Here is a 121,896-nt window from a genome sequence, read left to right on the forward strand (position 1 = left end):
GATTTGGAAGGAGTTAGGGAGAAAGGGCGGGGATGGAAGGGATTAAGGATAGGGGAGGAGAGGATGGGTAGGGGATGGGAAGGGATGTGGGCCTCCGGATCCCTCACTCACCGTACGGAACGCGACAGTAAACTGTCACTATGGCGCCGATATTCTGTGAGGGTGTGGTACCTTCCCCGGTGCGAGCGTGGCCCAATTCGTGCCGAAGCATGCTCGACTCCCACTATATTGTATAATGTATTAGCGGTCCGCCCCGGCTTCGCCCGTGGTACATGTTTACGTTTTCTCTACATAAGAACCATCCTCGTACTTCAAGGAATATAATAAAAAAAAATTATCGAAATCGGTTCAGCCGTTCTCGAGTTATGCGCTTACCAACACATTTTGCGATTCATTTTTATATATAACTAGCGGTCCGCCCCGGCTTCGCCCGTGGTACATATGAAAAATAGATGTTGGCCGATTCTCAGACTTACCCGATATGCACAGAAAATTTCATGAGAATCGGTCCACCCGTTTCGGAGGAGTATGCAGACTAACATTGTGACACGAGAATTTTATATATAAGACTAGCGGTCCGCCCCGGCTTCGCCCGTGGTATATGTTTACGTTTTCTCTATATAAAAACCATCCTCGTACTTCAAGGAATATAATAAAAAAAGAATTATCGAAATCGGTTCAGCCGTTCTCGAGTTATGCGCTTACCAACACATTTTGCGATTCATTTTTATATATAAGAAGACTAGCGGTCCGCCCCGGCTTCGCCCGTGGTACATAATATTTACGTTTTCTCTACATAAGAACCATCCTCGTACTTCAAGGAATATAATAAAAAAAGAATTATCGAAATCGGTTCAGCCGTTCTCGAGTTATGCGCTTACCAACACATTTTGCGATTCATTTTTATATATAAAGAAGAAGAAGATAGATTTATGATACAAAATATTATGAAGTTTTTTTTTATGTAAACTCCAACAAAAAAGCAGGCGACTCACTTTCTGCAAGGTTGTCACCACTCATTAGGGTTCGAAATGTCAGGGATTTTACAAGCGTTTTGGTGGTTTTCGAGAAACGTATAGGCTTTCTTCTTGAAGGTGCTCATGTCATAAATAATTTGGAACCGAAGCAGGTAACTTAACTACAACTGCGTTGTTCTTGCCAACAAATGTCTTGAGAAATGCACAGTGGTATATATGTGTACTTCCATCTTTTCAAAGTCGGCTAAGGGAGAAAATAGTAGAGTCAAGTGGAGGAACCGGTAATTGCTTGTGCCAAGAGGCGATTCACGAATGTCCGATATATCCGCGGCTGATTCATACCGATTAATATCTTATAAAAATAGATTTTATGCGTAAAACATGACGAATTTTAGTGGGGCTATTAAAATTAGACCTATTACGTTTTCGAAATGCATTTATCGCATCGTGGGTTTATTGATCAATAACGGTGTTACTTTGTTTCAGTTTTCTTTTGCATTTTGACAATAGTTTAATGTTTTACGACCGAAGATATTATAATAAAAAATATTAGTAAGGACTAATATTTTTTATTATACTTGAATGCAAAAGTGTTTTTTCTTGTCTTTATTTCATAACCGAGCGATTTTATGATATGATTTTTGTGTCTGGAGATAGCTAGGAAGCTAGATAAATTGAATTAGATAGATTGAAATAGCCTAATGTTAGCATTGACATACCCATGGAATTTTCCTTTGACAATGGGGGCGAAGCCGTGAGCTTAAGCTAGTTAACTTTATACAACATGACTTTAGATAAAACAGAATGTTGTTCGAATACTCATTGGTCTTAATCTCTCTTTAACGTTTCTCAATAATACGCCATAAAAACTGAAACAACTTGCTGTCCTATTTGATGCAAGGAAAATCCTGAACATAATATATTGTAAATTTAACCTTCAAAACATCGTCGCGTGCTATTTTAACGTACAATTTTGGTATATTATTTTAATAATAAAAAACGCATGTATGATTTGATTTAATATTGTGTTGCTATTCGGAATTAATGAATGTTCTCTTTCTTGTTTTATATCTCCATGAAATATGAAATACCTCCTGCTTTTATTGAATTAAAAAAAATAGAAAAAATACGAAGTAAAACGGATACCAAGACATCAAAAATTTAAGAAAAAATATGTAATTAAAGATTAATTTATATAGTTTATAAAGGGTAATTATCCAGGACTAGCTAGCTTTCCGCCGGCGGCTTCGCCCGCAGTTTCAAAGAAAAACTCGCATAGTTATTTCCGTTTCCGTAGAATTTCCGGGATAAAACCTATCCTATATTACTCGTGGATAATGTAGCTTTCGAATGGTGAAAGAATTTTTAAAATCGGTAGAATGTAGATGGGCATTTTCACAAAAATGTATACCCCCCTGATTTTCAACTGTCCCTCGAATTCATTAAATTCTATATAATGAAGTAGTTGCCAGAATTATTTATATATGTTATCAAAGTGATTATACGTATACAATATTTTGTTTTTTTAACAAAAACTATGACAAAATCTAAAATAAAGTTAAGTTAATTATAAATAACAATCGAAAAATGGGTAATTTTACGCTGTCCCCTGCTTACTCTTACGCGTTTATTACATTATTTCTTAACTTTTTTGTAAGAAAGGTACCATCTTTTAAGGTTTTATTTGGTCCAGGATAATCAGTTACTGTGATAATAGTTAAAATATAATAACCTTATATAACAAAATAAAAGATAAAAAAATAAAAAAGAAAATCAAAAAAATTGTCCTTCCCGGAACATTCAGTTGTGTCACCGATTTTCTAAAAAGAAAATTACTGTGGTTCAATTAATTTTGCATTACTGTCAACACCATAGCTACTGCTATGCAACTTATCAGGTTAGAAGCCGTCAGGGTCAAAAAACTGCTTAGAAGGAGTGCACGCGTGTTTGCAAGCCGCAGGGACCAAATTCTTCATTCAGGTATGTGACCATATTTTGGCTTATTTCTATCTATTTATCTTGTAGTATTTAGTTAATTTTGTTTTAAATGTTTTTATATGTAAGTTGATCAAAAGTTTTGATGAATATAAGTGTTGTGGTTATATTTTAAACCGTTTTTATTACTAGAGGATTATCAAATGTGACTTCCGCTGTGTGACTATTTGAGCGGTCACATATACGCTGAACGAAAAGTCACAACATGCCTGAACACATAAAGCAATGTTTACATGGCGATTTTCTTGAGCTATAAAAATATTTTTCTAAGACATTTTTGACTGAGTAGGAAACTACGGCAAAAAGTAGATTTCAAAAATAAAAATTATTTCCCCATACAAATCGCAACAGCTGATTGATCATTTTGCATGAGGAAGTAAAATTTTTTTTTGAGGAAAAAAAAAGAAGCATTATGCAGAAAAAGAAACAAAATAAGCCAGCAGAACTAAGAATCTAGACAATGTGCCTTGTATAACAACGAAAGATAATAATGGAACAAAAATTAATTTTTTTCACGATATTTTTCATTGGTTTTTTTTTATTTACAGATTAACCTTCGTGTTTGCAGCGTCCACTGAAACAAGATTTTTTTATCAAATATGGTGATTGAGATTATTTAAGGTTAATAATAAACGAATCACGAAGACTGATTATCGACTGATTAATTTGATTAGTGCCAATATAAAACATAAAAGAGACTTCTTATTCTTGAATCTTGATAGTAATTTACCCTTTAGATAAATAATAATAATGTGATGGCTTAAGCCCGAACTGATTGTGATAATTTAGTTTGAAGTTAAGTTAAGTTTATAATTATATTTATTATGTGTGCCTGCGTACTTTTTTTTCGCCATGTAAACGCACCCTTTCCCTTTTTAGGTATTCGGTTGTGTGACTGTCCCTATATTACGGAGCTGAATTTTTTAAATATTTCAGTAGATTTTACATTTAATGCCCTTCAAATCAGTCTCTTTAATGGAGAATAATACATAAGTGTAATATTTGTTGCCTTTTCTCTAAAAAAGTATCTAACATTTTAAATGTAAAGATAATAATGACAGTTGAAGTACCAGAGTCACAATACTGAATACTTAATAAAAGGACTGAATATACTATTGTTTTTTTTAATTAGCTTAGATCCAAAAGTTGGGAATAGTGAGTGTTTAAAATATACAAAATAACGATTTTAAGTTAATAAATAAACAATATCTAAAAATTCTTATATTTTGCACTGTTTTTCCAGCTACTGAATATAGTCACACAACTGATATAAAATTGCGAGACTTTCCATTGTGTCCTATTATTTTTACAGTTTTCTCATTTTAAACCCATCATATTATATGTTTTCTTGAAGTATATTGAATTTCCGTTTTAAAGAGACCAAAAAAAGTTTAAAATATAATACTATCAAAAAAAATATATTTTTCAAGGAGGGGACGTACATTTTTGTGAAAATGCCCAGATGATAAAACAAATTAAACATTTTGATCAGCGCCATCTATGTGTTAGACATTGAGGCTACTACTGGCTACTTGAGCGCTATGAAAATAATTCGACATTTTATCAATATTAAAGTGGCTACTGAAATGAAGATGGCGCTTTTTCAAATAATGATTAAAAACACTGGATTTTTACATCGACTGATAATCAGAATTAATATTCATTGATTGTGGATTTGAAATCATCATATTTAATATCTACCAAAGTCAATGTTGTTACATTCAATGAAACTTAAATTTTATATGCTGCCTCAGCGCTGAATTTTTTAATTTGTGATATTAGCCATTTTTTAATCTCTCAGCGCTCTCCATTTTTTAATTTGTGATATTAGCCATAAAATATAACAAATTCTTATCGCTGATTAACCAAGTTTTTACCAACTTTATGTTTTTCAGTGTGTTTTAGTTGAGTGCTAGCTAATTATTTTATACAAGCTGGCAGCTGCTCAGTTATTTGTTATTTCCCTTGTGTTAAGTAGCCTAGAGCTTAGCTTTTTAGGATATAAAAATATAAAATAATATTCTATGTTAATCGATAAAGATGCCGGTTTCTTTTATATTGGGTAATGTCATTTTTAGAACTAGTCTTTTATTTATTGAATTTAAATCTAACAAACGATCAAATTTACTTATTTTTACTATAGGAATACGAGTTAAGATGAAATCTTGTTTTTAAATATCACTGTACTCTTGTGCAGTATTGTATAATTTTTCCTTTCAATTATACGAAATATTATGTACCTATTTGTATTTTCCATTATGTTACCTTATTCTAAATTTATCAACGTTTTTTGTTTGTTCTTTCTTTCAATATCAAAACAAAGCGAAGGGCTGGCGTGATTTTTTGAGTGTGGATGTTTAGAGGCGTGTAGAGTGACATAGGTTATTTTATCGCGAAAACTAATAATTGAAGGGGTGAGATAGTGTGGAGATTAGAAAGGGCTGGCGCGAGATAACGTTAAGTGCAAGCAAAGCCACGGCATAATCCTAGTTATATTATCGTATGGTTATTTTTATGGTGTGATTCATATGAACTGCATTGCTTGCAGTTTCTTAGTATCGATTCGAATGTCGTTGATATTTCTTATCTATACAAGGAAATTTGATTTTAAAATAAATTGCAACAAACTCTACTAATACTAATTTTAAGGACTTAAATTATTTCGTCTTCGGTACAGTTTAATCAGACTTGAATCAGACGAATTAACATTTCGTTTTGTAGGCACTGTATCTATATTCACGTGTTTTTTTTATTTTTATCCTTTAGGTATTCAATATTTTTGGCGTATAAATTATTGGTTTTTAACATAATTCTTTAATGTTTCATTCTTTTGAAAACTCTCTTTATACATTTTATTTTAAAAATAAAGTTTTATATAATTTTCTCTATCAAATACATTAGTTTTTCTAATTCGACATAGTATATCGTACTAAATCACATGAGCAATGAGGAAAAGTTGAAACTAGTGTAGTAGGTACGAAGTACGAATACATAAAATTTGATTGGTAATGCCGGTATTTGGATCCCAGTTAGCAAAAGATAGTTATTATCCTGTTTTCAAGCCATAAACTTTTAATAATTATGTAATAGTTTCAATAAGGTAACATTTTATAATAAAATATTATAAATATTATTCATGTTAAATTATATTATTTGAATTTTATGTCTCTACAATAGGATAATTATACAAATAGAGCAATTTGTATGTAGAGCCTACATGCAATGATACAAATTACTGCATTACTATATTGTAGAGTACATAGATTACAGTCGAGTTATACATAAATCCCATATTCGATCAAAATCTGTTAACAAGAAACACACCAAAACCACATTTCTATATAAAAATGAGTCGCACGAATGTGAGATAAAATATGGTACCACGTGTCTCAGGCATTTTGTCCTGGAGTCTTTTGTAATAGCGGGCCAGCATGGCGTGCGAATGAATGTCTCCTTTCATCCCGGCCGAGATGCAAGTGCAGCCCCCCCTCCCCCGCCCCCGCGCCGGCCCATCGCCGCCGAAGGCTTACCTGCGCGAACGCCGGCTACGATATAGCCTCAAGCTACTGTGCGGTCATAGATTATATCTAATGCAGATGTGTTGTACTAATCATGTTTCACGTGTTTGTGATCCACGTCAAGTGTTTAAAATTAAATTGTGTATACTGTATAAGTTATAAGAAAATAAATCTATGTATCATGTATGAATTGCTCTACAAATAAAAAAAAGATATGGTCTCCTATTTCTAGTAGAGCAGATTTTTTTGTGAAATCGCTCATAAAATGTAAATCAAATTTTGTTTTTTGAGTAAGACAAATCAATTTAGAAGTTTAAGTGTTAATTTTAATTGAATACTTATTAGCTCTGACTATTTATTTTTAACTCCTGTTTGTAAACAAAACATTTGTTATTGATAAATAAAACTACAATTAATGTTTTCAATCAAATATTTAAAAGTGAACCAGATAATAAAATCTGCGAAAAGTCAACACCAAAAATGGGCATATCTGTAAATCATCATAATCTTTGAAAAAGCGACGTTGTGCGTACGCGCTGAGACTCCATAGAGTTTGAACGTCACACAAGTTGCGCTTGCGACCGAAACTGACGCGTGTTGCGGTGTCGAGTGATTTGGACTTATGTGGTGTTTGTAAAACTGTGCGCTGTGCTAGCATGTGCCCTTGCTAAGTGCGCCTCCGTGACAATGTACAGAGTGACCTTTCTGGTGCTGCTAGCGGCGCTCAGCTGCAAAGCCGAAATCCAGGAGAGAGGTGAGCTATGTTCAGGTGCCTTCGCGCCACGATTCAAAAGCCTCGCGATTCCTATTTTGTTTACATGCCGCTGTGGAGCCTTACTTTCTATCTCGTGAACAAAGCAAGCTGCTAAACTTAATAGCCTCTACAGCTAACGGATTTTATGTTTGAAGCTTTTTAGTCTGTAAGAGAAACATGGTTTTCTTTGAAAAAGTATGCTTTTATCCGATGTTTTTCATTGTGTTACAGTGAATTGATCGAATTTGGAATAAGTTTTAAATGCACAAATGTAGAGTTCATATAAAAAGGACGGTTTTTTAAGTATTACTTTTATCTAATTACATATTATAAGGCATCTATCAGTATAGAAGCTAAATAATATGTAACGAGAATATTATACCTATAAGCTGAAAACTTTGTAAAACTTATTGTAATGTATACTCAAGGCAGTGGCAGTTGTAATTATGTTACCGAATGACACGTAATCCAGCCAATTATTTTATTGTTAATTAGTAAACTCATAACGCGATGGAGCTCTAACGAATACAAGGCAACCATTGTTTTTTGTAACGTTATTCGAACGTGCAATATAGAAGTAAAATACTGTTTTAAACTCAGAACGTATAACGTCTAGTCTTTGGAAACAAACATTGTATTTATTATTATACTTTATTGTTATTTATTTCGTATGTAACATGATGAAGAATAATCGCAATGTAACAATTCACCGAGATCAATCTTAGATTGTTATTAGATATTACAATACAACTCATTCGCAAGGACAAACCCATTTATCATCCTGAAAATGAAAATTTACATTTACATTGAAACTAATCGGCCAGGGATTGATTATATTTTATTGGTAAATGGTAAAACTATGTTATGACGGTTAAAAAGGGCTTCTAGAAGAAGTCTTATTAAATAAATATTCATAATCTTTAAATGCCACTTTTCTATTACATAAAGGACAGTTTAGATTGGTAGAGCCCATATTGAACAATATGTCCAAAACTCTGAAAATTTTCATTTGTACGTAGATTTTATACTATTGGCCAAAATAAATTTGTAATCAAATCATAAAACATATTCATAATCTTTAAATTTCACTTTTCTATGACATAAATGATAGTTTAGATTGTTGTAGAGCCCATATTGAATATGTTATATGTCTAAAATTATAAAAATTTTCATTATTAAGTACGTAAAATTTTTACTATTTACCAAAATAAATTTGTAATCAAATCATAAAACAATCTTTAAATTCCATTTTTCTATAATCTAAAGGATAGTTTAGATTATTGTAGAGCCCATATTGAATATGTAATATGTCTAAAACTCTGAAAACTTTTATTAGTACGTATTATTTACACCACTGGATAAAATATAAATGGAATCAAATCAGAAATCCTCCAGGATTTATGATTAATAATCTAACTCAACCAAGAATTCGTCCAGTTAGGCATTATAGTTTTTTTGATGACGTTGTATCGATATATGATAAAAAATACCTGTGTCTAAGCATTTTCGTAATTACACGTGCGCTTACATTTTCATTTAAATTTTATTGCAGAAAAGAACCAAGCAATAATATATAAATAGCATTATTAAAATAAGCTGAGTACCTAATATTAACATAAAAATATGTAAGTACTAATATCCGAACAAACAAGAATAATCAGAAAAAGTGCTGCATTTGTTTTATCAAGCGAGTTGGTTTGTTAAATGTAAGCATATCAATTATTTTTAGTTAAAACTGTTATATTAAAAAAATTCTCGTTGGCAAATAGAAATGTGGCAGGTAGACAAAATTTAATGAAATAGACATTATTTTCAAATCTACTTTTTTTTAACCTATAACACTTTTATTAATAAGCTCCATTTACTAACATTAAAAATGAAGGCATTATTTAAATACTATTTATAAATTCTATTGCATGTCGCGGTAAACCGCATCGACTAATAAATAAACATTGTTTTGTTTTCTTGTTACAAATAATAATAGCATAATTCGTCCTGTTTTAATATCACAAACTTCAGAATTGTATTAAATCAAAGACTCTGAATGTATTATAGTTTTGGATTTACTATTTGAATGGCTAATTAATTTTATTTATTAAGTATTAATAATAAAGGTTAAAAGCGTTTTAAATAACATTAATGCTTTTGCAACACATTTTTGCAGTTAATTTCTCAAAATAGAAAACTTGCCATAACCATGGTGAGAATATAAGGCTATAAGCCACTTCCATGATGGGATATAAGATGCAGCCTCTGCGAGGCAGAGCGCTTAGGACCGCCTTAATTGCTAGTCGAACGGAAGAGAAATCGAGAAAAACCAGCACTTAAACAAGTCTAGCTTATACCTAGTCTACGTATCGTGTATTTGAAAGCACATCATAAGATTAAAATCCCTCAAATTTAAGATCACGGGTAATATCGACGAAAATCAAATTGGAAACAAAATACATTAAACAAGTCAGATAGCGTCTAGACACAGAGCGTAATCTAATCTCTATGACTTCCCATTATAATATGCTTTCCACATGTCAAAAATTGTTTGGTACTTACCCTACTTCCGGCATTACAATAAAACGGAAGCTAACACGAGTACCTACAGGCTACATAAAAAAGACACCCTTAATGTACATCCCTCGTGTCCCGTTTATAAGTATTCGTAGTTTTTGTACGAAGTCGATTCCCAACCTAGCACGGATGCACCACCCGTTTGTACCACTTGCAGGATATATTCTTTTCAAGTATAACACATCCTGTTGTTATTTTGGGACAATTCTTTATAATATATATTCTCATTATTACTTGCAATTGTCACGCAGTATGTCCTTATCGTTGATGCTCAAAAATTTACACGAAAACTGCTGGACGCGCGTTGAATATCAAATAACTTTTTTAATGTTCAACTATTTCATAGTTCTTCTAGCTTGTACATGACTTTATCTCATTCCATATATACAACATACTTATATGTATGACTATCAAACGACAATAGCAAACGAATCCGCGCAAATTCCAATACATTTTCTTTGTTTTCACATCTTTCGGCGCAATTCTTTGCGATAAAAGAACACAGCTCTACGTATTGAAGATTGGTGTTTTTGCTGTTGGCACTTTACAATTCCATACAAAAAGTTTAATTTATAAACGTGATTTTATCGGAAATAGATTTCTTTTGTAAAGTCGTAAGGTTCTTTCTTGCCTAACAAATATTGTAAGTTAAAGCTTTTCGTGTTCAATCCCTTCTTGATGATTTCACTAGTCAACAGTTATATGGTACAAGTAATACACGTCATATTTATTAAAGAACACTGAACAATTGTAAAATAATTACTTGATTCAGCACTGTACAAATTATACGTTGTTGCATTTCATGTAATTAGTATCTACATCTAGGCTTCACATAAACACTTATTGAAATAGTTCAATTTGTATAGACATTTTTTACTAATATTAAGTAAAAGGATATTTAGATATGTTTTAAATCTTCATATTATATAGTTAGGTAATAATATATAGCGCTGGACACTAAAAATTTCCTTATAATTGACAACAACTATTTGGTCTGTTTGCTCTATATTAATTACTAGCAATGCCCTGCGGTTTCACCCGCATAGATAGCGATATCGTTACAGTGAAAAGTCTACTATAGGTCGGACTATAGGTTTAATTTTTAATCACATGAAAATCACCTTTACCCCGTCCCGCACTACGGCCTTTTTTTTTTTTGTTTTAGTGGGGAAATCTTTCATAGATACCCACGGAGGGGCCGTGGGTTATGTCGGATTCCTACCGACAAAAACCCCACTGTGTTCCGTCAAGACGCATATTGGTAGAATTCCTCCGCACTACGGCCTGCTCGAACAGTATACCTACTATTTTCTGTAGATTGACACTTTTAAAAATTCGTTATATCTTTTGAATGGAATATCCAATTCTTTTCATTTAAAAAGTATTTTGCTGGTATTGAAACAGTCTATAATAAAACATCATTCAATGGGATAATGATTAATATGTGTGTATGGATAACATGGTTTGATTACTGTCGGCACTTCTATTTACTTTGAAAACGTAAAAAAGTTGTTGTAGTAACATAACTACTGAAGATGGACATATGGTATCGCGGACTTTCTTGTAGATATTGATCCATTCTATAATACCGTAGAACATTTTTTTGTTCTATCTTCAATAGATTCCGCAGCGCACGCGATGACAGAAGTTTTATTGAGGATTTTTTTACACCTTGGGTTACATTATTGCATTTTTGGTAAGGATCTCTAATTTTTTTCAAAATGCAATATAGCCTATGTTGCTCAGTAAAGATGCAGCTTTCTAATGGTGAAAGAATTTTTGAAATCGGTCCAGTAGTTTAGGCGTGAAAACCATACATACATACATACATACATACATACTTACAAACTTTTCCTCTTTATAATATTAGTATAGATATAGATAAATTGATTGCTATATATATAACTAAAATATACAATTAATGTAAATTCATATACATATTATGTAGTTGGGTTCGTAAAGATCGTTTTAAGCATAATTTTACCTGAATTATACTTATTTTGCTGGTATATAAATTATACTGTAATTGTCAAATGGACATTCAGTATTTTCTTACATAACACGCATTTATAAAATTTCTCACATAAAAAGAATTTATTCGATTTTGTCAAAACATTAAATAATATGTAAAACATGACATATAGTACATGCAATGCGAATTTTGTTGATGCGAATGTTCACTTTTGTTTGTTTTCCTTTAGTTCGTTTTTTTATAAACGATACTTGGGTATGATTCTCTAAAATCTAAATAACTAAGTTGCTTTCAACCTTAGGTCAAATAACTTGAAAGTGAAAGAGACGGGAAGGCTGTTATAAATCAATGTCAAAATTATGTTTACGAGTATATAAGTAGCTCAACAAACCTACTTTCAAAGGTTGTTTTAATTCGTTCTTTTTTACTCTACGAATACCTCGCTCTATGTAAGTTACAAAAAGATGACGTTTTTAACGTATAGTCTTTAGCCTCTACAGTAACTATGCTCTAAGTAATGTCTGCTTTGTTTATAGATTTTAATCTGTTTCTGATGGCCTTGTGTTGCCCGTGAACAATTATATTCACAATTAATTAAAACCATTTGAATGTTGAGAAATATTAACGCTTCATATTATATACATATAGTAACAAGGTAATTGAATTAATCGTTCTTGAATAGTTGTGTGAAGGTTTATTTACATAGATTGTAAATTGTAAGACTTTCAAGCCAATGTTAATCATACGTTTTGGATCATAGACAATTGTTGAGATTTGTCTGAAAAAAAAAATTAAACAATGTAGAGTAGACACTGATAATAATTTAATCTTTGATTTTACTAAAGTTTTATGTTTAAAGCCTTGGTAGGAGTACAACACGAGTAAAATATCTCAAACCCCTAGATTGTTTTTGGGAAAATTGATTCAAATCATAAATTAACTTGCCTACCAAAATAATTCAAATTATTGTGAACTACATTACATTATTTTCTTATTCATACAATATAAAGGCGCCACGTTCCTTATCACAATACGTAAATAAATCAAATTTATAACCATACATACTAATGAATCATTTAAAGGTAAACAAACCAAGTGTGTACAATGAATGTACTCATTCATATCAGTGAATTATTCACTACTAGCTTTCCACCCGCGGCATCGCCCGCGCAGTCAAAGAAAAACCCGCATAGTTCCCGTTCCCGTGGGATTTCCGGGATAAAACCTATCCTATGTCCTTTCTCGGGTATCAAAATATCTCCATACCAAATTTCGTGCAAATTGGTTCAGTAGTTTAGGCGTGATTGAGTAACAGACAGACAGACAGAGTTACTTTCGCATTTATAATATTAGTATGGATTAACTGTGAAGTACTGGGAACTTCATATTTATGATTACCTATTATGTGTATCTCATCCATAATACTCGGGTACCATCATAAGGAAGGTACCCGGTCATTTAGAAGGCTTACGTGGGGACACGGATCCAACACGCAGAGGCCCTTTAGAGAACTTTACTGTGTTGTGGGACACCAGTTGATTATTATTATTATCATATTTATAGATACTTAAGGAAATATTATATAAATATGTTATTTTTGCCATGTAGAATATACACACAAATATTATTACGCGTATAATGTTCCTCATCCTCTCAACGACTACCTATAGTTATATTATTATCTAAATATTAATTAATGTTACATATTAGTAATATACTAAAGATATCTCGCATGTAAGAATATAACAAAAATGATAAATTAAAAAGACGCTAGGCATGTACAACCATAACAAATACCGAGTCAATGATAACAGGATACGCACTTTAACCAAACCTTATTAAAGCGAATGTAACCAAATAAACATTAAGTCATAGCATCGTGTGTTATGTTATTGTTATTTTTTATCAAGCGATATTATGTAATATTTTTTATACAGGGTGTCCCACTATTGGTATCTGATCACGTAAAAAACTACTTAAACAACAAAATTAAGTCAAAATTTTTTCCTGAAAATCCATGTTTTCTTCTCTAGCTTCGCGCAACCGGCTTAGACCACTTCTCTAATGTGTGCGTTTTGTCTATGAAAACATAATCTTAAACGATAGCTCACGTGCTGGTGGGAAAGTTGGGCGGGTTGCTTGTTATGGGTGTACACATAGAGTTTTAAGAATTCATCTATTCGAAAAAAAATGCGTCTGGAATTTTATAAGTATTTTTTACGTACTCAGCGTATGCAAAACTATAACCTCCTTTGAGCTTAGTATACCAACAGTGGCACACCCTGTATACGTATTCTATAATAGATATTGTAATAAACATATCTATTTACTTGAAAAATAAAAATAAAAAAAGAGCGTGTGTGCCGAGCACACGTGTCAGTAGTAAAACTTATTTGGCAAGATTCAAAGATACCAAAATCGTCGCCTTACTCCATGACGTGACGGTATTGCCATTACGCGACCTTGAAATTTTACTATCAACGCGCCTAAAGAAGACGTTTCTCTCCAAAAACATCGGACCCACTTTCTGATTTTCAAATTAATGCTTAGTTGAGATTCTATTCTGTATTTTACACCATTATAAAATATAAGTTAGATTGACCAATCGGTTAATAATCGCTTGTTTAAATAGTGAATAAGATTTTATACAACACTCTACATTTTTATATTACTCAGCGGAATATTAAAACTTAGTATGTAGTTTCAAAACCATGAATTTTCATACTTCCACACAATCAGTGCAGAATCTATCGCGTATATAGTCTCCCTAAATAAAGGAATTCCTCTACAGAGTAATTAGGAAAATTAAAGGAGTAGGTACTACATAATATCTCGCCCAAGAAACATTCCATAGAGCTTACTCGCGCATCACTACGTATGCCGGCTGTAATCAATTAAACTAGGCATAGTTGTGGTCTTATCACACACACATATACGTACACACATGACTATATCGGAATCATTTTATGATTTTTCATTGTATATCACATAGTGCGATGTTTTTATAAACAATTATTAATTACTAGACAAATGATCTTTGTACCGCATGGAAACTGAATGATCGGTTTTTGTAATTTGCTCAATCTATTTATGCAATTTGTAACAAAAATATATTTCCCTTATAAAGATTATTGTAAGAATTCTTAATAGATAACAAGTTAAATAACAGTATCAGTTTCAATGTTCCCAGCAAAAATAATTATGGCTTCAGTTAATAGCGCCCTTGCCAACTACACTTTAATTGAATCAATTGAATAATTAACGATAAAAAAGTATTTAAGGCCAGTAGAGCAGCTGAAGTAGAAGTTTAGTAAAGTAGAGTCCCAAATTAGTCTACAAAAAGTGGTTTAAAAATATAAAATATAACACTATATTTTCTTCGTCGTTACAATGCAGTGCATACCTACTACATATTTATATAATAAAATTGTAAAAAAATTTAAATGTAAGAAAATTGTGCAATAAAAAATAAAACAAAAATAAGAAATCTTCAAAAAACTCAGCTTTAAGTTATTATCTGTATTAATTTTGGTCTCATTTTACTTTCAAATCATAAAAGGCCTGTGAAAAATGTTTACTGTGTGTTGTTGCTTTACAATGTACGAGATTTTTATTTTTTAAGGTAATGGAAATAGCTACTTTTTCCCTTCATACAGAGTGTATAATGGAGTTTGTGGCAAAATTGTTTTATTATTTGTGAAAAGATTTTCTCGTTATGTAACCAATTTTCGTACTTTACAAAGAAAGAGCAAAGTGCGCAAAAAATCTGCATGTCTTGCAAAAATGGTTTTTGAAACCATCAAAAAGGTGTGTGTGGTTTGGCTTTACCATCTGCAATTCTGTAAAACGTTACACCACAAATTGTCTTTATTTGTGGTCTTTAAACAATAAACACGCAAGATGTATTTCCAACAACCAAACATTTAAGAGCGATTGTATTATGTTATTTAGTTCTTAAGTGTTGGCTTACAACCATATACCATATTATTAGTGAATTAGTTGACTCATCGCACGCTCACCTAAAGAATTAGGAGATGTGTGACCGAAGGCACGCGAAGATCAACGAGGATTTCCGAAGGCGGGTTAAAAGGGAGCTCGTCAGCCCGTGACGCTTCAATGCAGCCGAGTGGAACGTCTCCTACCTTCAGCCCATGAGCCTCAATATTGCAAGAATTGATAGTTCCTAACAAATCTATATCAATCCTATTAAAAATACTTCCAATTATCCCTTCTAAAAAGCGTCGAGAGTAGCTAGCAACTATTTAGAACAAAATTGTACTTTTTATTTTTTTTGCAATAAATATAGATTTTCTAATATCTTACGACTAAAATATATGGCTAAGCTTCTATTACGGTAAAAAATCGTATGTTATACACTGTCTAAAGAACTAGACCAAGCTGCAATTGAAAATATTATTTTTTACAGATATCTTGTTACAAATTTTAATTTTTCCTATTTATCTGAAGAGTACCCAACGACAGAGGTTTTGCGTGTTGTCGCAATTGAAATCCATTTTTATTTTTTTATTGATCTTTAAAACCGACAATAGTAGGCGAGTATGCTAATATGTTAGGCACAGCTAACAAAACCTGATGCCATATTACCACACGGCACTATGACACTTTTATACACTGTAGGATTAGAGACAATACTAAGGATTGGGATGATAGAAGGACTCCAACACTTATTTTCTGTACAATGCTCTCGCGACTGCGGCCACAACAGCTACCGCGGCCCCTACTTGAGCCCACTCTGCTCCTCTTCGAGCTTCGGTGGCATGTCGCCTGGCTTGCTCGATTTGTTCCTCAGCTTTTGCTTCCTGTCTGCGACAGCTGGCCGCATGTTCCTGCATTTGTTCTACTTGTCGGCGAATCTCATCTCGACGACGCTCCGCTTCTTTCCGACGCTTCTCACCTCGCCGTTGTTGCTCTTGCTCCTGTAGGGTGTCTTGTGAATCAGCCATGAAAACGTTTTTGGGCAAAATAATAACTGATACGTGGCGACCGCGCGCGCGTTCGTTATAAACTGACTGAATGAGGTAAATAATTAACAGAATAAACATTAAGGTCGTCGCGTTTGCTATTTTATAATAAGTTTTAAAGGCATACAGGAAAACACGATGAACATAATATTATTTCATATAATATTAATCATATAAACAAGCGGCAGGCCAAAACCAAAGTTAGCGTTAGAATGAAAAAAAAAATGTTGTGTGGTTTTATGAAACCATGGTAAAAGTGAAACTGTTCGAACGGTTCCGAACACTGCTTTGTGTAGCGCATGTCGCGTGCCGAGTAGGTATACCTACTCGGCAGCCGCGATACACGCGACATGCGCTACACAAACCAAAAAGTTTGAGACGATGTAATAAAAGTTTCACTTTAAAAACGTATTAATTTGTTCCAATTCCCAATGTCAATGTGTGCAAACTAATGCAAACAAATGTAATAAACATGTGTAGTCATCATTATAATTACTATCCCCCAGAGCGTAAACATTCATAGCCCGCGTGTGATATTAATATTTATCCGTTAAGGGCTTGGTCTAGTAGTGCAAACAAATGCATCCTGTCATCCTATATGTAAATAATACAAATGTACTATGGGAAAGTTGCTCCACTTAATTTTTAAAAATTAAATCATTCGTATGCATAATTTAATATTCGTAATAAGTACCAGACATGACAATTTGAAACAATTTTCGTGAAAATTACACCAGGTGATTTTTTTTATCAGTACACAAAATTTGCGAATACGTTCTATTGATATCTTCAAATGCATAACTCTATACATTTTTTTCGACCTAAGTTTCTTAGTGAAAGTTGTTCAGTTTAACTAATAAAACGGATAAACAAATTTTGTATATAATAAAAAAAATGTAATGTTAACACGTCCGCTCGCATCAAAATTCATAAATTACATATATGCATCGCGCGGAACGCCGTCCTTATATAGGAGTCGAGGAGGCGTGGTGTCGTGCGGCCCGCGTGTGCCGCAAACGGTTCAAGCCAAATCCGACTTTTGGCGCTACAGGTTACATCGCTGAATCCACTGCGGGTAACGCAACGTGTGTTCGCGGTTCTACAGAACAACGTCTATGGATAAAACTGAAAAATTAAGATTTATTTTTTTTCTTCGTATTTTTCCAGGATAAAAAGTATTCCATTTTATGCCCAGGATAATAAGGTATAATTATACCAAGTTTCATTGAAATCGAACCATTAGTTTTCACGTGATGCCTTCACATACAGACAGACAGACAGACAAAAATTTTTTTAATCACATATTTGTGTTTGGTATCGATCCAGTAACACTGCTATTTATTTTTTAAATACATATTTTCAAAGTACAGAATTGACCCTTCTACGGATTTATTATATTATGTATAGTATATATATTTATATGGATAAACCTAATAAATATTTTGCTAGCATTCTGATGCTTTATCGGTTGCACTGGATTTTTCTTTTCTTTTTTCAATCGCTTGAATGACATAGGATGGGTCCTTGATGGGCATGGAATGCTGAAGTCTCGAATCAATCAATTCTGACAGTAGGCAATTTATGTAAAATCTTGATAATGGTCCATCATTTTATTTTTTTTTGCCTAAACTTATATATTCTATTTTTAACAAATGATTCACTCCAGTCCAAACAGCAAATAAGCAGACTTCTGCTTCTGCAACGTTTAGTTGTCCCTGAATTTGGAAAAAATAGTCATGATTCTTATCTATGACAAAAGTGTTATTTTTTTGCATTGTATTTCAAATATTAAATTTTTTATTTTTAACCGCATCTTCCGCATTCATCTCTTTTGCCGGAATTAGACATTTAACTTCTACTAGTCCCATTTTCCCTTCTTGATATGGGAGTGTATAAAGTAAATTTTTCTCGTTATACTTTTAAAAAGTTATTATTGTCATTTTGCTCATTAGGTAAAGTAATTTCGATATCAGTTTTAAGTTTTTTGATACCTGCAATAATAACGTCATAATCGCCTGCACATACTTATCGATTACACCCTGTATACAATCCACCATCCACATTCATAATGTTTTCCTGTCCTCCTCTCCTTTACGCTGTTCACCGATACATTTTAAATGAGTAAATCTGCTACCACTGAAGGATGTTTCATTGTGATCAGCAAATTTTCACCACTGTTGTCGATTATTTGTTTTTCATTTTTAATCAGCAATTGGGAATCATCAGTTTTGTTTTTTGCAGATTGGTGATGTACCCTAAAAATACGTCGAAAAGGGAAAGCATCAACGAATTATCGTTTTCGTCCTCTTTTTTTATTCTTCGCGTCTCTGTTAAACTCAAAACTCAAACTCAAACATTTATTTATTCAATTAGACTTCTTCTAGAAGCACTTTTGAAACGTCATTAGGTACATATTTTTAACATTTACCACCGATTCGGAAAGCAGTATCTACGGAGAAGAATCGGCAAGAAACTCCATAGTTGCTCTTTTTACTTGTTACTTGTGTTTGTTTAGTTCAACACCCATTGAATTTTCTATGTTATTGCGATCTTCCATTACATCTGAGTTTTTATGATGTGATGATAATCCATTCGTTTTAATATTGGTACTTAGAGTTGGTGGACTAAACTAGAAATGGTGGACTAAATTTGTCAGCGCGTCTGTAAGATCAAAATATAAAACCAACATCCTGTATTTAAGTTACAAAATTAATAATCAAACAACATGCCGCTACGTTTAAAATGACTAGAAGAAAAAAAAAACACCTCGACATATTTGGAATTTTGGAGTAAACAAATCATTTTCCCCGTATGTCCCAAGTTCAAGTTCTCAATATAATTAAATATATTTCGTATTTCTCAAACGAAAAATAAACATTTTTGGAACTTCAAAAAAATATATATTATAAGAAAATTTATGAGCTTACTTTAGTTTAAAAGAAACATTCATCCCTTTACTGAAACCCCGTAAAATAAAGAAATTGTTGCCAATCACCTTTGTAATGTATTTGGTTTCATTAACTTTATGTTCGAAGATAATTTTTTTTCTAGTAAGTACATAGTTACACGCATATTTTTTTCGTTTATTTTCCATATCGAAATCAAATGTTTAAAAATACGAATATTTGCACAAAACTAAGATAAAAATAATCAATTAACAAAAATATTAAATTTAATGAAGTAGAGCAACTTTCACTTCGGTATGAAGGAAAATCGAGCGTAGAGCACACGTCAGAACGCTCCGGCCCAAGGAGCGCGACTAAAGAAATTCGCTATGATTTTTCCTAATTATTTTAAATATTTTTTTAATATTTAAAGAATTATCAAAATTAAAAAAAAAAATTGTTTAAAGGATTAATACTCATTGGTCTTCAACCAACTCGAATAAATTAATGGAAACAATAACTTTTAGCAGTATTTATCAATAGATTTTGTAAGGCAAAAAATGGGAAATTTAATGAATTTATAACGTTCTAATTAGGAAAATCATAAGTTTTTCGGCAATTGTATTCAGCAGTTTTTAATAACGACTATATAAGGATAATAATGTGCTGATCAGATTGTGTAAATTGTAATCGGTTGCAACGTAGTGAGTGCACAAACTTAGCTCGAAATGTCTTTGGGGGAAAGAGACTTATCTTGAAGGCCTGATTAAGGTAACATAAAGTAACTTTACAAATGTGAAAAAATTCACGCGCATTGCGTATATAACACTAATTGATAAACAAGAAAAAAAAATTCAGTTTATCATTTCATTAGCCGGGAAAAAATTGTCAAATAACTTGTTGAAAACGCAATTTTGCTAGACTGCAGCCTTAACACAGCTAGTTTTTACAAATATGTACTGCAATAGCTAAAAGAACTAACTGCTAATCTTAATTTAACCATTAGATTATTTTATATAATTATTAGTAGATTTTGCTAGTTTATTTCAGAGGAAGGTTGCGTTGAAAATCAGTTTGAACCCAGATTTTAGAAATTCAACAGCCACATAGCAAGCACTGTAACCATCGTAACTAGTTAACGAAAAATAAAACAGTAAAAAAGTTAAAATACATCCAATCAGCAAAGCTTAAAAATTAAGGTGTTTAAACTGTAAATAGCTAGAATAACAGTAGTAGACTTTGCGAAATCTATTCAACACACTGTATAGGATCTCGGATTGTATGTCAAATGTCTTAGCAGCGGTCATAGTATCAATATCGTCTCGGTTTGACGAACATAGTACATACGACACCAGATTTCATAGTATCCGTTACATTGCTTTTATTAATGACCATTGATTTATTTATTTCTTGAAGAACATTGTTCTTAGAATAAAGAGACGTTTTTGGATTGACTAAATGTACTATGTCGTACATTTTAAGTTTTTACATTAAATAGGATTTCATAGTACCCGTTACATTGCTTATATTAATGACCATTGATTTATTTATTTCTTGAAGAACATTGTTCTTAGAATAAAGAGACGTTTTTTGATTGAATAAATAAACTATGTCGTACATTTTAAGTTTTTACATTATATACCTAGGTAATACTTAATTATAAAATGTACTGTTGGCATTCACATACTTTTAAAATTTGTGATTTTTATATTTATAAACATTTTTCCAATTAATGTATGTATTTCAGATATCAATTTTATGACAATGCTTATTTTAAGAAATTTAACCGTAATTTTACAAAGGAAGCTACAGCTTCCTCTCTAGCTCTAGCTCATCGCTAATAGTACAGGCTACAGCCTGTATTAGCGATGTCATGCAATATTTCAGCATTATCAGCGTTTTAAAGTATAGATTCTGCTTTTCAACGTATCGTATATAATCAGTTCAATGAAATGGACGCGTTCGATTTAATATTGAGTCATTGTAGTATTTGCATAAATATTGTCATTTTCATTGACTTGAATGTACATGGCGATAATATTTTTACTAAGTTACTTTTACAAAAAATAATTAAAAAAAAACTGGTAACTTCACATTTTATAAATGAAAATGAATTCGAGGCAGTGTTCTTGTTGTTATTTGAAACGAGATTTTTAGTTCATAAAAATATGAACATAAATCATATTGACGTTCATCTTTATTATTATTTTCTCTTACTCTAACACATTACACAATGCATACAATATGCAATGTCGAGCTCTTCAATGAGCGAGTAATTCTATTCATCTATCAATTATAATTTATCAATAAATCAATGCATACGACATTGATACTGATAGTGGTATGTCTGAAACTTATGAAACATGTTTACAAAGTTTAAAGACCATATCGATACATATAATAATATTATAATAGCTACACAACACTATCTACCTATCAAATCACACCACGATTAATAAAGAGTAAAACGTTTATATCTAAAGAATAATTGCAGTCTCAAAAGGTCACACAATATTCACATGATACAGAGATTAGCATAATTTTTGTTGAGAGAACAACTATAGTTACCGTTTAGTCTAGTTTGAAGTACACCGTCTGTCATTTGTTAATAGTTCTTTTATTCATAGCGGTTTATTATATTGTATTGAATTAACACGTTAAGGTGCTCTATTAGAAGAGAATAATATGAAATAAATTTAAAAATAGTTAAGCCTGTGAGGCCATCTCACGGGAAGGCATGCGAGCGTGACATTACAATGGGGCCGCTAGCGATTCGCTGTCTATGAAACTGAGCACTCAAATACGTTAATACTTTTAACAGCGTTACTCGCTAGTAATATTATGTTGCGCAGTTACCTACCTTTGTAAAACCAATTTGCGCATTAAAATTATGTTTATATTATTCAATACGAACATTAACTTGGTTACCTAGTTCTAATTCACAGTGACGTTTGGCCTCGATTGCTATTGCTACTGCTGAAAGGAAAATTGATCGGTGTAGGGATAAGGAATAAATAAGCATATTCTTAGGTAATTGGAAGCTTTTTATTTGTACGTTCAATGAAAATTTCACTCAACTTATAGGGATAGGATACGTTGTTTTTTGTTGATTGAAAATATCTGTATCAAATCAAAATGTAAAGGTACTTTTGTGTTTGTTATTTAAAAAATACGTTATAGGCACATTGGATCCAATGTATTTGAAAAACAAACAATTCAAATGATATATGATTATAATCATTTATAATTGAGATAACGTAGGACAGTCATGGATGTACAGTGACTTCAATTGAACAGTTGATGATGCAAACATTGACACATACTTTATTGGTGTTTACCATTTACCAAATCTTGATTATATTAGTTATAACCAGTTCAGAACTTATAAGAATTTCCGTACCTACAGCGGCAGATCCTTAGATGTGAAAAAACCTTTTCTCATTATTTTTATTGATATTCCATTTTATTATTTTGTGACATTTAATTATTTTACCATTAAAGAGACGGATATTTCATTCACAATTGCAGACAAATATTCCGGTTTCGAACAGGAAATTTTGTGTTATTTATATTCTTTTCAATGAGACCATTATCATTTTATTTGAATGAAAACTCGTTTTCACTATCAGTACCTACTTTAAATTACTTGAAAACGGTTACAATATTTAACATGGTTGATTCATTACAATGCATTGAACATTCAATAACATTTTAATGATGCCTACTTAGTGATGGCGCCAAAACAATTGAACACATAATTTTAAACTTTACAAAAAAGCTTGCGAGTTTTTTTACTTCGATTTAAGGGGCTGACAACACCAAATTGAAGTTATTTGAGCAGTTTTTTAAGAAAAGATATTTATTCTAGCCCATCAAAAAAAAATTCTAGCCCATCTTAATATTCATCATATTTCGAAGACCGTGGACGGACTCGATACATAATTGGACGAAATCGGCTCGATAGAAAAAAAATTGCAAAGATTGGTCTTAAAATCATCATTATTCATCATCATTATACGATTCTATGTCTTTATTTTTTTTGGTCTGCAAGTTAAAACACGAAGTCAACATATTCCTGAAACACATATTTCGCATATGACCCACACTTTTCCTTAAATCACATATTTGCTTATTATTTTCTTCTACGACCTAGCCCCGCCAAGTAACAGTGATATTGCGCTCTCGTTTGCGCACACTGTCCAATTGTATGGGAGTAGGTAAACGAGAGCGCAATCATTGTTAAATTTGGTCTTAACAGCCCCTTAAGTAAAACTATTAAGTATCTATATTATATAGATTATAGTTTATTAACAAATTTATCAACGATTACCTTCTGCTCTACATTGTTTAAGGTCTAGATAGATTTATCCTGCTCAAATTATAAAATATATTGTAATGTAATAAAAACGCATTTTACAATTTTGCATATTGTTTCAGACTACTGAAAGAATAGAGAGATAATAAGATTATAATTGATAATATAATATTTTGACAATATTCACAACAACTTACTTTTTTCATGAATTGATTTCATAATGAACGAATTAAAAAAAGAAGAGAAACTCTATCAACAAGATAAATCTCATTTATATGTTAACTGTGCAAATGAAATGTTTTCTTCATAAGTTTTCTTCATATACATATAGTTACACATACATTACTCACATTTATTTATTTATTATTAACTAGAAATTATATAATAAAACCTTCCTCTCGAATCACCCTATCAATTAAAAAAAAACCGCATCAAAATCCGTTGCGTAATTTTAAGATTTAAGCATACAAAGGGACATAGGGACAGAAAAGGCTACTTTGTTTTATACTATGTAGTGATTACTTCATGAAATGTAATCAGCTTTTGTATACATTTGAATATTATTAAAAACAGTATTAATTTTAGCATCCTTATCTAAGGACCATAATACGGAACCAGCGATTTACTTAAACTGATATAATGAGCAGGTGCTGCCAATTTATTCAAGTGCAAACGCGTAACAAGACATTTTATTTACCAGCTTCATACCTATACATATATGATGTAATTATAATTCGGCCGTGTAATCTTTTTTTTTCTCCAGTTGTTTGATAAGTATAAAATTGTTGCTTAATTATATTTCTTTGTTTTATATTCGACTAATGACGCGTATTTCGACGAAATGGATATAAGGTACCGTACAATAAATTACCTATATTCACGCGGCCAGCATCTTGATGTTTACAAAAACTAAATTAAGCAGTTGCTCATATTTTTGAACCTGTTTTGTTCTCTTATTTATTTATTTTTAATGAGGAGGTCTTAAGACTAATATTTTTCTGTCGATACTGTTGATAGCCACGTATGAGAAGTAAACAGAATTAAGGGTGCGTATAAAGCAAAATTATCAATCTTCTATTAGATGATACGTGTAATATTCAAGACCAAATCTAAAAAATAAAATATATATCAAACTAGATGATATGTTCAACGATTCTGTTCAATCAAAAACATAAAATATTAAAATTGACTCGATAAAAAAAAATCACCAAGTTAGCTCTAATTTTCACACTTTTACGTTTTCTACTTGACATGGTAATACTTATTATGATTTTTTTTCATAAACAATTATATTAAAACATTTGCAAGATATTTGTCAGAGCATTTTGTGTAATTACTTTTAGTTTTGGTTTTATCTGCGATAAACCACTTTTATCGTGACAAAACCAAACGTTTATCTCGAGAAAAAAAGAGCGCCAAATCATAATAAGTACATATTACCATGTCAAGTAGAAAACGTAAAAGTGTGAAAATTAGAGCTAACTTGGTGATTTTTTTTTATCGAGTAAATTTTAATATTTTATGTTTTTGATTAAACAGAATCGTTGAACATATCATCTAGTTTGATATATATTTTATTTTTTAGATTTGGTCTTGAATATTACACGTATCATCTAATAGAAGATTGGTAATTTTGCTTGATACGCACCCTTAAGAATTAGTTTCTTCAAATATAATTTTTCGTCCAATATACAAGGAAAATTAATTTACTTGCAATACATATTTATATATTATATTAACGAAATAAAAATGTAAAGCTTAACCTTGGATATTTATGTATTATTTATTTTATGAGTAATCTAAATGTTTAACATCCGCTTAATTAATTTTTGAATATTCCAAAAAAACATATTTATGTATGTGTAACAATATTGAAAACGGTTCGTTCGGGCAGCAGCTGCATAGGGTCAATTGGTACTGACCCTAATATTGTAACCTGAATTATTTAAAAGACACCATCGTACGCGCGTACTTCGAATTGAAAGTGTATTTTCTAATTGGTTGCAGTAACACAGCTTCATCTTGAGTGCTCAGTGGAAGCATGCGAGCTTGATAACGCGACCATTTTATAAAGATAGGAAGTTGAAGTTTTTGCCACGTTTCATTCGGGTTATTTTCTTTCCCATCATTATAAAATAAGCGGCCCGCCCAGATTAACAGATGTTAGAGTGTGAGATCAAGCCTCAAAACATAGAACATATGCGGGCAACCACGTGTTTCTGACTTTTTGTCAAAATACGAGCTTATCCCGGTTCCTCCAAATCTCTTGAGAATAGATTGTTCACTAAACTAGATGTAAGATAAAAGAAAGATAATGGCACTTGACATTTTTTGTAACAACATTTTATCATAAAACTATATTTAGCAATGTAAGAAAAAAGGTCCAACAACTTTGTTGCAACCAAGGTTGCAACAGTCATTACAGGCCTGTCTATGACAGCTTTACTAGAAAGTAGTAAGCAAATTAAAAGCACTTTAAATATGTTTTTGCTATGTTTCATTCACAGAAAGGTATAATCAAAAACAGGTTACAGAGTGATAACGGTATCTGTTCGATGCCCGAGCCGCGCCCAACACGTCTCTACATAACTGATGTAATGTAGACTAATATTTGAGTCTAAATACATACAAATTATACTCAATTTGTCATTGAATCATTTTGTGAGGAGGAAATTTTATGATATGATTTCCTTATGTAAAATAAATGTTATTTTTATTTGCATTGACAAGCATTAGCACATACTTAATAATTGGACTTTTTACTTACGTAGCAGAAGTATCAGAAATATTTATATATTTTACGGCTTTTAAAATAAATTGACACTAAATGACCCAGTATAAACATACAAGCATAATAATATGTTAAATGTTTTGCTTTCTATTTTTCATTAAATGGAACAAACGATAATAATATACAAATAAACATTTAAAGTCAGACGTAGACAATGGAAATACACGAAATAAAACCACTCCATTGAATTTAATTTGCCGCTAATTGACTGTATGGATGATACATTAATTAAACTGCCGTATCGAATACTTCACAGCCGTCGTAGCCGTATGGAATATTGTAATCGTAACCTAAATTGTATCTAAGCAGTCGTTAGGAAAAAAAAATTCATAAAAATTCATTTATGGGCCAAGGTATACGTTTTTACAATAGAATTCCTCATAGTATTAAAGAGTTTAGTAGTGTTAAATTTAAAACTTATTTAAAAAATGTATTAGTTCAGAGAGCCTACTACAGCATTAAGGAATATATGGAAGATGAAAATCCATGGAGGGTTGTCGCGTATGAATCACAGGACAGTTCTTTGGCATATTATGATAATATATAATACATATTATGTAGTTAGATGTAAGTAACATGTAATGTAAAATTATATTGTATATGGACATGACTTTAAAAGAGCAACTATGGAGTTTCTTGCCGGTTCTTCTCCATAGATACTGCTTTCCGAATCGGTGATAAATTTAAAGAATGTAATGACGATTCAAAAGTGCTTCTGGAAGAAGTCTAATTGAATAAATAAATGTTTGAGTTTGACTTTGAGTTTGAAAGATTGTTTGTTTTTATGTTTCATGTTTATTTGTGCTTCATATTTGATAGAGAAAAAACAAAGGCCATCACAAGTTTTCCCGCACATCGAAGGGACGGCACACATGTGCGCGCGACATGCGCTCGCATCCCATGCGCGTGGGAAACACGCCCGCCATGTTCAACCGACGACCATTTTCAGCGGAGCAATTCGTTTTTGCTCAGTAAGAGTATATTAATATTGTCTGTAGACAATATATTTCTCCCTTTCTGTGATTCGTTATTTAAAGAATGCGATGTTTAAGGGTACCACTTCCCATTTATGCTCTCCCAATTGTGGTACATAGTATATTCAGTTAACAATACGGAGGTCACGCACTGAATTTATAAGTCGCTTATTGTATGCTTTAATTTTTATTTATATAGATTTTCACTTATACAGAACTTATAAACTATTGTGACTAGGTAAAGAGTTTGATAAGGTTTTTGACAAATTTAATTTGATTTTGGAGTCCCTATATCATAGATTTTTTTTGTAATTATATCGTGAAAAAATACAACTAGGTATGTTTTTAAAATACATCCATGAAAGTTTACGTTGCATTTCCCATACTCAGAATGTTTTCGTCAAATATGTCGTCATTTGCATAACCATATCTTAGGAATGCCGAATTTTAATTTTTAACTATGTATAAGAATTTGAATAGGAGGCAGGTGTATTCGTAGTTACAAATACATTATCTATGCTATTATTTATAGCGGCCAGCTGAACGGGAATTTATGTGAGAACCTGTTTATATGGGACATACAGAATACATAAGTTGTGCAAGTTTAGCTTACCATGTTTAAAACATTCTTCAATAAGTCATCCATGGTTGTTAAAATTATGCGGATGTCTTGTATTAAGAAATGACTTCCAATATATTTTGATCATACAAAAATTTCGTCAATATATTCAGTGCTAGAGTGCACTTTCATTCATATCCTGAGGAAGACAACTTGAATAGAAGGCAATGCACTGTAATCTTGTGAGACTGCGTGTACGCACGCAATTCATTTCGGTCTAAGTGTTTAAATAGGGGCGTTGTACGACGAAATAGTCCTTTTATACTCTATGGAGCTTGAGATATTATGCATTTATTAATTTATTTAATAAATGGGTAAATTGGATAAGTAAAGTGATAAAAACTTGTTTCAGCCATTGCATTACTCATTAGTAATTTAATGAAGATTACTTTGGTTTAAAATATACATGATTAAATTAAATCTTTCTTAATTTATGAGTACCTAAAATGTATAATCTTAACAAATTAAAAATTAATACTTACTTTTATGTGCACTTGCGTGTTATGTTTAAATTAGCACTGAGGAACAATGCGTAGCTTCAAGATTGTCTGTATAAAGCATCTGGTAAGCCGTGCCAACATATTATGACCATGTAATTTTACAAAATCGCATTTTATTCCTCGTATTAATTACACGAATTTCCCAAAAATGGTGGAGATTAAAAATGCGTAGTGTTTTTTTTTTTCCTTATTTCGTACGACTAAGATTTGCGTGTTACCTGACGTCGCAATGAAGCGTTCTCACTCCACATTAGACCACTTTCATAAACATCCGGACCGGATGGCATAACTCGAAAAGTGCCTATTCGCTGTGACCGGACATCAACCGGATTAGTTAAAAGACTGTCTCTCAGCGTTAATTATTATTCAAATTAACAGAACGGTATACAATTTTCCCCATGCTTTAACTGTAAGATATCGGTAGGTATATCTTAAACAGTTAACAATATACGCTGTATATATTGATGGCCAAATCAGAACTTTATGGTTCTTAGTAATTTAAATTCCAATACACGTTATTAACTCGTTCGGCACATCGCCATTAAATCGGGACGTAAAAATTCTGATAGCGTATTAAAATGCATGCGTGCAAGTATTTAGTGATCGGTATTTCTGAAATGATTTGCTCGAATTTGATTTTTAATGTCGACATGAATATCGGCATTACCCTTTGCTTTATACAAACAGGATACTTTATATCGAAGTGATTCTTTGGCGTGATAAGCCAAAAACATTATGAATCATGTTTCTGGGTGCCGAATTTTTCGCATTTTAGCGAGGGTATTTCTGACATCATCAATATTATCATCACTACATAGTACCTATAAAACAAAGTCACTTTCTCTGTCCCTATGTCCCTTTGTATGCTTAAATCTTTCAAACTATGTAACGGAATTTGATGCGGTTTTTTTAATAGATAGAGTGATTCAAGAGGAAGGTTTTAGTATATAATTTATTAGGTTTTAGTCAAAGCGGGCGAAGCCGCGGGCGGTAAGCTAGATTAAGAATAAAATATAGGTACAAACCTACAAAGACAAAATAAGATATCTTGTTATTTGCATAGTTGTATGTAGATGTTGCTCACGTATTGTTTCATAGTTTTATATGCAAATATCAGACTATAAATGTGTGGCTATGTAAAAAGTAAAAGAATTCGCATTCCCTGTTATCATCTTAATCTCCTGAATAATTCTAGTCCCATATAAAAGCCAGGTTACTTGAAGTATGCATCGATCAGTATGCAGAAAACGCATAGGAGCCCGGCTGTCTCAATAAGGCGCTTCGTTAGATAGCATTCAAAACCAGTAAAACTTTATAAACAAGAATTCGCAGCAATCTTGTGGCTATTGGTTAACATATTATCTTGAGCCTTCACTCGTATAGGTTACATCAATAGAATAACCTATTGAATTAATTAAACGCCTCATGAATTGGAACTTTATGCCGCGGGAATAAGAATAATCTCGAACGCAAATGTAAATTTTGTGGTTAAATACGATCTTCTCTGAAACTGGTATGGAATTCCACACACGCGCGCAATCGCTTGTATCGCTTGCTTATAGAATACAATATCGTAGGGTTAAAGTCCCTATATGGTGTGCATTTAGATTATTTTGCCTATTTTAAGATCGAACTTTATTTACCCACTTACATTTCAGGTGCATTATAATTTATAACGTTTTTTTAGTTTATTTATTTTTTTTAGTTGTTAATTAGGTTTATAATACTATATAATATTATAATATTTTGGATTTTTATAAGGGCACTAGCTTTCCGCCCGCGGCTTTGCCCGCGCAGTCAAAGAAAAACCCGCATAGTATCCGTTCCCGTGGGATTTCCGGGATTGCGTCATTTTCCCGGGATAAAAAGTAGCCTATCTCTCAAGTTGGATCGCCCTGCACAAGGTGTGCGAATTTTATTATAATCGGTTAAGTGGTTTAGGAGTCCATTAAGGACAAACATTGTGACACGAGATTTATATATATATATATTAAGATAATATAAAAGAGCTTAAAGCTCTCAATTAATAGAAAGTCATTTATACATTTTTTCATAGAACATTGGTTTTATATATCATTCTGCAATTAGATAGTGCTATTCAGGATTATTGGCAAACAAATTTTATTGTTATGTTGCATAAAGGCACTCCCGGAAGCTTTTTAAAAGTAAATGTTATTTATATGCGTTTTCACAAGTATAGATTTGTCTTGAGGATGTTTTTTTTTGGTTTTGGTTTTGGTTTGGTAGAATAAATACTCATTTCTTTGTTTGTACCTAAATTGAACAGGTTATAAATCTATGATGTTAACTTAGTATGTTCAGATCTTAGGTTTATAGATATAGCTAGATCTATAAATATATAAACACGTTTATAAATTACATAATTTAATAAAGAACACAATTACATAACATATACTTACTGATAACATTTGCTATTCACAAGTCACAATTCTAGAGGAGATACACTTGACAAGCCGTTATCGAGCGGATCGTCTTAGTTCCCATGCTCTCACTTTGTTTTTCATCGGTTTTCAATCCGATTGTGTGAAATAATTATATGCGAAGGTTCCGTTGCGACTCGTGATGAACATTCGAACGTGCCAAGCCTTTTTGTCCATAAAACTGTACCTATAAAATGCTATTGATTGAGGTGTTCTGACGATTAACATGCGTAGTGTAATCTGTAAGTTCTGTTACTGTTTTTTCCGTCTTTGTCATGTTTTATATTATTTATTTTTATTTGACAATGGACTGATAGATATTCAAATATGAACATTGAGATATCAGTGTTCATAGCCTATTATTCTATTTCGGATTATAGGTATCCCTTTACTATAATATAAAACCAATCTTTAGAAATTAAATCAGTCTTTAAACATCCGGAGGGAAAGCTAATCCTTACCTACAATGAGCAAAAATGACATTATACTTGATTCACAGTGGCATTTAGGATACTATACAGATATATCCATAAAGTTATATACTACATAATTATTATATGCGATCAACTCTACATATCCCTCAGGGAAGAGATAATAATCTGCTTGCAGAATGTTCAAAGAGAAGATATGATACTTAGAATACGGGCTATTAAATTACTTACCAATAAAATAGAAAGAAAAATAAGGAAAATCAAATACACGCACCTTAGCATCATTTACGCATTGGCAGCGTAGGAATAAACTATTTTGCATGAACATCATCAATTATTGTTTCGGAAAAGTCAGACCCGTGAAGTGTTAATTTAACGGGTCGCAAGTCTTAAATTTGGTAACAAAGACGTGTCGAACTGTTACGCAAGGACCGGCTTGTGTCAGTGAAAGTATACCTATTTCTTGTTTACTTCGACCTCTGACGAAGCATAGACAAATTATATAAAACTAGCTGTGCCCTGCGGTTTTACCCGCAGTGCTCCATACCTGTTGGTCTTAGCGTGATTATATATAGCCTGTAGCCTTCCTCGATAAATGGGCTATCTAACACCGAAGAATTTGTCAAATCGGACCAGTAGTTCCTGAGATTAGCGCGTTCAAACAAACAAACTCTTCAGCTTTATAATATTAGTATAGATATCACTAACAATTCGTTTTATTATTGTATCGAAACCAACGGTTCATGGAAATCACATGTATATTTCTGAAAACAGCACAATATGGTATAGATCCTGTTTCACATACCACGAATCAATGTTTCAATGAAATGTAGAGTTCAACTATTAAGTGAAATTAACGCACGATTCATAAATTATCTTCTTTAGTCAGTTTGAATTATGGTTGGCTTTCTTGTATATTCGAAGGGACATTTATTCGATTATTGCTACTGAAAATGGTCCCTGCGTTCTGCGTTTTCATAATGAAAGCTTAACTAAAATAAAGATAGCTTTCTGTAAAAGCTCCAGAAATATGAGTATAGAGAAAATGGACACATCAATATAATGTAAAATGTACATATTTGACAATTATATAACACTAGCGGTCCGCCCCGGCTTCGCCCGTGGTACATGTTTACGTTTTCTCTACATAAGAACCATCCTCGTACTTCAAGGAATATAATAAAAAAAGAATTATCGAAATCGGTTCAGCCGTTCTCGAGTTATGCGCTTACCAACACATTTTGCGATTCATTTTTATATATAAAAGATAACACTATAGTATGTGCTAAAGATTGATATGTGTTGATATGTTCACCTAAACGTATAAATCATGAAAAGATCAACTTTACAGTTGCAGCATAGCATTATTAATTTGTTACACACATAGAGGATTTTCTATGGAGCTATAAACGTCGAACAGCAGGCCATCCTTCACACATTTAACAAGACCTACATATAACAAATTCTTGTACTTATTACTATCGTATTATCAGTGGCCAACTAGTCACCCGGTTCGAGGAACGTAGTTTCAGCCAAGTACGGATCTGGTACCGTTCATGTTAACTTCAGTTTTTCTACGAACTAACGGGATGTAAGCCTCTTATACCGTATGTAATTGCAATAAATTGATACCGTGTTGATATCAATAAAAAGCAGTTTATTTCTATTAAATAACGTTCTCTCTATATAACAGCTTTTCATCTAAATGGATGTAACCGTTTAGCTCAAATGACCATAACCATTAAGAGAAGTGCATATTTGCTAACTTGTACAACTTTTATTTATATGCTGTTAAGTGTAAACCTTTGTATCTGAAGAATTGAATGATATATTCGCGCTGTGGTTTTTCAGTTTATAAAAAGCTTAGCTTCAGCTTCTAAAATATTTCCTTGTTACAGGCTAGGTGGATATTCCCTACCTACCTTTACTGAGATTTGGAACATAATCCGCCTTTTACTTGACAAAAGTGTAGTAACCAACAGAATTGTGCCAAGCGTGGCTCCTTAATTCTTAAAACAATTGTCGTATATCGTAACACAATTTGCTCATAATTACAAATAGGACACATGTAGCTGACGTAATGCAGTAAGATACCACACTATAATGCCATGTGGCACAGCCATCACAATTCTATGTACAGCCGGAGTATCTGTAGAATACCAAACGTGACTTATGATATTTATAACATTAACTATGTTATTCCGCGCAAATATCACGCTTTGTTCTCACTTATCCTTATATTTTGTAGTTGTTTTATACGTGTTTAGATGTTTTATACGGGTTCATTTACATCGATGCATATGCCATATTCATATGAGACTCATTTATATGCGAACATCCTATGTTTAGGATGAGCAAGTGCAAACTGCAAATTTACCCTTTTATAGTAGTCGAGGGTCTCAAATGGAGGGTTATTGCCGAAATTATTGTATTTATATAAAGTACTAAGTATAATAAGTAATGTAAAATTATGATTATTTAACAACTTTACATTTTGCATATTTTGATATTTATCTTTGCAATATCAGTCAGAGGTTACACTCTATAGTCTATAGTCTATACAAAGCGACTTTATCATGTAAAGGTAAATACAAGCGAGAACAATATACATACCAAAATTCTATGATCGTATCTGAACCATGCGATAAATTTAGAATTTAAATGACAGCAAAATATACTTACCTTGGTTTCGTTGGTGTCAGTATTCATATGCCAAACGCGTTTAGGTAATAGAGGCCAAGCGGCGTCGAATGCGAGACGATTTTCAAAACATAAACTCATTGTTACAATCGACCACTGTACAAACGTATCAACATCCACTAAGTAGCTGAAGCGGTGTCATTTTATTGGAACACAAGTATTGTGAATGAACATGATCGTTTATTTGGACATTCCCGTTGAAAACATAGAGTCGTGGTTCTGTTAGACAGACATTTTGAATGATTTGTTATTTACGTATTAGTAGTAACATTAAGATCAATGTAAATTTAAAGTATACAATACGAGTACCTATATATATTTGGCATATGGCATATGGCATAGTGCGTATATATTTGGCATTCATCTCAAAATAAAAGAAAGCAGTGGAATGTGCAGTGCAAATCTAAACGTTAATAAGATAATTGCCGCCGAATTCTCATGGAAAAATATCATCGTGTCAACCTTATAAATAACGAAACAAAAAATCAATCTTCCATCTCAGTCCCTCTCATCTCCAACTGACATAAGCCTCATTCTCAACCGTTACAAATGAAAGAATGCATATAAAAAAGCAACGATCTCCGACTCCCTTTTTGTGGGACTTGGCCCGAGATGGTCATGATAGAATAAACGGGTAGGCACAGTAAAATACTTACAGCTTTAAAAATATAGTGGACATGTATCTTAGAAAAATTAAGGCTCATAAACTGAAACAATATTGTTTAAATTAGAGCCGCTTGTCATCTCACAGCAGAACAATGTTTGCGTTTCCCATCACGTACAATATAAATACATGATACATGTATATAACATAATAGGGATCAGTTTCAGAACGGATTTTAATTCCTATAACTGTCACGTGACACTGAAATATGGTTACATGGAACTACTTCATGAAAGTATGTATGTTTATGCATTTAGCAAACTATACAAACGGTTAAGCAAATAATAATGTAGAGCTTTGGAGATAACGTGATACAAATACACATTTTTTTTAAATAAATCGTACTTTAAGCTACTGTGGTAACATAATATTATAAATCATAATATTATATTCTTATGTGAGTTACTGATGTGACGTGTGCATTTTAAAATCATATATATTTTAAGTCAAGCTTCATTTAAAACGGTTTTCTAAGTTAATCCTTTAAATTTAAATACCTATCTACCTATAAGGTTTAATAATTATTCTTCCCCGCTCTTCAATCGATGTTTAATTGTATTAAAAGGACTAGTTAAAGGTATGTGTCTTGTTTAGGAGCTGCAGGTGTTGCAAAACTTATTAAAAACAGGCGACTATCAATGTAAAAAAGAAGCATGTATGTTTTAAAAGCGGCAATTTGTTTTTCTTAGAAGCATATTTTATTTTTAAACCGTAAGATGTTAGATGATCAACACATTAAACACTTTGTACTTCTTATAATTAATAAATAAATATTCATATTAAAAAACAATTATTTACGTTAAAATAATTTGAACTATAAAAACGTCAAATGCTAAAGATAGAGGAGAGGTATACGATAATTATTTATGAATAATATTTCGAACAAGATGAATATATAGTTACGTTATTAACTTGCTTCCAATTACAGTTCACATCAGTACATGGACAAAAATGTCTTACTGCACAAAACATGAATTATTAATATTGTATAAAAATATTTAAATATGTATACTAATTGTTCGTCAAAATATACAATGGGTGCGTCTGTTTGCTTTTCTTTTGAATACTCACTTGACTGATTCGCTGTTTAACGGACAGACAATATAATATATAGAGCTTATATAGAGTATTCCATCTGGTCAAACAATTGCCTATAGTTAGGTTGATAACATAATATAACATACGTTAGGATACAATTACGCAATTCGAATGGAAGACAATAAATAATGCATTTCTATCACAGTTCATTGGCTACTATTGTTGTATTTATCATACAGTAACCTAGTGTCTCTTTTTCATCCTAATCTATTCATATAAATTAATTATTCAAACATATATGCGATATGCAGATAGTAGTAATAAGTTAATTTCATAAATAAATATGAATAAATGATAAATGCATTAACTAATCCATGGACCTATGAGATACAGGAATGCTAGTTAATTATTAACGCGCTACTATAATATGTTACTCAAACAATTCGGATTAATTGATGATTTGCGTATATTTTTTTTCACCTATAGGTCATATTTAACATGATACAGAGAATAAGGTTTAAAGTTCAAGGCCGTGGAAAAGTGAAAACATAATATTTGACCCGCAATCATGGTAAGGTGGTCTAACCCACGCCACCTACGCGTCTCGTAGCTGTAGTAATACGTAAGGTGTATCACCGTATTTGGAATATGACACGATTTGCATACCTCTGAATTACGTGGTCGATGACCATTAGGGCGCTAAATGGTCTAGTTTAATAGTCTTTGACCACGGCAGTTTTGGTTTTATCTCACAATGTGTTCCAACAGATTGGTCGTTTATTTCGAGTATATTAATTATTATAATTGGGAACTAGCTGACCGGGCGGACTTCGAATCGTCTCAGACGATCCTTTTTTTCTCCTAATAAGAACCATCGGGCTTCAAGGATTATATAAAGAAAAATTCGAAATCGATTCAGCCGTTCTCGAGCTTTGCGCTAAGCAACAAATTTAGCGTTTCATTTTCTATAATATTATAGATTGTTAAATGTTTGGGAAGATTAGGATAACATTGGGTCGCGAATAAAGAAACGCCTGGCTAAATATCATCATCAGCTATTTTTGTATAAAGTAAAAGCTCTCTATATCTACTATTTTAAAAGCTTTGCCTAGCTTTGCAATGAGGATCTAATAGAACATGTTACCATAATCAACAACACGGATAATTATAAGAATGTAGGTATACATATATGGAATTATATTTTTGCTTTCTGTGTGCACTTAATTGCTATGATTTACTTAATCACTAATAATATGTTTGTTTCATTTCAGGTAAGCTACAAATGCATCGATCGATTTCTGACTATAATGAATATGACTCGATAAATATATCCGATACGGTATGTAAGTAATTCTTAGAAGTTATAATATTAATATCTTTGAGCTAGAAAGGAAATGCGCTCGTTAAATTACTTCTTATTAAATTATACTGTTTATCTCATGCTAACGAATTTTTATATTAATGCTTACTGTGAGTAAAATGAGAGCGTAAAAAGGACATTATCTTCACGAGTTTTAATGTATTTGAAAGATACATACTTAATATTGATAAAATTGTTTCACGAAATAAGAGATTCTAAGTGCACACAGCACGTAGCGTCCTAAGAAGATTAAGCGATGTGGAATCTGAGGTCACTTTACACCGATGCCAGATGCTGCGCTCATCGGGATGAAATTAAAAATCGAAAAAAATCCGCCTAACACATGTTACAAAGCTTTCTGAGAGGATATCCGAACTTTTTCCAACACCAGTTTTTATGCAAAGTCAACTTGTACTGCCGTATAAGTTTTGCTGTTAAAATTTTATATAAACCAAGTACCTAAAATGTAATTGAACGTCGACCTTGATACTACGATCTATTCGACCTTTCTTATTGTAATGTTTTGCTACGAAGGAGGTAAAAATCGTAAGGTTCGTAGGTATTCATTTTCTTGTCCTCTACCTACAGAGTTTATCGGTACACAATTTACATCTAGCAATCATAAGCTTATGTTCTTATATTTTTCCATCTCCGCGTAAACCGCATTTCGCACTCTTCAAACAGGTTTTAGCGCAAATAAAACAAGTGTAGATTATGTTCTTTTCATATAGTCCTCGTGAGCAAGCGAAGCTTGTTCATTCATGTGCATATCGATATTAAACTTAAAACCAGTTTTTAGCTTAACGACTACAAAGTCACGCAACATACGGACACCACAGATAATAACATTATTTTATTACCAAAACTCTGCTGCTATTTACAATTTTATATGACATAATTTTCGCACGCATGTGAACTCTAGATCTAATATTCCGTATCTCTAGGTACCTATATCTTATTCAAAATGTACTTATCATATACGCTATTTATTAAAAAATAAATGTTCGCTTACTTCCTAAATAAATTCCTAACTAAATAAATTATTTCTTATTTGAAGGTACCATTTGTAATTAAGATTACATAAGTACCTATTATTACGTAGGGTTATTTACTGTGGTCTTATATCCTTTATTAATAGATTAACATTTAAACATGCAAATATTGTGCTAAAGGGCATCTGCAGCATTTCTAATGGTTCATTATGCCATGTTGCATAATTAAAACCATGTATCTTGCATAAGTTTACCGTTCCGATATAAATATCGTGTGATATAGGTTATTATTGACTTGCTCTTGTAACAGTTTTATTCTTTAATAAGTATTATTTCTTAATAGTATCTTTTGATCTAACAATTATAATTCATGATTCACATGTGTCATCAATTTAAAGATAATAATTTATATCTACAGATAGAGTTAATTTAGTAAATTGGTAGTTAAGTACATGAATATAAAATTATACAGTTAGAAAATTTTGATTTCAACATTGGAGAAATATTTATATTAATAATCCGAAAGTCTATCTATGCGTATGTTTTTTGCGTTTAAACCCTTTGTAAAGAGGAAAGATTAGATACTTATAGCTTTTGCGAAAATGACTTCACACCGCGCACTGGTTCAATGAGGATGAAAATTAGGGAAACAGTCATCAATTTATAATATGTAGATATTAATTATTATTATTGGGAGAAAAAAATACAACAATATCTTGTATGTCACAGAAAGCAGAATTAAGTTAACAATATAAGGGTGTTAAGAAAGTATTTTCATTGCTAAACTGCAAACAAATTAGGTATATTCTCGAAACGCCAATGCAACAAATATAGATTAAGCGTAAATACAAGATGCCAGCAATTGTTAAACGCTAGCACAAACCCCTCAACGACGCCCATCACGGAGAGGCCACAATAATTAAATGAAACACTCAAGATACGGGCATGAACGAACTGATTAACTGTTAAGTACCTACCACTCGAGGTACATAACCTAATGCAGCCGAATGTCTGGAGGTCATTGGATATAAAATCGGTATGGACGACCACTAATAACGCGTGTTTTTACTGAAAAGCTCAGACTTTTAACTCAACGAGCTATACGCGTTGAAAGCGTGCAAATTTGAACACGTTCCGTTTTCCTTTCCATATAGACCTTACGATACAATTAACCTCTATATTCATACTCTGCATTTTTAACTACTTACATAAAAATAATATTTATAGTAATAATAATTAAAACTTTTATACAATCAACATTGTGGCATTTCCATTTGCCAAAAATATATTACAGAAGAATCCAAATATAGCCAAAAATGAGTAACTAGAGTTAATCATAGTTTTTTCAACAAATGTTAGATATTTTTGAGTGGTTAGAAATATTAATATGCACAAGCTTATAATATTTTTCAATTCTATTTATATTTAAATAAAATCTTACATTTTATGATTCAATGGAGCTTAAGTATTCTATATGTAACACGATGACCGTAATATGCAAACCTGCACACGCTTGTCAAGTTTATCATGTCATGGAAATTAATTACATACCAAACATGATGAAGCGAATTGTATGACGACTGGCCATTTATAAGAATATGATTTTTTTAGTTTAAATTACATTTCGTGTCAGCTTTGTTAAAGAAATTCCAATTAAATCGTAGATAGAAGTATCCCACGTCGCGGGGCAACGTCCGCGTGCGGCGTTGAAGCACAATTTCATGCCTCACTTGATAGATATTTGATTACTTACAGGCTACTCTTACGCGGCCCTACCGCATCCAATCATTTCATACTATACAGTATACACGCACGAAATATAATATTCCTACTGGAGTCTGGGACATCATATTTATAAGTAGCATAGCATAATTTATGTGAAAGAAAAAGAAAAAGGTTTGAAAATTTTGGAATCATATTTATGCTTTAGCAATCTCATTTGTTTCTGCAAATTCTTAGGATTAGCTTAGTTACCTATACTATACTACTCTACCTAGTACCTACTATTTATAGCATTTAAAACATGCATTAAAAAAAACTGATTTTTTTAACTTCTCTGCACTAACTACAACAGGAAATTAAAGACGTTTTTGCAAATTTAAATGGTTTTTAGTGGCTTTTTTAATACCTCTTTAATAACGTTAAAATTACCTCTTTGCTATATTATATCTAACCTATACAATATCTCTTATTTTTAATACATATTAATCTATAATATAAAAATGAATCCCAAAATGTGTTGGTAAGCGCATAACTTGAGAACGGCTGAACCGATTTCGTTAATTCTTTTTTTATTATATTCCTTGAAGCACGAGGATGGTTCTTATGTAGAGAAAACGTAAACATGTACCACGGGCGAAGCTGGGGCGGACCGCTAGTAATTAATATTATAAAATAACAAGGTTGCTCTATCAGTCGGTTGGTCCTATGAATCATACAAGCATACGATAATGACGCCATCTTTAGAGCAAATAGTGCAACGTCTTACTCATATTTCACGTAGTTCTTATAAAAGCTACCAGATGGCGCTACATTTAATATTCTATACTTAAAGAACGCCATCTCTTGGCAAGAACACTCAAAAGCAGTTTAATTCATAGGAATCGAGTCGCTTCGGTGATTGAAAATAACGCCATCTATGTCGGTAGTAAAGGACTACTGAAACCTTTGGTGCTTGAATGGTTAATGGTTATGGAATGGTTAGTAGTGCCATAGTTTTATAAAAGGTGGCGTTAATCTTCTATTAAAGTTATTATTGGTAAATTGTCGCTATTTTGTTTAAATAAACATAAACAGTCTTTGTTGTATTCAAATAAATAATTAAGTTCCAGTTTTATTGAAGTACTTAGCAAATGAACAGTATGGACTCATTTTTACAACATACATTTCAAAAAAGCTAGTACTAAATTGTATTTTCCTATATATAAAAACGATTTTGCTCATAGAATATGATAAATTAATATGATAATTATTATTACCTGTAATCGATTAGTTAGTTTATTTTATTAGGTATAGATGGCGTTGCGCTTCAAGAAATGTTGAATTACTTAGAGGAAACTTATTTTTTAAATAAATAAATGAATATTTTTTTTTATATACAATATATGAAGTAATGAAGTATGTGCCGTCAAAATAATAATAAAAATTTAATCACAAACTTGGTGAATAAAAATTCTTGAAGATTTATAAATACATAATATTATAAAGTACCTAGATATAAGATAATACCTATATAACTTAATTTTAATAAACTATAATATTGATTATTAAATCCAAATAGATCTTAGGTATTTAATAAACAGCCAATTTGAATTAAAAATAATGCTGCAATTACACTGGTACATTCGGTCACAATGGTCACAGCTCACAGCTAATACTCTCTATCTAAGAAAATGTAACCATGTTTCAAAGCTTTCAAAATACAGTAAAATAAGCATACACGTTTCTTTATTATTGACAATACAGGATTTTAACAGAAGTTCTCCAACAATGCCAAATAAGGATTATGCTGTCTCATCTAGTAGGTAGGCACCATACGAAAGGAGCTAAGTAATCACGTCATCGAGCGCTCACTGTCCTCTTATGGTGCGATGTGAACTGCCTGCTTGTGTTTACACACAACAACGTGATCGATACAAAATCTGCCCAAAATACATAATTTATCCATACAACTTTTGAATTGGAAATTACTTTTCGGGCATTATAACAAAACAACAGACTCTACCACCGCTCTACCATGCGTTTGCTTCTCATGAAACCCTTATTTTAAGTTTATGAAAATGGGATTTTCTTATTTCATCTTATTGCTGAAGATAACTTAAAACGAAAACACGTATGAGGAATAACGATTAAATTTTTAGAGAAGAAACAACGCTAATGACCTATAAAATTCTACGCCGCATTCCGTTTGGCAGTTATCATTCGAACGTCTTCAATTAATTTTCTAATCCCAAAGAGGGCGTTCACACGTTGTAAGAAACATATCGAGAAAAATAAGGAAGGCAAAGCCGCATGTAACCTACGTTGTTACGTATAGTCCAATGCGCAGCCTCCGGAGTAGAGGTGGCAACATTGGAATGCCATAACTCAGACGTACCACTTTAACGGTACGTGTGAGTGAGACGGTACTATGTAAGTGAAAGAGAGATTAGAACGACATGGTTGAACGACCGATCAAATAAGTTTTGTACGGGCTATCGTATACCACGTAGGTTTTATTTCTTCTAAACGTGTCGAGGGCGCCTGCGCTGCGCTATAACCCGATTGCCAAGATGGCGGATGTAGTTTTCCTGGCAGTTGGCGCGAAATTTCCAGGCGGTTATTTTAAAATGCAACCGCTTCATAATAATTAATGAACACTTTATATAATCGGTACAATATGTAGGTGGATATAATAAAACATTCTAAATATGGGTACATGCAATAATACTACAATAATTTATTTTATTTTACGAACATGTTTATACCCATAGTTAAGTAATATCCTCCTATATTTTTTGATGTGATTTGTGATTCATTTATTCAGACTGAATTGTATTAATATTTAAATATCACAGTTTTTAAGGCTCCTTTGCTCCGTTTATAACAACAGTTAATTCAAAAAAGGCACATAAATTTTGAAAATATACACGAGCCATGATTTGATCCCATGTATATAAATTTTAGCTGTACATAACTTAAATGACATAGTATTAACGAATATCCACTTATTATCTTGTTATTGTTAATAGCCACTAAAAGATTAATGACATACCTACTGATAGAATATTTGGGTATTTTTTTGCAACCGATGTTGAAAAAATGGCTCTCCTATTATAACTTTCATGTTTCATTTATTATTATGTTTAGGATGGCAGTGTGGAAAGGGATTTGTAACGTGCCTGATTCTCGATCATCGAATGACCTTCGTCGGGCTGAGGCCGGCATAAAATGAGCTATATATTAAAAGGAAAAAAAGAATCGTGCGTGAGTTCGACCCGTGTTTGGCCCTTACCAATTTGTAGCTGCGCGGTGGCCATAAAAATAAAAAGCGTTCGACACACATTATTGTTTAATAGCTTTTGATTGTGGCTTTGCGCAGTAAAAACGTGTCAGTACTTCTATTTTCCTTTTTGTTCTATGACTTGCGGCTAAGTGCTGCACCAGAGAAAAAGCAAAGCGATGATCTACATGGAGGTTCTTGGCTATAAAGCATCTTTTGCTTTTATTTTTTTAATCGTCATTTATAGTATGGACGGACCTACGCTATCACAATAACAACCCCCTTCAATAATGTCACAAGTCTTTAGATAAATAATTTGAAGTTGTTTTTGTATAATAAATTTAATTAAAATTTAAAATGACTATGTTTCCAGCAATCTGATGCAGTAAATTTTATTGCTGTTATAAAATGTCGTGCTTCGTTACTGCATTCTACTGTATTTAAATTAATTCATGTTTCTATGAGATTTACTTCTGCCTAGAATATCCTTTATACGATAAATTTAATATTATTCCTACATACTCTTATAATATAAACTATAAAGTTATTTAAAGAATATTGGGAAAGGCTTTTTTAAAACTGGCTATATCACCTGAGGTATGCGGCTAGCTAACCAAGTGTTGGGTTACCATGTTATTTCTGACCCGCGTTGTTTATCATCTCGGCGTAGAGGCAACCCGTTGGATGCTCGACGCTCGTGCCTCGGCTAACTAAGCCGGCACGCTCGCGTCAAATAACTATGGAATTTCACTGGTACACGAGAAGTATAGATACGCCCGTGTATTTAGTACAAGATGCCTAATTGAAGGTGCATAATGAGCCACCTTCACACTCTACACCACCTTTAAACAATGGTTGTGGAGATAACGCACAATATTATCATATGATTCTATTACGAACAATACTTTTTTAATCACACACATACACGTGCTAAACATATAAATGCTTGGTAGTTTTATATTTTTATTTACAAAGGAATTTCCGTTGGTTTATTGTTCATTCCGCCGCTTTTATGCGGCGATATCAAAACGACATTGATTGTGAACTATAAAATAATTGTTATAGAATTGATACCATTCTGTATACTTAATCAATGTAATATTTAGCGGAGCTAACAATGTTATATTTATAATGGCGGGATGCTGTTTCGCCAGAGCGGCGTGAGGTCCAAAAACAGGCATGCTTTGAGAGCAACAAGATGATGTGATAGGGCGGGCACGACGGCCACGAGCGTACTATCTGCTATCTTACGTCGGAACGCAAGCTCGTTTCAATGCTTCTATTTTTTATTATGTAGCGCCAGAGCTCATGCCGATGGTACTTGTAACTATCGCAGAGCTTTCAGATTGATACAATACAATATTTTATATCGTTATTGTAGCTATTACAAAACACTTCTTTGGATTGTAAGTAATATTGTGTGAGTATGTATATTTTGAATGCGTTCAATGCAATATTGCACGAGGTAGATACCTTATAATAATTAGCATTCTAATGAGAATTGATGTTCGAGAGAAGATGACAATTTAACCATCATAAGTATGGTGTTTAATGATAATACCTCATGATGGAATGTTGATTTAACTTTATGTTACTAATAATATTTTACAATAGTTCTTGATTGTCTATATGTATAACAATTGGTATAGAAATTCGCAACAAATGTTGCATAAGGGTACCTATACGTACAAATTATATTTCCCACCTATCCTAAGGTTGTATTGGCTCACTGGACGGCCGTGAACTTCCTGTGTTTTATTACACATGGCCGACGTGCCTAGTACCTACTTATTATAAAAGGCATACGAGGCGTACTACTTCTATTTTTGATTGAAATTATTCAACTGTAGACGTTTTTATCCCTTACAAGTAATAAAACATTATACACTATCATTTGCACCGATGATGTAGACGATGGTGTAGTGAGAACACTAATTACAATTCGATACAACAACTTTAATTATTACAACATTAGAACAGGATAGTCCACTGCGCAAATTGTTTTTCCAGAACATCAATAATTTCAATTCCGAGTAGATTTTATGTAAATCAAGTGTTCATGAAATCGTGTCTTCCGCGTATTGAATATTTTTATCTGAACACAAATATTCAGGTATCACTTAGCCTATGCAAATATGCATGGCTCGAATACATCAGCCTTGTAACACACTGATAGCAATAATTTCTCAATAATATATAACTCTCAGTAGCGATAAGTCGATAGTATTGAGTTACATTCGTTCCTTATTTGTATTAAATATATTATTTTCCAACAATTTAAAAACATTTAACTACTAAGTACGATTTCATGACATAACGACTTACGAGTTTTAACTCTACATTTATGAAGGGATGAGAGAGAATCAAGAAGCTTATAGGTATCTAAAAGAGAGAATCAATGCATTAGCTGAGAACGTCAATTAGCACCGCAGGTTATATAAAAAAAATAATTTATATTTTTTGTATTAGAGAGTTCTACATTTTATATATGTAATGTTAGTATAATTCAAATTTAGTACAGTTATTTAGTACAAGTCATATTCTCGATAAGATTTTTAACCAATATTTTAATATCTTTGGTTTCAGTGGAACGCTTTCCCGCAAACGTAAACGTGATAATCAAACGGTTAAAATGTATTTATATATCAGGCTATTTCTTGTGTATTCTCAGATAAAACTTGTGGTTATCCTGGTATCGATCGATATTAAATTTAAACACGTACGTAGGTATGCATCTATTCGATATCATTAAATAAATATTGCTCCCGTCTTCAAAATAATATGACGACATGAATATTACGCAGAAAATAATTACAACGCTTCAAAACGTTTTGTTGCAATTTTAAAATTTGTATAAACAGATAAAACATTTTAACAAACGCAATAGTAGATCTTCATGTAAATAATTATTTTACAGTCTTGAAATGTTATAATACCTACATAATATAACAAATAAGGGATAAAGTTCGGGTCAAAAGCCTTTCCTTACGTAATTTCAAACTGGTTGTACGTTGTTACATTGCCTTGTTCTAAGAAAACTCTCCACATGAAATTACTATGAATTAAAAAACATTATTTCTATTAAGCTCTTAACTGAGACCAGTTTAACTATAATAGTAACGCACTCGCACAGGCTTTGTTCATGGAATAGAAAATGACTTTTATGAAAAACATTAATGCTTTTATCCCTACGCTATGTAAGCATGTTGTATTAGCGTGCATATTACAAATATTACGAAACGTCACTTAATATAACTTTTCAATCCATTAATCCTGTGCGTTAATCTAGTAAACATACAAATAAAAATGCGTAACATAAAATTAAATTAGCCTTTACACTGTCCTGAAGCATTATAGGCTTAATAAATGGCCTTCAATAGGGCTTAGGTACAGCTGACACTATTAGGCACTAAATCTAAAGTAAATGTGTCTAGTACATGACAGAAACGGTAGGTAATTATTACGTAAAGCATTCCTAGGTACGATACGCACGAAGTCTATTACACATAAAATGGCACAGATTAGTGAGACTGGTTCTAAGTTCTAACTCTTGAGCAAGTCATGACCACAAAGACCGAATTTGAAACGAGGCATTGTTTCTTTTGTTTTTTATTGCCATTAATTATTAATTCATTATTAATATATGTCACACACGACTCATTTCGAAGTAAGTTCGTTACAAATTGTTTTTTACATTAAACCGTCGTACAATACGTGCTTTATTACTATACCTACCGTTTATAAACTGGCTGAAATAACAATTTTAGGAGAGAAAAATAAATGGTGGGACCATTCAGAGATATTACGTTTCTATGGCCGTTTCCACGTAAAAATGAGGAAGAATTTAAAATTTGAACTTTTATTACACCTCGTTTTACTGTTTATAGGACCAGTGTACATATCCGTTTGTTATATGGGTACATCTACGTAAAATGTTTTATAAATTTTCCGCTTATGTTGTGCCATGCATCGACAATATGAAAATTTCTAGAAGGATCCACATGACTTGCAGTATATTTAATTCCTGGGTCAAGGCAAAACGGTTCAGACCGTAGTCGCTAAATATAACCACTACCTACGCAGGTGAAACTCGAAAACGTTGTCTGTTTCGCCTGAAGGTGCAAGGTTTACTTTTACGAATATCGGATGAATCTGCTGAAACAAAAATAACTAATTGGCTGATTATGAAGTTAAGTTGATGTTATGATTTGTAATCTTGAACGAAAGCAATTTCTGTATGTATTTTTAATTATGTGGTCATATTATCTGTTTACAAACCTTGTTATCAGTGTCAACGACTTTGTGTAATCTTCATTTATCGTGGAGCTAACTAGAAGTGCTTGGATAGTACTATTTTATTTTAGGTCAAATAGCCACACATATTGTGCATTAAAAAAATTCAATTGATGTTAATTTCAGAAAATTATTATCTACTATAATTTTATTTGTGTATGTAGGTCCCTATTTATTTTATTGTATTTTATATAAATCTTTATCTAACATAAGGAGAAATAAAGTCTATAAATTTTCTTCGTAATTTCCACACATTCATAATGCTACAAAAGGTTATTTACTATCGTCTATCTGAGGGACCAGAATTCTAAGAAAACAGCTCCAGCTAGGAGGCTGCGCTTATGAGAGACAGAGAAAGAAGTATAAAATACTCTAACAACGAGCAGGACAAAATATAAAGTGGATTACCTTCACGAACCTAGTCTTGTTATTTAAACATGTGCACGTATTTTTACTACATTATTGGCACATATAAAACAAATTTATTCTGATTTATTTTACTGATAGATATGATTTGAAACATGATATAAAAAAAACTATTTATAGCTCATCTTATACAAAAATTTTCTTACTCATTATTAAAAATTCAGACCATAGAAATATATGTATTAAATATTACCACAATCGCATCTCTATCCGTTTTTGAGTTGCATCTAACGTATAAGTAATAACATATTATGTTATTATTAACCTGAAACGCATCGCCTCTAAACAGTGTATTATACGGAGAAAAATAAAACGGTTCTAATTATGTCATGCTATGCTGTATCCTTTTAATCTATGTATAAGCTACGTTGATGGGAGATTTTTTTGTAACAACACTTCTTAATTTCGACGGTGACGTCAGCTTTCTTCCCACTCTGCATACGACCGCACACTTGCATACATTGACAGTGGACTAAATATAAAGTTAATAGCGCACGTTTCAATAGAAAATAAACCTATTTTGTAATGTAATTAAGTTTAAAATTCAACCACGGGCCCCAAGTCCCCCAACAGGCTCTTCCAATTTCCAACACCAAGCCGAGGCACGCGCCGATTGCGACATCGCATTACTGACGTCGTAGGTCCATTTTCGAAACGGTACATTAAGTTGTGTTATGGAAAAGTAGCTTTTAACCCCTCGTCATAACGTTCAAAGGTAATAGCTTGGCATCTTAAAACTAGAAATGAGGATCCCCGGTGTCTACAGATACCAACCTACATGCTATTAAGCAATTGCTCATTAATACGCCTAAGTTTAAAAGTCGATTATCTTAGAGGAACTATAGAGATGTGTTTGTGATTTTTCCCTACTATACACACTATGACATTGCAAATAAGGATGTAGGTGTATTTATTCATTACATAAAGGCTTTTGAGAGAAGCGGGGGCGAAATAGAAACAACTAATGGAGTATTAAGAATTACATGAGTGTATTTGATAGTACCTACTACACACTTCCAACTTTTTGTAATGTGGTTTAATACAATATACCCATAACTAAAATATTTCTTTCAATCTTAATATTTTAACTATTTTTATTCAATGTAGGTACATACATATATTAAAACTTGGATAAATTTTAAGATTAGAAACTAATATATTACGACACATGCCACGCGCTAACCCACACGGTACTTCTAAAAAAGTGGAAGAAATTAAAAAATCTGTTTACCTTTAACTACGAATCGATGTATAAAGTTGATGTTATTTATCAATATAGCTATATTCCAGTAGTTACTTAATACTTTGAATACGATTTAAATCGTTGATCGAATAAAGCTTTTCGTTGTCAACGATTTACAAAGTGCATCATGTGGTCACCATAAAAGCGCCTACACGCTGTTTAATAGCCCGCGACATTTAAAAGATAATATATTTTGGGGTTTTGTTCATTCTTTCCTCATATCTGTATACCTCCCGAGACGTGTGCTGAGACGTGTTGACACGGCGATTTTGCTGTATTATTAGAAAATTAGATATACCGTGATAACTTCTAATATAGAGCGTCAAGCGTGTTTGGTCATATTGCGTGTTTTGATCATATTCTACGCCTATCTCTAGCAGTGTAAAATGTTTTGATGCGCAATATTTTTATTGAGTGTTAATCATAGTGTTAATAGAGCAAAAAATCATACAGCAACATAAAATCTAATCGAAAGCAAATAATTCTTATCCCACGTTATTCTACTTTGCGTACCGACTACCTAAACATTTTCGGTGGTCACAAAGAAATCCTTGTTCGCCAATATCCTTGAGAATATTTATCACAATCACCTTGTAATACTGCAAACAAACTCCATAAACCAAAATGGGACACGGGAAACATTAAGGTCATATAGCACAGTTATGTTGCTATGGACCTTGTGGAACTTGGAGCCAATATGTTGGTCTTGGACAAACACTCCAATTAAATTTTCAAATCTACAGGGCGTCTTATCTAAAGTGCCTATAGTTTCTCATGTAAATCGCTCTTAAAGTATTTTTTCTAACTAGTTATCCTGAAAATATTAGTCTAGTATTTCAGAACCAGGCTCTAGGTTTAACCACATTGTTATAGCGTAGGTACTAAATCATTATAAGCTAGAAATCTTGTTGCACATGATGCACGCCAGTTCAACTCTAGAGATTCAATAGAGAAACTTAAAAGAGATTAATTTAGTCAATTGTTACGTCAGGGTCGAATTGGCACTTTGACTGGGTCGACATTATTTTTTAAAAGCTCACGTAGGTTCCACCTACACTTGACGTTGTGAAAAAAATACGTGGGCTAAATTGTAAATATCGCTGCACAACTTTAGATTTGACATTGCCGTGACTAGCAAACGTACGGCCGCCATTCGATGTGCATGTAACAAGTTTGTAAGCTTTTTTCATTAAGCCCACGCAACCCTTTCAGAGATTTTTATTTCGTAATTAGTACCAAGGAGACTTGCTTTCGTTTCTTATTATTATAAAATGGTTAAGTAGAGTTATGTTTATTAATTAAAGAGTAAGTATACCAATTTGATACATTCATTAATTATACAATAGCATATTATGACAAATTTCCCGTTACCGACTAGTGCATGTATGTTGCTATAATAAACTACAAAAACATTGAGATAAAGCGATAAAGTTAATTCATAAAGCAATTTAATAGCGAATAGTGTCTCAATACAATTTCACTTTGTAAGGCTGAATATGTAATATTAATACATTTTGCATATTGCGAATGCAGTTTGAAATCGTTTACGAAAGATGTGGCGGTGCACACAAGAGCCGAAAGTGTAAAACATGGTGTAAGGCCCGCCTCTCCGCGACGAATTACGGGGAATTTTAACGACCCGTCAGACAAGTTTTGTAACTTAAATGCGTGTGCCCAAAGGCCTAAATGATCTCTCCACTTCGTCTCAGATATGAGAATCGATTGTTAATTGCCAGATTTCTACGGCGTATTACAACGTTGAAACGCTTTGAAAATGTAACAGTATTTCATGAAGGGTGCATTAATATTGACGTTATTACTTATTCTACTCTAGATAGAGATTAGTTTTTGATGCTGAAAGGTGATGAGCCTACACATTCATAAAAATTTAGCTGGAAAATCTTTACTATAAAATATACAAACTAAATAGGGTTGAACCTGATTTACTTCTTTTACGATATTAATAATTCTTAATTACTTAGGTACTTAAAGATGGGATCACGTGCGACGCTCTATCTAAAATATTCTATACCTACAAGTTAAAATATGCATACTTTTGGTGTTTCAGTTATAAAGTATTTTTAAATAAAATCTAGTAAATAAAAAATTAAAATTTAAATTTAGTATTTGGACGTGGAAATTATAAATACATTTTATGGAACGTGCTACATAATATATTACTTAGTTGTTATTATGATGATTCGTTTAGCAATATTTTAAACGTGGGTTATATTTGAATAATCTTACTCAATACAATATCTAATACCCAGTTAATATACAGTATACACCCACTGATTGCCAAATCTCAGAATATATACAGAGTTGTAAGTTATATGAATAAATCTGGACCTAGAATGGCTAATAAGAGAATAAAAAAAAATTATTCAAATATCAAAATCAATGATTCAAAGGATGTTAGTGCATGTGCATGTAATATGTGTTAAAAAATAATCTTCTTATATATAAAAATGAATCGCAAAATGTGTTGGTAAGCGCATAACTCGAGAACGGCTGAACCGATTTCGATAATTCTTTTTTTATTATATTCCTTGAAGTACGAGGATGGTTCTTATGTAGAGAAAACGTAAACATGTACCACGGGCGAAGCCGGGGCGGACCGCTAGTATAAGAATATTTATTTTCTACTTTTTTTATTTATATAGTGGCTTAGTTTGGAAAATATATCTAGATGTTTTGATATAATGTAATATAATGTATGTTGAATATAATGTAATATTTAAAACCCGTTAATATATGCCATTTGGAGCTTTATGGAAATCGAAGTTTAAAACTAACCGTTCTTGATTATTTTTCTTTTAGTTGCGACAATAAAACAATGCATTTTTTATGCTAGTTAATGAAATTCTGTTATTTTTATGGATCTGCCACAAACTTTATCTCTCCATCTATACTCCTTACATGTCATCGTGTATAATGTTCCGAGTTTTTGATTACTATCATACACATGACATTTGTAATTTAAATTTAACAAAATTAATTTATGCGAATTCACAATATAAATTAATTTGAGTGACGTGCTTTTTCTTACTGTTGGCCGAATTAAAACACTCCATTCGTCAACGTTCTCGTCAATATATTGATTTCATTTAATTAGACTGAATAACCACCTATTTGAAATATGTACTAATAATACTGGCGTAGTAATAAAATAAAATATAGATAACCACTTAAATTTATCTAAGTAAATATAAAATTTCAGCGTTCCGAAAAACCCACTATATATTTTAAATTCAATGTCATAGTCAATTTCATTATTAAAGAGTAACGTGTTTCATTATAATACAACTGAAGTAAATATATTATGTACACAGCATTCAGTAAGGCAAGGAACTTACGAGTACCTACTTATTAAGTACGACTGTTATTATCTTATAAATATGCTAACAGTAACAAGAACGTGGAAATTCCTTCATTCCATTCTTTTTTTATATTTTTTTACAAGTTGTTATTTATATGAATGAATGAGTGTTAGTACCTAATGACGCTGATAATAAAAATCTTGGTGTTATTGTGTGCCTGTTTACGATACTTAATGATAGATATGAGTTCACGCTAACGGAAATCCTCTGTCCTCTATACATATAAGACATTTTTAGCATAATTACCAACTGACGTACTTCATTAGCTGATTTTTCGAGCTGTTATGTCCGTACTCTGTACGCAGACATGCTCACCCTACATCCTTTTCGCTTGTTCAGCATTTCTCAGCATTCCTGGCTTTTTCCATAGCATCCATGTTCAGTCTCTCTCCAATTTCTAATCCCGACGGATGGCTGTCCTATAAAACATACTATTTCGTTTTTTAAAAAAAGCCTTATCCCGAGAGTCTCAAAACATTTTTGGTGGCAGCAGTGGGATTTAAAAAAAAGTAAATCAAAAAAATCCCGGTACGTCTCTGAATCGACGCGTATGTATTGTGCGTGTAAAAAGTGAAAATAAAAACGTTTCTGAATCGACGTATATGTGTTGTGCGTGAAAAGTGGAAAAACAAAACTTAATCTTATACACCAGTATTTTGTGGTAAATCTACGTATCTTCGAGTCAGACGACAGTCAAGTTCCAGGCAATCCTAAGTCGAAGCACGGTGGCGAGATAAGCCATCGGCGAAACCAACAACTAAGATTATAAAACGTGTCAAACTTTCTAAATAGATATTATTGTAATATTGTTCCTTTTTATACATAGACTATGTAAATATAATTATACAAAATGACGGAAGGTAGAGCCGCGAGTCCTAATTAATTCGAATCTCATGTAACTGATACCGAGGACGATGGCTTGTGCCCTTCTGGGCCTGGTCTGGGCCTCCTACTCGATCAAAAAAGAAATATCCTAACAGTCAATCTATCAAATTACAAATGGATTTATCAACTCTTTTAAAATTCATAAAACCATATGACGGGAGCCGGGAAACCTTAAATTCGTTTCTAGTAAATTGCAATAACGCTTATGAATTATCTTCAGAACCGCAGAAAGATATATTATTCAAATACATCCTTTGTCAGCTTCAGGGCAAAGCACAAAATACTTGTTCAATAAAGGAATTCTTAAATGGGATTCAACTTAAAGAATTCCTGAAAACACAATTTAGCGAAAGAAAAAATTATGCCCATTTACTCACAGATTTGCACGTGCAAGCAGGCTACCTAGGCAATGTGCTGGACAGCAGATGGAGGTTCGTGGAGCACTTTCGTCGCCTCGCCCCCGACTTCCGGCCCCTTCCCCGGAGGTCGTGGATATCTACTATCTAAGCAAGATTTCCCCACTTAAAAAAAATGAAAACAAAGACCTTTAGAGTTTAGTACCATATATCTATGGTCATCGATTCACGATCGTCATTGATCATAAACCACTGCAGTGGCTATTCAACTCAATTCTGCAGCCGATGCACTTTCCAGATATCCTGTTAATCCCGTCCTTCCTGAAAATGACGTAGATTCAAATCAATCTAACGACGGATCTCATTGATGCGTTAGATAAAGACCTTATGGACCTCCTTGTTTCACCCCCATCGTTTCAGTTAGACAATATTAGTCCAGGTTTTCCCGGGTTTGAACTGCCAAGCCCATTAGAGCCTAATCGAAACTTACCTGATCAAATAGTTGAACCACAACCTTCTACGAGCTGGCAAAATTCTGAAACCTTACCTGGTGCCATCTTTAATCCTGACGATCCTGAAACCTTACTTGTAGTTATTCCACATCCCGAAAATCCTGAAGACTTACCTGCTGTTATCCTTAACTCCGAAAATCCTGAAACCTTACCTGGTGGCATCCATGATCCTGAAAACCCTGTAACCTTACCTGCTACATCACCGAATCCGGAAAGTGCTGAATCACCTGAAAATATAACAGATAAAACTTACAATAAATTTCTAAAATCGCCACCTAGACAATATAATACATACATCAAAGAACATAACGAAACCTTACTAAAATCAATGCAAAAGCTAATCGTAATACCAACCTCTATTGATGAATCCATGCCATATGCTTGCGATGTCCTCAATAATTGCCCAAATCCCGAACGCGAAGAATTCCTTAAGTAAGAAAGATCATTGTGTTCATTGTTACCGCTAGTAAGCGATACCAAGACATACATTTTCTTATTTACAAAAGCTCACCATTTTGACGGCTATTTCCGACTTTAATAACCTATTCGATAAGCATTCTTTTGTTAAAATATACAATATGTTAACTTATCTCTTTGACGGAACAAACATCATAATTCACATATACAAAAAAAATATAATTTATCCAACCCTTAATGAGATTCCAAAGATTTTAAAGGAAAATCATGACCTACCAATTGCAGGACCTTTAGGTTGCTCAAGAACACTGAATCGAATTAAGGAAAAATATTATTGGAAAAACATGGGCTCTGACGTTGAAAATTACATCAAAAACTGTCAACTGTGTCAGGCTTATAAAGCAACATCAACATCACCGTTTGAAAGGTTAGCCAGATATAGTAGGTCCCTTACTCCGGTAAAGGACCTACTATATCGTAGGCGTATCGTACGGGTCCGGCTCCGTAGTCCGTCAAATATAAATTTATCCTCACCATGCAGGATGACTTAACGAAGTTTTCATTAGCTTATCCATTGCGTAGTAACACAACCGAGGAATCAAGCGAATGCCTTGTTTATTTTGTTTCCCTATTTGGAATACCAAAACATATATGTATACTTACTGACCAAGGGACTAATTTTACATTAGATTTGTTTAAAAAGACCCGCGAATTTCTTAAAATCAAGCAACTCTGGTCATCCCCTTATCATCCTCAAACGCAAGGCGCGTTATAAAGGTCTCATTCTACACTGAAAGAATATTTAAAATCTTATGTACCTAAATGAAAATCAAGATAATTGGCCGCGTTATGTTTTTACTTCAATGTTAGCATACAACACCGCGGTACATTCCACAACTCATTATTCACCGTATGAATTATTATTCGGTCTCTATATACGATAGTTGAAATACTACTTACCCGGAATATGTAAAAATGCTACAGCATAGAATGAAACATTCGAGAGATAATGCTTTAGAGTTTATTAACAAATCCAAAATCATTTCCAAAAATTTTTATGATACACACTCGGGTTGTTCAATATAAAGTAGGTGATTATGTGTTATTAAAAATCATTTAAGGCTCCGATTCCCGAAGCCCTATCACCAATATGGAAAGGTCCTTACAAAGTTGTGAAAATTAACGGAAATCATACACTAACATTATTGATAAATAAAAATGAAACCCGTTTCGCGTTGTCACGGCATCACGCGTGAACGGCTGAACCGATTTCGATAATTTTTTTTTTTTTATATTCCTTGAAGTATGAGGATGGTTCTTATATAGAGAAAACGTAAATACCACAAGTGTACCACGAGCGAAGCCGGGGCGGACCGCCACGTAATCCATCACTATGATGAAGTCAAGCTAACTAATTGCCCCGGCGACGCCTAAATCTTAGATTGTTTTATCTAAATTATACCTTAGTTATATCAAAATATATTATTTTATTATATATAATGCGTAATTTAATTAAATGTACGTGACGCATAAACGTACTTTATACTAAGTAATTCGACTTTATTCATCCTAGATATTAATATAATCGTCATACACTACTCAAAACAAAATAGGGCCCACCTACACTTATCTCAAAGTTTTGCCTACACGTAATTTATAGGGTAGTTATTGGGGTACTTGAGTACCTATTCCCTTACGTTGTTGGCATGTTAACGAAACTTTATTGCTATTTTAACTATTCTTTTTAATGTTATTCTCAAGTGGGTAACCAGAAAAAGTTAAATGTTTCAAAATCACGTTCTTTCCAAATTCTCAATCACTTGTGTTCAAAGTCTCATTCTGAATGTTACTGTAGCACATCGTTATTTTTTTTTCATAAACAATTATATTAAAACATTTGCAAGATATTTGTCAGAGCATTTTGTGTAATTACTTTTAGTTTTGGTTTTATCTGCGATAAACCACTTTTGGCGCTCTTTTTTTCTCGAGATAAACGTTTGGTTTTGTCACGATAAAAGTGGTTTATCGCAGATAAAACCAAAACTAAAAGTAATTACACAAAATGCTCTGACAAATATCTTGCAAATGTTTTAATATAATTGTTTATGAAAAAAAATCATAATAAGTATTAAAGTCTACCATGTCAAGTAGAAAACGTAAAAGTGTGAAAATTAGAGCTAACTTGGTGATTTTTTTTTATCGAGTCAATTTTAATATTTTATGTTTTTGATTGAACAGAATCGTTGAACATATCATCTAGTTTGATATATATTTTATTTTTTAGATTTGGTCTTGAATATTACACGTATCATCTAATAGAAGATTGGTAATTTTGCTTTATACGCACCCTTAATGCAATATAATGCCCGCCCACATACAGCCCGTATCACTCAAAGAGCACTCTCTGATGCCAATATAAGAGTTCTGCCGTGGCCAGCCATGAGTCCTGACATCAATCCAATAGAGCATATGTGGGATCAATTAAAAAGGAGCGTCAAAGCAAATTTCAGCAGCGTAATCAGCCAACAAGATCTCATAAATGCTCTTAAAGTCTGTTGGGAGCAAATACCTGACGAAAATGTAACCCATTTGATTGAAAGTGTCCCAGATAGGCTCAGAGAGTGCATACGGAGCAGAGGGGGTCCCACACGCTACTAATTACAAAATAAACCAGATTTTTTTTTGTTAATAAAGGTTTTATTGAAACTTTTGTCATTTGTCTTATTTGTGCAATTTTTCTCTAATACTGTTAATTTTGCATAATTTTCATAAAATCGCTAATTTTTGCTTAAGTTTACGTTAAAACAATTGTCCTACACCTTGTTTGTTTATACCTACTCATTCATAAAATAAGAAAAAAGTGAAGAGTTTTTACAACACAGCAAAAAATCAGGGTGGGCCCTATTTTGTTTTGAGTAGTGTAGATAAATACTAGATTTAATTATAAATACATATATACTCTATTTCCAGTGCATATGGCTCATGGTCACCCCGAATGTTCATTGAATCAACTCCAGTTCCGGTGTTTATTTTGACCCGATTGGGAAATTAAATATTAACGTAGGCTATTTAGACATAATAACGCTTTTAGATATATCTAATATAAATCCGCATATAGCGAATATTAGCACACTCGTTTTTAAGCACACTACGTTTCATATGTTACCAAATCCAGGCATATTATGCTAACAACACTGAATATAGATATATACTATAGATTCTCTCAATACCCGATATAAAAATGAATCGCAAAATGTGTTGGTAAGCGCATAACTCGAGAACGGCTGAACCGATTTCGATAATTCTTTTTTTATTATATTCCTTGAAGTACGAGGATGGTTTTTACGTAGAGAAAACGTAAATATGTACCACGGGCGAAGCCGGGGCGGACCGCTAGTACCCGATATAAATGACATAGTATCGGAGTATTCTTCTTTTTCTCATTTGATAAGTAGTAAGTTCAAACGAGGGGCTTGGTTTGCTGGTATTGGCACACTCGAAAACAATATTTGGCACTTAGACGTGAATGATGCATTAAAATGTGATAAATATAATAAAAAAAAATAGAGTTGATGCGAGAGAAAAATAGTTGCGGAGACAAAAGTTGCTCTTGCGCGCTAGCTCTTTATTAAATAAAAAAATGATAGTATCGAAGCGTCAATGCCGACGATATCATTCCGATTAGAAGATATAACAACGCTGACGATATCATTCCGATTAGAACATATAACAAATTCCATTCTATTCAGTTGACAAAACATCCTGTAGGATGTATCCGGCTATATTAATTCCCACGCAACTTTACCAAGAGCTTTTATCTTTGCCTACTCCGTATAATGGAGATATGCCTAATTCTTTTAGCTACGCAATTCCTAGTATACAGTACATATGTGACGAATTCATATGTGACGTCACGAGTGTATATTCAACAACTTCAAATCCCCGGTGTGAGAGCGAACTATTGACAAACGTCGTAAGTGCCCTGCCAGTGCAGTGTCATACGGATTTTATGTTCAAAAAAACATAACAATTTGGGAACCTATTTCAAATAATAACTGGATTTACGTGCAATCCCCACCCAAAAAATAAACTATTTGAAGAGCCGCAATAAAAAACTGTAATTATAAATATTTCAGGAACGGGTATTCTGATTTCTGAACATCCCAAGTGACGGTATAGCTTATAATAAGAATATTCGGCTTGTACCTGGGTTTAAAGATATTTTGATAAATGTAACTTTTAGTAATTCCGATTTTAACATAATCAATGACTCCTGTTGTAAATTTAAATTAGAATAGAATAATGAGCCTCCCATGGCATTAAAAGATATAAATTTGGATATTTTCAGTTCAAACAAAATTAAAATTAGAAGCAATTTCGGATAACGTAGACAAAATCAGATCATAAAATACGAGACTCACTATCTATTCTAATCATTTCAGTTGTTTGTGCGATAATTGTGTACCTTATTATTAAGTTTTATAATTTCATTAAAGTTCGCAGCCGTCTCGCTTGAAGTACGAAAATTCGCAAACAAAAAAACCATAGAACATAATATCTATTGAGAACCATAACCAACTAATGCAACCAACAAAAAACAGATTCCTGTAACTCTTTTATTATGTAGTTATAATAAATTTATCTTTTATGGAAACTTTAAAGTTTCACAAGATGTTCACAAGGGTGTTCGATGAATTCAAATCGCGTTAAAATATTATAAATTCTACACAGCATCTAGTTTCTAGAATAACATTCGAATCATCAAAAAGACGATATTAATTTCAAAATACCCTTTCATGTAACTATTAGATGTTAATCAAATATCATGTTAAGATGGACGCGGAGGACAAAATGCATGTGTAGTAAGTAATAAAACGAATAAAAGGAACGGCATGTGTAAGTGTTTTAGGTACACTAATAGCCTCTAATGTCCCAATCCCGACTTTTAGAGCGGTTTGATTACAGGCACGAGTCGTGTTCGTGTCCAAGCTCTTAGAAGAGGCTTTCAAAAAGGTTGATAAAGTAAGCATGTGTGTTGAGCGTTCATATTTTAACTGATATTCCTACAAAGAAGGTTGTTATATTATGTATCTAACCTCTTTTTTAAAAAAAGCTCTTTCTAGCTGCTTAGAAAATGAGTTATTTTAACGACTTATGATCTTATAGTGATTTAATAAAATATTAGGAAACGTTTAGAACCTTGATATTACTGTTTATTCTAACTACAATCACAGAACCTGTTCAACGTCATTATGTGTTGATTTAATGATGTCATTTAGTTGCAAAATAAATGTATCGCATTTTTCGTAGTAGTCCATCATTCGATTATCTAGTGATCTATCTTAAAAGCGTTAGGATTTTAAAAATATATGTTTGAACAAATGAAACTGTCTAGTGCGGGTCCTTTAAAATAAAAAAAATAAACAAAGTTTACACAATAACATGAGTTTCGGATAGTATCTTGACAACAACATAATTTGTTATTTATGTAATACCTATTTGAAATAAAGGTATTATTAGGTCAAAATAAATAATCTACTCTCTTTCGTTTATAAAAATTAAATAATGACAGAAACATAATTTACTAATGGACATTATTTTATAAATCAAATTTAAATATCACGATCATGAGTAAATATTCATTTGTACTAGTACGAACTAAAGTTCGTAATTACACACGGTCCTATAAGTTTTTTCCTCACTATATGAATCAGCTTAGGGTCGACGTGTAGGCGAGTCGTTACCGGAGGTAAATCAGTATTATAAATCGCTTTGTTGTAACATTTTAATGAACAAATGATGTAATGGCATTATTTATAAACTTAATACAAAATAATGCTATGTACTTATCAATCTTTGTCCTAAATAATATAAAGTTACATATGTTTATAATTAAACGTCACTAAATATGAAAATAAATTTCATCGACATAAAATCCTTTGAAAGAATATTAATTACTTATTTCTTGCACCATTTTGCGTTTGAACATCGCTTACAAGATCGTTTACAACCTGTTTACAAAATGGGTCCGACTTTTTTAAATCTTGAGACGTTATCTTCTTTTTGGAGGTAGCCTCTTACAATATTCAAAGTGCCGTCGAATGAAAGATGTTGATTTTTTTTATTCGGTGTTAGTGTCACCGTGCGACTGTCTTAATGGAGCATGCTAAGTATCAATAATTATCGTGCATTTAAAACCTCAGAATAATTTTAAAACAAGGCTGTTAAAATAAACAAGATAAATTATTTTGAAACGGTGCCGCACTCATCGTTTTGAGGCGAACATTAAGAGCTCGTTTCACAAAAAACATAAAAGGGTTTATAAAGAAATATGTTAAATGATAAATTAGCACGCGGCGCCAGGCAAACAAAATTATGCCGAAATGCATGAATCGTCTAATTAAGTATTTAGACACTGAGTTGCGGTGTTTGAAAAATTGAAGAATTTTCTTTGAATCAAGTAGGTAGGTAGGTAGTATTATGTATAGAATGTTAACTTTTAAGTTTTAACGTATTAAGTGAATGTAAAATATTTAAAGTCTGTAAAGACATAATTTGTCGAACAAGCCATAAATACAGTAATAGATGTAAAAGGTTTCATGAGTAAAAAAGTTTTTTGAATTAAATCGATATTTAAATTCATCATGACACGATTTTTAATAAATTGTACAAAAATAAAGTGAATTACCGTACATATTATTCTAATTAACGGTCGCGGGCCTCAACGAACTCTGTTCTTTGAGTACGTATACATAATTAATGTAAACATTAACAGGTACTGACCCAAAACGTCATTGTACAAAGAAACACAGGTCTCCTTTAGTTCGGGTTGCCCTCTACCTCTTGCCCTCTATTGTTTCTTATTATTTACATGCGTCAATGTTTTCGAAACAGCCAAACTTGATACTTGCCTTTTGAACAAACACGCATTTTTATTACAACATGAAAACGCCACAAATCATTGATTATAAAAGTGATTTTACCTAATGAATAAGATCTAAGATAGGAATTCTTACTTTATTTTTACTCAACGAATAAATTTGTTATTAATGTGTAAAGGCAACGTTCAATAAAAAAACTAACGATCAGCAAATTTCTTATATTGTTTGAAAAATGACTTCGTAAAAGTAGCTCTGCTTATTTATATTCAATGTCACCTTTGTCCATTTAAAGAATTTCGCCTAGAGACACGCAACTTGATTAAATATGTATAAATACAAAGAAATCATCGCATTTAAATTCCGTGTCGAGACATATTTGCTACCAATTTTTGCGTACGGTTACACGCCTTAGAATAATATTACCTTTAATTCGTTGTTTTTAAGAAAACGATGTGACCTGCATCAATAATTAGGTTATATCTTTCTCATTCACATAACAAAGTTGCATATGGAGTAGTCACTATGTATTCAACATTTAAAACACTCGTTTACATCATCTTAATACTATAAAAGCCTAAGTTTGATAATGAAAATATTCTTTATAAAAGTCCCAAATCAACAGCTACGTGTAATGCATTCACTAAGCGCAGTTTGTATTCACGAGTTTTTATTGGTGTTAACTTCCATAGATCCTCCAAGGGAATAACATCTTTGCCGCGGTATATTTCTTCGAATGTATTCATGACGTCACACTTTTCACTCGCAATCAATGGAATTGATGACAAATTTGTAAAAAATCCATATTTTCCATACTTTCTCAATTCTTCGTCGAGAACATGTCTGGGGAATATTTTATCCACATCTAAATTCATATCATGCAAAAAATAACCCAAGTAATTATGATACAAATCGACTGATTTTACAAAGTCATCTTTTCGACGATTACCGGTAAGGTTACATAGCAAAAATGAAGAAAGATCAGTAGCTGGTGAACAAAACCTTATTAACTGAAAGTCAAAGACAACGACTTGATCTTTGGATTTCATAAAATTTGGGGACCAACAATCTCCATGATTAAGTACAGGATGTTCACTCAAAGTCGAGGTAATTTCCATCAATTGTTTATAAACGTCACTGTTAAAAACACTCATAAATTTCTTGTAATAAATACTGTCGATATTTTCATACTCTGCTATTACCAGTTTATCGATATCAAGAGCAGATTTAAGATACTTGCAGTACCATACTCTTCTATCTTCAGTATAATAAGATTCTGGGCATTGCTTTACTAATTGAAAGAACACTTCTGGATTCCTTAATCTCATAGCTATCGAAGTAGCGTGGATATGTGCTATGGCTCTCAATATGCCCGCTTTTTCTATATCTGTGTGATTGTGTGATATTGAAGAAAACTTTCTTTCTGCTAAGTCTTCGAGCACGAAATAATCATTTTTACCGTCGCAATAACTATAGAAACAAATTGGTAAATAATTTTGTATTCTTTCCTTGGCTCCTAATGACGTTTGTATTTCCGCTAGATTTGGTAATACTTTCGAGTAAAACAATATTTCTCGGGCAAAAAGTTTTGCGCATTGTAAAGTTTTCCTCAGTAATAAATCTCGCACTAGTCCTTTCGCGATTAACGTGGTGCTGTGTTGATAACCTGAAGCATAAATTCGATAAACGGCACCAAGTAATCCTTCTCCTGCAGGCCCAGCTCGCAATATTTCAATTTTAACCGCATCGTCTTGGCTATGAGTCTTTAGTTTGAATATTTTATCAATCACTTCCACCGACAACACCTCAGATATATCACAAAGGTTCAGTTTCTCCATTTTGCAGGTTTGTAATGAAAAGCTTCAAATCGCGTCTGTATATTTATGTTAACCTTTCATTATTTAACTGCCACGATAAGGTAGCTATCTTGATGAATACAATCCTACGTTACTATTAATTTATGTTTAGTTTATATTGACAAAGTCTTAAAATAATTAATGTAAATTAACTTTGCCATCATTAAATATCAATATCAATAATGCCAATGTCATTATGCCCTAGTAACAGCAAAGTGACGGTTTGCAAAATTTCTGAACATTCTGTTACCGATGCATATGTTCATAATACCATAAAATATTATTATCCAACAATGAATATTGATAATAAAAGACAAATTAGGAAAGCTAGCTTACATTACTTCCAAGACTATGCAAAATAGTCTCTTAAAGTGAAGAAGGAACAATTTTTTTTAAAAAGTGTCTTTATTAGATATGCATTATAATTAATGTAGAAAAAGTCAGACATTAAGCATTGTATCATCAGCCATCATCTCAGGTGACTCTCTTATCGTACAAACAACTTGGTTAGTTCCAAGCAAATAACATTTCTTAATACCACTCTGTGTACCGTAGATAGATTTATTTACACAACAGTTAAATATTTACAATAAATATGCACATTATATACCCACATTATATCATTAAAATTCTATAACGAGCATTATTTATGAAATTATTGAGCAAATATGTACATGACGTTTTGTTTCAGAATTAACTATAGATCGATATTAAAATGATTATGTATTTTCCTATACACAATATATAAAATGGAGAATCAGTGTACATAGTTTAGGAAAAGCAGTTAATGTTCTCGCGATAACCCTAGATACAACCTTCGCTGTATGTACTATGTACCTAACGTTCCTATCTCGCGTACACATATTTAATGTTACTTACACGAATATTCGCTGTTTAATGATTTTCTATTTATTTAAAGATATTGATTATATATCTCATTCTGTAGTGAAGCAAAATTACATATATTATATTACTGTATACAAACGGTGTCTATTAAATTAACACTTTTTTAACAAAAAACCGCCTTTAAAATATCAATGACTCTATTATATTATACTTTTTTATTTATCATAGCTTTAAATTGTCAGAACTAAACCGAATTTTAATGTGACGATATGGCAGACACCAACTTTCAAATAAATAAACTAACAAACACAAAAAAATACAGTTGGTAACCTCCTTTTTTTGAAGTCAGTTAAAAACATATATAATTATGTGTGAACTACAAAATCAAATATAGTTAAATTATGTAGATATTTTAATAACAAACCATTTTTCCTGGCACAGCATTAAACATAATTTCATGAAGCTTTATAGACTGAATTATTCTTTTTCTATATATAACTAGGTATGGATTATATAAATGACAAGTTGCTAATACTAATAACATTATTAATTTGATTTAATACGTATTTAATTCCACACCCCTCTAATTAGTGAAGTTATATCTGAACACGAAATCGAACAAGCAATAAAACATACGGACAACTATGAAAGAGTAACAATAAAAAAGATATAACAAAATGGCGCGTATTACCTGCGCGCCACTTTACCTCCGGGGTTTTTTTCGTGGCTTGGTGTCCAGGAGATAAAAGCCTGTTGTAGACACGAGTAAGACAAAAGCGAGCTCAGTTGTAGTTTGTTTTTTGATTTTAATCGTCCATTTTAGTCGTCGAGTGGTGTAGCGGAATGCAGTTTTTGTTTAGGCAGATTTATTACTATCTGTAGAGCCCACTAGAGATTATTGTTAATACTATAGTTAATACTTTTATATCCTTGGAAATGGATCAACCCTATTTTAATATTACTTTTAAATGTTAGAAAGGATGAAAATTTTATTGAACTAAGTACTATTATAAATACTTTCTAAAGAACCGAAACACGTATGTATAAGTATAATTATTTTCCACCAAAAAATCTCCATTTCAAAATAAGGCTCGCTCCCACAGTGTGATTCGCGTTTAGATTTCGTTCGGAATCTTCCAACGCAAAAAATATCTTTTGTTATGAGCGTGTGAATACAAGCCAGCCCTTTGTTCGATGAGTATGTCAAAAGTGCATCTGTTGAGATCATTTTAGTTTCAGAACTGAATATACCCTTATAAACGCCATATACTTCTTATTTCTATATCAAAAATCAGACCGAATAAAACTCGTTATGAACCACTGTGAACATTTAACCTATATTAAAAGTTTACTCAAATGTCGATGAAAATAATTTATAAATAAGATTTTTAAAGTCATATGTTTAAATATGCAAGATTATATTATACATAACAATCAGACGAGGCACTTTCTATTCACCGGAGTCGCCGTCTGCGTCGCTTCAGGGTTTAAAGCTAAAAGCGATCATTCCACGAATATTTGGCATTACCATGTGAATTGCTCGTCAAGATCTCATGCAACTGGATGCATATCTTGAGGCAGTATTCATTATCTACAGAACATTGTACTATTCTTTGTTCATTTTTAAGATCAAAGGCCAAACGTGCATTTTGAATATGATAATATTTTAGTGCGTAAACAATATTTTGATGCCCGGGATTACAAGAAACATAAACATACATTTATTTTTTTAACATCTAGTAACTATACAAATTAGGTGTAGATTTTATAAGCAATAAGGCTATAACATCGTTTTTGTATACCAACATAAAAGGTACTAATGATTTGATTGCCGGAGTGCCTGTTCGTTATGATAGATTGAATGTGATAAATTATATAACCCGTATCTAACTTATTGATATGAAGCGTTGAGCAGTTGGGGGTACCAGATGCGGACATATTTGATATCCTGACGTAGGTTTTGAGGCTAAAACAACACCGCAGACAGCACAAATTTATTTATTCAAAATTGAATCTTAAAAATGCAACAAGAAAACTTAATATACCATTTATAACCAGAACGAGGCTCTACATCATAAAGATGAACCGCACCGTCTAGTCTACCCCGTCACAGTGGGGTATATTTTTGGGTTCAGGAATCCGCTTACATACCAATACAACTATTAAAATTTTATGTTTTATATTAATGACCCAGCGTTAGAGATGATATTTTTAATAACTCTCAACTTTATTGTTTTGTTTATAATCGTTGTTTGTTATAACAAAAAGGTCATGATATTATGTTTCGATGAAGGTATACCCTATAAGAAATGTATACCATTAAGTCGTACAAAAATATGATTTCCAACTAAACTAAACTGGTTTAAGTTAAGTAAGCCAGATTGGCTTACTTAATGTGTTATTCTTCCAACTTAGGAATCAACTTTATTTAATCCCGACACCTAATTCGTTATACATTTTCTTAAACGAAAGCTAAATATCAGTGTTGTACAAAATAAAGTGGTTTTAGCACGCTCTCAAATAATAGAATTAGACAAAGCTTGGGCTTGTTTCTAGCGAGGCAGGTAAGCAACACTAGAGCATACAGTGGCCAGTACCTGCTTCACAATAGAAGAAATCAAACGTCATTGTGTGAACACAATGCAGTCAAGTGGTCCCTTTGTTGACTGGAGACTTGAAAAACCACGATACGTCCCTACAACTAATGAACTTTATTTGAATCGTGAAGAATTTTCAGTGTAGCGTTTGGAGGTGTCATGATTGTCTTTGGATGTATAAATGATGTTAAAATTGTATGGAGATTTAATAGCTTATAAGTAACACATGCTTTAAGCTATGCGTTGGTAAATTAATTAATTATTGAAAAAAGCCTGAGCCAAATATTTTTAAATTCAATAAATTCCGAAAAGCGCATTCAATTAAACATAGATTAAAATTAAATGTAACTCCTACATTTTAATTATATATAACAATTAATATAAATTAATTATGAATAATTCGTTCCGGTTTCATCAAATCGTTGTCAGTTTTACTTTCGGAAAGAGTTCAACGCGCGCTTCATCTCACTGGCCTAAGTTCATCAAGAGATAATAATTTCTGGGAATCCTAAACAAATAAATTTTGAGTTTTTAATGTGTAAATAAGAGATTCATGTTTTTATGTAATGCAACAATGTTTCCATTTACACACGTTGTATATTTTATTTTTATTTTTAAGAATTAAATATGTATGAAATATGATGATTTTATGAAAATGATAAAGGTGAATTTTGATTTTATATTATTACTAGCGGCCCGCCCCGGCTTCGCCCGTGGTACATATGAAAAATAGATGTTGGCCGATTCTCAGACTTACCCGATATGCACAGAAAATTTCATGAGAATCGGTCGCCCCGTTTCGGAGGAGTATGCAGACTAACATTGTGACACGAGAATTTTATATATAAGACTAGCGGCCCGCCCCGGCTTCGCCCGTGGTACATATGAAAAATAGATGTTGGCCGATTCTCAGACTTACCCGATATGCACAGAAAATTTCATGAGAATCGGTCCACCCGTTTCGGAGGAGTATGCAGACTAACATTGTGACACGAGAATTTTATATATATAAGATTTTAACATAACACAAATTTATATACGTGTTTACTGTTTACCTTCTTTAGCGCATATGCGTATTCGAAATATGGTTATAGAACAACGAATAATTTCACCTCGATCACTGAAAGCATTACAAAAGCTCTTAACGGGCTGTTGCATGTTCGATTATTATTTTTATTTGTATCTGTGCAGGCACGGACTTACAATACGCGCTTATTAAACTTTTGTTACGTGGCTTTTTCTGTGAGAGTAGCGACTCCAGCGCATACCTGCGTCCTTCTTCACGTTTATCTGCGCTTGTAAGAAGGCAGAACTGTAATGTCTGTAGATATAATGCAAAATAGACATTCCCGTTTTAATTATTATCAATAATTTATATTTCAAACAAACTGTATATTTTATCTACCTATATGTCACATTAATTCTAGCAAAATCTATACATCTCAATGGAAAATCCAGAATTCATAAATACAAATATTCAGAATTATTATTGGGTCATTAAAATGCAAAAATAAACATACACGACACATATACATACTTAGAAAACATAAATATATCCAAGAATGTTGCATACATAGGAATAACAAAACACAAAAGTTGGCGGTAAAAGGTTGTACGCGCCGAGTGGCGAGTGCTCTATAGTTTCGTACCGGTACACCTTTACCTGCGTCCGCGCAGCGCGGACTTCGGAAACCGGGCGGGCCAGTACACGATGGAAGTTTGCCGCGGTCGGTTGTGTTCAGTGCAACGCGAGTGATGTCGCAGCATGATCGGTGCGCGTACCTTGTTGTGGTGTTTGTGCCTCGTCGCACTGGCTGCCAGCGCCGGCGCCGCCCGCGCTCACCGCCTCCACCATGTCGTACCAGCCCGACACAAACACTCGGAATTCGTTAAGGGCAAGAGTAAGTGCCGCCCACAGTGCCATACGCTTGACTTTCCCATTTAGTTACAACTTTTAGTGCTCAATAACAGTCGACTACCGTTCGGTGATTGCGACCGCTAATGGACTTTGGATATACGAAAATTTGAATTTCCATTTGCATTGCCCAAACCGGTACGACGACTGTTGTTGTTTGTTGACACGTTAGTGTATAGGAATTTAGGTGGCTGCGGCTAAACGATACAGACCTAAAATGTATGATAACATAATGTCCAAGCACCGTAAAGCACCGCTATAAAACTATGTTATCTTGGTATAATTTAAGGCTCGGAATAAAATAAACAAAGCTTATCATGGACTTACCAACATAACCATATATATAGCTAGTAAGTTATACGGCAAGTCAATACGGGCGACCTGTAGGGCCTCGCGTAGGAACAATTCAATACAAAAGACTGCGATATTGTTTTCGGAAATGAAAAGAAACTTAAGATCCTTAACAATAGAATACTGTAAGGATTTCAAAGGAAGGTATTTAAACGCATCAAGCATGTCTTTTTGTTATAAAATTAAGCCAAAAAAGCTTTTTATGGAGATAAGCTTTCAAAGTGATCACATTTACAGATCGTGCAATTTTAAGAAATACCTATTTTTTTTTAAATCGCCAATAAAATCAAAAAACTAGTTGAGTAAAACGAGTTTGCAAATATGTAATTAAAAACTGATAAAAATTATTATAAAGCCTATTTTACAATAAAGTTGACACCAAGGAATGTCATTATTATGCAGTTTACTTAATTTGCTAACCATTAAAAAATATTTACCTTAATTACACTTTTTAATACTAATTGTTACCCGCGATGTCACTTGCAACATTTTTGTCTTAATCTCTCTTCCTTTCATATCAAATCGTAGCTATTTTTCTATAAAGTTTAATCAATATAAGTGCTGCAGTTTTTGCCTCATTGAAAAACAGTTACCGTCACATCCTCATGAGCTTTCACAAATCTTATATTATTGAGTTGGATAAATATAGCTCTCGTATAGGAGCTCACTATATTAACTACCTATATTATAAAACATAGTTAGGTATCTACCGCGTCTGTCTGTACATGATTTTAACTCAAAACCAACTGCACCGGTTTCAACACTGGATAGCGTGGATCTCGAAAATGGTATTAGGATATTAATTTAGATATCGCAGGCGAAGCCACGGGCGGCAAGCTAGTGAAAAATAAAATAATTTATGACTATATTATCATAACGACCAATCTATGTTTATCAAATGGTATCCGATTTCAATAGTACAAACTAAGCAATATTTCTAATACCTATGTGTTTTTGTATATTCTACAAAATATTTGCCACAGTTCCACTGCAAATGTGAAAGTTTTTCACATCTATTTGTTTATGCGTTTATCACGCATCAAAGACTGGACAGATTTGTATGAAGTTTTGATCACTATGATCACCTGGCTGGTACAGTGGTTATTATAACTACCTATTACGCTTGAAAACGGGTTCGATCCCACTCACCCACTGTGTAAAAATGCTATGGCCTTCATGATCGTGTATATCATTTTTGCATAATGCAATTTGATTGAGTATGTTTATTAGTTCTTCTCTGCCTTTAGTAGGTATTCCTGACCAAAGCTTTCTTTTGGAAATAGGGAAGATTGCGAAATATCCGGATTTATTTATCCGTTTATAGACAAATATGCTCTTATAAACCGTGATTAATTTTATATACTTAATAATACATATTAGGTATTTCTAATGCTATCTTTTAGTTTTGGCCTTATAAAATGCCATTTTATGGCACTGCTATTTATAGATATAATTAACGAGCAAATTTGAAAAACAAGCAAAAAAATTAATTTAAAATATATCTATAAGAATTATAGAAACATAAGTATCTATAAATTTGAATTTTATCATTCTAATATGTTTCGCAATATAAACGTATTTTTGTCACGCGTCACACATCTACACGAGTAAAGTAAAATACCAGATTCTTAGATGATGGTATTAATTTATTAACATATCAATTAACATTTTCAATTTTATCGATGTTTATTACGTTATTTATGGATTTTTACTATATGGATACGACAAAATATCTCTTGAAAGTATGTATTAACGGCCATATTAGCTCAATCAGGTTATAATGAGATGCTGACAGCTGAAGTTTCTTGACCCGGATGACTCTTCTAGATTTCGAAATAATTAAAAATTACGAACGAACGATGACGATACTATCTTTAGATTCGATCAGTTAATGTTTGCAAAAGTCATCGATTGAGATTTAAGATTTCGACAAAAACATTCAGCAAAAATATTCAATCAATTTTAGCAACAAAAAATATACCTATGTGTTTAAATAAGCCTTTTTCCCGAATGATTATTTTAATTACATAAACAAAAGTGCAAACACTCCAACATGCGCATTTTCACACTTTAGAATAGAAAAAAATCAATCAAACATACTTATCTATTGAAAATACATGCAACGATGTTTCCGTCGAATTATCAATAATGATACAAATAAATATGTATGTAATATTCAGAGTAAGGCTCTTGTCGGGATGTGATCACGCGTCACAAGTCACAGTACGATATCCCGCCGTACCTACCTACGTGCGTACGAAATAAATACAATCTAGAACATTTTGTAGAGATTCACATTTACTGCAACATGTTTAATTCATTGGCATATAATGATATATTATTCGTTCGAATATGTACATGTTTAACACTAAAGTTCGTTAACGTTCATATAATATTTTAATGCGCAATAACAAATTAAATTATTACTTTGTGCATCATTTTAAATCAAAAAGACGTTTGTCGTATGCATTTAAACATCCATCAATGAAAATGGTACGAAGCAACCTATTTACATATCTGGTTTAACACGTATATTTCCACAAATAGTTGCTTCCATCAATTCGTATTAACATATTATATTCGAAACTTTGAAACATACTGATTCAAACCGTTACGTGACTCTAAATGAGAATGTCGTTAATAGTTAATTTATATAGTACCTATAGAAATGCAGTAATTTTTTTACAATTCTGGTCTGAATTTAAAATATCAGCTTTCATTTTCCAGCTGAACGCATTGATACCTATAAAACTTTTATAATTTTTTATACGGTACTTTGATCGCCGGAACAACTTTTACTGTAATACACCTATGTATGGAAGTTGTTTGCCTGTATATTTAAATAGTTAAATAAATTTCTGTGTCAAATCCGTTTCCATCGCTCATCAATAGATACATTTCAGTTATCTCTTTATAGAATAATTGCAATCATCTAAAATCAAATACATGTGAAATCTTTTAGTTGTTTTGTCTCATAAAAGCAATCCGTACGATTTATCGTACACAATGAGAGATTGTAGTGAAAGGTAGAGTTGCCCGAATGAAATGTTAGTGGATCAAAACTGGTTCCAGTGCTTCAGAATGCAAGTAACTGGATAAAAACATTCGCCTGAGACAAACCAGTCGCGGAGCTTTACATGCTAAGCTTTTATAGGCACTCGAGTTGAACGATTGGTTAAGAAAAGACATGTGAAATAGCGACTGCGGACTGAGAAGAGGAAATTGCAGAGATATTTTCGGACATGAGACCTCGCTAATGACGGGAAATAGTTTTGATTGCGAATTATTTGAGCAAACTATTCGTTCGACGATTAATTGCGATGTAATCGTGCCGGACAGAAAGGTGTCACACGGGGGCAGTCAGCGCGACGTGCAACGTCCACACGTCAATACTATCGCCCATGTCATCGGCATGGTGCCCGCATCTGGGTCGACCGGACACCGGATTTTTCTACCCACACGCCGATTCACCAAATCCAACGTTCATAAAACAAACGCGTTCGCTCTATCCAGCGACATTTGAAATCGGCTGTGGAGTGTGGACGTGGGAGGCACCTTGCCAACTTTATACATGTTTACAAACCATGTAGCTGTGATGAAACCTACAAATATTATACGATGCTCGATCATTCTTTGTGCTTAATTGCACTTTAACTGTTGTTTGGTTTATTGATAGAGACAATTTTATCAAAACCATCTAATATGACCCCTTATTTAAAACCATGCTTTGAAATGAGGGGTCAGTCAGCAATAATTAAATTAATAATATGTTAATATTAGCACCAAAAGAATGTATCGAAATCATAATGATTAATCCGACAGTTGTGAATACATCGTATTCATTCTCGATGTTTCGATACACAATTGGTCATTACTTTAAGCAGATATGGCAAGAGCCTTGAGAAAGTAGGTAATATAAGTTAGCACATATAAACGTCGTGATCGGATGCAATATATTTTTAAAACAATTTCACATCTCGAACAACGTGTCTCGGTAGATTCTAGAGATCTTTTATATTTACCTGCTTTCAAAAATGTAAGCGTATCGAATGACGCCTGGCCCATCTCTAGTGGTCCTTAAAATACTATTATCTGTAAAGCAGGTAAAATTTACCCCGTGGCTAGTACTGTACCTATCTCCTTTGTGTACACATTTCGTTGTAAAGGTGAACCGACAAAATGGACATCAATCAATAGAACTCATAAAACATTTTAAGTGTTTGATTTTTAAATGTAGGAATCTTTAAAGGCTCTCAGCTTTTGAATGTACGATTACTATTTTTAACATACCAACTGGATGATAAAGATATATTTAAAATAATTTATGCTGTATGCGCGTGTAAATGTAGCAATATATAAATTGCGTGTAACATGTCATGCAACATTAGAAACGATCATATTGCTACGCGGTTCTAAGCAGCATTGTAACTATAGTAATATTTAGTCTCTAAAGTGTAGCGTAGTAGAAGAAACTGGTTTCGGAGCCCGCCCACTCGTAACCGCCTCTTCGTTATACGTGTGCTATTTCCTAACTCTCTGAATGTAAATTTATTAAATAAAAAAAAATGAAAAAAAGAATCAAACGAGCGCACTGTTAATTAGGATAAAACACCATGTAGTAACAAATATTTGGATGTGAATTTCACTTAACACAATCTTTATTTGATTTAAAATTTTGAAGAAACTATGACATGTTTAGTTCGATATAAAAAGTTGTATTGCGTTTGAAATTTATTAACATTGGATTTTTCTTTCTTTTCAGTATGCATCGGGACAAACGGCCGGATGTCAGTGCCCTCTAACCGCGACACCCACTACAGAAATCTGCGCGACAGATTCACTAATTGTACATACGTCGATGGCAATCTGGAACTTACATGGCTAGAAAATGAAACCATGGACTTGTCTTTCCTGCAACATATTAGGGAAGTCACCGGATATGTTCTCATTTCGTATGTAAAAGTCGCACACATTATTTTGCCACAATTACAAATTATACGAGGCAGAACACTTTTTAAATTAAATGTGAGAGAAGAGGAATTCGCACTTTTGGTTACGATGTCTTCAGCTTTCACTCTAGAGCTGCCTGCATTACGAGATGTTCTTCGAGGTAGTGTTGGAATTTATAATAATTTCAACTTGTGCCACGTCAAGACAATTAACTGGGATGAAATTATTACGGGCGTCAATGCGACGTATGTTTTCGTTTATACATTTAAAGTAAACGAAAGAGAATGTCCGCCATGCCATCCGAGTTGTGAGGCTGGCTGTTGGGGCGATGGACCGCATAACTGCCAGAAGTTTTCTAAAACAAACTGTAGTCCACAATGCGCCCAGGGACGATGTTTTGGACCTAACCCGCGTGATTGTTGCAATACTTTCTGCGCCGGGGGTTGTACAGGACCATTGCCAAGCCAGTGTCTCGCCTGTCGAAATTTCTACGATGAAGGAACATGCTCTCAAGAATGCCCACAAATGCAGAAGTATAATCCAACGACTTATTCCTGGGAACCCAATCCTAACGGAAAGTACGCTTATGGAGCGACATGTGTTCGAAACTGTCCAGAACATCTATTGAAAGATAATGGAGCATGCGTGCGCAGTTGTCCACCAAACAAAACTGCGGTCAATGGCGAATGCATACCTTGCAATGTTACTTGTCCAAAAACATGTCGTGCAGAAAGGCCCATTCATTCGGGGAATATCGACAGTTTTAAAGACTGCACGATTATCGACGGATCAATAGAAATTCTGGAAATGACATTTACAGGCTTCCAACAAATAAATCCTGATTACTCGTTTGGAGATCGCTACTTGAAAATGGAGCCAGATGCTCTTGAAATATTTAGCACAGTGCGAGAAGTAACTGGCTATTTGAATGTTCAAGCCCACCATCCAAATTTTACAAGCTTATCATACTTTCGAAATTTAGAAGTTATAGGAGGGCGTCAAGTTGTCGAGAATCTTTTTGCTTCATTATACATCGTCAAGACTTCATTGAAATCGTTAGGTTTAAAGTCTTTGAAACGAGTAAACTCAGGTGCGATTGCTATAATGGAAAATAGACACCTATGTTTCGCTGATAAAATAGCCTGGAATAAACTTGTTAAATCTAAAGATCATAAACAAATTATACAGAAGAATGGAGACCTGAGAACTTGTGGTGAGTATTACTGGCTGGCGTGATTTTTTTTTTATTGAGGATCCTCAAATAGTTTAGAATCATAATATTTATATAAATTATTATAGTCTTAGTTTAAATGCATAGCGATTTTTTTGTTCTTTTTTATTGCAAGCGAAATTTTTCTTTGTTTAATTGTATACTGAAACCTCCCAACTAACCACTACTAATAATGAACACATTGACCAGAAAAAGCTCACTTTTTTCTATTGTCTGCATGTATTTGTGTTATAACTAGATTGTTTTTCAGAAAAAGCAAATATGGTTTGTGATGACCAATGTTCATCCGACGGCTGTTGGGGCCCAGGCCCTGACCAGTGTCTCTCGTGTGAAAACTACAAGTTCGGCGATATATGCATTCAAAACTGCAGCGTACACCCTGGGTTAGTATATATATTGTGCAAATCTGTCACTATCACTTTCTTGACCTAATAAACTATGTACAAGATTTAAAACTATGCATTGCGAATTCTCCATAAACATGTTAGTATATATTTATATTGACATGGTTTAGATTTTGGTGTGAACGATCAATTTTTCTTTAAAAATATGTATCTAACAATTTTTATTATCTCATTTCAGGCTTTATAAAGCGGGAGCAAAAACGTGCAAACAATGTCATTCGGAATGCCTTGACGGATGCAGTGGGCCAAGTCGAGCAAATTGTACAAGATGCAGACATGTTCGCGATGGACCTTACTGCGTGGCGGAGTGTCCAGATTCAAGATATCCTTCTGAAAATGGCACTTGCCAACCTTGTCATACAAACTGTTTTAATGGGTGCACAGGGCCAGCAAACACAGTTGGAGAAGGCGGATGCAATTCTTGCAAAAAGGCTATCATTAGTGTGGAAGCCACCGTTGAAAGTTGTCTTAAAGAGAATGAACCGTGTCCTGATGGCTATTATAATGAATGGGTTGGAAACGTGAAACCTTTAGAAGGAAAAGTAAAAGTAGTATGTCGAAAATGCCATCCTTTATGTAGAAAATGTACTGGATTCGGTATACATGAACAAGTATGTCAAGTGTGTAATGGATTTAAGCGCGGAGATCAGTGTGAAGATGAGTGCCCAACAGATCATTTCACGGATGAAACGAGTAGAATATGCACACCGTGTCATCATGAATGCCGTGGATGTACAGGCCCTTTGTCCACTGATTGCATAAAGTGTCAAAATCTGAAAATATTTTTGAGTGACACAAATGCAAGACCGTTTAATTGTACTGACTCTTGCCCAGAGGATATACCACACAAAATTTATTTTGACGAACAATTGCAGAATCCCATTGATGAACCATATTGTTCAGCCCTAGCAAATGGTCCACCTGCAATGGCAACTGCAAAAATACCAACAGTTCTTGTAATTATTTTAGTTTTGGCATTTATCCTACTAGTCATTCTTGCAATTGTCGGATATACCTGTAGACAAAAAGCAAAAGCCAAGAAAGAAGCAGTGAAAATGACTATGGTTTTAACTGGTTGTGAAGACAATGAACCCCTTCGTCCAACAAATGTAAAACCAAACTTAGCTAAACTTCGAATTGTAAAGGAAGCTGAATTAAGAAGAGGTGGAATGCTTGGGTTCGGAGCATTTGGAAAAGTATATAAAGGTGTTTGGGTTCCAGAAGGTGCAAATGTAAAGATCCCTGTTGCGATAAAGGTCTTAAAAGAAGGAACAGGTGCAAACACCAGCAAGGAGTTTTTGGAAGAAGCATATATTATGGCGAGTGTTGAACATCCGAACTTGTTGCAGTTGCTTGCCGTTTGTATGACTAACCAAATGATGTTGATTACTCAGTTAATGCCATTAGGTTGCTTACTAGACTATGTAAGAACTCACAAAGAAAAAATAGGATCAAAAGCATTCCTGAATTGGTGCACGCAGATTGCACGTGGAATGGCCTATTTAGAAGAGAAACGTTTGGTGCACAGGGACTTAGCAGCGCGAAACGTTTTAGTACAAACACCAAACTGTGTAAAAATAACAGATTTTGGTTTAGCTAAGTTATTAGATATAAATGAAGATGAGTACAAAGCAGCGGGTGGAAAAATGCCAATTAAATGGTTAGCTCTAGAATGTGTTCAGCACAGGATATTTACACACAAAAGTGATGTATGGGCTTTCGGTGTGACCATATGGGAAATATTGAGCTACGGTGCGAGACCTTATGCAAATATTTCTGCTAGAAACGTACCTGAACTTATTGAAAATGGTCTTAAACTGCCACAGCCTGCAATTTGCACATTGGATATCTACTGTGTAATGGTATCCTGCTGGATGTTGGATGCTGATAGTCGACCGACATTTAAACAATTGGCAGACACCTTCGCAGAAATGGCCAGAGACCCGGGAAGATATCTTGTTATTCCTGGAGATAAATTTATGCGTCTCCCCTCCTATTCTACACAGGTGCGTTTATTTTGCTACTTTTGTTTTAATTAAATATTATAAATTATAAATAACATTGACTTTCTGCGTAATCATATTCATAAGATACATTGTATCGCAAAGAACGGATCGGCGGCCGTAGATACACACTTTCCAAAATAACAATAATTAAATATTACCGAAATCAAACCCTAGGTACATACCTGATACCACGTTGCGTAGAAAATAGGTACATATTATGTGGTGTGTCGATCGGTCAAATATAATATATAAAGATTAAAGACAATAGGACCCTTGGAGAGGAAAACTAAATTTACGGGAATAATAGATTAAACAATTTACGATGTACGTCACCACCGTTGTACAGCCAGGCACACTACTTCGCCATTAAATACTTGTTTCATGTAACGAACAATTCTCGCGTTATGTAAAAACCGCGGCGTTATTATGAATATCACAATTAAATTTAAAACAATTAGAAGCAACCAAAACTTCCCGAGAAGTGCTTTTGATCATCCGTATCAAATTAAATAAATCGCGATCCGCGCGTGATTGCTACCAGTGCAAAATCGAGTCCCACGAACGAATCCCGAAAGCAGAAAAAAATGAACGCGAATGCCGCTCCCGTCGGCCAATTGAAAATATCGCATCACACGCTACCCTCAACATTAATTATTATTTTATTTCTACCTATTCCGAACATACATTTTTTTTAATGTTTAAACTATATAGCAAAATCTTTGTCTTTTTCAGGATGAAAAGGAATTGATAAGAAATCTTTCATCAGCAATGGATGGCCCCGAACCATTAGTGGAAGCAGATGAATACCTACAACCCAAATTTAAGAATTTACCTGACACTGCGACAACAAACTCCGTAGTCACCACCGGTGTAGAAACACACACGGGATCGTTGAAACCTGGTGCGTCTTCCTCTTGGACGAATAACGTTATTAGTACAGAAGGTGCGACGAGTGACGCTGGAAATAAACCCGAAACGTGGGATCAAGATCTTCTACGCTATAACAACACAAACAATTCAGATGGAACAGAAGTGCGACATTACTACAACAATGGCGTTTGCGCTTCGGATAGTTCGAGCTCGAGATATTGCAGTGACCCTATGAAATCGAGACCAGATGATGAAAGCAAATTCGATAGTATGTCTAAAACAAAAGACGCACAAGTAGGTAACTTGAAACTCAATTTGCCGTTGGATGAAGACGATTATTTGATGCCATCACCACAACACACACAAAATGCCTCAGCCTATATGGACTTAATAGGTGAAGGAGGCGAAGGGCAGGATGTGAAAGATATGTGTTACAGTGGCTTCGCGGCATCAAAAAGATGCATAGATAATCCTGAGTACTTGATGTCAGATCAAAGTATACCGGCGCAGACTATTGGGATTCCCACGGAACCCTTGCCGTTGGAGTGTCCCAGCGAAGGAAGCGGCAGCGAATCCACCCCACGACCTACGACGAGTAAATATTTACCTCAGAGATCTGTGGAAGAGGAATCGATGTCTGATCACGAATACTATAACGATTTGCAGCGGGAACTGCAACCCTTGCGCCGAAATGAGACGACTGTATAAAAACTAAGTGTTAAGTTATGTTTTATGTGTTTTATAGACTGATCTCTCAAAATACAACATTTCTACTTAATGCGCACGCGCGCTCTTTGTGCCATTTGTTGATGGCTAGTGTTAGTTGTTGAATATCATCAAACTAAGAATTTTATTGTAGTTATAATCCAGTTTGTTATTTCCCCTACTTAATTTTGTAAAAACTGTTATGAACTATAATGTGTATAAAATTTTATATCGTATTAAGTGCTAATAGGAAACAAAACACAAATATAAGTTATTTATTATAATGTATAGGTTAAGGAAGGCTATGTTTATGTTTCTGTTATAAGCAAAAATTATTTTAATTTAAACTGTGATAATTAGATTAATTTTTTACGTTTCAATAATGAAATAACATATGAAGTCTGTGAATTTTTTGATACTATATTGCCATTAAATATTATAAAAGACAAAATTTTGATTCCATAATTTACATATTGAATACAAAGCTTATGTATTTAACTTGGAATATATAATACACTAGGTATTTGCACAATAAATATGAAATCGTACGCATTTTAATGTACATTTTTTTTTCACTATGATGATCCTTGCCAGACTCACATCATCTCTTTGTATGGTTCATCTATACATAGGCATTTGTACTTGCCTCTCGACATAGGACTATAATTCCCTAGCGACGTCTAAGTTATTGTAAATATGTGTGTACAAAGGTACGACTATAATAAATAATATCTATTTATGGCAGATTATAAAAGACACTAATTATAAGCATTTACGAGCGATGTCTTAAGCACAAAACAAGCTCAAACGATTTCCAACTAAACTTACTGCTTAACATATTTTAATAGTTTTATAAGGTTTTATTAAACCAAACCTCGTTTGCCATGTAACTTGTAAATATAAAAGATATTGTAAAAAATATATATGAAGAAGATATAAACGAAATAATGTATGTGACAGTAGTAACTACTTAAAATTAATAGTCACGATAAAATGTATGGTGTATCTGTTTTATATAAGCCTGTAAATTAATTCCGTGCCATTGTTTTGTCTAAAGTTAATTAAATTGAAGTTTGTAGTTCCATTACCGGTTGTAACATTTCTTGCCCACTTTATAGTTTACAACATTTTATTATTTCAAAATATCCCCACAGAACAAATAGTTTGATGTAAAATAGTAGACACATTTTTTTTTCTAGAATTTCCATACAAATACATTACAATGTTAGCAATATTTTGAACGGCTATATTATTGTGACTGTGTATAGGTTCGAATGAAATGTGGGTACTTATATACCTTAATAAAATAAATAAATAAATTAAATTGTCTTTTATTAATTCCCCCCTCAATCCTCAGTAAATGTAGACTCAAGTAACTACAACATGATTCTATAAAATTAAGAAAAATAAGATATAATTTAATAGAGATAGTATTGTTGCTCTGTGGGCATTTTTCATTATTATTCAAATGTGATAGAGTCGAGATAGAGCATCAAAAATGACTAAAATTTCTCATCTCTTTGGATTATGAATTATGACAGAAAACTGGACATATCGATTATATTCAGTTAGTAAAATTATTACGGATGGAATTTTCCACGCGATTCCACACCAAGAAACCTTATTTGTAATTTACCTAATAACTAATTAAATGCACATACGACTAAAAATCAGCCACTCGCTCGAATCAAATGTTATATCACCTTAGCATAAGAGAATTCATAAAATACATAAAAACAATCATTCTATGGATTACATTTCTATTGATTATCTGGACATAATGCAACCCATATAGCATTTTAATGGCTTGAAAAAAAAACACAGAATTGCTTATAAGCAGTTATAATAATTTAAAATACCTCTAATACATTTAATATTTTTAGAATATGAATGCTCGATTTGATTCCTTAAATACTATTAAGACTAATAAATATAAATATTAAAAATTCAAAAATTAACATACAATAATAACTGAAAACTTACGTTTGACGGACTAATAAACATCAATACATTTATGATCATTAATAATAACATAATTCAGTCATAACGTAATTATATATATATATATATATATATATATATATATATATATATATATATATATTATAGTATATTATTATGTCTATATTTTACATTATACTATTAATATTGTATTTATTTTCTTTTCTTCAATTAAAAATATATTATGACGAATAATTGCTCTCGGGGCTCACTGAAAATCGGTTTTATTGAGATTACTACTACCTATTACAATCAAATCTAATAAATAAAAATATCATTTAGTTTCTCTAAAATACTAAAGACCAGATTCACAACTTGCTGATAGTCACTGATAACTCTTTTTACCGTATAATTTCAAATATTATCATTTAAACTCACAGATAATCTACCCAGAACTTATCTAGGAGTTGTGAAACCGGTAAGATTACTTAAAAATAAAAAAAAGATCTAAAAATGTGCGATACGTAATTGAATAACGTGTAGACTACAATTCAAATGGGTCAGGCATTACCGCCAGATATAAGCCCCTTTCTTACAAAAATATATAATTTAACAACGATCAATGTGTGTTTATTCACACGAAAAATCATTAGGAAAAATACAGCTTCGATACAATTAAAATAGTGGTGATAGGTGAGCCACTTATAGTCGATGATTAGGAAAAATCAAATGTCGTCAAATTACAGTCCTGTTGCCACATTAGCTTTCATTGCGATTATTATAATTATTTTATTAGAGGGATCAAGTTGTTAAAATGTCTTCCAGGTTTATGCAAAATGGTGAAGAATATAAACATATCATAGTTCTGTATTATCTTAAATAATCAATTGACATTTTAAGTCGCTTCCACAGCTTTAATTGTATCAAAGGTAACTCTTCCCATTTTAAATTATTAACATTGATAAAAATATGTTACGTTACAAGTATTATATTCTACTAGTGCCTCAATTGACAATAATTATATGTTAAAAACATTTAAATAAATCTTCTAAAACTATGATATATTCTGTTAAATTGCTTTTTGTAGCTTTGGATAAATCAAAGTTAATTAATTTAAACAATAGCAACTGTAGATCTACTATATGTTCTAACCCTATTAAAGACAACTAACACGTATAAAAATAAACGAGATTTCATTAATTACAACCCTACAAGAAAATCCTTATAAAAAATATTAAAAAATAGAGTAAATACTGAATAAACTCTATTAAATGCTCTGCATATATTTGGTACATTAAATGCTCGACACCGTTCTATAATAATTATAACAATAACACCTTCACAATATATTAGAAATTTAAAATTTGAGCAAACTGTTGATGTACTACGCACTAATAGTTAAATTGTTCGTCTAGAAACAATCACTAGATATAAGTAAGTAAGTACTTGACGCCTTTAAGCGGCAAGTCAAAGAGATTACAATATATTTCTACTAATAAAGTATCCACTTTATTTCAATAACTTTTTTTGTATTTTTATATATTTTTCGTTTCTAAATAGATAAAATCTCAAAGTCTAAAAGCCATGGCGAATTACGTTAAATAGACAAATAGTTCAAATATAGCACGATTAAAAGTTATCGGAGTCAGTTCGTATAGCGTTCGTCACATTTCACTACGCCCACTAGACTTTGGTTCTGAATTGTCTTTTTTATTGCGTCTATTCCTTCGATGTTTGCTGTTAGACAGTATTTCGTAAGCTTGCTGTATTTCCATGAATTTCTCTTGGGCCGCCCGTCTATGAAGCTCATCTTTCACTTTGTCTGGATGATTCTCACGAGACAATTTTCTCCATGTGGATGTTATTTCCTGCTGGGTTGCATCTGGACCTAAACCAAGGACCTGAAAACATACAAGTCATTAAATAATTTAACCCATTTGTCATGATATAGAGAAACACATTGAAAATGCATTAGTAAATTCGCAAACGTCTATTTTTAAAACAATATTTCTAAATGTCGCTATAGCCAATAAATGAAATAAGCGCTGCTCTGTGCAAGTGTTCTTAAGGCTAATTCTCCCTTATTTTTAGTTTTGATTTTAGTTTTTGCTATTTTGATATCAGCAAATCAATCTCTTATTGAAATAAATTTCAAATACATGGTAACCATTCATGATGATCACAATTTTATAATATGATAGTTTGGACGTGGACATTATACGTTTCGATCACATATTGACATATTGAAACAAAACAGCAGTTTCAAACCTTTGCAAAGCAGTATAGATACAAAATAATAAATAAAATTGATGTTTGTTATGCCCAATATATAGATTTTTTTAAACATTCATGTGACCATATCTATATCTATACTAATCTATACTAATATTATAAAGCTGACGAGTTTGTTTGTTTGTTTGTTTGAACGAGCTAATCTCAGGAACTACTGGTCCGATTTGAAAAAGACTTTCAGTGTTAGATAGCCCATTCATCGAGGAAGGCTATAGGCTATATATTATCACGCTAAGACCAACAGGAGTGAAGCCACGCGGGTAAAACCGCGAAGCGCAGCTGTGAGCAAGTGTTCAATAAGACAAATTAATAATAATCCCAAAAATGTGTGATTTTAGACTGAAGACTGATCAAGAAAGCTCTTCGCAAATGCCTTATTCCTAAATAAATAATTAAATAGTAATAAAATTACCCAAAATTGTAATTCATCCAAAACCATCTCATATTTCATTTCATAATAATTTAAATGTTTAATTTATAAAACTGTCCATGTTTTTATAACAATATTATTCATCAAAAACATACAAAAATCCATCAATAAAATAATATAGTAAACATTACAAATAACATTTGCTTAGCTGGCTGTTATACTTTACATGTTTTGCTTATTAAAATAAACGCAATATAATAAATGTAAATAGTTAAATACATGTGAGGAATTTCATTTCTTATACATTACTAGGTTTCCGACCGCGGCTTCGCCGGCGCAGTCAAAGAAAAACCCGCATAGTTCCCGTTCCCGTGGGATTTCCGGGATTGCGTCATTTTCCCGGGATACAAAGTTGCCTATGTCTTTTCTCGGGTACCTATCAAAATATCTCCATACCAAATTTCATGAAAATTGGTTCAGTAGTTTAGGCGTGATTGAGTAACAGACAGACAGACAGATAGTTACTTTCGCATTTATAATATTAGTATGGATTATGCACAAGGGCACGGTAACTAGTTATAACATATTCGCTGCTTGCTCCAGCTTTGCAATAATTTACTTGAAATACTAAAGCCTATTGCTGGTTAAGATATAGCTTTTTAGTAGGTAGTGAAAGATTTTTGTCATCCGTTCAGTATATTTTTTATGATCAACAGAGAAGCAATCGACTACTATCTCGCCTGCAAGAAACTGAAAATGGAGTATAAGATGGAGCGTGCTTCCCGAGAAATCATTGCATATACTTTAACACACATTTTCACTTGTAATATTAGTTTAGATAGATAAGTCGCAAATGCAGTTTCTAATCACATCAAATCAAATAAATCTTTATTTATGAATTTATACATGTTTTTTTTAACAATGGATTGAGGTTCAGCCCCCCTTGCTAGGTTATACGTGTGTTAAGAGGGCTTGAGTGACAAAAAATCAATACAAATATTTTAGACGTACCTTATAGGCATTCTGTTCACCGTGGGGATCGGATAGATCTATGATTTGTTTCCACACCTCATACCAGCCGTGATGCTGCGCGTATTGATATGTATCCAAAAGGCATTGTTTTACATCCAACCACCTACAAATAGATTTGTTTTTAAGAAACAAACAAAGATCTGGCTATAATTCGACATTAAATGTATCTAATAAAATACAAACCAGCAGTTTATTTTATTTTACATTTACAAAACATAGACATTCAATCCAAAAGCCTTTAATTTTTACTAAACAAAATAACAACATTGCTGAAGTCTTTAGTCCTTTAAAGTATATACTAACCCACAAAAATCACATAAACTATACACATTTGAGTATGAACTTACCACGGACTTGTGAAGAAATGATGCAGTGCCTCATAAATGGGTACTTCGTCACCTTCACTGTCCGTTATGGTGCCGTGGAAGTACAAGTAGCCGCACCACAGAGATAGGTACAAACACGCGCAGACACCCAACACTATAGCCCGTCTGCAAATATCCCTTGATTAGATTGTAGTTTACCATAAGAGAGAATCAAGTTTTATGGACATTATAAGTTTTCTATTATATATTTGTAAAGTACTCTAATATTTTTGTGTCAATCAATAATTCAAGTTTTATTTCCCTTTCTGTATTGATAATTGTGTATAAAAATTAAACTGCAAAGATTTATCTTCTATTCCCTGTGTATTGAGCCGTTTTCTAGTAGTCCCTGGACAAATGTTACCCCTCGACAAATGATAAAAATATAAATAAAACCAGAGTATAAACATTACCTTGCAATATTATGCCGTTTACGGGGAGTCCTTCTCCATTCCTTGGAAAATGTGTCAAAGGCGAGTGCTGAAGTGACAACCATTGCAGTGAACCAGACCGTTTCATCATAGATATAATATCTTACGGGATATGCTGCAAATGCTGCTAACAGTGGCCACTTCAGACCGCCTTGTTCACGACCAATATTACCTACTGTCCATACACCTAGAAAAGCAAAGCACATTCCATACTAAAATACCAAAGAAATAATAATCAAACATAACTAAACACTGATAAACATAATTTATGGTATTTTTGGAAAATTTTTAAGGATAATAATAAACTGATTATGTCACAAAATAGTCAAGTTTGTCTATTTCTTTAAGAGTTTACATTTAATTCCCTAAAAAAGAATAATTATAATATTATACAAACTTACCAAGAGCAACAACAACAGGAACAAGCAAATTGAGATATCGGAGATTCAACCCCCAAAATTCATCAGGTGGTACAGCTAACATCATCATCTGGCCCCAAGAGTATCCAACCATCAACATTGTAGTGAAACGATTCATTGAAAATGGAGGCTGTGTGACAGAATTCAACAATTACTCTCAATACAATATTGTTTATAAAGCATGCATATGCAAACATTGGTAGATACAATGCGTAATATACAATTCCTGAAATATTGAATTTGTAAATAATTATTTTTAAATATTAAGGAGATTAGTTTTGTGCAATAACTACATTGTGAATGTGCTAAAAGTGATATTTATTGCAATCATAGACCTACATTTATAAATAAGAGTGAGTAACAAAAATTGTATTGCATCTTGAGGAATTGTATGTAAAACACATTATATTTTGAAATGCATTATTCATGCATTTACAAATGAGTGCAACAAAGTTGATTAGATCTAGTGAAAACAAAATGTTATATGAGATGAAGATTTCCTTTTGAGAATTAATGATATATGTATTTCTATCTAAAATACCCAACATGTCAAAAATAAACACTATTTATCCAAAGTATAAAATATCTTTTTACTTTCTTCTTTCATTCTCTATAATAAAGATATGTCAGCATAATGTTCAAGAATGATGATAATTATTAAAAATGTAGATCTCCATCTTCATTTTCAAAAAAATATTAAAAAAATTGAATTAATGTATGAGATGTATTAGATTCAACATAAATTATAGTATACCATACTGTAAGTCAATGAATGATATGCCAAATATTAGTATAAAATCATTAACAATACCTTAACCAAAAGCTCCCCATCTCCACAATGTCTGTTGTAAAGATGAAAAATAAATTAAAGATTCCATTGTGCAAAGAAATTGTTAATTGAAACGATAAAAGTATGCCTAAAGAAATACATAAATAAAATATCATTTAGAAGGAGATTGAATTAATAATATAACAAATAGCACGAGAACTTGGGATGTATTATAAAATAGCAATGTCTCTAGGTAACTACTTTTTCTCTTGAAATGAAGTTTATTGTTAAAGTTGACCTTTGATTTATATTTGCATTACTTGCAACAATAAAGGCATACAAATAGTCTTTCAAAGAGACTACCTTGATCTTCCCATTCACAGACCTGAACTTACATTTACAAAGCATCATATATGCATTTGCCATGCCATAGTTAAGATTCAATCTAGAAAAGTATAAGATTTCTTTGGAGCAGTATGAATTGTAATAATAATTACCTAGAATTGTATATTGTTACTCAATGAACCACATTTTATAAAAAGCATTGAGATAATTCTTGTTAGATAAACAAAAAATAAGACAAATAGAAGTGTTCATCTTTAAGAAATATGCAGACAATATAGAACACAATTTTGTCTAACTATTTTCCCATAGAATCAAATATTTATTGAAATGATCATATCACTACATAGTATAAAACAAAGTCGCTTTCCCTGTCCCTATGTCCCCATGTCCCTATGTCCCTTTGTACGCTTAAATCTTTGAAACTACGCAACGGATTTTGATGCGGTTTTTTTTAATAGATAGAGTGATTCTAGAGGAAGGTTTATATGTATAATAATATCCATTAAATAGTGGAGAAGTACTGTTATTTTTGAGGTTTCTAATGTGATGTCGTAAAAAATTACATTTTTTCCGCTTACATTGCAAACGCAGGCTGAACCCTACGAGTTTTATCAAAATAATGTACTAAGTATTATACACATTGAAAAGGTCTACAGAAAAGTTCGAGTTTTTCTGTAGTGTATTTAGTATCAGCATTGCACCCGTGCGAAGCCGGGGTGGGTCGCTAGTACTACATATAAAAAATACAAAGCATGTTAATACTGTGCTTTTACATAAGCTATCTATTTCATGTGCTTCTCTTTTCGGAGAAAAATATATGTGTTAAAAATAGAATCCAACAGAACCACAACCACAGTATTTAATATTAAGAAGTAGGTCTATAAATAATGATCTATTAAACTTACCTTTTTGTTGCGTTGCATTCTGTTGATTAGTTCTTGGATATACAGAGGATCTTCATTGGCATCTCTCACATAACGCGGTATACGAAATACTTCCCCTAGCCATCCAATACCAAACCCACCCAGGGTTGACCACCATACAAAAGCATGTCTATCGCGACGGAGATAGAAATGATGCAGGCCAAGTATACCCCCAAATAACCAGAACACGTAAGCCCAAACCATCGACTTACGACCAGAAGCTGGATAAACTACTTTAGCAGTCATCGTAGTTACTTTCAGAGGACAAATTTAAATGACGCCCATATACCGCAACAAACTGTAATTGTGTATAAAATAAAATCTTAATAGTTATTTATGAAATAAATTCTTTATAATTTTCCAAATTATCAATACTCTTCTTTATATTAATATAACTTACGTGCGTTTTCCCAATCGACACGAAATTTAAAAAGCAGAAGATGCACATAAAACACACACGTCATATATGTCAAAACTCATATGTCAATATGATCATCGATCCTAGACGAACGCAAACCTGCGCAACAAGTGCGCAACTATTCGGCAAAGTGCAAATCGTTCCATGAATGACTGGGTTTCGTTAAGAGTTTAAGGAAATTTTAAATAATATAATAATTAATTTATAAAATTTATGCTATTTATGGATATAATTGTAACAAAACGACAAACGATATTTATATCGAAATTAATTTTTACTCACTTTACTATTAATAGAGAGAAAAACTCAAACGAGGCCAATAACAACCTACATAATTATATTCATTATTATATTATGCTGTAGATTATCTTTATACATAAAATAAAATACAATTTATTTTTATAGGATATTGGTTTTTAGGTATTTAATCCTGATAAGTTGTAACAAAAAATATTTAAAATATGATTTTCCTAAACAAACAGGCTGCCACGGGTGTGATAAATACATACTTATAATTTATATTGAATCCTTTCTTGTCATTTAACCATGAAACCCTAAAAAAATGCATAATAAACAGTTCTATGACAACTGCGTAGATGCGCAAACCAAGACGTGTACCTACTCCTTTTTACAAAATCTCTCATTGTATTGAAACGATGGAATGCCTTGAATATTTCGATCATTGATAACAACTAAAAATTACTAGATTTTCAGGTTCGTTTATAATAATAGGTAATAGTAAGTAATTTATAAATAAGACCAACATTCAAATTCATTTATCTATACTAATATTATATAGCTGAAGAGTTTGTTTGTTTGTTTGATTGTTTGTTTGAACGCACTAATCTCGGGAACTACTGGTCCGATTTGAAAAATTCTTTCGGTGTTAATGGGCTATCCATTTATCGAGGAAGGCTATATCATCACGCCAAGACCAACAGGAGCGGAGCAATGCGGGTGAAACCGCAGAAAACAGCTAGTAAGGAATAAAATTAGTAATAATTTTATAATCTTAATGTTTTTTTTATATAGATTTACTAATTATTTTAAGTCTATGTGAAAATTAAATTACAATGTATACAATATACATGGATTTTTGTAGCAATGTTTGTTCAAGAACCACACTGAATAAAACTTTTTAAGAAATGAAAAAATTTTATATGGTATCATCAAAACCCGGAAGTACACACATTAAGTGTCTATGACAGTCTATGATAAATCGGAAGCTCTTACAACGTCAATCGTTAATCGAAGTTTTTTTCGTGCAGTACAGTAAAAATACGTCAATCAATCAAATGGTTTAATATATATTTTTTTATTTTTCTACCTTCTTCTATATTATATTTACATATTTCCCTTTCCGAAAATTAATATGGCTGCATCGTTTTCTTATTTCTAAAATATACTAACAATAATAGGACAGTGCGTTAGTGTATATGTATACAAAACTCATAATCATGTTGTCCCGTAAAATTTATTAATTGCTTTAACAAGGCGATAATAATATATTAAAAATTGTTCAACTTGTAAACATGAATTTCGAAGACAGTTCGAGTAGTGGCTATGTCACGGCGGAAACCATATACGGCACCCATGAAGACTCACACGTAGTGATGTCGGAGAAGGTACAGACCCTGGCTGGAAGTATTTACCAAGAGTTTGAACGTATGATAGCGCGCTACGATGAAGATGTAGTGAAAACATTGATGCCGTTGCTGGTTAACGTTCTGGAGTGTTTAGATTCTGCCTACCAAACCAACCAGGAGCATGAAGTGGAACTGGAATTATTGCGGGAAGACAACGAACAACTGGTCACGCAATATGAACGCGAGAAGGCGGCGAGGAAGCATGCGGAACAGAAGGTGAGCAGTTAAAAATATTTTTGTAGTCTTAGACATTCACTTAGCTTCCTTTGTTGCATATAACAAGGTCATTATTTATTCTGAATTCTGTTTTCGTAACAGTTTACTATTTATTTAATTAAACTGTGTCTTTATTTTTACTATTATGATATCACCTCATGTATAAAATGTGTCTCCCATTCTGTTATCTTAATTTCAAGGTAAGGTAGTAAGGCATTACATTAACATTCTTGCATAATTAGGTTGGCTTTTAACCTACCATCTTGATATGTCAAAAACATATTTATAAAATAAATAATACCTATGTGGGCCTGTATTAATGTATTAAAAATGGTTTAATTTCAAGGTTTTTAACTCCTGTCAAGTTGATATTGTTTATTGATTTCATAAAACATAACAACTTTTTAAAAATATTATTTCACCATATTAAAACAATTTCTAATACATATTATAGATATTATAATCATTTCATTCATGAAAAACCACAAAACGGTAATTAAGTAAGAAATTTGGTTGGTTAATATTTTAGTTGAGGTACTCTTGAGTGAGACAAAACTTGCTATTACACAATAAACATTATACCTACTCAATAGAATGCTTCCAAAAATGCATTATGACATCTTTATAAAGTCATTACTGACCAAATGAATAAACAATGATCTCACCTTATGCAAAAGATAAACATGTAATATAATTCACCTAAGTTTTATATTTAAAATTATACTTAAAATATCACCTTTGTTGGATCTAATAAGAATATTTTTTGTTTCACACTTATATTTTATTTTAATTTTAAATTTACAATATATAAATAAAATATGAAAAACTTGGTATCTATAACATTTCTTTTATATCACGAAATAAACATCAATATATTAGCGTTTATATGAAAATATTATTTAAAGTGAATTCCGCCTACTCAAATCGTTACTACTTAACAATTTGAGTAGGCGGGATACTGAAGATGTGAGATTAATGTATATTTTTGTTATTGTGTGTATTTCTTGTTTAACACATTCAACTAATTAAGTTTACAAATTTAAGTATATAATATCTTTAAAGTAGTTCATGTTAAAATGCAATGTTAGGTAATACTAATGATAACGATAGAATTACTCTCTTCATTCAGAAATCTTCATAGTTAAAATAGTCATATATGCTTCATAGTTTAAATATTGATCTTTGGTTATATCATAAACAGTTACTTGAAGCTGAAGATCACTATGAAGGCGAGAGAAAAGATCTTACGGGCAGACTTGAGGCACTCGACAGTATTGTCCGGATGCTTGAGTTGAAGCATAAGAATTCTCTGGACCACGCCAGCAGGTTGGAAGAGCGGGAAAATGAATTGAAAAAGGTATATTAATAAAAATTAGCTTTAACCAACTAGATTTTGAAGTATGAGATGCAATCAAACAATGCAGGAGTATGCAAAAAAGTATTGCTATACCTCTGAAGTATTTCTGGCTTGTAGCCAACAGAGCTCTATGATGTTTTAGTCTAGATTGATGTATTCAACATCTATAGCAGTGAATATATTAAAGATTAAAGTTTTGTTTTTGTTGTTTCATAGTTATCCGACAAAATTTAAATATACAGCTTCTACCATTCATGTTTCATATTCACTTATGTATCATAATTTTATAGGAAGAAAAATTCTACTGAAAGTCAATCATGATAAAGGATCACATAATTTAATACTTTTTATTCATGTATAGATAATTTAATAAAATCCTTTACATCTAGGAATATGCCAAACTGCATGAACGCTACACTGAGCTTTTCAAGACGCATATGGATTACATGGAGCGAACCAAACTCCTGCTAAGCACCGCAAGTGATCGCAGCGAAGTTCGTGGTAGGCTTGGCCTAAATCCTGTTGGGAGGTCTAGTGGTGAGCGATCATGCTACATGCTTTATGTTTTTCTCCTTCTACATAGTATCTATATGAAATCTTTGGCTCTTGAAGCACCCCATACATAATTATCACAATCTTTATACTTGATTCTTTATGGCTGTTTATTTGTTCAATCAATTGTATTATTTTGTTTATAGTTAAGTGTTTATATTAAATGTGTATTCGGTGTTGGTTTCAATTTGAATTTTAAAATACTTTACTATTTCCAAATCTGATGTCATAACTGCTTTAACATGATCTTAGCTTAAGCTTATTCTTAGATTGTTTGTATAATTTATCTGTCGGGGTTTAGGAATAGTTTGATTTTTTTTCGAATTTATATTTAGTATCTTGTTTAAATTATTTGGTTCAACACATTTTTTACGTGTTTAAGTCCTTCTTATTAGCTATTAAAGATATGATTTTTGTTCAGGTCCTATTTCGTTTGGGTTTGCTTCTCTCGAAGGTTCTGTGAATGTTGTTGAGCAGACGGAGAGCATTCCTGGCAGTCCAGTGAGTCTCTCGTCGTCACCATCGTCACCACCTATCGGTATGGCATGATTCTATCTTTTCTTTTATTGAAGTGAAACTTCTTTATCGGGGTTGGACAAAAATTTAGTGTAACATTTTTGCGTTACGTCGTACGCGTGACATTTTTGCGTTACGCCGTACTCGTGACATTTTTAAGGTCATAAAGAAGTTTCACTTCTTACGTGTGTACTCTAGTACACGTATACATTTTTTTTTATTGTAAGTATATCTGTTACATATTATGTTTTATTTTACTTAGTAGATGCGGTGTTGGCCTCTTCGTGTTTTTTTAAGAAGCATGAAATCTATCTATGCTTATAAATTTGTGGTAATTGAGAAAAGAAAATAAAATGTTTTGATTTGAAAAGACAAAAAAATACATAACTATACTTTTAAATATTTGAATACTATGACTAATACTATAACTTATTTGTATTTTAATAACAGCGATCTTATCTCATGATCTTGTTTATAAACAATCGTAATAATATCAAGCATGATTCAAAATGATTGTCTCCTTATTACATTCTACTTTTCATAATCTTTATAAAAAATTATGAACGGCGCTTCGTCAAAAGCGAAGATATGATGCGCCCATCAATGAAAACTATTGAATATTTGATATACTTTTGGTCCTGGATTTTGTATTTTCTGTACTTACATTAAATTTTGTTATTGAATAAACAACTGACACATTTTTTATAATTAACTATTATTGTGGCTGTAATAGAAGTGCAAGGGTCGGCGTAAGTAAAAGTGTAAATAATAAATACCCCGGGATACATCGCCCATTTTTGCAAGTGATTACTATCAAGCTAATTTTTCGTGAGTAGCTTTATTTTGATGAGATGCCCAATAATTTCATGTACGAAACTCTCGATTGTGGTAGCTACCAGAGGAAACAAGGATAAAATATTTTGATTTGATGGTTCTCAAATATTAATTACTAACTGAATGTTTTTTTTTGTTCAATCTCAAGATAATTATCTAAATTATTCGAAAAAATATTTGTCCTACAAAATCTATGGTTTGATCAAAGAGTCCCCCTTTCCAATGTGTATCGATAACGAAGTCATCATAAATGATTACTAACCAGCTGATTTTTTTATTTTCACTTATTTAATACTTATATAATTCAACAGACATATTGTCCTACAAATTGCGTAATAAATATTTGAGAACCGTCAAATCAAAAATTTTTATCCTTGTTATCTCTGTAAGCTACCACAATCGAGAGTTTCGTACATGAAATTATTGGGCATCTCATCAAAATAAAGCTACTCACGAAAAATTAGCTTGATAGTAATCACTTGCAAAAATGGGCGATGTATCCCGGACTATAATATATATGAAAAAATATGTCAAGTGGGCTGTTGAATGCCACCGATGGCTGAGGACGGCCGCCTATTTTGCGTCGACCCGAAAATTTAATCAATATTACATTGGAGATAAAAATAAGTCTAGAATATAAACGAATCAGAGGAGTACAGAGTATTTTTGAACCTCTATTTAATCAATAATAATTAGTAAGAAATTGCCGACACATACGTAAATCGTCACAGGCTAATTAACTGTCGATTTATATGAATTTACGCAAATATTGTGTAAAATTATGTATTAAATTTAGGTTTAAGGGTGCTTTTCAACCAATATGTGGGAGGATGTGTAGCGAGAAATGTGTTTGTAATTAACTACTCATCCTCCCACATTATTGCTAGAAAAGCACTACTAAGTCATTATTACGTGACTACTAAGTCATAGTAGTTAAATAGTTGTACGAAGACGCCAATATATAATTAATATATTTTTGGTTTGGTTATAGGCTCTGAATTAGCGGCAGTAACAACGGTTGAGCGGGCTCACCAAACTGACCCTATAACGCAGCAGAGTCAGGTGATATAACTTTAATAAAAAAAAATATATATTTACAGCTTTCTTTTATTTTTTTTATGTAGCAGTTATGTTATGTGTCGTTGCAGAAGTCTGGGTCGGGCAGGTTTCTGATAAATTTACGTAAAAACGTGTATAATAAGGCTATCAGGCAGATTATTAGCAAGCGGTGAAACCGCACTCAATATTAGAAACAAGATTTTTTGAAATAGTGTTTGTATATTTGAAAGGGCAATGTTTGCCATTTTGGAAGGAAGTGATTTCTGTTTTAACCACAAGGCCGGTTTGAAAATTCATTAGACAACTTATAAACTAGTCACTGTCTATTTTTTATACGACAAACCGTCGACATTTCATTTTTTTAAATTTAAATTCTCGTTTTAATATTCATGCTGTATGATAAAAAAAATTAACAAGTCTTCAATTTGTTCATGTCAGCCAAATGTGTATCCTTTTTATATCCAAAAATTGTTCTTGATAAGAATGATTGTTTTCAAACTACATCCTGCTAAAACTTAACAGAGATTGTGGATTATTATATATTTAACTGACAATAATAGGCAGATGTTACGTACTACTTTATTGATAAAATCCCTATAACGGTAAGAATATACAGAAATAACTTCTTGTGCTGCTTCCAAGCACGATTGCAGCCGTCCTCTCTGCACTCACAGGACGAGGAATAGTGCAAATTACTGAATTTCGATTGCACACATTTAAGTGGTTCCGTGTATATGTACGCACATTCTCGTATCACCGTCATGTCTTGGTCTTCTGTGAAATATTGCACCTGTGACAATAATCGACAAACCGGGGCCAAACCAACTCTGCTCGAATTACAATCCCTCAAGTATCTTCTATTTAAATTGTTCGAAAGACACTCCAGGTTATACGTAGTCGAACACTGGTAACATTTCAGCGTTACAACTTGCTTACACATCGCTAATAATAATACTATCAATGCAGATGCGAAATTAAAAACAGAACATCTCATTTTATTTACACGTTGGCTATATGACGTGACGTTTGACAATTGACAGTTATGTTTTCTTAATTTGAATTGATCTAATTAGCGATGGAACGAAATAGGTTTTAATGTAACTCGAGAGCTTCCTATTATGTAATTTTTTTGTGGACTGCTTCGTACTTATTTTTTGTTCATATTTACCTGTGTTTAACTTCAATGTTTAAAATACTTTTATCGAATGCCATTTTTTGGTGTGCTTTATCGATGTCGGCTCTCATGCATTTCCTACTCCTATCTAAGCTTTTCTTATTCTTTGATTTATATCTTACTTCCTAACCGTTATTCTTTTCTAACATTGTTGATACTTTCAGGCCACATCCCCAGTGGCGCCGCCAAGTACCAACACGGGCAAGTCGCAGACCAAGAGCGAGAGACGTTGCGGCAACACGCTGTACCAAGAGCTGGCGTTCCACGATACGGACGCTACTATGGTAGACGGTGATGATGGTGGTGATATAACTGGTAGGTGTCATCACCAGTTCTGGGGAATGATGAATTTTATGGGCCCTCTTCACAATGGGCAGCGTTGGCCCAAGAAATGTTCGTCGATGTTTGCTGCGGCGATTATGAATAAACATCTACAATGTCGGCCGATCATTTAGGCTCTCCACATTCGTGATTGCCTCTACTCGCCCAACGCTGTCCACTATGATAAAATCTATATCAGAATACTGTCAGCACGCGAAGGTCTCATGAAAATCGGTTCAGCTATTGTAAAGACTACGACAGCGAAACAGACACAATATTCTTAAAGATAAATTTGTTATAAATGTTTGACAAAAAATGTTCTTGTTTTGCTAAATCTCTTGAAATTATCAATATGTACCATATTTTCCTATTTATAGAACTCTTATTTATTTTTGGTATTCATGATAGTTAATTAATTCGCCGACAAGGTTAATTATTTCTATGTTACTTAGAAACTGAATGTCAAAAAATAATACAAGATTGAATATATTTAGCTCATGCTTCTAATTTAGAAAACGATTTACATATTAGAATTTATAATTATATTAATATAATATTATTTTGCATACATTAGGCAGCTGGGTCCACCCGGGAGAATACGCGTCGTCAGGTAATGCATGCTTTTATAAACCGAATCTATTATTCATGAATCATTAAGCCAATTATCATATCATATGTTATTCGAGTATTTTTTTGCGTGATTGCTTATTTCATATGTTTTTTACACAAGCAATTGTTTGCGTGCTAATAATTTACATTTAATTGGCAATTCATCACAATACAATTTTGTAATTTCACCAAGACGTTAGTTATTGTGAATTTTGAAACAAATGTAATGTACCTATCAGCATGTTTTCTTCGCATACATTTTGTATAGAAACAAAAAAAGTCGGGACGTAAAGTTGTTGCTTAGCTTTTTATACTAACTTTTGAATGCATTTTATTGGAATGATTTCTAAAGACGAGTTTTCGTGCTTTTAAAGTTCAATGAATAAAATATGAGACATAGATAAATTAATTAATATTTTCTTGTACTTTTGTATTGAATATCTTGATGTTTTGAATAATATTATGATGTGCCCGGCTATGTTATCTAATGCTGTTTGTTCTATTTACATGCGTTCTAACAATACGTTGCAACAACACATTGCAGTTAACGATAATTATTTCGGTGAGTAATATTGTTTATTTAATATTTGGGGATATACTAACATACATAACAACTCTTATTATTCTTTTATTAGATTCGGTAATACGGTCGATTAATTAATGTTTATGATCATGATAGTAAATATTTTGCTATTTTGTAGAACAATAGCTTTACATACATTTTGTGTTCATTAAATTATACATGATTAGTTTCATTCATCGCTTGGCTATCGTTAAATGTGTAACGATGTCATTTATAACATAATTTTCCCATTATTTTCATGTAGAGCTAATATAGAAAACATTAAACATCATCTTAATACTATTATAAAGGCGAAAGTTTGTTTGGATGTATGGATGTATGGATGTTTGTTACTCTTTCACGTAAAAACTACTGAACCGATTACAATGAAATTTAGCACACATATAGAGGGTAACTTGGATTAACACATAGGATAGGTTTTATCCCGGAAATCCCACGGGAACGGGAACTATGCGGGTTTTCCTTTGAAAACGCGGGCGAAGCCGCGGGCGGAAATCTAGTTAATCATAATTTCCTTAACTGGTTCAATTTTGTTTATTTGTAAAGTTATTTTAATTTGTATTTGATACAGCTTAATAGTAATAATAACAATATTAAAGCGCTTTAAATATTTCGGTTGTTATATTTCTTTCTTAAAAATAACTTAATAACGAAATTGATTTTTTACACATTAGTGGTCATAAACACCCATTTACTATGTTAATAATTAATAGATAAAATAACAACTTTGACATTTGAATTAAAAAGTATAATATTTATGCACATACAAATGTATTTTAATTTAAATTTTATTAACAGGAATGGGCAAGGAAGTGGAAAATCTTATCCTGGAGAACAACGAACTTTTGGCCACCAAGTGAGTATGATATTATCACACAGAAAGTCATTGTTTATTGAAGCTCATAAATTCGTATTTATTAATGTTTAAAGATAACGTTATTAATTGCGAACGGATACGTTGCCTTTAAATTAATTCATAAAATATGTATTCATTAAATATTCACTATTAATGAGACACTTGGAGACCTTTAGAAAATGTTAGCTAGAAATACTATTGAAAATATTTTCATAAATAGACGTGCTTAGAATTAAGCTTTAGACTCAAACTTTTATAAATCCAATTTTACTTCTTTTAAAAGCGCTTTTGAATCGTTAAATTTTTTCACCTATTTTAAGTATAAGCGGGTTATGTTAACTAAATGTACTTAAAGTAATATTGAAATGACATTTTAATTTATAATCTAATTATAATGTAATTTATTTGTTACATAATACATGTGTTTAACGAAATTTAAGACTATCTAGACTGATCCATCCATCGTCTACTTTTTTTAAATAAATAAAACTATTTTTTCATGTTAATAGAAACGCGTTGAACGTGGTTAAAGACGATCTAATAGTGAAAGTGGACGAATTGACCGGCGAACAAGAGATACTAAGAGAAGAAGTAGCTAACCTCAGCTCGGCTCGAGAGAAACTCAGGGAACGGGTCACGCAATTGGAGGAGGAGCTTAGACATTTGAAGGTAATAAAAATACTATTTTTAAATGTATTTTGTTGCAAATTAAAATTGATGTTTCGATATGTAGACCTATAGGAACATCGCGTAGCAAAATTATATAATAGTGAAGTCCAATTGAAACTATGAGGCAGATGTATGATGATCGCCTGTTTGCCGAACAGTGGTAGGTCAGCCTCCTGTTTACTGCCTGACCATGACATTTTTTGTACAAAAATTATGAAGGATACTTGTCTAGTACTTTCCGCTTGTGACTTCGCCCGCGTAGTCAAAGAAAAACGCGCATAGTTCCCGTTACCGTGGGATTTTCTGAACCTATAATATTCTCTTTCTTAGGTCTCAAGTTATCTCTGTACCAAACATCCTTATCGATTCAGTTACTTTCGCATTTATAATATTAAGTTAGAATCTTTCTAGCATAGCTAAGACCACATTAGATTAATTGCAACTATTTATAATACTGGAATGGTTGATCATGATGATGTATGATACAATAATATAAATTACAGGAGACAATGAGCTCGAACGCCGGCGGTGGGGATAACGAAGATGAAGCCGATGTGCCGATGGCGCAGCGGAGGAAGTTCACGCGCGTCGAAATGGCCAGAGTGCTTATGGAACGGAATCAGTATAAGGTAAAAGCTTAAAGGGCTATATAATAAATTATTTATTTATATTTTAAGAGAATCTACAGCTGTATTCTGAAAATAGTTACACGATACAATCACAAATTAGCCATTTAGAGAGGTTAGAATAACAATATGTAACAATTACAAATGTGAGCAATTACGCACACGAATCAAATTCCTATTATATAACTAGTGGTCCGCCCCCGCTTCGCCCGTGGTACCTACATGTTTAAACTATCCTATCTCTCAAGTTGGATCGAACTGCACATGGTGTGCGAATTTTATTATAATCGGTTAGGAGTCCATTGAGGACAAACATTGTGTTACGAGATTTATATAATATATTAAGATTATTTATTTATGTTTTTTTACGAGAATCTACAGCTGTATTCTGAAAATAGTTACACGATACAATCACAAATTAGCCATTTAGAGAGGTTAGATTAACAATACGTAACAATTACAAATGTGAGCAATTACGCACACGAATCAAATTCCTATTAAATAATTATGTGGACCTGGAAGATAGGACTTTGGGAAATTTTAAAAAGTATAGCTTAAACTTTCTTTAAGTTTCCGAATTGTCGCCTACGCAGTAAATACATTAAGAGCTAGCGCGCACGAGCAACTTTGTCTCCGCAACTATTTTGTCTCCGCAACTATTTTGTCTCTCCATCCATGGGCTAGTATGAAAGTGCGCGCACGTAGCGACGCAACTCCCCATACAAATTGATGGGAAAGACAAAATAGTTGCGGAGACAAAGTTGCTCGTGCGCGCTAGCTCTAAATTGACAACCTTTGGCTTTTAACAAACATTCTTTATGGATCTGTTTTTGAAGAAGTATTCTGTTAACATTCCCATAGGGCATAGATCAAAAGAATCAATAATACAATGTGGATACATTATCCAATATGTTTCATGTATAAGAAAGAAAGAAAGAAAGAAAAACGTTTATTTAATGCCACATAGCCTCACACGTACATAATTCAAAGCAATTTATACAATACTTATATGCTACAATACTACTACAATACTTACTTACTACAATACTTAAAAATACACATTGAAGTGTGTAGTCTGTGAAGCATGATGCCATTAAAAGGGGAAATCACTCGGTGAACATCTGTGACGTAAACAAAAAAACGTCACAGCACTGATTTTCAGTGAGCCCCGAGAGCAATAATTCGTCATAATATATTTTAATTAAAGAAAAGAAAATAAATACAATATTAATAGTATAATGTAAAATATAGACATAATAATATACTATAATATATATACACACATACACGTATTATAATATATTACATATAAAAGAATTTAATGCATAATACATTAAGTAGAACCACTAAACAGGATTAGGTAAATTGGTAAATAAATATATAAATAAAACAAAGCAATGAAAGTTAAAAAGGATTCTGCTACAATAGGTATATAAACTGACAACCGTGGACGTGAACCCAAGGAAAGCATGTTTCGACGAGTGAAGGGCACCATCCTAGCTTAAAAGTGATATAACGAACATGTTTCAAATCTTATCATAGAGCTGTCGAAATAATAAAATAATAATAATAAATATTATAGGACATTATTACACAAATCGACCTAGTCCCACAGTAAGCTCAATTAAGGCTTGTGTTGTGGGTACAAGGCGACGATAAATATAATATCTAATAAATGCATATATAGATAATAACACCCAGACCCAAGAACAAATAATTGAGTTCATCACACAAATATTTGCCCTGACCGGGGATCGAACCTGGGACCGTCGGCTCAGTAGGCAGTTACTTTACCACTGCGCCAACCGCGTCGTCAAATGATACGATTACCTTGATTTTTGCTGTTATTCATATGTAGCATATATTTTATATCTAAAAATATCCTTGTTTAATTACAGGAACGTTTCATGGAGCTTCAAGACGCTGTCCGCTGGACGGAAATGGTGCGCGCGAGTCGTGTTGAGTCCACCATGGATAAGAAGAGCAAGCAGAGTATCTGGACTTTTTTCAGTAAACTCTTTAGGTAATTAAATTATTAATTATTAGTATATAATATATATAGTATATAATTATTTTATTTTTGAACTAGCTGTCCCGGCAAACGTTGTTCTGCCTTCCTCTTATATTAAGGGTATGAAAAATAGATGTTTTCCAACTATTACTATTACACTACTATAAGAACTACCCGATATGCACACGAAATTTCATGAGAATCGGTAAAGCCGTTTCGGAGGAGTTTAACTATAAACATTCCGACACGAGAATTTTATATATAAGAAGTTACTATTAAATTATTTGACTACTTTCAGTAGGTCAAAATTGGACAATTTTTCTTCGTGTCACAGATACGAGATATGTACATACTGTATAGCGTTGAAATATACGGTAGTCGGTAGATACAATATTTCCATTGTAATAAGAAAGATATTATGTATCATTGTGATTAAAGTCTTTAAGAGATAAGTAATTATATTATACGTACGGATACGCGACTCACGGAACATATTTTCATAGCGCTGTTTATGGAATGTTCATCCTAAGGAATCTTCCAGAATGCTTTGTTACAAATTTTAAAATTGTAGCAATATGAATAGCTTCAGATTGATTTGCTTTGCGAAATGTATATCATGTTAATTTTGAAAGACTGCCACAATATTTATTTATAATTTTTTAGTGTCAAAATATACTACTGACGGATTTTAGTCCCAATAATATAAAAATTTATTAAATGTATGTTAAATGAGTAAGTAAAAACTACTGGATGGATGAAATCTAATATTCATTTTAATATAATATAACATTTATTTTATTTGCTAGTGAAGTTGCGATTGTTGTAATATTTTTGTTTGCGTGCTTGCGTAATATGCGATGTCGTTTAAAAATATAATTAGTCTCCCTTAACTTATAAAAACCATGAGGACACAGTTTAATCACTGTGTCTCTGCAATGGAAACATTTATTCATTTATTTGATATGTAAATTAATTTAAATTCTATGTGTATGATAATAATGAATGTGTCACAAAACAATTACACTGATATTTTATCATAAATTCCAATTAAAGCAAACTAAGGCAAATTTCTTCAAAAGTGGTTATCACTTGTACTTATTATTATTATAATATAGTAATTAATACATTGGCGATATGTAATATGAAGCTTTTGCGAATAAAAATCTCATATAGTTGTGTAATGTTCAATTTAAGGTCGTATTTCATATGAATCTAAAAATGACACAATACTTTTGGTCTACAAATCTAAATTACTTTATTTGCTAAACATAGTTAAATAGATGATAGATACAAGATATAATCCATACTAATATTATAAATGCGAAAGTAACTCTGTCTGTCTGTCTTTTATTCAATCACGCCTAAACTACTGAACCAATTTGCATGAAATTTGGTATGGAGATATTTTGATACCCGAGAAAGGACATACCTTTTATTGCGAAATATGTACCACGGGCGAAGCCGGGGCGGACCTCTAGCATTATATATGTAACATAATACACGCTCGTAAGTTGAGCGTGCAAAAATGTGTACATTAGATTATATAATTACATATATTATACTCAACCGATTTTGCTATGTTATTACTGACTCACTGTTAAATTACTTTGTATTGGACTCACAACAAAAAATACTAAATTTATTATTATAAAATCTTTATAAATAGCTTTCAATTTTAATACCCTTGAATAGTTTCAAATTATCGCATCAAATAATTGCAAGTCAAAAGCAATTTTAATCTGCTCTGAAAATGTGTGTTAAGGTAGTCGTTTGGAAAATTTTTGTGACCTTGTGTACGTCCGTTGGAATTGAAATGCTAAGCTTACAACTTGCGATTTTATACGCTAATAATATGAATTTATATTATTGTCTGAGATAATATTTGCTTCGCGTTGTATGTCATATGCTATACTTTTCATAGATTGTGATGATTTATAATCGCCTAAAACCATCAGAAGAAAACATTTGACTACGCTGGCGATGCCGCTGCTGGATGGCTACTTTTACTGATATTATAAATGTGAATGTGTGTTTGTTTGTCGCAACAGAGCGATTTTATTATATGTTTTTTGTGTCTGTAGTTAGGAGGTAACAGCTACAGAATATGCTATTAGCGGATACGGATAGTATATCTCTCCCTCTTCAGTTTTTTTCCGTCCACTGGCCCATAGGCACAGCTGGCACATAGGCCTCTTCTAAGCCACGCCATTGAGCTCAATCTTAGCCTTAATTTAGTAAAACCTGCATATATCGTCGCATAGTGTAATAGAGTCACGTCATGGAGTAAGGCGACGAGTTTGGTCTGTCTGAGTGGTGAATCTTGCCGAAGAAGTTTCACTTTTGACACGTGTGCTCGTCGCTTGAATTTTTTTAATAGATAGAGCGATTGAAGGAAGTTTTTTTAGTATATAATTTATTAAGTTTTAGATAAAGCGGAGCGAAGACGCGGGTGGAATACTAGTTTGTTAACAAGACCCTCAACTACGAGCAGAATGTCTAAGAACCTATAAAATTTGTACCTCAGCTATGTAACTACATTCAGCAAATAAAGACAATTTGAATTTGAATTTGAATTTGAAATTGACTTAATAATTTCAGCACGGAACGTCCCCAGAGACCGCTATCGACGCCGCACCTCAAGGCAGTGGCTGCTCCGTCACCGCCGCTGCGTCACTCGCGCACGCAAGCGGACTTTCTCGAGACGCAGCTGTCGGACCACCACCATAGGCGGCAAGAGAGGAGCGAGCAGTTTCGCCAGGTAAAAGAGGAAAAAAAATAAAAAATAGTGTGTATAACACGTTTCATCAAAGAAACGAATCTTCAATGGCGGCCAAAGCTGACACTGACATATGGTAGGGTCAGTAAAAAAGAATAATTTTATTAATTATTTCAAATTGTTTATTGACAAACTTCTTTGTTACGGTACTTGTGTATTTATATGAATTATCATATTTACGTATACAGAATGCAACAAAATCCCCATAATACTTGTAATGAGCCCATAAAACTGAACAACTTTTCCCAAAGAACATATTTTGTCAAATTCCAATAAAACATTATTTACTATCGCAAATACATAATTGTCATTGTAAATTTATGATAAAAACTATTATAGGGAAAATCAAATACATTTTAGTGATTTTAATTTTCCCTATTTTTTTGCATGCCGTACGGCCGTGTGTAAGCGAGAGGGAATGATAAGCGCCGCCATTTAAGATTCGTTTCTTTAATGAAATGCTCTTTACAAGTTTTTTTTTGTTATTTGTAGTGGTAGTTTATAGATTTTGTTACTTGCTAGTTAAAGGTTGTTGAAGTGAAACATTGTTCTAGTTACAATTAGATGTATGGAACACCATGTCTAATTGACCGCTAGCGTTTTGTTGCCTTTTTGAAGTTAGTACGTGTTGTTACTGTTATATTTTTTTTTTCCATTTTGTAGTTTGTAGTTAGAGTGTCATGTATCCGATTGTGCGGCAGTATTTTGAAGTTGATTACTATTACGGCAATGGATAAAAAAAATCATTTTAGGTAATGCCTTACACGTTAGTTTTTCTATTTAGGTTTCGTAATTCCGTAAAGAATTGCTATTGACTCTCAGTGAAACTTAATTTTCTAAGATAGAAATTAGGATTACCTCTTAACTTTATTTTTCTTTCTTCTATAATCTATAATTGACTCTTTGTTATGGTTGCTTTTGCACATGTATTATTAGCAATCCGTTTTTCTTATGATTATTTTTTAAATTATGTTTGACTTTATAGATTCAGCGATTTCGCAAAAATAAGTAAGCGAATGAAAAGCGAATTGTGAATTGTTTTATAGTCGAATAAGTATATCGTTGCACTTTTCACGCATTATCACCTTTATAATATGAAGCTTACATTAAATATTTAAGCTTTTGCTAACTAAATGCTTAATACTTTGTCTTTAAATGGGATAATGCTTTGGGGTTATTGGAAATATGGAATATTCCTAAGTAAATCAATCTGTAATATTGAAAAAGTGTGTTACTGTATACTCACAGTCACACAAGGTCAACAAGAAATTATTTTTTTATATTCTCCCACTGCATTATTACCGCTTTTTGTTTTTAGTAGTAACCATGTTTGCTTTTTCCTTTCCTAAATGTTAGTTCCTTTTTTCAGTTGAAACGATGATGTGTTTGCGACGAATTCGGGATTCAGTAAATAGTTAATGAATGAATGCTTGTAAATAGTTAATATATTTTTGTTATAGGAGTTTTCTATATTTTGTTATACGTGATTATTTTGTAAGATTATATTTAGTGGCAGGCACCCATGGTCTATGTTGTGATATTATGCTGTAATTGGTTAAAATAAAATGTTATTTTCTGTTAAAATGCTTTTAATTTAAACACTCATATTTTGCTAATTTTTTATAGCTTTTATGTATGTATTTGTTGATGCTTAAGTGTAGTGTGCACTTCATTGTTGATATTTTGCACCAGCCAAGGTTGAAAGTAATAAAATAATATGTTAATGTTTATTAAAATCGGTGAAATGGTTATCGTTACACGTACAGACATGAGAGATGAGTCATAATATAGTGTACATAAGTTTATGGCCATACCTACAATATACCTTGTATTATAAGTTAAATAAAACATCCGAAGATTACTGGTATGTATTTCTTTTTTCATATTAGTTGTTTCGTTTTGTATGAAATTATGGCGCTACTTTTAATTTCAATTTTTTATTAGATAAAGATCTAACGAAGTATTTTAATTACAATTATTTCAGTTTTTCAAATCTACTCTGTTCGTCTACGTTACCATAAAAATATTACATATTTATTACAAGACAAGGACAATTTTTTGATTGTAGGTATGAATTATTTGTAATGTTGGTAAATCATAATTTATAATTTGGCGACTAAATAAATATTTTTGAAGTACCAAGTAGAATAGTCGTACAATAAGGTATTTTGTTGGTGTTGGTATTAACAAAGTATTTCAATTTAACAAATATTATATAATTAATGCTTATAAATTTAACTTCAAATCGTATATGTAACCTCATATTTCCTATTCTTTGCCGTCTAATTTCTAATCCTCGCAATTACTAATCACTATCAAAATAGCTTATTTGCACTATCATTTGAAGCACTTATTATTATTAAAGATATACCTTAAATTCTCTTATAAAGATAATTTAATAATAATTTTACCTAGGTTCGAGCGCACGTGCGTAAAGAAGATGGCCGTACGCAAGCCTACGGGTGGAGTTTGCCCGGGAAAAGCGGTCAAGGACAAAAAGGTCCAAATGTGTCACTATCATCCGGTGGTGTTCCAGTCCCAGTGCCGGTATTCTGCAGGTGAGATTTGCTTTATTTTTTTTTTCTAAATTAAATGAAATATTTTTTTTTCATGTATAAATAATGTTTTTCATGTAATGAAGTAAGATGACTGAGCTCTTATTAGTTTTGTTTAACTTTTGAGTTTATTAAATTGTATTGCTTTCATGTTTATTAAAAGATGTAATAATATCTATAATATCCGAAGAACATATTAGTTTTTATTCTAATCTAACCTTATACGCATTATTGACCTGTAGTCTAGTTTTAGGTATAACTTACTTCTGAATTTATTTATTATTATATATATATTATACTAATACTTGATTATTACCATTTTAACAGACCCATCGCAGAAGCAGAACCTCGTATGACTCTGCTCTGTGCCGCTGCAGTTAACTTGAACGGTGGGAAGTCGCCAGATGGCCGTAATATTGGCGATAGTGTTACTATGTGCCTAGGTAATTTATTTATTTATTTTATTTATTTATAACACTTTACTATGCTAGTTATACAAATTGCTTAAAAACTAAAACTTATAGCTAAACTAGCACAGAGGGCGGCCTTATCACTAAAGAGTGATCTCTTCCAATTCTTCATTTAATATGTTTTCAATCTCTTAATTTAATATGTTTTATCATATTAAATTAAGGCTTATTTACGCTACACCGTGTCGCAACAAAGCTATTCCGCGTCCGGGACTCGTTCAAACATTATTGTATGCTTTTTGTATGAACTGATTCATGTCTGAACGAGGTTCGGACAGGCACAGCGTTGAAATTTCTATGGATATTGTTTTTCGGCTCCGGCACAGCCTAAGTCATGCTTTATAATTATATTATTGATGCAAAAATTGTGCTATCAAAAATTAACGAGGCATCTTTGTCACTGTACTCTTACCAAGTTGAATGTATTTTTTTAAGATTCAAATTAATGTAATATATTGTAATTTGCATGAAAAAAAATGGATTGCTAAGTTAATATTTCTTTAACCATTTTTTAAACAGCTTTCTTCAATCGAATATGAAAAGCTAACATGAGATATGAAACTTTCTTCTTATTAGCATTTAACATTATAACTGCTTTACAATTAACACATAAATCTTACATTATAGCATACGAAATGAGCAAGGCACAGTCAGCTGGGTCTCCGGAAATAGAACAAATTGGTTCCGAACTACAATCCACCCATATCGTCGATAATATGCAGAGAAATATGTCTTCGCTAGTCTGGATTTGTTCCAGCACACAGACCAAGGGCATTGTTATGGTGAGAATGTTATACTGTACTTTTATGAGCATAGTGAATGTAGTTTCTTTTTAATTATTTTAGATGATTTAGAATATCACTGACAGAGAGAGAAAGAGAGATCATAGCTATGTTTTTTGATGAGCTTATTTTGAAGACCGTATTATTTACCTTAATAGTTGTTATTATTATCAAATATTACGCGTGAAAGTTATACTTAACGGTTTAATCAGACTTGTGAGTGTATCTCTTTTTTGAATATTTTCCACCTACATTATTATATCAATTAAAATACACTTTAATATGAAAAACTTTGCAAAGAATCGAAAAAATCGATCACGAGGCTGAATTGAATGGATCGATTTGTTTCTATTCTTTATTATATAAAGCATTCGAACGCTATAAAACTAAATATCATGCTATAACACATTGTGTCATCTGCCAACCCTCACTTAACCAGCGTGGTGGATTATGGCCTGATCCCTTACGGGAGGCCTGCGTCCTAGCAGTGGGAACATAATGGGCTGATGATGATAACTTAATTAATCTGGCAGATAATAGACGCTAACAACCCGGCGGAGGTGATAGAATCGTTCACGGTGAGCGACAAGCACATACTGTGCGTCGCGTCCGTGCCCGGCGCGGTGGAGGACGACCACCACGAGTACGAGGAGCGCATGACTGAGAACGAGGCTAAGAGACACTCTGTGAGTTTGTGTTTTCTTTATTAAAGCGCTTATTATACTACCCGATATGAAGGGCCCTGCATCCAGGGGGGCGTGTACCCTAGTTAGTGCGGCGCTTATTACACTTCTCTGCGAATTGGGCCCTAACTCAGTTTATACGTGAATGTCTAGAGAGATAAACGTATTGTCGCATTTTACATTATGTCGTCGTCAGTATCGAAACTTCAAAAAGTTGCTGTAGCAGTGGCAACCGTTGTCGCAATAACAAATATAAAAAAAGAAGAGAAAGATCTGGGTGAAAAGCTTTCAAATATGCAAATACTAAGCGTGCTTGAACCAGGAAATTTAAGGAATTATCTCAGAGTAGGTGCAGAACAATTTGAACACTTGTTGAGTTTAGTTACACCTTACATACAAAAGCAGCCACTCCACGCACTAGTCGCGCGGCAACTGAGCTCCCTAACCGCCCTAAACGTTATTACATTATTTTAACAATCTGCAGGGCGCTTAGGGAGCTAGGCAGATCGGGATGACCCGATCGCCCTTAATCGGGACACGAACTCCCTAAGTCTTATTACACAACTCTTAGTTAGGGTTAGGGTTCCTCAATATTGGGTGGTCTAATAAGCCTTTAACCGACTTCAATAAAAGGAGGAGGTTCTCAATTCGACCGTTTTTATTTTTATGTATCACTTTCCACGCCACCAATGGAATCCGCCATACTACTATCAATTAATATGATAAATGCGAAAGTTTGTGAGGATGTGTATGTGTGTGTTTGTTACTCTTTCACGCAAATACTATTGAACTTATTACAATGAAATTTAGCACACATATAGAGGGTAACCTGGATTAATACATAGCGAAGCCGCGGGCAGAAAGCTAGTAGACAATATAGAGGACGCCGATACTATTGTCTCTGAGAGCCCGCCGCTCAGCTCTAATAGTGAGCCTGTTAATAGTGAGTTTGAGAAATATATTGCTTAAAAAATATACTGACCTAATTGAGAACTTCCTTTTTTTTCCTATAGTACGAGGAGCGCATGACGGAGAACGAAACTAAGAGACATTCGGTGAGTTTGTACTTTTTTATCATGTATTACTAGCTTTTCGCCCGCGTTTTTAAAGAAAAACCCACATAGCCCCCTTCCTATGGGATTTCCGGGATAAATCCTATCCTATGTGTTAATCCAAGATACTGTCTATGTGTGTGCCAAATTTCATTGTAATCGGTTCAGTAGTATTTGCGTGAAAGAGTAACAAACATCCATATCATGAACTTTTGCATTTATAATATTAGTATGATGATTAATAAAATGTCATTGGTTATAGTTTAGCTTAAAAAAAGTTTAGCTTAAAGCTTTCCGCCCACGGCTTCGTCGGCTTTGAATAAAACCTAAAAAATTATTAACGGAAACATTTACCTTCCTCTTGAATCACCTTATCTATTAACAAATCCCATCAAAATATTTGCATAATTTTAAAGATCTAAGCGACAAAAAACAACTACTGTTATCATAAGTCTGCTGCAATTTATAAATAAACTAGCTTACCGCCCGCGGCTTCGCCCGTTTTATCTAAAACCTAATTAATTATATACTAAAACCTTCCTCTTGAATCACTCTATCTATTAAAAAAAACCCCATCAAAATCAAAAAACCCGTTGCGTAGTTTTAAAGATTTAAGCATACAAAGGGACATAGGGACAGAGAAAGCGACTTTGTTTTATACTATGTAGTGATGTCTAAAATAGCGGACCGATTTCGTTTTGAAATCATTATTCACCTGTTGTAAGGCTTTGCTCCTACAAGCGTTACTTGATGTTTGATATTAATAATTATTTTATTTTGAACAGGGCTCGTTGTTCTGTGTAAGTAAGAGTGACTCGACGGAGAGTCAAAACAATGGTCTTCCATTAACGGCCACTAGTAGCAGTTCTGGTGAGAATGGTGCTAAAGAAGTCATCGTTGGTAGTACACGGATGGTATGTTATACTTTATAATTGTATTTCTTTATACTAAAACTGGCTATTAAAATTTTATCAGTTACTAGCTTTCCGCCCGCGGCTTCGCCCGCGTTTTCAGAGAAAAACCCGTTCCCGTAGGATTTCCAGGATAAAACCTATCCTATGTCCTTTCTCGGGTATCAAAATATATCTATACCAAATTTCATGCAAATTGGTTCAGTAGTTCAGGCGTGATTGAGTAACAGACAGACAGAGTTAATCCTAGTGATGACAAATCCAGCGAAACAAAAATTATTGAAATCCCTTTTTGAATTTTGAATCAAATTGGTTGAGTTAGTTATGAGTGGTGTAAATAACACGATTTTCGTTTAAATATAAATAGATTGTAGTATAAAATTAATGTAGTGTAATGTTGTTGTGTCTAACTGTTCTTAATAAATTTTAATAATTTTTTTTTAAATATGTTATGACGATTCAAAAGTTTTTCTCGACGAAGTCTAATTGAATAATTAAATGTTTGATTTTGAGTTTTTCGTATAATAACATCAAATAAATAATGAAATCTGATACGCTAGGTGCAAGCAACAATTCTAACCCCGCCCAGTACACCGGCAAAGGAAACGCCGCCGCCGATCAACGAGCAACCGCCAAAGGAATCCGCCATAGACAATATAGAGGACGCTGAAACTATTGTCGCTGAGAGCCCGCCACTCAGCTCTACGCCTGTTAATAGTGAGTTCCGAACGTACTGGAATATTTTACTAAAAAAAATTTACCGACCGAAAAATATCCTTTCTTTGAAGCCGGTTAAAAATGTTTAAGATGTGTAGAGGATAGAATTCAGGGCTCTTTTGATGTATCTTAAATGATTGATGTTTTTTAAAAGTGTGTGATGTATGATTGAAAAGTTACAACGCGATGAGCCTAAGTCAGACAAATAGTTATTCATTTGGATCATATAGCATTTTTTTGCGGGTAAACCTTAAACTGACTTATTTTATAAATAATGTAATTTGCTGATATGATTGCTTAATCAATTACTTTTTTAAAATAGCAAGTACTCTGTAATTTGCCTAATTCTACGTTGAAGACGTATCCCTAGCAAGAGCAAATTTGCGAATGAAGTCGCGGCTACAAGCTAGAGTTAACCAAATATTTGCTTGAAGGCATTTTTATCAACTGCATAGATACAGAAAGACGCACTTCTCCAGAGCCGGGTGTCGACGCGTTTGCGCAAGAGCAGTCGAACGCTGAGAGTAGGGATGTGCCGCAAGAGCGCATCACTACGGCCACGCCCACTATGTGGCTCGGCACTAAGAGCGGCAACCTGTATGTGCACTCCGCTGTGACGGATTATAGCAAGTGTTTAGCCAGGTATGTATTATTTTAGAAAGAAAGAAAATACATTTATTTGTAACGATCCACATTTATAATACATAAACCATAAAAAAAATATAACTACACGGTATAATATGGATAATGATAACTCAGTGATTTGAGAATATAAGGACATATAAGAAAAGTGTGCAAAAGTGTGCAGTGGCAGTGTACATATGAAATAAAATTTACTGTTTTCAAAGAGAGTAATAGAGCGCCGCCTCCTTGGTACAGAGGTTAAAGCGTAACCGTTAACCGAGGGGTCCTGGATTCGATTCCCAGTGGAGACGAAATAAAAAATATCTCGGTCTAGCAGGACATAGAAAGTTGATCACCTACTTGTCTCTAAAGAAAATTGATCAGTGAAACAGATAGGCCCCACTAGGGGACACGGGGCTTAATAGTAGTAATACATCGTACAAAAATGAACGGTATGGTTGTAATTATTTAAAAACCTCTGAAATGTTAATTGATTTATTTATTTCTAGGGTGAAATTGAACGACGCGATCTTATCCATCGTGGCCTGTTGGTCGCGTTGTATAGTGGCGTTGGCTGATGGTACTGTGGCCATATTCTCTCGGCTCGCGGACGGACAGTGGGACTTTTCGCAATATCTCCTTATGGTGCTTGGCGACCCTAAGTGTTCAGGTAAATATTAGGTGTCCATGATTCTGGTTTATTTATAAAAGAATGAAACACAAACTTTAATATGATAAACTTTATTGTGTACTTTATATGGATAAAATTTATTGTAACCAAATTAAAAAAATACTTAGTAAAATATAATTTATAATGTCATATTGGTACCGTTTCCAAGAAAAAGTTTATTTTATGGATATAAATTTGACTGAAAGTTCCGTGGAAGCGGCACAGATTTTACACAACAAACTGACAAATAGTTTAGTGTACAATTCTGTAAACATAATCACAAGCTACATATTTGTAATTGCCTGTGTAAAACACGAAATTATGCCAACTATTTATAATTTTAAGGGCCGATTTTTCAATGCTTGGATAAAACTTATTCGTCGAATAATGTATAAAACTACCATTTTAAAAACGTATTCTAATTGCCCGTATTTGACAGTTTACGTGACATTTTAATATTATCGTGTAATACTTTATTGGACTGATAAGTTTTATCCAAGCATTGAAAAATCGGCCCTAAAAGTATTATGGAAATGAAAACCAGTAATTACTCCGGTATTGCCATGATGCGACCTTGACATTTTACTCTCAACGCCTAAAGAAGATTAATTATTAAGTAATGAATTGTTCATTAGTTTTAATTCTTATCCTCAATGATAGTGCGGTGCCTCAGCGCTGTGGGTAGCGGTACAGTGTGGTGCGGCTACCGCAACAAGGTGCACGTGATCGAGCCTCGCGCGGGCGTACTACTGCACTCGCTCGAGGCGCACCCGCGGCAAGAGAGCCAAGTGCGACAGATGGCGTGCGAGGGAGACGGCGTGTGGGTGCGTGTCACAAGTGAAACCTCTTTGACAACATTCTAATATTTATCACCAATAAACTATCACTGGACGACTTCCGTACAAGACAACATTAAAATATCGCTGAATATCTCCAAATTGATAGAAAACATTTAAAAAAAACATTCAAATATGTATACCAAATTTGATATTGCATATACTTAATATAAAAAAAAAATATAAAAAAAAGACGGGTTGCACTCCGGGAGTGCCGGCAGAAGTGAAAACTTGATTATTAACGTTGAGCATGTTTGATATCCATCCGTCTTACGCTTTATCGATCAGGCCACGTGTCCTGACGCGAGTTTAAGATTTTATACCCAACGCCGCTAAAGAAGTTTTCACTTCAAAATTGTCGCCTTACTCTGGTATTGCCATAACGCCGTGAAATTTTACTCTCAACGCCTAATGAAGTTTCACTTCAAAAAATGGACGGCTGTACCTTGTTTGTTTATTTTAGTTGTCTAAGTTTTGCGTAATGTCGCGTAGTGTTTTGATAGTATTAATTTAAAAAAAGAAATATTGTAGAATTCGGTTGTTCAGTCATAATTAAAGTCTTCTGCGCTTTTTATTTAACAAAATATCTAGATAATATTTTTTATAACAGGTCACAATCAAAATGGATTCAACGTTGCGTCTGTACCACGCGCATACGTACCAACATTTGAAGGACGTCGACATCGAGCCGTATGTTAGCAAGATGCTCGGCACCGGCAAGTTGGGATTCTCTCTCGTGAGGATCACGGCGTTGCTCATTAGTTCGGGGAGACTGTGGATCGGCACTAGCAATGGGGTTGTTATATCTGTGCCACTGTCTGAGAATCAAAGGTAATGTTCACAGAATTATGTTAGAAATTGTTTCTTTGTATTTTTAGTTTTGATATATCAGGTAAACATTCAAATGCCCATAATCAGGTTATTGTTGAGTGAAATTTGTTGTAATGATCACAAGGCCAAGTAGTGTTATAAATTCTTTTAATATTAATTTCATAAAAAATAGCTGCCAAACTGAAAATGAAAAATTATTTATTTCTTACAAACCTTTTTTAAAGACAAAAATCGATGGGATCTCCTTGTAAGTTTAGAAAAACCTGTGTCAGGAGGACCTGCTCTTCCTTAACTAAAGTTTATTACCATAACAAAAAATTGGTTGTTTGTAAAGTAGGTTTACGTGATAACGTCTTATTGGTGGCAGCGCTCGAGATGAGACGGGAAATCGGTCCGTCTCTCTCTCGTTATACCTGCGATCGCGCTCGTGATGTTTTGGTGTGACACAAGTTTCTGAACATGTCACCCGACTAAAACGATTTTAAAGACGTTATCACGTCAAAAACTAATATAGTTCATAACATAAATAAATCATTTATTCACGAACAGAGACGCAATCAGATCAACAAGTCCATCTGGCGTGATCCCGCTATGTTCTATGGCGCACGCTCAGCTCAGCTTCCACGGGCACCGGGACGCGGTGACGTTCTTCGTCGCAGTTCCCGGGGCCGGGTCCCCGCGGACCCCGGACTCCCCGGACCAGGGACCCACACCACCCCCCACTCTGGTCATATCCGGGGGCGAGGGGTACATCGACTTTAGAATAGGTAAGTACTCAAAGTGCGAATGCGTATAACCCGTGCTGGTGATGATCGATTTAAAGTTGATGACCCGTGTTGTTAAATGATTTACAAATGTTTACTGATTCGTTAGTGTTAAGTCTTTGGTTATAACTTGTGCCAATTATTATTAATAGTTTTAAATTGGAATGTTTTTAAATCATCATTTTATAGTGATTTCCATTCTAATTCACAAACATATTAATACTTATTTCTGTGGCAATCATTGTCCAGAATATAATATAATAAAAATATGAGAATAAAAATCAGATTTAGGAAAAAAACATTGTTTGACCTTTCATTAAAGAAAGTCATATACATGTATAGATAACACTCGATAAAGTTTCTCTTTAATTTGAGTTGTTCTCAAATATTGTATGGAGTATGAAAATTATAATTTGTTTTAAGTTTCTATAGTCTATATTAATTGGTGAATTTATTTTATATAGGTACACATTACCTCCAATGACCGATGTCAAAACGTTAAGTGATAATAATTATGATGGAATACACTTAAATTTAATTTATTAATCGAGCAACATTTTATTTTATATTTTGTTGCCTCATTGCAATATAATGTGCCTAAAATATTAAATGCTTTCTAGCGTCCCTAGTAATTCAGAAAAAAATTAAATGCCAAATATAAGGCTTATATTCGATAGATGAATATTATCAAATATTTAGATTAAAATAAATATAAGGTCCCTGCAAAATAGGCGGCAAAATGCATAGTTTGTTTAGTTTACAGATGAAAATTATGCTTAAAATATATGTAAGCTTTGCATTTATCTTTAGTCTTCACTATACCAAAATATTGATATCTTTTTGATGATCTATATTATAGGGACCTTATACAGGCTACCATGCTTATTATTTAGAGACCAGTTTTTCTACTAAAATGGCGCTCATTTAACCATCGATTAATGCTTCAATTAATGCTTTTAAATTCATACAGTCATAATACATACATCTTAGTAGAAAGACCATTTTATATACACACAATATTTTATTCCTCCCTATTTTTTCTCATTAGAAGAGCATGCCGATGACGTTCGAGATACAGCCTCCCACCTCATTGTTTGGCAGATTATGAACGTACCTGATAACATATAAGCATAAAAATTGTTCTTAATATAAATCGGTACGTTTTTCAGAATCAAACACAAGGAGCATGGCGCTTGGGACATTGTGCAACATAATACATTAACGCTAACTAAATTATAACTGAATTTACTAAGGGCATATTGTAGTCTTAGTTTCACATTGGCAAATTAACATTAATTCACATACGTAACGCTGGGTGTAGACAGTGGAAGCGAACGAACGATATACCACGCTCGATGGTGGGTTAGTTTAATATATCGTCGGTCTCTTTCATTCACTTGCTTCCCAATACTGAACACGCGATTTTAGACCTTAATGTAACATCCTACTATACATTAACAGTTCGTGTCTTGAATGTCATCAGTGCATTGTAATTTGTGACCGTCCATTTTTCTCCCGAACCCTGCTTATAACGAACACTAATATGATATTTAGTGTGATGCGCTGGTGAAATAACTAAATATATATCTAATGTGTTGTTATTTTATTGTACAGTTAATGTGTAAATAATAAGCATTTTTTGTCTCGTCATAACAATTTTAACACATATTTAGCTAAAGTGTACATTGCCTATTGTTTGTTAGGAATGTAGAGGAATTTGAATGTTATAAAGCAGTTCTGAAGGATGAAATCACATCTTTAACTACTAGTTTAACAAAATTTTATATTTGTTTTAACTTTGTTATCCTGTACATTCCTTGGGTTAATTTACTTATTCTCTCTCAATAAGAATAATATTTAAAGAAAATACCCTTAAAATTATCACCAGCTTTGCTAGTAAGTTTATTTCTGAAAGTCAACCTTATACGATTTTCAATTGAATCAACTGTAGTCCAAACTTTGATCTATATCAAAACGCGCCCCAATAACGTATTCCTGAGTGTTAAGCTAATTAGTAACTATATAAAATACCTTTCACTCATCATTTGTGACATCCACATCACAGTAGATCGCTAAAACAGAGCCATTTCTGAAACAGCTTTGACAAATCAATAGGGGGCGCGTTTTGTACTTTCTACTGTGGAAATATTTAATGACTAGCGGTCCGCCCCGGCTTCGCCCGTGGTACATATTTCGCAATAAAAGGTAGCCTATGTTCTTTCTCAGGGTCTAAAGATTATCTGTGCCAAATTTCATCAAAATCGGTCCAGTAATTTATGCGTGAAAACCATACATACATACATACAAACCTTTCCTCTTTATAATATTAGTATAGATAAACTCATGGCTGTCAGTTTTTGATGTGAAACTTCTTTAGGCGTGTTGAAAATTTTGGTATCTTTGAATCTTGCCAAAGAAGTTTCACTTCTGACATGTGTGCTCGACACGCCCTATTTTGTCAGATTTTTGTATAGCGGGTATAGGCAGATCAATAAGGGGCGTGTTGTTTTACTGGACTTACTTAGTGTTACTTAGTGTCAAACGGTTAGGTGTTTGGGGGTGTCAGCAGGGTCTTGTATATTTATTTATTTATTTATTTATAATTCTTTATTGTGCAAAATATGATCAAACAATAGTATACAAAAGGAAGTAGTAAAACAAAATATAATTTGCCCAAAAGGCGGCCTTATTGCTAAACAGCAATCTCTACCAGGCAACCTATAACGAAGTTGCCTGTATAGTATAACGAAGCTTCCTGTGCAGCTGATTCGGAGATGGAGGACAGCGTGGTAGTGGCGGAGGACGGGTCGTCGAGCGGGCACAGCTCGCTAGTGGAGCGGGCCAGCAAGAGCCACCTGATCGTGTGGCAAGTGGCCACCGCCTAGCGGTCGGCCGGCCGCGCACGCGTCCACTCCGAGTCGGACTACGAGTACGTGTGCGTGTCCGACAAGCCGGCGGTCGCGTACAACGCGTAGGACTGCGATTGGTCGCTGATTCTAATCCCCTAGACAAGTGGCTTTCTCAAGAAGCTTATATCTAATACACTGGAGATTGCACTATGACCATTAACTTGTAACAAGAAAATATGACCTTGAATGACGCCTGTATGTTTTTTTAACTTAACTTGCCAAGTTAGGTGTGAAAGGGATAAAAAAACATACAGGCGTCATTCAACGTCATATTTTCTTGTTACAAGTTAATGTTCATACTGAAATCTCCAGTGTATTAGATATTTAAGCTTCCTGGCGTAAAGTTTAATAGAATAGATTATGAATGTATGAAATTGACGTTTTGATTACGACGACGACGACTGATTGATTACGTCAATCTCATACATTCATAATCTATTCTATTGAACTTTACGCTAATAGAAAGCCACTTGTCTAGGGGGGCTGACCCCTGATTGGACGGCTCGTCGTTGATACAGCGTGTGTATAGTACGATTCACAAAAGATGACACCACAGATTGGCGGCCGTCTGCGCACGTACACTCATGAAGAAAAGACTTAAGACAAAATAATATTTTAATTTTGGTTAAATAATTTGTGTATGTAAACGCTGGTTATGCAAAACCAAAGTATTTTCTTCATGAGTGTACGTGCGCAGACGGCCGCCATTTGTGGTCATCTTTCGTGGATCGTACTGTAAGTTCTTTCAAGCGACAGCCCAAGTCGAGGTTCGTGATCCCCGTCGGAAGGGAAGCCCTTGCGCATGTCGCTTCGTGAACCTTCTGTTCACTTACGCGTTAAGATGTATCAGCCCTTTTGGAATGTAATAGAGGGTATTGTAGTTATAAATCGACGAAATACCAGTTGTGTTCCAATCGAACGTGTATCAACGATGAGCGTCGTGAATCACCCACTCCGCGTAATGTGTTTTCTCTCGTCACGTCATCGTTTTTGAACTCTTCGACGCATTAGTGCACGGCCCATGGACATTAAATATTTCTAACTGTTTTGCTAACGTTTGTGCTTTCATCGCGCCGAAACACTAATCGCGCTTTGTTTTTAGATTATTTTTATTTGTATTATAATATCGCTCACCTATTTAAACGCATTCGGTGTACAAAATATTAAGAAAGATGTATTTGTTTATTATCTATTAATTATTATTAAATTTAATCTCATTTAGAAATAATGTACAAGATATAACCACCAAATAATTCATTTTAGTAGATCTAGATAGTAGATAGCTTAGTTCTATTAATGAATTTTTTTGTAATAATATTATGGTATTAGTATGAATTTCTCATCTATAAGGTAATCGAACGGGCTGTGGTTGTCATCTGCATCACAATTATTGTAATAGTTAGTAAGTTAAGGAATATAACGTGAATTATATGCGGCTTGTGATATTTATCGTCGATAGGAAGCCGAGGTTGTTTGTTTACAAATGTATTCATAATATGTCGACCAGCAAACCCGTTGAATCTTCTATATACTATCAAGATAGTAACCTATATTATATTATTTTCAGTCATATAACAGAAGCACAAAAGTTTACAGCTATAGATGATTCCGTCTTATGATAATGTATAAGTTACCTACAAGTTTGCTGGCCTCGTTCGTTTAGTTACTGTACTTGTCCAATGGTGCAAACATTATTTTAAGTGTATTAGTATTTAGCATTACTTTTGTGCTGTTCCCGCGTCGTAAGCGACACGTCGCTTTGGTAGATATTTTATTTTAGGATAAATTTTATTTACATTTATTTATTTACTGTTTTGTTTAAAGGGTTCCGTTGTGTCGATTGAACGTATTGGAATAGGTATTACTATATAATGTGCTGGTTTAACGATTCGACTCTTCAGCATATTCTGCTATCAAACCTAGTCAGATTTAAACGACTTAGGATAATTAGATAAGCTTATATTGTTTGCGGATTACAAGCTATACAAATGCCAAGGATTATATTCAAGGATTGCCATCACACGGCGCAATTATGTAGTGGGCATTATTTAGTTTGATTATTATATATAGATTTATAGTGTTATGTAATTGATTAATATGTTCATGAAATAACCTGCAATCACATTTCATTCAATTGGCTTCGCTCATCCGTTTGAGACTGCGATATTTATAAAAATATTGTATGCAATAATGTGTCTCAACGTTATAGTAATGGTTTACGAGCCAGTATGCGCAGTAGCTTGGCTGTTTAAATAAATCATAAAGCACCGTCTATCTTGTTTATTTACATTCTAATATATTCGACTGAAATTTAAATTAATGAAAAACTAATGGAACCGATTGGCTTGTAACAAGTTAAAATATTTAAATTATGTTGACCTGATTTGTTCGATTGCGTTCTTTCATAATTTATTTGTACTTACGTTTTGCGAACCTAATATTTTGTGTGCAATCGTATTAGAAAAATCGAGATTATTTTAGGTTTAAGTCTTTTTTTATTGAGATCTATGTACAAAAGGTGAATCCAAGATTTTTATATTTATTTCCCTTAGTTAAATGAAAACATGTGTTTACTTTACATTAAATTGTGTTGAATATTAGATAATTTTAATGAAGTGGAAATGTAATTACCGTAAAAACTTTACGTCGTTTGTAATACGCAATCCAATAAAATGCTGCTAATAATATTGCTTTTTATTTAAGCCCCTGAAAATTTTACCACCTACCCCAGTTTAATCCAAATATTCAAATACATACCATACACATTAGAGTAAGTCCACACGGCGCGTCGCGTCAGCGTTCCGTCGTCGTAGCGCTGTCGCTGCGTCGTTTTACATACAAATAACCCATGTTCACACGGCGCGCTGCGCGGCGCAACGCACACGTGACGGACAGCAGCCCCCGAGACGAAGCGGGAGGGGGTGTCAGCGCTCAGTTGTAGTAGTAGTAACGCTGCGATGGCGCAGCGCCCGTGTGGCCGGCTATGCGTCAAATATTTGCGTTGCGACGACGCAACGCTGACGCAACGCGCCGTGTGGACTTACTCTTACCCATATACATATTCTAAAACAATTACTAAACATCAATACCTGTAGTTTAACTACTATATCACGTCGATTAAACATAATTCAAGACCGATTTGTGTGGAAACTAGCACTAATTTGCTCCAATACTTTGTTCTGTGAATAAATTTTTTCGCAATTTGCTTGATTGCAATACCATCGATTTTTCGTATAGCGCAATCTATATATATAAAACTCAAAGGTGACTGATATAGTGATCTATCAACGCACAGCCCAAACCACTGGACGTATCGGGCTGAAATTTGGCATGCAGGTAGGTAGATGTTAGGACGTAGGCATCCGCTAAGAAAGGATTTCCCGAAATTCTTGCGGGAACGGGGAAAA

At 33.0% G+C, this 121,896-nt stretch overlaps 4 protein-coding genes and 1 long non-coding RNA gene across 12 annotated transcripts; 3 read left to right on the forward strand and 2 right to left on the reverse strand.

Annotated features, from left to right (window-relative positions):
* Positions 1-2,362: 2,362 nt before the first annotated feature.
* Positions 2,363-3,803, forward strand: LOC149491180 (uncharacterized). The gene is made up of 2 exons (XR_016317746.1): positions 2,363-2,957; positions 3,521-3,803. It is a non-coding gene; the product is annotated as an uncharacterized LOC149491180 (long non-coding RNA).
* Positions 3,804-7,038: 3,235 nt separating this feature from the next.
* Positions 7,039-80,899, forward strand: Egfr (epidermal growth factor receptor). 2 transcript variants are annotated; one of them, XM_089714009.1, is made up of 5 exons: positions 7,039-7,244; positions 74,172-75,572; positions 75,841-75,973; positions 76,173-78,000; positions 78,733-80,899. In XM_089714009.1, the coding sequence occupies exons 1-5, from the start codon at positions 7,178-7,180 to the stop codon at positions 79,576-79,578; spliced, it is 4,275 nt and encodes a 1,424-aa protein (XP_089570135.1). In that variant the 5' UTR covers positions 7,039-7,177; the 3' UTR covers positions 79,579-80,899. The 2 variants fall into 2 exon arrangements, with proteins under 2 accessions (XP_089570135.1, XP_089570072.1); XM_089713946.1 differs by lacking the exon at positions 7,039-7,244 and adding an exon at positions 68,822-69,044.
* Positions 62,440-63,682, reverse strand: LOC149491182 (uncharacterized). The gene has a single exon (XM_089714377.1). It carries the CDS (start codon positions 63,680-63,682, stop codon positions 62,447-62,449), a length of 1,236 nt encoding a protein of 411 aa, XP_089570503.1. The 3' UTR covers positions 62,440-62,446.
* Positions 80,900-81,406: 507 nt separating the features above from the next.
* On the reverse strand, positions 81,407-88,979 carry wus (TM2 and DnaJ domain-containing protein wurst). The gene is made up of 7 exons (XM_089714401.1): positions 88,863-88,979; positions 88,445-88,760; positions 86,408-86,555; positions 85,989-86,193; positions 85,558-85,701; positions 85,190-85,313; positions 81,407-83,417 (listed from the first exon to the last, which is right to left on the reverse strand). The coding sequence occupies exons 2-7, from the start codon at positions 88,706-88,708 to the stop codon at positions 83,181-83,183; spliced, it is 1,122 nt and encodes a 373-aa protein (XP_089570527.1). The 5' UTR covers positions 88,709-88,760; positions 88,863-88,979; the 3' UTR covers positions 81,407-83,180.
* A 1,134-nt stretch (positions 88,980-90,113) lies between these two features.
* On the forward strand, positions 90,114-118,578 carry syd (JNK-interacting protein syd). Of its 7 annotated transcripts, XM_089714131.1 has the most exons (27): positions 90,114-90,742; positions 91,944-92,099; positions 92,489-92,636; positions 93,073-93,189; positions 94,993-95,063; positions 96,399-96,549; positions 97,130-97,165; positions 97,709-97,726; positions 98,546-98,603; positions 99,113-99,272; positions 99,776-99,901; positions 101,797-101,921; positions 104,508-104,667; positions 107,101-107,243; positions 107,568-107,683; positions 108,338-108,492; positions 109,026-109,178; positions 110,189-110,230; positions 111,013-111,141; positions 111,699-111,855; positions 112,311-112,497; positions 112,989-113,149; positions 113,810-113,973; positions 114,596-114,816; positions 115,366-115,583; positions 116,629-116,736; positions 118,344-118,461. In XM_089714131.1, the coding sequence occupies exons 1-26, from the start codon at positions 90,413-90,415 to the stop codon at positions 116,706-116,708; spliced, it is 3,582 nt and encodes a 1,193-aa protein (XP_089570257.1). In that variant the 5' UTR covers positions 90,114-90,412; the 3' UTR covers positions 116,709-116,736; positions 118,344-118,461. The 7 variants fall into 7 exon arrangements, with proteins under 7 accessions (XP_089570257.1, XP_089570248.1, XP_089570268.1 ...); XM_089714122.1 differs by lacking the exon at positions 116,629-116,736 and having other exon boundaries at positions 92,489-92,600; positions 118,344-118,578; XM_089714071.1 differs by lacking the exon at positions 116,629-116,736 and having other exon boundaries at positions 90,115-90,742; positions 118,344-118,578.
* The last annotated feature ends 3,318 nt before the right edge of the window (positions 118,579-121,896 follow it).

This window comes from Colias philodice, chromosome 1 (genome assembly GCF_061535455.1).
Source record: "Colias philodice isolate Cphi_HAF_F1 chromosome 1, ilColPhil1 Martin Lab GWU primary, whole genome shotgun sequence".
Classification (NCBI taxonomy): domain Eukaryota; kingdom Metazoa; phylum Arthropoda; class Insecta; order Lepidoptera; family Pieridae; genus Colias; species Colias philodice.

What these genes read in the sequence shown, in the direction of transcription:
- LOC149491182 (XM_089714377.1), bottom strand. Translation starts at nt 63,682, where the DNA reads ATGGAGAAACTGAACCTTTGTGATATATCTGAGGTGTTGTCGGTGGAA.
- Egfr (XM_089713946.1), top strand. Translation starts at nt 68,909, where the DNA reads ATGATCGGTGCGCGTACCTTGTTGTGGTGTTTGTGCCTCGTCGCACTG. An exon ending in TGGAGACCTGAGAACTTGTG is followed by an intron (nt 75,573 to 75,840) that starts GTGAGTATTACT and finishes ATTGTTTTTCAG; the next exon opens with AAAAAGCAAATATGGTTTGT. An exon ending in TCCCCTCCTATTCTACACAG is followed by an intron (nt 78,001 to 78,732) that starts GTGCGTTTATTT and finishes TGTCTTTTTCAG; the next exon opens with GATGAAAAGGAATTGATAAG.
- wus (XM_089714401.1), bottom strand. Translation starts at nt 88,708, where the DNA reads ATGACTGCTAAAGTAGTTTATCCAGCTTCTGGTCGTAAGTCGATGGTT. An exon ending in GAATGCAACGCAACAAAAAG is followed by an intron (nt 86,556 to 88,444) that starts GTAAGTTTAATA and finishes TCTGTCACACAG; the next exon opens with CCTCCATTTTCAATGAATCG. An exon ending in CATTTCTTCACAAGTCCGTG is followed by an intron (nt 85,314 to 85,557) that starts GTAAGTTCATAC and finishes ATCTATTTGTAG; the next exon opens with GTGGTTGGATGTAAAACAAT.
- syd (XM_089714071.1), top strand. Translation starts at nt 90,413, where the DNA reads ATGAATTTCGAAGACAGTTCGAGTAGTGGCTATGTCACGGCGGAAACC. An exon ending in TAGTGTTACTATGTGCCTAG is followed by an intron (nt 107,684 to 108,337) that starts GTAATTTATTTA and finishes CTTACATTATAG; the next exon opens with CATACGAAATGAGCAAGGCA. An exon ending in GCGAGGGAGACGGCGTGTGG is followed by an intron (nt 113,974 to 114,595) that starts GTGCGTGTCACA and finishes TTTTTATAACAG; the next exon opens with GTCACAATCAAAATGGATTC.